Here is a 144,179-nt window from a genome sequence, read left to right on the forward strand (position 1 = left end):
GGGGGGGGGGGGCCGGGTTAACTTCCTATTATTGGGTATATGGGGATGTGCCAAAAATATGGGTCATAATTTTGCGAGATTTTAAAATAACCCTCCTTTTTAATGACATCCTATATTAAAATGCATTTACGTTTGATAACTGTATTTTGATTTGGGGTATGATCTACGATCATCTACATATCATATATAAATATGCTATTGATATGTGCACCAAACGATGTCAATTCATATATAAAAACTTAAGGGGTAGCTGGTATATGAATTATGAGTGATGATAAGTTAGTGCTTATAAAAGCATGGGTCATATTTTAAATATTGTATATATACGTATAGGTCATTCTTTCTTAAATATTTATATAACTATAACTATAGGTACTGAATTTCAGTGAATGTTATTATATTAAAATGGGTACGTTTTTGAGGCAAAAATGGCACACCCCTACCAAAAAAATATCGAAGTTACTGATGAGTCTCGAAAACAAGCACATTGACCTCTATAATTTTTTTTGCTTTTTTTATTCCTCAATTAATCCCCTATGAATATATACTACTGTTATGGAAAGGTATTTATTTTGAAATTGAGCAGCGAACTTCCTTAAGACTATTAACTATTTTGCAGTTTTCAAGATCAAAAACATAAAAAGTTATTAAAAGCGTCACTTAAAGGAGAATACCACTGAAGATCTTGTCCTATAGAGGATTGAGGTCAGTGTTAAGTTTCTTTCTGTCAATCAATTGCCGCATATTAGTTTTCAAACAAAGTTAAAAGCAAAATGCATAAATGGACATTTCAGGGGCAACAACTCTGATAATGTCTTATATTTCTTAAAGGTTTTCAAGTTATTAAGGAACAGGTGAATCGATTTTGAACTTTTGATCAGACAGTTTTATAATAAAGATTTTACATTGAGGTTCTACTTTAATCAAAGCCTTGTTTCTTGACAAATCAAAATCTGGGAAACTAGATTCCTCTAGCAACATTTAAACAAAGATTCATTTAAATCTGTTCCTTGGTTTCAGATGAGTTTTTTAAGTTGACACTGACAACCAGTAAAGCAATAGGTTAAATGGAAATTACAGTATGTGTGAACTAATGAAATTAACAAGACAAACCCTTCAATAAAAATTTGCACTAAAAATTAAAGATTGAGAAATAAAAATCCGGCCAACAATAAACCATATGTGGGATCATTGTTATGTGAAAAATTTGTGCTTTGAACATCTAATAATAGCAATTGAAATTTTTTTGTGCACAACATATTATTATTCATTAATCTGATGTTAAATTTTTGACAAAGCCTGTGACTTTGAAACATGGTTTATTTGTCCCCCATTTTTGTAGCTCTCCTTTAACTTTACATTTACATGCATGACAAATTACAGGGCATACTTACACAGAAATGAAAACCAGTAGTTCTCTTTTGCTTGAAGACTAGTATCCATATCAAATGCAGATAGTAATTTTTAAAATAGAAATGTGAAAGTAGAAAACTTCAGTAAAAATAGAGATAAGGAATGAAAAATGAAAAATGAACTTGTAGATATATTTAAACAACCAATGCTCATATATAACAGCAAGTAACAGGAAAGATCTCTCTAACCATTCATCAGTAGAGCAATAATTATTTGTTATAAGAATTCCTCATTAAGTTTTCTGTAATTCCTTATCTTATGGTGGCAGTCATCTTGAGATGAAGATAAGTGCCATGAATATTATTTTTTAGAAATAACTATCATATTCTCATATAGCACATTTTAACCCTAGTTGGAACAGTATACTTATACTTATATCCCATATTTCATGGTCCATAACATTGTTCCAAATTTTAAAAGATTTCAGTCAAGCAGTACTCAAATTATCATCTTGAAACTAAACTTGTGACAGGCAGAGAGAATTATGCTCTCAAAAATAGCCATGGTTGTAAAATTAATTAAGCCTCTTTTACATGAGATGATAGTTGCCAATTAATATTAACCTGAAATAAACTTCACATGAAATAAGCCTGCATCATCATGTTCCTGTCAATAATGATAACAGTAAATTCCTGTAAGTATAAACATTAATAATTATTATGATTTTTCTTTAATAACAATGATACATTTATTTATGATTTAAACATAAACAAGAGCATACACACTGAAATATCTGTAAAAATAAAAAGCATCTGTACTGACCAGGATTGATTTAATGTTGAAAGTCTTATAAAAAAGGTTTTACTGCAGGTATCACATAAGCTTAATATTATATCAATGATCAATGACAATAAGTTCAAGGTCAAAAGAACCCTGTCAAACATACATGTACACCTTAAAATCCGTCCATACACCAAATATATAGTTGACCTTTTGTCGTTTTTGATACATGACAGACACATTTACACCTAACAATTATTCCATTCACCAAATATAGTTAACCTATGGCTTTTAATATCTAAGAAACATGAAAATGAGGTCACAAAAAATCTTAGTATCTTCAAACAAAAATGACTGCCCTTTTGATCAGAAAATAGTTCACATGATTGCAGTACACCTTCTTCTCTATGTAAGTGAATGTAATCTAGCATTGAAATATAGAATCAAGTATATTGAAATATAGAATCAAGTATATCGATTCAGAAATCAAATGTATATCCACTGGAAAAGACTACTGTAAATTCAGAAATTATTGCTATGTTTTATTATTGCAAATAATGCTTCAGGATTATAGCCGCAATTATTTAAACTGGCATTTTGAATGTTTTAATACAAATTAAACAGGATTTTTCTCAATATCCCAAAAGTTAAAACCCCCTTTTAGTCTAATATTATAAAATCGCAATTATAAATGCACGCAATAATTTCTGACTTCACAGTATCTAAGAAAAGATTTTCATTGTGTTCAGTTATTCTATGCCACAAGAGGCAGTAGTTTAAAACGAATCTAGTGTTTAAATGTCTAAAATGTTCTTGGTTTTCAACTGTTTTAAACAGCAATAACAAAATATGTTAAACATTTAACTGTATGGAGATTTTCCTGAAATCACAATAAATTAAGCACACAATAAATATTGAATTTACATTATTATTGAAATTGTTATTTTATTTAATCACACTGTTTAAACACATATTTCATCTTTTAGCTACAGACTCATAATTTTAATAGTTTCAAATGTTCCAAAAAAAGCAATTTGAATCTTTTTTGCATGCATGAGTACATATTTTAGTGCCCCTCAACAGAATTGTTTTTAAATAACAGTTAGTTTATATTTTCATAAATCAGCATCTTCTTGAAGCACTATTTTCTTTCAAGGTTACTGTTCCAGACCACAAATCAAATTATGAATGTCTCTTTTTCTACATCATTTCATCTGACAGCTGGGACAACAGATCATCACTTAAATCTGAAATAAAAGGATAAAAGATTATATACATAAAACATCAATAAAACAAATAAAGCATGTAAATTTCACCTGCAATTCAAATATACAATGCATCATCATGACTAAATTACTTGTAGGCAGAAAAATAACTTGAGTGTGGTTTATGGCTATGAGGACGCTTATGTTCTACAAAGATATATAGATGATAATGAAAAGTCCAAACCTTTCACCAACATAAACATGAACATAAAATCCTTACTTTCCCATTTTTGACTCTAATGCGACAATATGTATATAAATGGATTACATCCCCATTAGTCATTTACATCAAACACCATGTACCTGTTGAATGTTATGCAGTTGCACAGTTTTAACTTGAAATGTATCTACATGTACACCAGTTAAGTATTGAAGTGAATATTGCTCAGCCCAAAAAAGTTACATTTGACTTTATTTACATAATCAAATAGACGTATGGTAATTGTTTTCCTACCAAAAGGCATGAAAGTTAAACTTCATGTACCAAAAAAAAAAATCATAATTCTTTATAATAATTTTTCTTACACTGATTTACAACTATATAAAAATATGATGTGGTATGATGAACAAATGACGTAAATGCTAACAACCATATTCTATAATTCGAACGGTAAACCTTTTCAATCAGGAAATTATTCTATTTACTAAGTTTGGTAGCTTTCTTTTGTACACCATTCATTGCCTGACCAGACAAATCTAATTAATCCCTCACCAAATGAGTTTTCTTTTAAAAAACAAGAAAGTAAGACAGAGAGTATGAACAAGGCTCTCATGAAGTTGTGGAAATTCCTGAGAGATATAAATTCTTGTCAACCATTATAATAGTCACACAATGTCGTGCATAAATCTGTTTCTCTGACAAATTTTTCACTTCTCTAGGGTAAAGTTGTAAAAGCAGACAAAATATTACTACCAGAAATACCTGACTTGTGAAATATTGATAAATTCCATAGAGATTTTTGTACATTATAAGATGTAACTACAATATTGACTCCTATAAAATAATAGATATATATGATTATCCCATACTAAATCAGTAATAAAAAAGTTTGTAAAAGCTTTGGAGAATTGTTCAGTATCAGATATCTAGCATGTGGGTAGATGCAGTTAATCAAGTTTTGAAATAAAATGGTTGCTTGCACATGATTTGTGCTAGATATTGGATTACTTAGCTTGGAAAGTAAATAGGATTTAATGTGACAAACAATACTAATGCTTCCCTAGTCATTAGTAAATATTTATCACATGACAGTCATGAGTAAATATTTATCACAAGACACTAAAAGAGAGATTTTGAGGACTAAATTGAGAAATTGGACTATAAATCAGAATTTAAAGTGAGATAAGACAAACAACTTAGCCGGTGAGATGGGGTGAGATGGACAGTTGAAGTACTTTTAGCTGCTAATTAAGTAACTGTATACTTTGATACAGCCATAACAGTATCATTATTGTGTTTTGTCCAGTCCTTTTATAGCAAATTTGTAGTCAACAATCAATTGATAATCTTTTATGGTCTGATATAAATGGTAATTCAAAGTTTTTTTTAATTTGGGCAATTTGGAGCTTGGAATATTGTACATGTAACCTGTATAGACATTCTGATTATTTAGACAACATGTACCTTTATTTTGCCTGTTGAAGAAATACCCAATTATATATATATATACACTATCAATATTAAGACTAAGTTCTTAGTTAATTGAAATATATTTAATAAAGAGCTGCACCATGAACACATGATACACCCATCACCTTTTTAGCTTTTCTTCAGGCTTTAAATGAAATCTATTTGCGATGTTGTCTGACAAGTCTTGACGATGGACGAATGGACAACAGTACACAATAATATGTCCTGTAAATTGTTTTGTTTACCTTGACCTATTACGTTACTTTTTCATCAACATTCACAGGATGTGGCTGCTTAAGTATATTGATCATTTCTTTTGGTCCCTTTTTCTAACTGATCATATTTAAAAAATAAAATCAAAAGTAAAGTAAATCTAAAATAACTTTACATATATCATTTTTTTTTTAAATCAGAAAATTGTGCACAGTTAAATTGTACATTTAAATAAGGACTCACCATCATGCCACATGGAATCAACTTCAAAGCATGGTCTGGGTGGATCTCTAACATGTTTCAATACATTCTTGGTAGTAATAGCCTTCGACTTTACTGTCATATGAGTGTCTGTAGTTTTACATATATCAGCTGACACTTGAGTCCGATTTGATGATTTAAACCGGAAACCATTTTTTACTGATGGACTAGCACTACATTCAGTAGTTTCACTATTTGATGCCTGCTTTACAGTATTACCAGATTTAATAGGTACATTGGGAACATTTCTTTCGTAATTATTGCATGCATTTGTGTTTCTCACTTCAAGAGGGGTACTGTCATGGCCAATCTTGTTAGAATTAAAGTCTGTTGAACACAGATTTCTACTGAAATAAGGCTTCTCACTAATTTTTCTTTCATCATATGCATGTGTCAAGCTTATTGAAGATGAAGCTTGATTTAAGTTTTGTAAATTTTGATTTATAGAAACTGGTGTATTGGGAACTCTACTGTTAACAGATGGGGTTATGTTCATATTATTTGTCACTGACGGTTTTGCCGTTATTTGGCTATTGTTTAAATTTGGTGTCAGAGCTATGTGACTTCCTGTGTTATTTGACTGAGCTGTGTGACTTCCAGCTCTCTGTACCGAATTACAACCAGTGTTCAATATATTTGGTGTTTTCACAAATTTAAACTTGTTTGAACTTTGTGGCCTCTGAGGTGTCTGATTAGAAGAATTCTGTTGAATTGTTGGAGTATGTACAGCAGGATTATGAGTTAGTTTTGGAGTTGTCACACACATACTGCTTCCTGTCTGATCTGATCTTGCTAAGTTACTGCTGTTTATTATATTTCTAGAATTGTCTGGAATAGAACCAGGCGTAGATAAATTTCCTTGTCCACATTTGTTTGAGAAGGAAGGTGTAATTTGTTGTCCAAATTTGCTTGATATTGAACCAGGTGTAGCCATATTTCCTTGTCCAAATTTGTTTGAGATTGAACTAGGTGTAGATATATTTCCTTGTCCAAGTTGTATTGTGATAGAGTTAGGTGTAGACATATTTCCATGTCTGCCATTGTTTGGCAAGGAACCAGGTGTAGACATATTTCCTTGACCACATGGAAATGATGCCATTGATGGGGTTTTGGTCAGATTTATTCCAGATCTCCTTCGGATATTACTATCTTCACTGATATAAGGTTCCACTTGGTGAAGTACTGAGTTTAAGGATGTATTTTTTTCTATATTTCTTATGGTTCTCAATCCATTTGATGTGTTGCTATAAATAACAACAACATTGGCTGGAGTGACATTCAGATAGTGGTTTCTGGTTGTTGGACTTATCATGCTAACCTGAAAAGACAAATTGGTTTTAATTATATTATCATTCATTACTTTTAATCATATGAAACATTCCAAGTATACTATCCCTTGTTTTATAAATAGAAATATATACCGGTATATAAGAAAACAAGAATGTGTCCATAGTACACGGATGCCCCACACGCACTATCTTTTCTATGTTCAGTGGACCGTGAAATTGGGGTAAAAAATCTAATTTGGCATTTAAATTAGAAAGATCATATCATAGGGAACATGACTACAATAGATCTTTATACTGCATTGTTGATGGCTTAGGATCATTCTTAGCTATAAGTTTTATTGTGAAATTGACTCATGAACTTCAAATTAAAAAGGTTTGACTAAACAAAAGTTGAGAACTGTGAAAAATTTCCCTTATGGTTGTTTCAAACTATGGACCTACATTCAACCAGATGCTCCACAGGGCACAGCTTTATACGACCGCAGAGGTTGAACCCTGAACAGTTGGGGCAAGTATGGACACAACATTCAAGCTGGATTCAGCTCTAAATTTGGATTGTGATTAAATAGTTGACACAGCATAGGTTTCTGACACAGAATGAATGTGGTCTAATGAACTTAAAATATTTTTTTTGCCATTGAGCAATTCACTATGCTGTTGAATATTAATCCTCTCAAAACCAGATGCTCCGCAGGGCGCAGCTTTATACGACCGCAGAGGTTGAACCCTGAACGGTTTGGGCAAGTATGGACACAACATTCAAGCTGGATTCAACTCTAAATTTGGATTGTGATTAAATAGTTGACACAGCATAGGTTTCTGACACAGAATGAATGTGTTCTAATGAACTTAAAATTTTTGTTTTGCCTTTGAGCAATTCACTATGCTGTTGAATATATTTTTCACATCCCCCTTTCCCTTATTCCAAAACTGATCTCAATTCAAATTTCTAATGGAGTTTGCAACAATAACTACTCATTTAAATACATCATAAAATATTAAAATGTAAAAAAAGTGCTTGTTATCACTGAATGGTAAAGATTGTTTTAATTTATCAGTTGGTAGTAAAAGTGAATATACATTGTATATTGTATAAAACAATGATTTAAGTTGATTCAACTACTATTCTGGACAAAGAAAGATAACTCCAATTAAAAAATTTCTTGCTATTGCACAATATTGTGCAATTAGATATTTCTTGCTATTGCGCAATACTGTGCAATTGAAAATACTTGCTATTGCACAATACTGTGCAATTGAAGATTTCTTGCTATTGCGCAATACTGTGCAATGGAAAATTTCTTGCTATTGCACAATACTGTGCAATTGAAGATTTCTTGCTATTGCTGAATACTGTGCAATTGAAAATTTCTTGCTATTGCACAATACTTAATATTATAATTTTGGATCCTGATTTGGACCAACTTGAAAACTGGGCCCATAATAAAAAGTCAAAGAACATGTTTAGATTCAGCATATCAAAGAAGCCCAAGAATTAAATTTTTGTTAAAATCAAACTTAGTTTAATTTTGGACCCTTTGGACTTTAATGTAGACCAATTTGAAAACGGGACCAAAAATTAAGAATCTACATACACAGTTAGATTTGGCATATCAAAGAACCCCAATTATTCAATTTTTGATGAAATCAAACAAAGTTTAATTCTGGACCCCGATTTGGACCAACTTGAAAACTTGGCCAATAATTAAAAATCTAAGTACATTTTTAGATTCAGCATATCAAAGAACCCCAAGGATTCAATTTTTGTTAAAATCAAACTAAGTTTCATTTTGGACCCTTTGGACCTTAATGTAGACCACTTTGAAAACGGGACCAAAAATTAAGAATCTACATACACAGTTAGATTCAGCATATCAAAGAACCCCAATTATTAAATTTTTGATTAAATCAAACAAAGTTTAATGTTGAACCCTTTGGGCCCCTTATTCCTAAACTGTTGGGACTAAAACTCCCAAAATCAATCCCAACCTTCCTTTTATGGTTATAAACCTTGTGTTTAAATTTCATAGATTTCTATTTACTTATACTAAAGTTATGGTGCGAAAACCAAGAAAAATGCTTATTTGGGCCCCTTTTTGGCCCCTTATTCCTAAACTGTTTGGACCTCAACTCCCAAAATCAATCCCAATCTTCCTTTTGTGGTCATAGACCTTGTGTTTAAATTTCATTGATTTCTATTTACTTATACTAAAGTTATTGTGCGAAAACCAAGAATAATGCTTATTTTGGCCCTTTTTTGGCCCCTAATTTTTAAACTGTTGGAACCAAAACTCCCAAAATCAATCCCAACCTTTCTTTTGTGGTCATAAACCTTGTGTCAAAATTTCATAGATTTCTATTTACTTAAAGTTAAACTAAAGTTATAGTGCGAAAAACCAAGAAAATGCTTATTTGGGCCCTTTTTGGCCCCTAATTCCTAAACTGTTGGGACCAAAACTCCCAAAATCAATCCCAACCTTGCTTTTGTGGTCATAAACCTTATGTTAAAATTTCATAGATTTCTATTCACTTTTACTAAAGTTAGAGTGCGAAAACTAAAAGTATTCGGACGACGCCGACGACGCCAACGTGATAGCAATATACGACGAAAATTTTTTCAAATTTTGCGGTCGTATAAAAACTATCAAAGTCTATCAGTAATTGAGAACCAATGGATACCTGTCGTTTGTTAAAGACCCTATGTTGACCTCAAGATTATTTTATTTTTTTGTGTTGTTTGGTTGCTTTCTTATTGATTTGTTTATTTATTCTCAAACCTGCCTTGGCTTTGAAATAGATTGAAAGGAAGTTTTTCAGTACTAAGGTTCAAGATTGCACTGCAAACATGTATAATCTGCATGAATCTATTCTGATATGTACAATTAAACAACCATGTTATTACCAAGTTTGAATCTTACATTGATTTTATATTACATGTATTACATTATGTCAGAATAGTTTGTTTACAATATTTAGATGGGCTTTCAAAAATCTATCTGCAGTGAAAAGTTAGATGCCTCTTACATAATATCTGATGATTAGAAACCATCATTGTACAAAACAGCAACTTCTTTTGCCATTACGTTATGTAACTTTTATTCTAAAATTAACACAATGATCAGTCACGATTTGTAACCCTATCAACTAATTTCATTTAAAACATGTAAGTGACTGATTTTCAAGATAAATTTAAATGGCTGCAACAACAAAAGCAATCATTGTCATATCTAAATAGTATTGATGGAAACTTTTCGTTGCCAAGATAATTAATTAAAATATTTCCAGAAATGCACTGAAAAATCAATCAAATAAAGAAAATGTCTATTTTTATTTATACTATCTAATAAAGAAGACAAGTCGATTTGTTGGGCTTTGTCTATAAATAAGAGCATTATTCAGATTTCTGGTTAACTTCATTTACAATAGACTTCAAACTTAATATTAAGAAGTATATGCTGGCATTTAATTAAGTTTTCTTATAGGAAATCTAATATCACAATGATTTCTATTTACCAAAGCAATTCTGATAAGTTTTACAGGTTATATATGGTCTAAAATCAATTGCACAAGAAGTAAAATTAGTTTTAATCTCTTTCTTAATGCACGTTTTGTTTAATCATAATCTAAAGTGTTTTTTATTGAGGGGTGATAAAAAAAAAATCTCTGATAATGACTTGAAGTAAATTCATTCCAGAATCTTTACAAATTTACTTCTTGTTCTTGAAAACAACAACAAAACCCAGAAAACAAATGAAGTTCTATCTTGACTGACAATTTTCTATAAAGATGTTGCTGTTGCTATGACTTCATTTATCAGTGTGTAACATGCCAACTCATGTCTTATCCCGCAATGACATTTGGGATTTCAATAACAGAACAATTTATTTCTGGAGAATAGTTTTGTTCAGGATTTTGTTATCACCAATTACTTTTTAGCATATAAAGAGAGTATAATGAGTTAAAAAAACAAGGTTTTATGTCAATAGCATTGACCTGATTTATTTTAGCATAGTTTAGCTTTCAGTAACTGAGTATTTCTTTTCCTTCATGTCTCTTGTATATCTGAAGTATTGTGTCAATTTTTCTAGAAGTTACAGGCCTCTAGATGGTATCTATGAAATAGATTTTTCCTTACACTTTCCCAAATATGGACCATTCTGGTTAGTGGTGAAAGGGTTGTAAATTTTTTGGAAAAAAAATTCTCATAAGGAGGACCTATGAACTTTAATACTGATCCTAATTTTGCCAGAATATTGTTGCATTTTTTCTACACTGTACCAATGATCATGCTCCCTGTCATACTGTTAGTACTATTCCAGGACAAATCAAAACAGTCATATTTTTGCACCCCTGCTATTATGCAAGTGCAAACTCCTTATTTTTTAGCACAGGGCCGTAACTAGGGTTCGAATTCAGGGGAGGCAGGGGTTTTGGGGCCGGCGATTGAGGGGGGTTTGGGTTTTTTTTCTCTCTTAGTAAAACGGCTAAAAATGACCGTTTTCCTTCGATTTCCTTACATCAGTATAGCTTGAACCTGGAAACAATTTTTATGCAAAAAGAAGCTGAGATTGCTGTTCAGGGTGTACCAAGGCTCCGTCTTGAAGGCCGTACTTTAACCTGTAATTATTAGCATTAAATACACTGTGACCGCAGATTTTTTTCTCAATAAAATCAGTTGCTTAACCCGTTTTCCTTTGATTTCCATACTTTAAGAAATTGTATTGCTGGACCCTGGAAGCAATTTTTATGCAAACAATTATTATCTGTATTTAAAGATCAAAGATCAAAAAATCAAACTGATAAGTTAAAGAAAAAACATATAAAGCAACTTGAGATCATAAAACACAAGATATCTTTTTTATTGAGGACCTTGAATTTCAATATTGTTGAAAGCTTAACAGACATGTATATAACTACAACCAGGGACTTTCTATAATAGTATATACTTAGTATAGAAAGTCCCTTCTACAAGGAATGGGAGTGTCTAACTTCTAAGGCATACCAAAATGTTCTCGTACGATCAGGAGACGTTAAAAAAATGATCCAACAGCTGATTCAGCCGGTAACGAATTTCCGATAGCATAAAAGATTCACAATATAAAGGGAACTTCCTCTGCTTAATTGAGCCCCTAAATAAATGTGAATAGTTAAGTTTTATTCAAAATTGTCGAAAGCAAAGTTCATATGTGTTCTCGTACGAATACTGAATAACAGAAAAAATAATAATACTGAAAAACAGTTCACTATCGATCAAAATCAGGAAAATGACAGATATATCACATATCATAATAACACTGTTAAAACTATAAATTGTGTTGTTCATAATATAAATTTAACTTCTGAGTGAACATATTGTCAATACTTGTATTTCATTTTATTACTTCAAAAAAAAAAATTTGGTGTAGAAAATTCAGGGGAGGCAGTCCCCTGCCTCATAGGTAGTTACGGCCCTGTTTTAGCATTTCTTTTCAGTGAAGGTTAAAATTCTCTGTCAATTCAAAGATCCAATTCACCAACTGGCATAATCTTATGTAATTTTTCTATTTTTTGTTTTAAGTTCAAAGAATTTTTTTTACTGCTGGTTGTATAGATATATTATTAATTTCCACAAAACAAGCACTAGAAAATTAAAATCTGCATTGTTCAGTATCTTGTGCATTCTGTTTTGAAATGTGTTCATGAAGAAATAGTAAAGCTGAAACTGTATTATTATACCATTATCACCAACTTAATTAAAACCTAGCATGCAATTTTAAATCATAATTTAAATGTAAAAAAATATGCTTCAAAGTTAAGAAAGAACAAATTACTACTCGTCAGGAAGTCTTCTCATCTATTGATCTTTGTAAAACAAAATACCTTAAAAGCTGTACATGTTAACAAATGGATTTGTTAAAGTCATCCATAGAAACAATACATTACTGTCAGCCATTATTGGAAGAGTATAAAGATTTATTGTGACAATTTGGAAATATTATTAATTTATTTTCACAGTTGTTTTCATAATTTATCCATTCATCCTCGTATGTTATGATATACGGTTGTATTGTCTTTCAACAAACTATATAAATAGTCTACAGTTTTGTCCTTTCTTTAATTTCTATGATTGGCATATATATCTTTCAAGCCACACTAGGGTATCTTAAATTGTGTCTTTGAAATAAAGTGGTTATGATTTATTCACCTATTAATGTTACAAATGGGACAAGACATAATAAGAGTAGAAAGTCTTACTGTTGTAATCCGGTTTAGTTTAAAACCAATCCATAGAGTCGAAATTTTCTGGTATGGATAATTACAAAGCTTGTTTCATTGTGACAGCTTGTCTAAGTTTGTCACCTTACATGAAAACTAACAGGACTTTGTTTGGAATGATATGTCATATAATAAATGCAAAAAACTGAGGAATTATAATTTGACTATTAAAGAATATAGTATTGTGACCTTTTCTTCTTGTTAATAGTCATTTCTCAATAAACAATTTTTTTTAATATTAAAGTGTTTAAGAATGTTAAGCTAGGTATCAAAATATATGCAAAAAAAATCTTTCAAAAATAATGATGATAGTCTTTCAAATGAAATGAAATTTGAAGACAACAAGCTTGTTGTTCAGTGGCTGTCATTTGTTGGTGTCCTTCATATGTGTTTCTTGTTTTTTGTACAGGTTGTTGGTTTTCCTGTTTTCAAGTACCTATGAAACAACCCTTTTCCTAGTTTATCATGCATAATGACCATCACTAAGACACCTGATGAACTTTAACAATGCCGGGTAGGGATACAGGCTTGATAAATGACATCATAATGGCACTAATTTGACAAACTTTTCTGGTGTTGAACATCTCAAAGTTTGTCTATTCAACTTTAAGGGTATCATTTTCTGTGTATAGAGATGTTGTTCCTATTTGATTTCCTGCAGTATCAAAGAAAAAGAAAACTTTTTCATGCGCAGCAGATTTCAATTTGATAGTTCTTAGCTTATTCAAAATATCTATTATCTATTATCAAATTTGAGAAAGTCTTGCCTTGCTGTTTCAGAGATAAAATAATTTAAGAATGATCTATTCTGAACACAACTGAACTTCTTTCTTATTCAACCTACATGTCTGAGGACAACAGTTCCAGGTTGAAGGTCACGCTGATGTTCTTTCTTATTCAACCTACCTGATTGAGTACAACAACAGTTCGGGGTTGAAGGTCACACTAATGTTCTTTCTTATTCAACCTACCTGTCTGAGTACAACAATAGTTCAAGGTTAAAGGTCACATTGATGTTCTTTGTAGTTCAACATTCCTGTCTGAGTACAACAACAGTTTCAGGTTGAAGGTCACACTGATGTTCTTTGTTATTCAACCTACCAGATTGAGTACAACAACAGTTTGGGGTTGAAGGTCACGCTGAGGTTCTTTGTTATTTAACATACCTGTCTGAGTATAACTGCCCAAGGTTAAAGGTCACACTGATGTTCTTTGTTGTTCAACCTACCTTTCTGAGTACAACAACAGTTCCAGGTTGAAGGTCACACTGATGTTCTTTGTTATTAAACTTACCTGTCTGAGTACAACAACAGTTCCAGGTTGAAGGTCACACTGATGTTCTTTGTTATTAAACTTACCTGTCTTTGTACAACGGCCCCAGGTTGAAGGTCACACTGATGTTCATTGTTATTCAACCTACCTGTGGAGTACAACTGCCCCAGGTTAAAGGTCACACTGACGTTCTTTGTTATTCAACCTACCGATCTGAGTACAACTGCCCCAGGTTGAAGGTCACACTGATGTTCTTTGTTATTTAACCTACCTGTCTGAGTACTACAACAGTTCCAGGTTGAAGGTCACCCTGATGTTCTTTCATCAAACTCTGATGAACTGTGCCATAAATCCTTCCTGTAATTTATAGTAACAACAGGTATTGATATTAAATCTACTCACTGGGCATTTCATGCTTACAACATTAATACACTCCCCCCCTTTATATTAAATGATAGCAGGTTTTAATTTTATATGCAGATTGAGAATAACTAAAAGCTTGCTTTCAATTTTATATAAAGTGGTTTTAAGGAGTCTGTATTGTGCTTCTAGCAAATTTATAAAACAGTCTTTAAGCAGTCAGCAAACCATGAGAATTAGGTCAAGGGCAATGGATATAAGTCAGACAGTCAACTTCCTTTCATACAGCATATATATATACATTTGCACAAGGAATGAAGCTGCCATTCTTTAAATGAGCAGGCTTTTGGAAATATTCAAAATCAAAAATGAATCTACATCTTTTAATACCTTGTTTTAATTTAATTCAATTGCAATCATACTAGAGTTAATGCATGATACTTCAAAAATGTCTTTTATTTATTTAACGGTTCAGTCCAATGGAATGACCTATCGTAAAAAAAAATGGTTATGGTATCTAATTTCAACAATTATGTAAAAGATTACAAGCAAAGCCAAATTATGGTACAATATGTGAAAATCTATCTAAATGTCTCTTAACTGAATAACTCTGGAACAACAAACCAGCAAATAAAAAAAGAAAGTCAGAAATAGAGAGCTTTCTTCTAGTTAAACAATAAAATGAATAATACAACTTTTTTTAAAGTCAGAACCAGTCTTTTTAAATCAGTACAAAACTGTTTTTCCCCATCATGTTTATCTCAATGTTCTCTTTGATAATTAAGTCAATTGGTTGTTGAAAACCACATGCCCTCAAGCAATTCTAAGCAACTATTAATTACTTCAGTATAGTTAAATCAATCTGATCAACTGTTAGGTTAATTCAAATGCAAATCTCAATTACTTTGAAGAGGGGCAACATCAATTTATTGATTCAATATTTCTACTTTAAAATGTATTATAGTTTAAAACAATATGTAGAAATGGATTTTAAATGTAATTAAAAGAAAGCTGAGTAATGCTTTTGTATTCAAATAGAGGTAAATTTTCCAATATCGCTTCTGCATGATGATCTTCAATTACAAATTTAAAGTGCTCAGGGACATGAAAACAAAAGGCTACTAAGAAAAGATAAACAATGTAATCTGATACGTAGAAGTATGAATCTGTACTATGGTAATACCATGGATACAAAGCTAAAGCATTTCCGTATAAGACATTGTTTCTGAGCTATAAATGTCCAGCTTGATCAATAAATGTTTAACTACACCACAGAAAAAGGAAGATAAAACTCAAGGCAGCATCTCATAAAAATTCATCAAAAAAGGATAGGACATTTACATAAAGAAATTGTCAAAGCATTCCAAATATTTGAATTCCATTTGACTGTCTATAGTCCTGTTTTATAATTCCTTGATCATTTTTCATCAGATCATTGTCTCAGATCTGACAGCATAAGCACAATTTACCCTAATCTTTTAATATAAATGTAAATCAATCAATCAATAACCAACCATGTCCACCGTTAATGGAAGAACTAATTGCTATCGAAGGAACAATTATTGATCCTGACAGGAAACGTGATAGACACAAATTCTCATCCATAATTTACTATTTGACCATTCAATGATGTTTTATTACAATTGTATAACAGCTATAGCAGTGCTTGTAGTTAACAAAGAGAAAAATAAATGATGATTGATCATGTTGATGGCCTGAACACTCTAATCATCTGTATACATGGAATAATCTATTCTTGTAGCTGTGAAATTAAGCTATATTAACAGCCTGTGTACCAGTAACTATCAAAATGGAATAAAGTATATAACAAAGAAATAGAAACACACCAATTTCAACTTCTTGAAAGTAAATGTTTTTGATGCATAGGTATTTTATTAGAAAGTCAACAAAATAAGCCAAAAATTCCTGTAGTCTTAAAATCATATAATACTTCAAATTCAATATCCTATAAAAATCTAGCAAGAATTGTACCTAAGAGAGCACTAACAAGGCCATTTTCCATAAATTTAAATTTCAAAGGGGCATAACTTTAAAAAAAATAATTGCTCATTCACTATTATAAAACTCGAAGAGATATTGCTATAAGACACATAGACAGACGCCTGGTATTTCGATGTCCCTGCAATGTGTTATGACGAGGCAGAACAGTTATGTTTTTAAACATGTACTTTGCATGGCTACACTTTACTATGAAACAAGTGTACATGAACTTTTTTGTCCAAGAAAATCCAATTTATTAACAAAATCTGAATAAATGCACTACTATATTAATTCATGAGACCTCTTGTATAATCTTCAGACAGCGCACAGTGGAAGTGCAAGGGAAAAATCGTGATGAAATAATGCAAACAACTATGCCCCGGAAGGTAAATAGTATTAAAATGTAATGCAACATTGAAAAAAAATATACATGGGGACACATGGAAAATAAAAAATCTAGAAAACTATATGGGAAAAAGTAGTGAGTTTTTTTATGTTGATGAGTATACTGTGGATTCATTTATTTTCATGGTTGAGCAAAATTTGCATATTAGTGGATATTTGATTTCATGGTTTTGGCAAATTCTGCATACATTCCTTCAGAAAATTTGTAATTCATTGATCATTTGAATTCGTGGTTCTCTTGTACCCACGAAATCCACGAACATTAGTATCTAACGAATATCAATGAACTCACAGAACTTTGTTTTTAAAAAGGATTTTCACAGTTAACTATTTTATTAGGCCAAATAAAAATATATGTGTGGTTCCAGTTACCCGACCGACCCTAGTTCAAACCCCCCGACCCTAGAACTTTTTTATTCATTTCTGAAAAATAAATTTTCAAACGATCAAATTTTGAGGAATGTGATATAAAATAATTAAAATCATATATTTCTGTCATTTAAATTTCCATCAGAGTATCTGTTACGGCTAAAATTCAAGAATTCATAACAGATTGCAGCAAAATTAACTAAAAACGTATCATGACTGTTTATTTTACAACCAAACACATGTAAAAATGGCGGACTTCCGGTTGGGGCGTGTATAATACCGGAAACAATTTTGGTAAGCACCCGATTTTTTTTCCGGATTTTGACAATCAAAAAAAAAAAAAAATGCCGACCTACAGACCCTGTTTTTTAAAAGTATGTAACTGGAACCACACATATATTTTTATTTGGCCAACTAACATGCATATAAATATACCTTTACCTACCAGATTTATCTTTTAAACAAATACTAGCATCAGACCCCTGCCAGTCCACACTCTCTATAACAGCTATCACTAGGGGTACCTTTCCTTTAGGTAGTAGTTTCTTTTTGGCCTAAAAATGTATTTTATACTATATACATGTATCTTTAAAACTGATGAAGGTATACATAAATAAAGGAAAAAGCATTAAAAACAGAAATTGGTTATGATTTACCTTCGTTTAAATCAACTTGAAATGTTTTCCCTTCTTAGGCCTAACATTAGCAAAATTTCAACTACTTGCAGCAAGGAACGACTGCACTCCAGTCCTTCTGGAGTTCCTTTTCAATAAATAAGAAGGAAGCATTGAAGTTTTCAAAATATATAATAAAAGTATAGCTCACCATTCCTGTTTCCAAGCTAAAGATTGAGAAAAATCAACACGTTTTAAACTTTTTTTTTATGAATAACCTACACAGAAAAGGCATTTGAGAAAAATAATATATGAGTGCTTAAAATTTTCTTTCGGAAAAAAATGAAGATATTAACTGCTCATTCTTATTTGAAATTACATTATCTGAATTATCTCCCTTTGAAAAGCAAATAAAAGCAAGAAAATGTACATGTAGGACACCATGCCCAGCTTGCACTATCAGACTCCCTGCTCATGATTAGTGAACAATGAAACCACTCATTCTATAAAACTAGAGGCTGTGTTTGTTGCTCACCTGCATGTTCAACTTGTAAAAATATAACACTTTAAAGGGCAATAACTCCATAATGAGTTAACTATTAATTCAGTTTTGACATGTTTGACGACATATGTGTAGATCTTGACCTGCTGATCATTTCTGTATTTAAAGTTTTTATCTATCTTAATGGTATTGGCTAACCTGTGGTGTCAATTAAGTTTCAAAATAAAATACCCTAAAAATGATTTTTGCCAAGTTGATTCCAATTGGCCTAGCAGTTTCAGAGGAGAAGATTTTTTGTAAAATTTAAAGATATTAACAGATGCAAATCCTATGACTCTTTTGGTCAGGTGTGCTATGAATATCTCATAATAAAAAAAACATGAGCTCAGGTTCAAGTTTATGTAAACTACTTTAACCAATAAACAGTTGTGCATAAGAGCATTATACGCCAGTCACATTTTCTAAGAATAAAGTTAAATTAAAGAACCTTAGCTCACATACCCCACGTCCCCACATTGTCATTGGAGGAATAAAATATGTGTAAGAAAAAAAAATTGTATAAGAAAAAAAAATTGAGTCATAATTTCCTGTCAATATGCACATCTACATAGTTTGTCCTTATTATCTACAAAGTTTTTATGAAATTATGTTGTGTGGTTTCAGAGGAGTTGCGATGACAAACTGTTGCAGAAGTACATTGAAACAAATAAGTTCAAAGGGGCGCAACTCCTAGAAAAAAATTGAATCATAATTTCCTGTCGATATACACATCTACATAGTATGTCCTTATTATCCGAAAAGGTTTCATGAAATTCTGTTGTGTGGTTTGAGAGGAGTTGCGATGACAAAAGGTTGCAGTAGTATATTGGGCAAATATGTTCAAAGGGGCGTAACTCCTGGGAAAAAAATTGAATTGTAATTTCCTGTCGATATGCACATCTACATAGTATGTCCTTATTATCTGAAAAGGTTTCATGAAATTCTGTTGTGTGGTTTGAGAGGAGTTGCAATGACAAACTGTTGCAGTAGTAAATTAAAGTAAATAAGTTCAAAGGGGCATAACTCCTAGAAAAATAATTGAATCACAATTTCCTGTCGATATGCACAACTACATAGTATGTCCTTATTATCTGAAAAGGTTTCGTGAAATTCTGTTGTGTGGTTTGAGAGACGTTGCGATGACAAGAAACAGTAAAATTGAGAATGGAAATGGGGAATGTGTCAAAGAGACAACAACCCGACCAAATAAAAAACAACAGCAGAGGGTCACCAACAGGTACAGGGGCGGATCCAGCCATTTTTAAAAGGGGGGGTTCCTAACCCAGGACAAAGGGGGGGTTCCAATTACATGTCCCCATTCAAATGCATTGATCGTCCAAAAAAAAGGGGGGGTTCCAACCCCCGGAACCCCCCCTCTGGATCCGCGCCTGAGGTCTTCAATGTAGCGAAAAATTCTCGCACCCGGAGGGGTCCTTCAGCTGGCCCCTAAACAAATATATACTAGTCCAGTGATAATGAACGCCATACTAATTTCCAAATTGTACACAAGAAACTAAAATTAAAATAATACAAGACTAACAAAGGCCAGAGGCTCCTGACTTGGGACAGGCGCAAAAATGCGGCGGGGTTAAACATGTTTGTGAGATCTCAACCCTCCCCCTATACCTCTAACCAATGTAGAAAAGTAAACGCATAACAATACGCACATTAAAATTCAGTTCAAGAGAAGTCCGAGTCTGATGTCAGAAGATGTAACCAAAGAAAATAAACAAAATGACAATAATACATAAATAACAACAGACTACTAGCAAAGGACTGACGGACGGACGGACGGACGGACGGACGGACTGAGGGACGGACGGGTCAAAACATTATACCCTCAACAACCCGTTGCGTGGGGTATAAAAACTTCTCAATATTCTCTATAAATCAAAAATTTTTGAAAAACTAAAGGGAGGTTATCTTATTGCGAACCCTATCGTAGTTTTCCACAGATTCACCGGCAAGTTACCTGTCCATTTAAACTTTTGTAAGTTCTATTGTCCAATCTAACAAATACAATAGCTATTGTTCTCTGTTAAGTTTATTCAATGGGACCTTTACATTTCTTGCAAGAGAAATCTATCACTCACTGATTAATTTACTGGAACAAAAACTTGAACTGTCAATGATGAAAAATACATGTACAAATAAGTAATTATAAAACTGCATGTGATGTTGTATTTATTCAATCAATAACACATTTTTAATTTGTTTGATATAAACAGATTTAAAAATTAAAAGTTGATTTCTGATCAAATTTCAACATTTTACCTATTAAAATTTGATTTTTTTTAGTCTGTTCACAAATAAAAACTTGAAATGATAATATTTAAATAAAGGTCTTCATAAATTTTGTATTCTTTATAACTGAATAACCACAAAAAACATGCAAATTCTTTGAAACATAAATGCATGCAGTAGTTAAAAAAAATCAGAAATAAACTTTTTTATAATTAAATCAGTGCTTATATTGAACAGATTGAAAATATATTATTGATATTGAATAAATACTGTATCACTTGCAGTTTATGTGAGTTTATACATGTATTTCAATCAACAAAGAAGATATTATTTTGGTCAGGCAAATTAATCAATGAGTGATAGATTTCTCCTAGAAGAAATTCAAATGTCCAAGTGAATAAACTACACAGAGAACAATAGCTATTGTATTGATTCAATGGGACAGGTTAACTTGCAAAAGTTTAAATACCTTGGTCAAGAGCAGACGACTCTATGGTAAACTTCCATTTGGTTCACAATAATAGATCTAAACTAGTCACCAAGGTTTCATGAAAACTGCTCAAAGCACTTTAAAGGTATTGTCTGAAAACAGGAAAATCACCCCTTTTTAGCTCACCTGGCCCGAAGGGCCAAGTGAGCTTTTCTCATCACTTGGCGTCCGGCGTCCGTCGTCCGTCGTCCGTCGTCCGTCGTCCGTCGTCGTCGTCGTCGTTAACTTTTACAAAAATCTTCTCCTCTGAAACTACTGGGCCAAATCAAACCAAACTTGGCCACAATCATCATTGGGGTATCTAGTTTAAAAAATGTGTGGCGTGACCCGGTCAACCAACCAAGATGGCCGCCACGGCTAAAAATAGAACATAGGGGTAAAATGCAGTTTTTGGCTTATAACTCAAAAACCAAAGCATTTAGAGCAAATCTGACATGGGGTAAAAATGTTTATCAGGTCAAGATCTATCTGCCCTGAAATTTTCAGATGAATCGGTCAATCGGTTGTTGGGTTGCTGCCCCATAATTGGTAATTTTGAGGAAATTTTGCTGTTTTTGGTTATTATCTTGAATATTGTTATAGATAGAGATAAACTGTAAACAGCAATAATGTTCAGCAAAGTAAGATCTACAAATAAGTCAACATGACCAAAATGGTCAGTTGACCCGTTTAGGAGTTATTGCCCTTTATAGTCAATTTTTAACCATTTTTCGTAAATTAAAGTAATCTTTTACAAAAATCTTCTCCTCTGAAACCACTGGGCCAAATTAATTCAAACTTGGCCACAATCATCTTTGGGGTATCTAGTTTAAAAAATGTGTGGCGTGACCTGGTCAACCAACCAAGATGGCCGCCACCGCTAAAAATAGAACATAGGGGTAAAATGCAGTTTTTGGCTTATAACTCAAAAACCAAAGCATTTTGAGGAGATCTGACATGGGGATATAAATGTTTATCAGGTCAAGATCTATCTGCCCTGAAATTTTCAGATGAATCGGTCAATCGGTTGTTGGGTTGCTGCCCCTGAATTGGTAATTTTGAGGAAATTTTGCTGTTTTTTGTTATTATCTTGAATATTATTATAGATAGAGATAAATTGTAAACAGCAATAATGTTCAGCAAAGTAAGATCTACAAATAAGTCAACATGACCAAAATGGTCAGTTGACCCCTTTAGGAGTTATTGCCCTTTATAGTCAATTTTTAACCATTTTTCATAAATCTAAGTAATCTTTTACAAAATCTCCACTGAAACTACTAGGCCACAATCATCTTTGGGGTATCTAGTTTGAAAAATGTGTCCGATGACCTGGCCATTCAACCAAGATGGCCGCCACGGCTAAAAATAGAACATAGGGGGTAAAATGCAGTTTCTGGCTTATAACTATGAAACCAAAGCATCTAGAGCAAATCTGACAAGAAGTTAAATTGTTAATCAAGTCAATATCTATCTGCCCTGAATTTTTCAGATGAATTGGACAACTGGTTGTTGGGTTGCTGCCCTCCAATTGGTAATTTTTAAAGAAATTTTGCCGTTTTTGGTTATCTTGAATACTATTATAGATAGCGATTAACTGTAAACAGCAATAATGTTCAGCAAAGTAAGATCTACAAATAAGTCAACATGACCTAAATGGTCAATTGACCCCTTAAGGAGTTATTGCCCTTTATAGTCAATTTTTAACAATTTTCATTAATTTGGTAAATTTATGTAAATTTTTACCAAATATAGTTCTCTGTTACTAATGGGCAAAGTTCATTATAGATATAGTTGTAAGAAGCAAAATCATTCAGTAAAGTAAGAACTTCAAACACATCACCATCACCAAAATACAATTTTGTCATGAATCCATTTGTGTCCTTTGTTTAATATGCACATAGACCAAGGTGAGCGACACAGGCTCTTTAGAGCCTCTAGTTTATGAATATAATTACACCTTAATGGCTTATGTAAGAATCCTGGGTTTTGATTGGTTGATAGCCAGTATATTTTTTACCAATTTACTGTTATCAAATGAATATCGTTCATTTTTTAACCCGCCTGGTTATCTGCAAAAAGGATATGCCTTTTTTACCCTCTCTGCCGGGGTATTTGCCAAAAAATACTTTATCCAACTGGACGCTTGTAATGTCACGATCATCAATGAGTTTTTGAAGGTTAACATTCAGTGTAATTAAACAGATATAGCATATGTTCTTGAGGCGTATTTGCGAAAAATACCAGTCTTGAGAATGAATTTCCCTCGCCTTACAGCTTGCGAAATTTAACATTCTCTCATCTGGTATTTTTTTTGCAAATACCCCTCCTTAAAATGATTTATCTGTTCAAAAACCAATCACCTGGAAACATAAAATCTAAAATTTATAAAAATCAAAAGGGAGCTCAAGTCAATAGTTTTAGACAGACAGACAGACAGACAGACAGACCAGACCAGACCAGACCAGACCAGACCAGGACAGGACAGGACAGGACAGGACAGGACAGGACAGACAGACAGACAGACAGACAGACAGACAGACAGACAGACAGACAGACAGACAGACAGACAGACAGACAGACAGACAGACAGACAGACAGACAGACAGACAGACAGACAGACAGACAGACAGACAGACAGACAGACAGACAGACAGACAGACAGACAGACAGACAGACAGACAGACAGACAGACAGACAGACAGACAGACAGACAGACAGACAGACAGACAGACAGACAGACAGACAGACAGACCAGACCAGACAAGACAGACAGACAGACCAGACAGCACAGACAGAACAGACAGACAGTATACACCCACTTTTTTAAAGCGGGGGTTAAAAATATAATCCCAAAGTCAACATAACATCATACATGTAGAGTAAAATTATGTCCACAGGAAGTTAACAGTAAAATGTGAAATTTTAGCTACAACTTTTTTTTGTGTGCATAATTTGTGTTTAAGTCAAAATCTTGAATAAATCCCATCTTGCCAATTTGAACCAGAGGAACGTTAGAATCAACAGCATGGAAGACATGAACATTGAATCAAGATCTTGTCAAGACTATGTTCTAGGAATTATGAAATCAAATCCCTGTGAAAATAACCTTTTTAATTTACGATTTATCTCCTGAAAATTATTTATCAATCAACTCTTTATTGTCAAAAACTTGACACAGTTTTATACCTAGTCATCATGGTCATGTTTCCTTTATGTTTAAAGCTTGAAACTATTTTAAGTCAAAGAGAGATAATAAGTTTATAAATTTCATGATGGATGACCATGTGAAAAGTTGTAATTGTTAGTCACTGAAAAGATGAAATTTATATAGATCATTCATTGGGACATTGGCTGTCAAATTTGTGTTCACTGATGTGACTCAAATTCTCATGTTGGATTTATAACATACATAAAACATAATTCAAACATGCACATACATGTATTACTCCAACCTGGATTTTCCTTTTGAGAAAATATGCTTAAGTCTTTTTATTTCAGTAAACTTTTTAAACATATAATATAATAATTCCTTATAACATAACAAATCTTACTTTTTGTCCATGTAAAGTAAAATAATTATATAACTTACTTTTTGTCCATGTAAAGTAAAATAATTATATAACTTACTTTTAGAAAGCTTGTAGCTATAGAGAATTTGACCATTTGTTCTCTACCATCCTCTCCAAGATCAATAAGTAATGTCTGCCAAGCCACCTCATTAAATACCTCCTCTCCTGACTGTGAACTCAAGATTACTGATTCATCCTATAATGATAAAATTTATATCTGAGTTAATAGTAGATTTTTTTGAAAATATGTAAGATACAATGAACATAGACCACTGTTGGGGATACTAGGGGGAGAGTCTAAACCCAAAGTCCCCACTCACTCTAAGTAGGCAAATTAAAAATATTGATGGAACACTAGTTAAGTATCAAAATCAGGATTTGACATTTTTTACTCCAAAATTGTAATTGTCGGGCAGGAGTAATTTTTTTATCCATGCAGAACTTAAAGCAAGAAGTACAGGTAAGAGAAACTGTTAATTCCTTTATGTATGTTTACATATGTCATCATGTTTTTTCCTGAAAAAGTATAGGGCTGTTAGGGAACACTATTTATTTTCAATTTTTTAATCATTTAAATCATTTGTGTTATCACTATCATTATGCAATTCTAATAACAAATATAAGAAGAATATGACTAAGGATACAGATGCCCCAAGTTAAAAAGGGGGATGAGTGTTCATGGTCTAAAACATTAAATGACTTACAACCCAAATACGAACTCTGTCTATGTGTTGTGGTTCTTAGCATTGCGTTTATGAGTTCATCAAATTTGGATGATGAGACAAACTTAAGACGTTAAAAATTAGAAAAATGTCAATGGAAAAAACTCTAGTACAGTAAGCTACTCACACCGACCAAATTTAAACTTTGTCTGTCTGTTTTGGTTCTTAGCATTGTGTATGAGTTTCATAAATTTGGGTGAGGAAAATTTAAGCTAGAGTGTGGAAATGAATATGGGATGGACAGATGGACCAGCAAACTTGTTTAATATCGTACTTTACAAATTTGATTATTTTTTTAAAGATTTGACCCACCTGTTGATGCAAGATCTCTGGGCTTGTTGACACTGTCTGCTTTTGTAACTGTTGATTGTCTTTTATGCTTCCTGGACTCTGAAAAACATATGAATTTTTATATTTAATTGAGAAATATAAAAAAACTAGAGGCTCTAAAGAGCCTGTGTCGCTTACCTTGGTCTATGTGCATATTAAACAAAGGACACAAATGGATTCATGACAAAATTGTATTTTGGTGATGGTGATGTGTTTGAAGTTCTTACTTTACTGAACATTCTTGCTTCTAACAATTATATCTGTAATGAACTTTGCCCATTAGGAACAGAGAAAAATATTTGGTAAAAATTTACATAAATTTACCAAATTAATGAAAATTGTTAAAAATTGACTATAAAGGGCAATAACTCCTTAAGGGGTCAATTGACCATTTAGGTCATGTGGACTTATTTGTAGATCTTACTTTGATGAACATTATCGCTGTTTACAGTTTATAGCTATCTATAATAGTATTCAAGATAATAACCAAAAACAGCAAAATTTCTTTAAAAATTACCAATTGGAGGGCAGCAACCCAACAACCGGTTGTCCAATTCATTTGAATATTTCAGGGCAGATATATATTGACTTGATTAACAATTTAACTCCTTGTCAGATTTCCTCTAAATGATTTGGGTTTCAGAGTTAAAAGCAAAAAACTACATTTTACCCCTGTTCTATTTTTAGCCGTGGTGGCCATCTTGGTTGGATGGCCAGGTCATCGGACACATTTTTCAAACAAGGTACCTCAAAGATGATTGTGGCCAAGTTTGAATTAATTTGGCCCAGTAGTTTCAGAAGAGAAGATTTTTGTAAAAGATAACTAAGATTTACGAAAAATGATTAAAAATTGACTATAAAGGGCAATAACTCCTTAAGGGGTCAACTGACCATTTCGGTCAAGTTGACTTATTTGTAAATCTAACTTTGCTGAACATTATTCCTGTTTACAGTTTATCTCTATCTATAATAATATTCAAGATAATAACCAAAAACGGCAAAAATTTCATCAAAATTACCAATTCAGGGGCAGCAACCCAACAACAGGTTGACCGATTCATCTGAAAATTTCAGGGCAGATAGATCTTGACCTGATAAACATTTTTACCCCACATCAGATTTCCTCTAAATGCTTTGGTTTTTGAGTTATAAGCCAAAAACTGCATTTTACCCCTATGTTCTATTTTTAGCCGTGGCGGCCATCTTGGTTGGTTGACCGGGTCACGCCACACATTTTTTAAACTAGATACCCCAAAGATGATTGTGGCCAAGTTTGGATTAATTTGGCCCAGTAGTTTCAGAGGAGAAGATTTTTGTAAAAGATTACTTATATTTATGAAAAATGGTTAAAAATTGACTATAAAGGGCAATAACTCCTAAAGGGGTCAACTGACCATTTCGGTCATGTTGACTTATTTGTAAATCTAACTTTGCCGAACATTATTGCTGTTTACAGTTTATCTCTATCTATAATAATATTCAAGATAATAACCAAAAACAGCAAAATTTCCTCAAAATGACCAATTCAGGAGCAGCAACCCAACAACGGGTTGACCGATTCATCTGAAAATTTCAGGGCAGATAGATCTTGACCTGATCAACATATTTACCCCATGTCAGATTTCCTCTAAATGCTTTGGTTTTTGAGTTATAAGCCAAAAACTGCATTTTACCCCTATGTTCTATTTTTAGCCATGGCGGCCATCTTGGTTGGTTGGCCGGGTCACCGGACACATTTTTTAAACTAGATACCCCAATGATGATTGTGGCCAAGTTTGGTTTAATTTGGCCCAGTAGTTTCAGAGGAGAAGATTTTTGTAAAAGTTAACGACGACGGACGACGACGGACGCAGGACGACGACGGACGCAGGACGACGGACGCCGGACGCAAAGTGATGGGAAAAGCTCACTTGGCCCTTCGGGCCAGGTGAGCTAAAAATGTAGCCATTGTGAGCATGGTGAATGATAGCTTATCTCCACAATTTCTTTATAATCTAAATGATTGTATTTTCATTGTCATCTAAAACATGGTGTACTATATAAATCATCATAGGTTAAATACCCATCATTGTATAACTTAATCAGGTGATTTCAGGATCACTTATTTAAGTGCTGGTGATGATGGCAATAAAAAATGTTAGCAAAAACAACTTAGATTCTTTAAAACTACTTTTAACTTAGTAAATTAATATGTAAAGTATAGTTGGTTAGTTTTTCCACGAGTGCCTATTATCTTAGTTAAGAAGGAGTGGTCAACTAGACATTCATATGCTTGAGGATACCAAACTATACTTGATTGCATAAGTTTCCTTACAATCCTTGGCAACAGTCCGGCAGGACCTGGGAATTTCCTCTTTGTTCTAACAGGAGTCTTTAGATGGCTTTCTTCATGCTGTCTAGTTTTACTCTGTCTTGTAAAATGACTTGCTGGTTCCTGGTTCTCTGTTACTACAATGTGCTGGGATACTGCTGGTACTCTAGCCTGTGTATGGTGTGTTTCACTTATCCTGGAATCTTGTCTTATTTCCTGTTGACAGTTTGTATTCTGAATCTGTTTCTCTGGTCTTAACCTTTTGTTAGATGATTGATGATCAGACTCAGAGGATAATCTTTTCATACAGCCACTAGCATTCCCATCCTTTGCAGGAGTTCTCCTATCTGTTATATCATCCAGTGGTAGGTCCTTAAACTAGAGGCTCTAAAGAGCCTGTGTCGCTCACCTTGGTCTATGTGCATATTAAACAAAGGACACAAATGGATTCATGACAAAATTGTATTTTGGTGATGGTGATGTGTTTGAAGTTCTTACTTTACTGAACATTCTTGCTTCTTACAATTATATCTATAATGAACTTTGCCCATTAGTAACAGAGAAAAATATTTGGTAAAAATTTACATAAATTTACCAAATTAATGAAAATTGTTAAAAATTGACTATAAAGGGCAATAACTCCTTAAGGGGTCAATTGACCATTTAGGTCATGCGGACTTATTTGTAGATCTTACTTTGATGAACATTATCGCTGTTTACAGTTTATCGCTATCTATAATAGTATTCAAGATAATAACCAAAAACAGCAAAATTTCTTTAAAAATTACCAATTGGAGGGCAGCAACCCAACAACCGGTTGTCCAATTCATTTGAATATTTCAGGGCAGATATATATTGACTTGCTTAACAATTTAACTCCTTGTCAGATTTCCTCTAAATGATTTGGTTTCAGAGTTATAAGCAAAAAACTACATTTTACCCTTATGTTCTATTTTTAGCCGTGGTGGCCATCTTGGTTGGATGGCCAGGTCACGCCACACATTTTTCAAACAAAGTACCTCAAAGATGATTGTGATTAAGTTTGAATTAATTTGGCCCAGTAGTTTCAGAGGAGAAGATTTTTGTAAAAGATAACTAAGATTTACGAAAAATGGTTAAAAATTGACTATAAAGGGCAATAACTCCTAAAGGGGTCAACTGACCATTTCGGTCATGTTGACTTATTTGTAAATCTTACTTTGATGAACATTATTGCTGTTTACAGTTTATCTCTATCTATAATAATATTCAAGATAATAACCAAAAACAGCAAAATTTCCTCAAAATGACCAATTCAGGGGCAGCAACCCAACAACGGGTTGACCGATTCATCTGAAAATTTCAGGGCAGATAGATCTTGACCTGATAAACATATATACCCCGTCAGATTTCCTCTAAATGCTTTGGTTTTTGAGTTATAAGCCAAAAACTGCATTTTACCCCTATGTTCTATTTTTAGCCGTGGCGGCCATCTTGGTTAGTTGACCGGGTCACGCCACACATTTTTTAAACTAGATATCCCAAAGATGATTGTGGCCAACTTTGGATTAATTTGGCCCATTAGTTTCAGAGGAGAAGATTTTTGTAAAAGATTACTTAGATTTATGAAAAATGGTTAAAAATTGACTATAAAGGGCAATAACTCCTTAAGGGGTCAACTGACCATTTCCGTCATGTTGACTTATTTGTAAATCTAACTTTGCTGAACATTATTGCTGTTTACAGTTTATCTCTATCTATAATAATATTCAAGATAATAACCAAAAACGGCAAAATTTCCTCAAAATTACCAATTCAGGGTCAGCAACCCAACAACAGGTTGACCGATTCATCTGAAAATTTCAGGGCAGATAGATCTTGACCTGATAAACATTTTTACCCCCATCAGATTTCCTCTAAATGCTTTGGTTTTTGAGTTATAAGCCAAAAACTGCATATTCCCCTATGTTCTATTTTTAGCCGTGGCGGCCATCTTAGTTGGTTGACAGGGTCAAGCCACACATTTTTTAAACTAGATACCCCAAAGATGATTGTGGCCAAGTTTGGATTAGTTTGGCCCAGTAGTTTCAGAGGAGAAGATTTTTGTAAAAGATTACTTGGATTTATGAAAAATGGTTAAAAATTGACTATAAAGGGCAATAACTCCTAAAGGGGTCAACTGACCATTTCGGTCATGTTGACTTATTTGTAAATTTAACTTTGCCGAACATTATTGCTGTTTACAGTTTATCTCTATCTATAATAATATTCAAGATAATAACCAAAAACAGCAAAATTTCCTCAAAATGACCAATTCAGGGGCAGCAACCCAACAACGGGTTGACCGATTCATCTGAAAATTTCAGGGCAGATAGATCTTGACCTGATAAACATATTTACCCCTTGTCAGATTTCCTCTAAATGCTTTGGTTTTTGAGTTATAAGCCAAAAACTGCATTTTACCCTTATGTTCTATTTTTAGCCGTGGCGGCCATCTTGGTTGGTTGACCGGGTCACGCCACACATTTTTTAAACTAGATACCCCAATGATGATTGTGGCCAAGTTTGGTTCAATTTGGCCCAGTAGTTTCAGAGGAGAAGATTTTTGTAAAAGTTAACGACGACGGACGACGGACGACGACGGACGACAGACGACGGACGACGACGACGCCGGACGCCGGACGCAAAGTGATGGGAAAAGCTCACTTGGCCCTTCGGGCCAGGTGAGCTAAAAAAGAAAAACTAAAAATAAGTAATAAATTATTATAATAGAAAGGCTTTAAAAATGATTTTGTCATATATAGTCATCAACATTCACCAAGTGCACATGAGTTGTAGTCTCATGAAAACAAGGGAATTTTAATAGGGTTTTTATTTATAGAAACATTTATTGATTATCCCTTTTTTTTCTATGTAGCATTTTTTTTATTTTTCATTTCTTTATTTTCAAAGATCAGCCGTTTTACATGTAAGCCTATGGAGCAGTCAATTACAAGACTGCAACCATTCGATTCTGAATGAAAACCAGAAGACTGGATGTTTCAATATGATTGTACATTATGGAATGAATTCTGAATTACAATACCAAATTTCTTCAGATATTATCAAGTTGCAGTTAATATTCATGTATTTACTTTTCAACTTGTAATACTATTAAATATTATTGATAATTGCTGTGCTTATGTTTCATGTGTTTAATGGCATGAATAATGTTCAGTTTAACGTCTTGTCTTGTACCCGTTTAAAAAGGGACATGCTGATTGTGCAAGTCATCAATATAAGCATGTGTTCGACTTGTGATTTTTTTCTTTATTACTGGAGTAAACATTCATTTTTTTAATCAATCTTTCCATTTGCTGCAAACGTAATTAAATAATGCAATCTGTCATCTATCTAGTTCTTCTGTCAGGTGTGTTAATCTACCTGTACAAGTGATTAATGATCTTTAGCCGGATATCCCTCAGAGCTTGAAAACTGTATCAAGAGTACCCTTTGGATTACAATACAATAACCTACGGGTTAATTGTTTATAGCTACTAACAAAAATGGCAGAGACTAGAAAGGGGGTCTCAATGTGGGGTTCCGATCCCGGATCCCGCTTACTGTTTTGTTAGATTCCTGTATCCCGCTTACACTATGTGCGTATGCAATTCTCATTTTTTTGTAATTTCCCGGGTCCCGCAAGACCTCATTTCGTTTTCACGACACAATAATTTGACCTTCACGTTTCACGCTAACGAAAAATCGGCAATCCCGCATCACGCTTAGACCCCAATGAGACCCACTAGAAAAAACACACAAATTTTGACATTGGCGGAAGATAATTTATTATTTAAGGTTTATCATAACAAATGGACACATATGGCCATATTTTCACTTGAAAAACCACTCTGTTTACAGACTTATCTGTGCAGTTTGGAAAGTTTTAAGGCATCCACTAGATATATATATATAAAAGTTAAATTTATTTTGCATAACAGAAAGATAATTAACTACCCCTAAAGTTACATAGGGACCATTAAAGTAAAACAAGGTCGAAAATTATAGTTAGTTTAATAAACAAACCTCCCAAAAGTTATCATCATCATCTGGAATTTCAAACATTTTGATTGAAAGATGGATCTTTAGTATTTAATTTCACCGCTCTTGCATCAATGTGTGTACTTTGTAAACTTCGTCACGAATAGTGGGGCAGAACACATATCCGGTTTTATTTTACAACCTTGGTCCTCACAGTTGGATTGCACTGTCAGCGTTGTCTGAGTAATAACTTACATATAATGACACGACTTATTTATAATAGTTAGAGACCAGCACGTGTAGCATGATTAACTCTGAAGGGAATCGTTTATTTTTTTTCTGTCAAAATCGCAGGGACCACTCACTTAATTATATGCCACGGGTCAAGTCGGACCAAGATCCGTCGGCCTAAAATCCCAACCAATATAAATTATAAAAAAGAAGATGTGGTATGATTGCCAATGAGACAACTGTCCCCCAAGAGACCAAAATGACACAGACATTAACAACTATAGGTCACTGTACGGCCTTCAACAATGAGCAAAGCCCATACCGCATAGTTAGCTATAAAAGGCCCCGATAAGACAATGTAAAACAATTCAACAAGAAAACTAACTGCCTTATTTAAATAAGAAATGAATGAATAACAAATATGTAACACATAAACAAACGACAACCACTGAATTACAGGCTCCTGACTTGGGACGGGCACATACATAAATAATGTGGCAAGACCAGTTGGGTCGGTTAATGAGACACTTCAGATCGTCTGTAAACTGTACGCTTACTGACTGTCAGTTGAGTTTATGATTTCATGCTGATGCAGCTTGACTTACAAAATATAAAGTATTACATGAGGCACAATCTGGATTTCGATCTAACCACTCATGTCAGACAGCCCTTACCAAATTAATTGACACCTGGCTCAAATGTATTGATAATGGTAATGTTGTAGGAACAGTCTTTCTAGATTTAAAAAAGGCATTTGATCTCGTTAATCACACCATTCTCTGCCATAAATTACATTTATACAAAGTCTCTTATCATTCAATAAAATGGTTTGAGTCGTACCTGTCTAATAGAAAACAAAAAGTGTGCTCTGGTAATACAGCCTCAGAATCTAAATGCATCAAATATGGGGTTCCCCAAGGGTCCATTTTAGGTCCCCTTTTGTTTGTCTTATTCATAAATGACATGACTTTAGAAGCCACTCATACAGCCATTGATATGTATGCTGATGATACAACACTTCATACATATGGAACAAATAAGGAAGTGATAGAAAGGAAACTAAATTACGATGCCAACACCATAAATAATTGGTGTCTGAACAATAGGATGGTTATAAATCCCTTAAAAACTACTTCTATGTTGATTGGAACAAATAAGAAAAGGACTATGCTAGGAAATGATATGAATATATGTATACAAGATAGCCCAATCACACCCGTTGAAATACAGAAACTTTTGGGTGTATATATTGACAAAAATTTGGACTGGAAATTTCAAATTGACTATGTATGTAAAAACTTAAGTTCTCGTATCGCACTGCTATCTAGAATTAAGAAATTTTTGGATATAAGTAGTAGAAAGCTGTTTTATAATGCTTATATTCTGCCCATATTTGATTTTTGTTGCTCAATATGGGGAAATTGCTATGAGGATGGATATAACAAAATTCTTAAAATGCAGAAAAGAGCTGCAAGGATTATACTTGATGCACCAATACTAACACCTAGTATAAATTTATTTAAAGAGCTAAAGTGGTTGAATTTCAAATCTAGAATTTCCTATCATAAACTTATTCTTGTTCATAAAATTCTAAACGATAAAGCACCTGATTACTTAAAGGAACTCTGTTGTCCAATTGTTAACCTACATAGTAGAAATCTAAGGTCATCTGCAAATAATAATTTAGCTGTTGTACGACCGAACACAAATTCAATGAAGAAATCTTTTGCATATAGCTCATCTATACTTTGGAATAAACTACCAAATGAACATGATGAAATAAAATGTTGTGAAAACCTGGACACTTTTAAACAAAAATGTGTTGATTTCTTGACTATAAATGATTTATAACAACTTACTCAAATATTCTAATGATTTGTATGTTATGTATATATATGAATTTATTTTTCTCTTGTTCTACAGACAGTTTATAGTTAGTATGAATAGTGCATTTACATAATATGTTAGAAACTGTAAGCTTTGTAATATTTGTACTGTTTGTTCTTTGTGAGGGCCTCAAGGTAGATTAGCGAAAGCTAATTGAGTCACCCTCTTTAAATAAAGTCATTACTTACTTACTTACTTACTTACTTATGTTTTACATTAAACAAAAAAATCCAAGTATTATAAGAATAAGAATATTTTATTTCCAATTAACAGAAACCTATAAAGAGCTTTCATCACATACAAGTATATAAGATTATACAATCTTTACAATATTATATTGTTTGTTTCATTTTTGTCAAACATTTGTACACTACCTGCCACGAATTAGCCTAAATGTGGTGCTTAAAAGTGGTGTGCAAAAACCAAAAATCAAATCAAATTGTACACTACCAATGTGAATTAGGAGATAACTGTATTGTATTTTAAGCTCCGACGGCATCAATTGGGGATTTGATGGTCGCAAATTAAGTTTACTGGCGACGCTAATACATCATTACATGTTTATATAACATGTATAAAATAATGAATAAAAGAACTGAAGTTATGGGGTTGTGAGCACATACATGTAGTGATGTCTATAGGTTTCAAATGATGTTTGTTGAGTTAGAGTTACTTCCCTTGGCAATGCTGAAGGGATAAACAAAAGTCTTACAAGAGATTCTTACTACTACTAGATTGTAGTAATGAATATTAAAGCAGGTCCAACAAAAATGAAATTGTTTAGAAAAGTCCTTTTCTATAGTCTAGCACTCAGTATAACAAGTTGAAGTTAGATGTAGGAATAAAGTTGAAATATTATTTTGTTTAAAGGTAAAAATATTTTATGTATCTTTTCAGGTTCAAGATGAACATTTCAAAAAGTGTTTTGCTATTGAAAAGCAGAACAAGCAAAAGTGTATTATATGTTCATAACAGAATAAATGTGTCTTTGTCATCATGCTGTCAGTGTTTACATAACCAGAACAATAATACATTCAGCCAATCAAGGAAGTTCTCTAGTGGATACCATTTCAGTCATAATAAACTAAATGGTAGAAAATTTTTGCAACCAAATTTCTTTCTAGAACAATCTTTAAAAACTTCATTTACTGGTATCAGACAGCACAACTTTCCTCCAGATGGCAGCTGTTTTAAAGGGAAGGATGTTTATAGGAAACAAACAAGAAACTTGAGTGTAACACCAAAAGCTATTTTAGATGCATCACCAAAAAGTTTACAGCCATATCTGAGACTTATCAGATTTGATAAACCAATAGGTAATTTCTCATTTACCATGTTTACTGTAAATTCAGAAATTGTTGCGTGTATTTATATTGCTTTTTTGTCATTTTAGACTGAAATGTGATTTATTTTTTTTGAGATATTCATAAAAATCATGTAAGATTCATATATAAAGAAAAAAAAATAATGTGAGTTTTAATTATTGGGATTATAATCCTGTCACATTTTTTCGCAATACATGTAATAAAAATATTGCAATTATTTCTGAATTTACAGTAATTTAAAAAAAAAAACTTGATAATTAATATAAGTATTTTCATGACAACACACAGTCATGCTTATTAGGCATCATTAATTTAAACAGAAAAACAATGGAACAGTTGTTTACAATTCAAGATAGCGACAGAAGTGTGAATATGATTATTTAAAAAATTTAACAAAAAATTATTGGGGACAAAATCATCAAAATGACATGTAAAACTATTCATGCTATTGGAGACAAAATCATCAATCACAAAGTCCAATGAAGTCAGCCACTGTATTGTGATGTCCAGGTACAACAAACATTACAAATGCTGGCTATAAAATTATTTTAATGATAATTTTTGGTCTAATTTGAAAGTGACATGTATACAAATACAATTATAACTGGTGTCAGTGACTTATTTTAGGAACTTGGTTGTTGTACTGGCCATGTACATGGAGCATAGGTTTAGCTGCAGCACCAGGTCATCTTCCTGACCTTTGGCTTTTGACCTTGTTTGGAGCAGGTGCATTCTTCATGAGAGGTGCTGGCTGTATTGTTAATGATATGTGGGACAGAGATATTGATAAAAAGGTGAATGATAATGACTACATTTGAAAAAAAAATAAAAATATGTGCACATCAGTCCCATTGTATTGACAATGTGGCCAAATGAAAAGGGTGGATTTGACAAGGGGGTTACAATACTATTTCCCTTTAGGGAAATGACCCTTTAACCAGTGGGAACTTTTAAGAGGGACTGTAGTTTTGACTCTTTACATTTGATAATTTCCACTGATCAAAGAAACTGATAGTGTAGGTGGGGCAATTGTATGCTATGGACATATTCTTGTTTTGCTATGTGATTTCATACCTCTTTTTTTCCACCTGAAACAGGCTTCAATGAAACAAATTAAAGCTTGCTTTACCTTAATCATGTTAATGGTCCAATACCAATGACATGTATATGGGATTAATCTGATCCACAACCCTGGATATCTCTTATTTAGTTGTATCAGATCTCTCCCCAATGTTAACATTTACTTGTCAGATCCTAACCTGAAAGTAATTGATGTAAAAGAATGTCCAAATTTGATATTTTTGAATATGGCATGTAAAACAACAGAGACAAAATCATCACTATATTTTGATATACAACAAATGCTAGTCTGACATAGATATAATAGTGAATTTATATGAAGGAAGAAAATTTATTGTTAAACAGGTTGAAAGAACCAAACTTAGACCTTTAGCCAGTGGAGAATTAACGTACTTCCAGGGTTTGTGTTGTCTTGGTGGGATGTTGTCTGTTTCACTAGGAATACTTCTACAGTTAAATTGGTACAGGTATGTAACTTTGTGTTTGTCCATTCATATTGCAGAAAAACAGTATTAAAACATGAGATTCGTATGTCCAATAGCCATAAAGTTGGTAAAAAATATTAAAAAGGCCCAATATCTGCGTGCACATCATTGTATTTGAAATAACAAAGGAGAATACACATGAAAATAGACATTTTCAGTTCAAGGACTTCACAGTTATTAGGTCTGAAGAAAGTCAACTAGAACAAAACTCAGCGGTTTAATACTAACTGATTGTGTACAAAGATACTGAAAGTCAGCTTAATATTTACCTGTATTTCTATAAAAAATGTACATTTGGTGGCCTTCGGCTGTTATCCAATTATCAGTCAGAGCTCAGACATAAATAAGTCTGAATCTGCTTTTGACTCATAGAGGTCTAAATTTGTAAGTTTTAGGATTTGTCTCCCTTTAATGTAAGACAAAATACGACTTAAATAAGTCAAATATTGTTAAACAAGAAATACCGTAATTGACCAGAATCAAAAAGTTGCAAATATCGACTTCTACAAGTCGATGAGTGATCAAAATTGGTTAACTTTAAGACCCACGCATATTTATAAGGAGGTCATGCATCTAAATCCAATAATGGCAACATTGAAAGCCAATGCTTTGTCTTCTAAAGAAAAATATGAATGAGAGTCTAAAAAATCGGAGATAATGTTAATAAACCTTACAATGCAACCACCTGGAATCACACTTAATGAGGTAAAACATCTTGTGTTTAGTAAGGATGTTCAATAAGATAATTAAATACAGATAACTTAAGTTCTTGTGAACTCTCATACAGGTTTTTGCTGTCATAGGTGTTGTAGTTTGGCCACAAAGTAACATTAAGTTTTTTCACCAAATAAATAGACCTAAACAAGTCTGTCATTTTCTGACTTAGATAAGTCTAAAATTGAAACTACATTTTTATAATAAATACATGTTTCGACTTATTTAAGTCAAAAACAGAAATCGACTTGTTTATGTCTGAGCTCTGACTTATCTGGTTATTGAGTTGGGTTGTTGTCTCTTTGTCATATTCCCATTCTCCATTTTGTGTTAGATTATACTGGGTCTTCATGAATAGAAAGTATAATTTTAATAGTAAAGCTGTAGATACAAACATTTCATTTGTTATTTTGTTGACAGTGTTGTATTGGGAGCAGCTTCCATGGTCCTGGTCGTTACATATCCACTTGCAAAGAGGGTAACATTCTGGCCACAGGCAATGTTAGGTAAGTATGGCAATTAAAGTTTGCTGTAAATATATATAAAATAACAGAGAATTGGTTGCAACAAAACCAAACTTACAAAGTTTTAATACATCAAAAATATTTGTGTTTACTTACATTTTCAAGGTAATTATGATCATTGTAAATTATAGAAGACAATTTAATTTGACTGAAAATTAAAAAGCACAGTATAACTGTAATGTTGTTCAGAATTGATATTCAAGCATTATTAAGAAAACATGCAACAAGACTGTAATTTAACTACTCAATAAAAGTAGCTTTAAAACCATTACATAAATATTTTTTTCTGATAAATACTAGAAAAATGGTATTGTTAATTCTATAAAATGATTTATTACATTTGTATATTTAAGTGTAAACATGCCAGTTTTCTATTTTAGGAGTGACTTTAAATTGGGGTGTTCTGATAGCCTGGTCTGCAATACAAGGAAGTATTCAAACACCAGTTGCTTCCCTTTACTTAGCCTCTGTTTTGTACACAATGATCTACGATTCCATTTATTCCCATCAGGTACCTAACAGTTGTAGTACTTTAATGTTGCCTTGGATATAGTAAACTTTCATTGTAGTCTTTTGAATCACAGGCAAAAATTCTAGATGTAAGTTTTTGTCCAAGATGGTCGGTTAAAATTGGTCGTTAGCTTATCAAAGTGTAAATTTTTTCCCCCAAGGTTGTGCCATACTTTTGATAAAATATAAACAGGAAGTTCCACAGTCTGTTTGTTGTATAAGCATGAAGCATGATTATCTTTTTTTTGCAACTTATTTTGATCTGCTAGCTCCTTTAACTTTTCTGCTAATGTAATGCACAGATTCTTTTCTCATATTTAATAAACTATGTATTATAATGCTTGTGATATAATACTTTGCTACATATCAGAAAGACAATTTGATTCCTAAAATATTCCACTAACAATAAAAGTATGCTCCAACAATTATGTACTACTGTTAATACAAAAAAGTGTCATATGTTTGATATAAATAAATACGGTGGGAGAAGAGTTAACTAAGGGGTAGATAAACTTGCATACTTATGATTGAAGATATACTCTTAATCTTGTAACTCAATTGAGGAAAATATAAAAGGGTAATTATTCTTAAGGGCAACACAATAAAACTATTATGACATCAAAGAATATCCACTTCTCAGCATTTTCATAAAAATGCATATATTTGCCACTTTTTATGTACCCTATAGCTACTAGTTTTTTATTTGCAGAAATGAATCTGTCTATTTGACTGAATCTTCTGTTATGTTCTTGAATGTCATACGTGTCAAAACTAAGGGCAGTTCCTTTCGAATAATTGTGGAAGGACAGAGTTTTATTTTTGAATATGGGTCATTTATGATTGCATGTCAATTGGATGTATATATAAGTTAGATTACTCAACAAAAATATGATGAAGTAAATAAGTTGTGATGATTGTGGTAAAGTGCTTTTGACTCCAATCTTAATTGGCTAGGATTGCCAAAGGTGGATGGTTCTCTCTGAGTTCTCCAGTTTCTTCCACCAATTAAAACTGGCGCCCATGATATAACCAAGTCTGCTGAAAGTGGGGTTTAACACAAATCAATCAAACAATCAATTAATCAACCTAAGCATGTTCATAAATTTAATTACAAAAAATGTTATCCTTTCTTTTGGCCTTAAATCCTGTTAGTAGTATTAAAAAGATATTTGAAAATAATTACAACTCGTACGTGATGTAATGTCCTGATCAATCAAGCATTGTAATGCAGAATTCATATGATTTTGGGATATTTATTCTATCCTTTTTTTTTTTTAAAGTATATAATCATATACATTTACTCTTTTGTTGTTGTAAATATTCTTCTTTTATAATAATCTGTAAACATTTACTGTTAAATCAGAAATGATTGCACTTTTTGGAGAATAGACAAAAATGCAAGATTTATCATTGCGATTTCAGAAAATCTCCATAACAAATGAGTTTATCAGATATCAAAATGTGAGTTCATATTATTATGATACTCATCTACTCACATTATTGGCCATCAAATAATCTAGCAAAAATTTCTGCATTTACAGTAAATGGTATTGATTATTTCATTGGCCTCCAAATCCTTCTTGTGGGAATGTGCTGGATACCCCACTGGAAATTTTGTCAAGTTGATCATTGTTATAACCCTATTAACTGATATAAACAAAACCTCACTGGACATTCAGTCTTGTAAATGATAATTTTACTGATTTAGTGTAAATTTCAGATATTAACTTAGTATAAAATTAAACTGATATGAAAGCTTCAAATGTGATGTACATGTACTTTCATGAAAATATTTTTAAATAAAATGATTTAAAATGTGTGATTATAACATTGCATCATAGAAGTAGATCTTTGCTTGCCGCTTTTGGCCATAGCTAGTCCAAATGACCAATATTAGCTGTTTCCATCACTTGTTGTCTGTTCATTCTTTTCATGCTAATGCAGTGTTCATTTACTTGTAAAACAGACATTTCCCCCAGAAACCACTAAACCATTGCATCCAAATAAAACAAAAAGACAAATCAGCAGCTCACTGATATTTTAACTTCTGAATGTGAGTTGATATATTTGCAAACAAAAGGTTCCAACTATTCCTCTTAAATATTGATAATAGAAAATCGATTAAAAATCATTAAAAAAAAAGTAGTAATAAGCCAGTGGTTATCAAACTTTGATTAAAGGCAGATGTTTTCTCCATGAGAACTCAAACTACCAACGATTTAGGTGACCTCTTCTACTTAAAAAAGATAAAGGCATCAAAAATTTATTCCAAAAAAATATATTTTTTGCAGAATTGACGCATTTTTTTTTGTTTAATTTTGTTGTTGTTGTCTATAATTTACCTAGCATCTTGCATATTGATTTTTGAGGTTGTGAAAATACTAAAAGGACAAAAATAACTTAATCCTCCAATTATCAATTTCAATGTCAGAATATTAAATGCAACAAAGATCAGCTCTCAACCAAAAAGCTCTTCAGCAATTCTGAGTGTTTTGTGGAATATATATAAAAAAAAAATATAAATGTGGGACTCTGAGGCGCGATGGGGGTGCTTAAGTGCGATGGTCTACGCCAAAGTGTGATGGTCTATTTGACGCATGATCGCTAGTTTAACCTCTTTTCTACAGACGTTCACTTATCATATAAGTAGATGTTTAAATGGTTTGTTTTTTAAAATTCGTTATTGTCTATGGCCGTCCTTAATTCAGTTCAAACAAGTTCATGTGAATCAACAATGAACTTTAATTTTTTTTAACTGGTCCTTGTCAAAACTATGTTAATGACATACCCTTGTAACCGGTTTTGACTGATTTTAATTCAGTTTCATACTAAATGAGATATCATACTCTTTGATTTTCTACAACGTACGAAGGTGCGTGACATGGATTTCCCTCAATACATTTGAGTCTGCATACAAACATTCTTCATTATAAAACTAGTATTATAAACGAAATGTTCATGAGACAAACAACGTATAGATAAAATGATAATGCAGAATTATGTACACATGTTAAACAGAAACTTTTGTAGATTTCCCTAGTTTATGTTGAACCACTAGTGGTAAGTCAAAGATATTTGGTATGCAGTTGTCTAAGTATTGGCACATCTCATTACCATGGAGATTATTTGACCCTGCCCCCTCAGTTACGGTCTATTGACTTTGAAATTTTGCTCATTTTTCATGTATTAGTTTCTGATTAGGTCAGTTTATGGGAAACCACTTGTGGTAGGTTAATGATAATTAGTATGCAGTTGTATAAGCATTTATCTATCTCATTTCCATGGAGATTATTTGGCCCTGCCCCCTCAGTCAAGGTCTATTGACCCTGAAACTTTTGCTCAAGTTTTCATGTATTAGTTTGTGATTAGATTGGTTTATGGAGAACAACAAGTGGTAGGTCATTAAATTTGGTATGCAGTTGTATTAGCATTGGCACATCTCATACCATGGAGATTATTTTCCTCCTCTATTTTACATTAACTTATACATCAACAAGAAAAGCATATCAAATGCCGTTTGTGTAGACCATCGCACTTCGACGTAGCTATCATCAAGAAAGCATCACAATGACACTATCGTACTTCGGCATCAAATCATCGCATCTCAGCGTGACCATCACGGTTCGGAGTACCATCGTGGTTCAGAGTCCCACATATATATATATTTATATTTCTTTTTGTGAAAGATGAACTGATTTTTTTTTTATCTAAAATTCTGCATTTTTGAAAAACAATAATAATTTGTCAAGGCATTTTTATAAAGAGCTATTTTGCAGCTGTATGAGCAATACTTGGAGCCCAAGTGACCAAATTCCTCATCTTCATTTTGGAGGAGAAATTGATTTTTGAAGTTGAATTGTGATTTTAAGGCACATTGAAGTTGAATATCATAAGAGCACATAAAAGCACTAAAATTCTAAATTAACCATGTGGTATCTGGTACTATCTTCTGTAACACAACTTGGAATGGTCACTTAAATGGAATCATCAATTTGCTATGGCTATTCAGGACACCCCATTAGAGACCAGTCCTAATTTGTAGCTCAGTAATTTGCTTGGCTTTCTTATCATTTACATGCATATTTGTTGTTAGGGTTAACCTTCAACTATGGGACTATGTTAGGTTGGGCTGCAGTTACAGGCGGGATAGATTGGACCGTTGTTCTTCCCCTTTATATTGGCAGTATGGCATGGACTCTTTCCTATGACACAATATATGCTCATCAAGTGAGTAAGATATACAACTTATAGATTTGGTTTCTGTTCTCCTGGCACTTATTTTGGTTTGTTATTTCTAGTTTGTTGTTTGTTTAAAGCAGGTAAGTGATTCAGTTATCAGATTTTTATTATCAATTCAGTTATTTTTAAATACTATAGTATGATGGTTTTGATTTTTCTGTTTTATTTTGTATTTTTATTTAAGAGATCCTTTAGAAATTGTAATAAATAAATTCAATACAGTTTACAAATTAAAAAATATATTTGTATTTTGAATGAAACAATTTCTTGTCTTAGATTTTAAAGTTAAAAAAAATCTACTATAATCAACCACATTTTTTTTATACATAATCTTAAAATGTCTTGTTTGTTCAGAAATATCTCGTCTTCCTACCTCAGCACATCACAGATTAATACCTGTACCCATAATATATTGTATGTAAACCCTGATAGTGTGCTTTATAGCAGTGAAACAACACATGGGATTGAAATTCTCACAAAATAAAAAAAATCTGATTATTTATAATGTATTTGTAAAAAGTTCACCTGCATAATCAGGTCTAATATTGCAAGTTCAGCGTTCTGTAGGTAAGTATACAATCAATTTGGAAGTACTTCAACTTTAACAAACCTACACAATGTTGAAAAATTCAGGAGAAAAGACTGGAGAAAGGTAATTTTATATAGTCTGACTGGGTATGTACGGTAAACACATTTAAAAAAAGGGTATATCAACTTGTTATCATCCTGTGTATGCATGTAATACTTGCAGCTGGATACTTATCACCATCAAATCTTTTAATCAATTTGAATGACTATTTCAGAGCTTTACCTTTTGCATAGGATTCCTTTCAGAGTAAATCTACTTTTAAGTAATTGTTAGGGCATATTTTCTTTTATTGTTTGAAGGCATTTTTTTCTGCACATTCCCTGACATTCAGCATAGTTGCCTTGTGGAAGCAGTTTTACCTTATGTGTTAGTCATAACTCATAAGTTTGATCCTTGGCTATTATGATTACTTTTAAATGTTTCAAAACTGATATGCACTCATTTTATTGGTTGCTTTTATTAACTCTGGACTTGATGTAAAGAAGATGAAAATGCTGAAAAAGCTTCGAAGCTTTTATTTTATATGATTGGTAAAAAAACTAAATTTTGATGTCAACACTCAAGTAACATAACCTCTCTGTAAAGAACAAACAATAAAAGAGCAGCTCTTAATCAACAACTTGTGTTCCTATTAAGAAATGCTTTTACAGCCCTATAAAATTATTCAAAGAAGCTAAAACTATGAAATAAGAGTTTTATCAAGCTTGGTGTTTGTCAACCTATGTCACTGATAAGCATGATGTGCAGTCAAAGCTTTTGTATTCAATAAGGAAATAAAATATAATATTGAAATCCTAATGAAACATACATGTAATGTACTGTTTTATTTTAGTATGAAATGATTTATAAGCTTTAGTGATTGATATACATTTGTATATAACTATATTATATATACTTTAATACTAAATACTTCAACATACTGTACAATATTTCAGAACGTATCAATAAAAAGTCATTTCAATAAGACTAATTTTTTTTCAGGATAAATATGATGATATGCTGATTGGGGTCAAATCAACAGCATTGAAATTTGGTGATAAGACAAAGCATTGGTTGACTGGTTTTGGAACTATAATGATTGGAGGTTTGACATTGACTGGGGTAGCATTAGATCAGACCTGGCCGTACTATACTGGTGTATCAATAACTGCTGCTCATTTAGCATATCAGGTAAGTTATGTAAACAATAGCAGTAGATCTGAGATCAAGAGATGGGCAATTCCATATAAGGTTACCAATGGATCACCCCTAAATAATTCCTCTGCTACAATTTTCTGATACTTTGCCAGTATGTAGATTGACCATGCTTTTTCAAATATATTATTATAAGTATGTGTCACCATGTTATTTTTCAAGCTTAAAGCTGTACAAAATTGAGCTTGTGCAAAAAATCTCAACTACGCACAGATTAGTCATGGAAAATACTATTTTATGAACAGAAAGAAATCTATCAGATAAAATATAAGAAGATAGGGCCTTTTGTCTGATTTTTAAAACACTGTCTATTGTTTAGATATTTAAATTCTCTGTTGCTGCAATATAGCCTTTTTGTATTGATATGCCGTTAAGAAATCACTTACCAATCAATCAATCAAAATAACCATAGTAGATCATAGAAAACAGGAGTTGCAATAACTGCACATCTGGTAGTCTGATATAAACCATAATATACTGGTTTGGCACAAGTAATAAAGCATGTCCAGTAGTCTTTTAGAAGATAAGTTAAATACTGTTAAATTGAAAACAGCATAAAACAAATTCTGCTTTAAAAAGAATATATATATATCATCTGTTTATTTTATTAGCACATTGCACGATTATATGGGGATGTTGCTAGACAATCAAGAGAATTAACTCTGGATAAGGTATTAATGATATTTATGGAAAACACCAAATTATTATTTTACACACCTTTTTAGTTAAAATAAAGTTGTGAAATGTGAAATCATAATCTTTTGTAGTGTCTTGAAATTTCCTGTAGCCTATCTAATATGCAATTGTTTTTATTTTTTTCAGTTATATACAGTAGATTTGAACAATGCGGATGATTGTGCTGCAAAATTTAGATCTAATACAGGACTCGGTTTTGTGATGTTTATCGGCATAGTTACTGGAACATTGATGAAAACACAGAAAAATAAAAATGATCAACTTGATAATGTAGAATGAAATGGTTATCTTGAACTTGTTATTTTTTTCTATATTTTATATGACAATGTAACAATATATTTTTAAGGTTTGAGTTCAAAGAAATGTTTCCGATAGATATAATACTTTTGTTATTAAGAGCACCAATGAGAAATACAGTCAGCTGAGCATAATGTATGATAGTAGTATATGGGTGAATCATGGTTGTAAATGAAATATATATATTTATTGTGTCGTCATTTTATATGTTTACAAACTTGAATGAATTTACAATAAAATTAAAATTTATCATAAAGTTGTTTTTTTTGCTGACAGTAGTATTCACATACCAAGAAATAAAAGAGGTTTACAAAGACGAGACAGCAAATTAGCAATAATAGCAACGAAATAAGCTCATCCAGTGGTTGTCAGTATCCAACAGGTGCTTAAACCAAAGAAAAAACTATGCTTGCTTAAAAGAATGTGCAAAAGGAATTTACAATGATCAGAAAATATCAAATCAGACAAACCAGAGATGTAAGACTTCTTTCTATATTCCTGAGCTGCTATACAACCATATGCATTTAGTAGAAAAGTTTTAAAACATCTCAAACATCTCCTGATTATCAGGTATCTAGATCAAAAGAAAAACAATTTAAAAAAAACAAACTTCAAAGTGCAAATCTCTCCTTTGGAAGGCACAAACCTTACATTGGTCAGAAGGAACAAGAAGTTGTGCTAAGAATACCCAAGTATCAGAAAATAGGAAGTAGGTGTTCTACATATAACAAAAGCACTCATCACTATCAGGCTACTGACCAAATAGGAAATATTCTGGTTAGTGATTCTTAAGAAAAGTTTGATGAAAATATTTGTTTTCTTTCGTCTTATTGAACAATTCCCAAGTATCAACAAAAAAGAAATACTCCTATGTGTCTTGCAGGTAAGAGATTTACTTACACAATAGAACTTGTCACTATCAAGATGCTGACTTTATATTAAGTCACTCTATTCAATAGTTCCGCCAAATTGTATGACAAAAGGTGATTGCAATATAGACCCTAGTCCTGGAGTGAGGATAAATGAAATGATACCTTTGTTTTCATTCTATTCTTTTCTCAAAAGATACCCACATTTAAAGAAAATTATGCTTTAATAATATTTACGGAGTCTTTAAATACAATAGCTAGTTGCACTGTCAATAAAAAATAATGTAGGCATAAATTTCTCAAGATGTGTCTTTATGAGATGAACAATAATTATCATATCTGGGAACCAGTATGTAAACAAAACAAAATATCTATGAATATTATATATCTCTCTAAAAGGGTCATGGTTTGTGAAATAGTTGTATTTGGTGTACAGCAAAAAGACTACTATACCGTTGTCTGTCCGTCCGTCTGTCCGTCGTCCACACTTCGGACAATAACTCAAAAACACTTTCACCAATTTCCATGAAACTTAAGTGAATTGTTTATATCTATTGACGTTAGCTCCCTTTCGTTTTTTTTTAATTTCAGATTTTAAGTTTTGGATTTATGGGGCTTTATTCATAAAAAAAAAAGGGGGGATTTTCAACACTTCGGACAATAACTCAAAAAGACTTTCACCAATGTCCATGAAACTTTGGTGAATTGTTTATATCTATTGATGTAAGCTCCCTTTCAATTTTTATAAATTTCAGATTTTACATTTAAGTGTTATGAATTTTTATGCTTAAAAAAGGGGGGATTTTCCAATTTTGGGACAATAACTAACACTTTCACAAAATTTTATGCAACTTTGATAAATTGTTTATATCTATTGACATAAGCTCCCTTTCCATTTTTATAAATTTTAGATTTTACGTTTTCTTAAGTAATGAATTTTTATACTTAAAAAAAGGGGATTTTATGAAACTTTGGTGAATATATTAATGTAACATCCCTTTTGATTTGTATATATATTTCTAGTTGATCATATAAATTCATTCAAAGCATAAAAGACAAGTTAAAAGAGCAACGGGCGTATCATGCACTAAAGCTCAGCCCTTTATTGTCCCAAGTCAGGAGCCTCTATTTTGCCTTTGTAAATCTTGTATGATTTTCAATTTTAGTTCATTTATATGTTTTGGAGTTTGATATGACATCCATTTTCATTGAAATAGTACCCTAGTACACATTTTGTTTAGGGCCTGATGAAGCCTGCCACTGGGTGCTGGATTTTCTCACTGTGTTGAAGACCTATTGTTTGCTTTTGGCTGTTTTCTGCTCTTTGTCAGGTTGTTGTCTCTTTGACACATTCATGATTTCCATTCTCAATTTTACAAATAACTTGTTTTTAAAATGTCTGCCTGTCATTGCTACATGTCCTTACAAATGAGGACTATTGTACAATGAAAAAAGTAGAAAGATTCTATGATGGGAATCATTATTACCTGAAATGATTTCTAATGCTAACACATTAAATTTGCATTATTACAAAACTTATATTCATTGTATAAATAATTTATTTCATAAAAACAATTTCACAAACCTTAACAATTCTTCCCAACAATATTATCACAGAAACAATATATATGCATGAGTAACCCACAAGAAATCTTTCTAAAAATGGATGTATAATAAATTGAATAAATGCAGCCTTTTCAGTTTTAGTACATTTTTTAAATATATATATAAAATCTGCTAGAACGATGAAAAATTTACTAGACATGATCAGTTTTTATAAAATTGACCTTCATTTGTTTAAAAGTTGTCAACAACTATAACAACATTGTACAATTTCAAATTAAAAATTAACTCAATAACTGCTGGCTCCAGCTTAAAATGTTGAGAATTTAAAAGGTTGAGGACCAGGTGAACATTGAATGTCCTGAAGGCATCACAATAATTCAGTCGATATATTTTTTGATTTAGGTCTTTCCTTTTTTTACAGCAACACTTTAAGACAAAGTGGGAAAAAAAAGTACTGTTCCATTTCATGAACACAGAACTCTTATTGCTTTTATTTGATTAAGATCAGCAATAATTGGACCCATAAACATTTCATAACATCCTCTTACACTATGGAGATTGAATATCACAAATAATTTATAGAGGTGCTGAGCATATCTGTAATGTCTGCATTTAATTTTTAAAAGTTTTCAACAACCGAATCATGTCGCTGATTGTAATCCTTTCTGTAAAAGATCTAACATAACTGGATAAATAGATGCAAATTCTCTCCCTTGTCTAGATTTAACATTCTGCACATAACCTTCCAATGTTCCTCTGTAAAAAAACAAACACAAAATTCTGTAATGAAATAAAAAACACAAAAAAATTTATTGATTAAAGTGTGGTTGAAATAAATTTAGATCAAAAGACTTCCAAGCCATACCAGATTGAAATTTAGTGCTATAAATCATGTTAGATAAATCAAATAATTCTCACATATCACTTTCTCACTGAAAAAAATGTGGTTACTTATAAAAATGTATTACTGTATTATAGCATTATTAAAGGAGTAGACATACCATTATTTCAACAATACATTAAAATCACCTATGTAGATTTGTCAAAGACAAAATAAATAGCCATCTGTGATAATATAAAAAACAATAATATTTATGAATCCAATATCTTTTTGACATCATACAAGACCTTAAAACTGAATATAAAATAAAATATTTCTCCAATCTTGATTTTCCTTAACTTACTTTATTAATGTCAATTTATCCTTCTCTGATGAGTGATCTTCTAACCACTGAGAGTATCTACTTATAGACCAATCTGCAGCCTGCAAAAAAAACAAATAATTAAGCTTCATATATTATTTTGGGCAAAACAAATTGATTCAAACCAGAACCTCAAAACATTTTCATTATAGAAAATATTAATGAATTAGAAAGTTATTGTGTATCTTTATAAACACTTTTAGCAATATAATGCAGTAAATGTAAGATAAATAAATATTGGTCAATTACTATATCTCCTATTGAATACTTTTAACTTTCATCAACCTATGACCTACTTTTTTAATGTCACCTTGTTATCTTTTTCCTATTTATTTTCTAACAGTAAAACATAAATGACCTAAGATCTAATTTCAGCATAAACATCAGGTTTTTGAGGTAATGCATATTTCTGTTTTATTCAAAAGCTAAATGGCCATGTTCCTGGATTAGTTTCTTTCTTACTCATACTAATAATATTCTATATATACTTACTACATGTGGTGATTTCAGTTCAACAGGAGCTCTGGCAAACAAGAAATGTAATACAGTACTATATGGAATGATTTCTCCTAAAGCTGGACTCATAGAAATGTGTTCAACTGACTGGAATAATAATGGTCTGCAAATGAAAGAACAGAAATGGTTATGGAGATCATTGCATCTATCTTCATTCTTATAAAGTTCTTTATAAAAAAAATTGTGTTCTCAAGAACCTAACATTTTCAGTCACCAATAGAAGCTTTCATATTTAAAATATCTATTATTTATAGTAGAGGACAATATTTTATTTCCCATGAATAAGCTCACAAGGAGCAAAATACAATTTATGAATTATCAATATAAAACCTTAATTAGACTATAACAAAGAGGAACAACAATAGTCTAGTATACATTATGATACAAAAGAAAAAAACAGTTTTGACATGATGAACTACACATATATTTATAGATTATCGTTGATCATCTCAACGAGATTGATTTTCTCGCTTGAGCTGGTACAGCGAAAGTGAGAAAAGCAATCGAGTTGAGATGACCAATGATAATCTGTTTATCGCTATTTTACCTATGACAACGTTGTCAATTTCATGTCAATTTCGTTAGCAATGCTGCGTGTCCTTAGTTTCTAGCGATAATTTTTCCATCTCAAGCGAGAAGCATGATATGAAAATTATCACAAAAAAAGATCAAAAGAAAAATGCACAAAATAGCGATAAATAAATATATTCAACAGTGTTTATATATAAACAGCATTGAAAAGGCAAACACTATTATTTCTGTTGCCCTTAAGTAAGTTAAACAATTTCTATACCTAAATGATCTGAGTAGTCTGTAATGTTTGCCTAGGTCTGCTATTCGTTTACAGAATGGGGATATTGCTAATTCCATTTGGGCAAAGTCTGCTGCAAGTCTTAGTTTCCCTCCTTCTCCTAAAGGTCGGATCAGACTAGCATGTCTTACAAATAATTCTACACATCTACATGATATTGGTTGTAAACTGAAAAAAATATGGGTCAATTTATTATTCTAATGAAAAGAAAAAATAGAGTTGCTTGTTTGTTACATCTACATTGTACTCCAAAAATTTGTAGATAATCTATTATTTAAAATAAAACTTCTTGTGTTTTTCTTTTGTATTTTTTGTATTTTTGTTAATATGTCATCTACATTGGCTGTCTACAATGTACAATTAGATTAAAATGTCAATTTAAATGTGTGTAAAGACCAATATAGTTTAAATAATTAACATGTAAAATGTTAACAACTTTTCTTTTTTCTTGATGGCCTATTTTATTAGTATTGCCTCCGATATATATCAGTAATAAAATATGATTTTGATTTCATGTTATACTTCATGTGGCCTATGATAAAGGTTCTTACCATTCCATAATGAAGTCTGTACATTCGTATTTAGATAAATAGTCTGTTTGACATCTGACAACAAAGTCCTGTAACTCTCTCATATAAAGTGAACACTGGGAATCTTTTTGGTTATCTGAAGGGGCACTTCTACAATGACAATATGGACAATTAGTCTAACATTACAATAAAAAATAAATTTCAGTCAGCACCAATGATTATTTGGTAAAGAAGATTGACCACATCTTCATTTTTGTATGTAAAAAGATGTTGCTGTTTTTTTTTACATGTAGAGATATCTGAAAATAATTTTGGAATATATATAATAATTTCTTTTTTTGTTGTTGTTGTGGAAAATGTAAACAACCATTAACATTTAAAAAGTAACAATAATCAGTTCCTGATTTCACATTTCTTCTTTTCCAAACCCAGTGATTTTTCTGAATAAAAAAGATGAATTGTAAACTTGTTTTACATCTCACTTCATTTGAAAGAGAGAAAAAATACTAAGTTTGTTTCAGGTATAGCATACAAGAGGTTAATGATAGATTTAATCTTACGTAGAGAAGTCTTCCTGATGCATGGTTAGTATGATAGCTTCTGTTGCATCGGATATGGATGATAAAAGGGGGTTGATAGCATGACTCATCAATATCACAATTCCCTGAAACAAATACATAAGCTGTTATAATTGGGTGTTTGACAACAAAATATCACAATTTTTTTTTTACATAAGTAATTGCTATGATTGGGTGTTATGCAATTCAGATGATTTTTGTCTGTTCAGGTCAATTAAATTCTAACAAAATAAACAATAATTTGTTGTCCTATAATTGATATCTCATTTTCTTGCTATATAAATACCTGGTTAGTAATTTTTTTCAGTACATTATAAACCAGTTCATTTTAACTTAAATTCGATATTTTCTATATAGGCAATATAATTTATATCAGATTTTTAATGAACAATGTCCAAGTTTATTTATATGATCTTACCTCTAATGATTTATGTATACTCTCTATTGCTTCTAAAGAATAATTATTTAATGATGTCACAACCTAGAAAAAATATAAAAAACCTCATAAATATAAAATTATGGTACGACTGTGGATTAAACAACTATCCATCAATTATCAAAGGATGCAAGTTTTATTTTTTTTCCTGGGGATTTCCTTCTTTGGAATGTAAGCAATTATAGGTCATCATATCCCCTTTAAAATGCTGGGTTTCTTTATCATTTAAAATACTTGATTTCTCATTTACTCAGATGCAATATTTAAACCCTCCTAAAAAACAAAAGAAAAACCATTTCTTTAAAACATTTTGAATGGGAGCATATAGTTGGACCCCCCCTTTACTCTGGGTTGGGAACCCCCCATTTTAAAATGGCTGGATCCGTCCCTGAGTGGAAACCCTGATCTCTTGTAACATGTGTAAAGACCAAATTTTGGCAGTATATGTATTTGTAGAGTATTGATAGTTGTGTGAAATTTTTCTTTGGTAAACAATCCTTTTTATTGCCCTACCTTCGTGACTGACTGATGAAAAAGATACAATGTATTAACAACAGCCTGGTTCCTGGTTTGACCTTGTGTTGCTGGTCCAATTACCTGACTTGCTTCGCCATCAGTAGAAAGCTAAAGTTAAAGAAGCAAGTTACACAATTAAAATCTTTACCGAATATGTACTTTCAAGAGGAATAATAAAACTGGTTGGTTGCATTATTCTTTCAAATTCTATATATTTTTGTAATGTGTTAAAAAGCATAATGCTTCTACAGGGAGGCAAAAAATTATGGAAAAATTACATTTATAAAAAAAATTCCAACAACTAAACATGTTATTTCATCAGTCTTGCAATTCTGTTGATGATGGCATTACTTCCCTAGATGTATGTGCAAATCGAAATTATAATATTAAGTAAAACTTGCATATAAAGATTACGCTTGGGACCAGTGATAACTGACCTTACAACAGATGTGATCTTTTAATTGTGGCTCAAAATGCATAGGTATAAGTACAGTGGTACAAGAAGACAAAACAGGTTTTCACTGAATACAGAACAGGAGTACTTCACAAAAGGTTTGCCTGTAAAATGTCTTTATAAACAACTCACCAACTGTTCACTTTTAACATTAAATAACTGAACTGTTTTTGCTACATTCTTTGCAATGGTTATACTTAATTTTGTGTCCACACTTGCCACATTCAATTCACTGTGAAAAGAAAATAACATGTTCTACTAATTTAACTATAAAAAGAAACATCAAATCTCTTGATTCAATTTTTGATGGATATTTTAACATTCAAATCGATCTTTATTTTTGTTCAGTGATGACTAGATTCATCTTAATTTGATATACAAATTAATGAAAACTAAACAAAAATATTTCAGAAGTATAAAATGATGTACCAGGTGCAGCATCAGCTGGGTGTTCACAATGACCTTCTATTGGACATTTCATTGTTATAACTAATATATAAATTGTACTTTAGTCTTTCTTTTTTCTACTTACAAAACAATTATTCTATACAAACTTTAAACAATGCAGCTGAATTCAATTTATTGTGCAATAACATATGTGCTTAACATGAAATGAAAACTAAAATTTGGTTCCCAATATGAAAATCAGTTTGGACCTAGAATTATTTTGTGAGGTCATGCAAAGTATACCTACACTGTCTTGTTACTATATTTTGAAAATAAATATTAAAACCATACCTAGATATTGTTTTAATGATACTTTCAACTTCCTGTTCTGTGGGAGGATTCATGGAGCCAGTTGCGAATACAAGGTTGATGGGATCAAACAATCTGGATAGAGATCTGGATAAATAGGCTGTTTCAAACTTGCATAATGTATTCCGTAATGCCTTCTCAGGGCTGAAATTAAGATGATTATATAAATATTTTCTATCTAATTAATAACTACAAGCATATGTGTGCAGAACAAATCTTCATTTTAATGCAAATAATAAAATATGACCTTAAACCTTTTGACAATGTCAAAAGATAGGACAAATCTCATTACTATCAAAGGGAGATAACAGTTACAAATTAATGAAATTATCAAATGTACAAATTGCCAGCAATGAAAATTATGTCAGTCATTGGAAACAAAGAATCTTTTTGTGACTAATTTTTAAGAATGAAACAACACCTTCATTGTTTCAATTACATTTTCCCACATGAAAATACAAACAAACAGCAAATATATTTTTTTTCTAAATTTTCATTTAAAATTTGCTGTTTTACTAATTTTACAATTATCTTAAAATGTTACTCATATTTCAGTACAGGTGAGGCAACTCAGTATTTTGAAAATTCTTTTAAAGGTAATTGTCTCCTTTAGCTACTGTAGCTTACTCATATTTATCAGACTTATGTGAGAACATATCCTCGTCCACAATGGAATCTTCATGTACAACAATATCTGCTAAATTTGTTGAAGCTTTCGGGTTTAATTGTTGGAGACGCTTCCATAAGTCATTGTATAATCTTAATAATTTAGGGTACTCTCCTTCAAATGCTTGTTTTATAAATGTTGATCCTGAAATATAAAAATAAATAAAGAGTTATATATGTATAGTACAGTGCTAAATTCTGTTTAAAATATTGTACTTTAAATATTTAAAGTTGGTTTATAAAAGTTTTTCATTTCATTACTTTTTTTAGTCAATCTTTTTGTGTCGGGATGTATAAGTACTGGGCCACGTCCACTTGTATTTTTGTCCATCTGATGAGTTAAGCCTTTTTCAACTGATTTTTATAGTTCGTTCTTATGTTGTACTGTTATACCACTGTCCCAGGTTAGTGGAGGGTTGGGATCCCGCTAACATGTTTAACCCCGCCACATTATTTATGTATGTGCCTGTCCCAGGAGCCTGTTATTCAGTGGTTGTCGTTTGTTTATGTGTTACATATTTGTTTTTCATTCATTTTTTTACATAAATAAGGCCGTTAGTTTTCTCGTTTGAATAGTTTTACATTGTCTTATCGGGGCCTTTTATAGCTGACTATGCGGTATGGGCTTTGCTCATTGTTAAAGGCTGTACGGTGACCTATAGTTGTTAATGTCTGTGTCATTTTGGTCTTTTGTGGATAGTTGTCTCATTGGCAATCATACCACATCTTCTTTTTTATATTACATGCATCTAATCATGTTACCCTAGCCTGATCTAGCCTTGAAATTGCCATATTTGGCAATTAAGTTCATTGTTTAAGGTGATGAGTGAGTCTAAGACTCAACAATTTCAAATTTCAACAAAAGGATTTAATCAAAGAGCAGATTGCTCTGAACGATACGATTGCCATTGTTTTCATTGATACATGTATTAGTATTATTTTCAAAAATAATTCAACTGCATGTGTAAAATACTTGTAAAATGTAATTTACATAATCTGAATAGTTATTCAACTTTAAAATAGCTAATCCTCGATACAAGTGTATGAACAAGTTACTTATTGTCTTTTATTTTTGTACTATTAATTCCAAGTTGACTTTCCACAGCAGTCACTGAGAGTGAGAGAAGGTATTTCACTTTGTACCTTATCACCTATTTTCCTACTTGAATTCTAGGTGGAACCCCTATTCCTAGCTCTTTAAATATTTAATTTCCTTTGGGTCAGTTGGCATGACTCCTTTCCATAAACATTCCTCTGTTTAAATTGCATTCGGTTTTAATATAATACGATGTTTATTTTTTCTCGACGTATCGTCGTTTGAAAAAAATGACTTATGGAAGGGGGACAACTCGAAGGGATAATATGGAAGACTCCATTTTAGCTGAAGGGGTGTTCTAGTTACACCTTAATGTTGTGGATTACATTTATTTTAATTTAAATGATGCATATGATTTAAAATTATGCAACAACAATAACCCTCAATAGCAGACAGACATAGAAAGGATCTTGTGAATTTCAAATTAATCAATGGAGTGGGGAATCCAGAACAACCATTCAATCTGATACCCCTTCAAGTCAAGAAAACTATACGCATGCGCATAATTACATAAACAGACCCTTGCTGACTTGTGATTTGAAGCAAGGACGTATATTAAATGTTAATTAAACGACCTCCATTTCTTTATTGAAGTACAATATCAAATATCAGTTACATAACGGTGACATATATGAAAACTCCACTTCAGTTCTTATATGACAGAAATAGATTTATCGATCGGAATTCCGAGAACTCTCGCATGTTATCAAAACTGGGGAATTCCCGCTGACATGTTTCTAAATTTATACAAGAGTGTACACGCTGAAATGTCTCGCCTTCTATACTAAGCATTGATATTATGTTGATAGTCCTAAGTATAAAGCTAAGCTTTATTACAACTGTCACATAAACTTAACATTAACCAAGATAACTAAACAAAGACCAATGAACCTTGAAAATGAGGTCAAGGTCAGATGACACCTGCCAGTTGAACATGTACACCTTACAATCCTTCCATACACCGAATATACTAGCCCTATTGCTTATAGTATCTGAGATATGGACTTGACCACCAAAACTTAACCTTGTTCACTGATCCATGAAATGAGGTCGAGGTCAAGTGAAAACTGTGTGACAGACATGAGGACCTTGCAAGGTACGCACATATCAAATATATTTATCCTATTACTTATAATAAGAGAGAATTCAACATTACAAAAACTTTGAACTTTTTTTTAAGTGGTCACTGAATCATGAAAATGAGGTCAAGGACATTGGACATGTGACTGACGGAAACTTCGTAACATGAAGCATCTATATACAAAGTATGAAGCATCCAGGTCTTCCACCTTCTAAAATATAAAGCTTTTAAGAAGTGAGCCAATGCTGCAGCCGCCTTAGCCGCCGCTACCGCCAGATCAGTATCCCTGTGTTGAGCTTTTTGCAACAAAAGTTGCAGGCTCAACAAAAAACACTAAATATAAATACTGCTTAATTCTGATTTTCCTTGTTGTAAAAAACAAGTGAAACTGCGAGCTATTGCTCACTGATGATACCCCCGCCGCAAGTGGATAATATTAATAGTGTAAAAATATGCAAGTGTTCGGTAAACAGGAAGTTGTCGAGTGATGAATCTGAAAACGCATCACACGGTATAGCTGACTTATATAAATCCTGAAACTAAATTTCAGAAATCCTTGTATTGTAGTTCCTGAGAAAAATGTGTCGAAAATTTTCAACTTGGCTATCATGTGTAAAATCATACAAGTGTTCGGTAAACAGGAAGTTGTCGATTGATGAATCTGAAAACGCATCACACTGTATAGCTGACTTATATAAATCCTAAAACCAAATTTCAGAAATCCTTGTATTGTAGTTCCTGAGAAAAATGTGACGAAAATTTTCAACTTGGCTATCATGTGTAAAATCAGACAAGTGTTCGGTAAACAGGAAGTTGTCAAGTGATGAATCTGAAAACGCATCACACGGTATGGCTGACATATATAAATGTTGATACCAAATTACAGAAAGGGTGGATGTGTAGTTCCTGAGAAAAATGTGACGAAAGTTTCATGGGACGGACTGACTGACGGACGGACTGATGGACGGAATGATGGACGGACGGACTGACAGACAGAGGTAAAACAGTATACCCCCCCTTTTTTAAAGCGGGGGTATAATAAAAACATGCATACAAATCAAGGGAAATATTGACACATGAAGATTATGAAAAGAACATTATAGGACAGTTGTTTAAATTCAATCCTTTTGTTTTTTATACCATTTAAAGCAAAACAATCTCAAGAATCTGAGATGTTCCTTGGTGTTTAGAATAAAACGGTTGATGTAAGGGCATAGCCCTGAGTCAATGGTATAAGCCTACAGATTGCTTAAAAGCAATCGTATCCCAAAATTTCAGATTGAACATTTTTAACAACAAACAGCCTTCCAAGTTTCTGTTTGGATACCACTAGGAATATCAAGTTTCATAGACTCACCATTATTAGTTCCCCTTAAACTGAACTTATTTTGAAACTTTTAAAATGTAAGCTATGCACAAGTTTACAGACTGTAACTGAGGGGATAAAGCCAAAAATATTAATTAATGATATGTGCCCATGCTAATATTCCATTTTAAATACCAAATACGATTGCTGTACAATTTAGTGGTTCCATTGAACTTGATGTAACCACAAAATTGGATACGAAAACTATAGAAAAGTTTCATTGGATCATACCTGAGGGGGCAGACAAAAACTAAAACTGTATTGGGGTAAGTTGAATTTTTAATTGTAAAATTGAGAATGGAAAAAAAGGAATATGTCAAAGAGACAACAAACCGACCAAAGAGCAGATAACAGCTGAATGCTACCATATGTATCATATACCTGATTCAAAATTATACTAGAGGCTCTCAAGAGCCTGTATCGCTCACCTGACTCTACTTGGGTTTTTGAAATCATATAAAAAAAAGATAAAATTTGCCTACAAAGTTACAAAACTTGGTCTGCACCTCATAACGAACGTTTATGCTATGTAGGGTTTCATTCCATTCATTGGTTCTCTAAAAGAAGACTTTTGTATGCATTTCCCATAGGGTCCTATGTTAAACTAAACCCCCCGCTGGCGGCCATCTTGGATGATGGATCGGCTACAAAGTAACAACATTTGGTCAGCATCTCATAAGAAACATTAATGATATGTTTGATTTCATTCCATTCAGTGGTTCTCCAAAAGAAGAAATTTGAATGTATTTCCCATAGGGTCCTATGTTAAACTAAGTCCCCCCCCACTGGCGGCCATCTTGGATGTTTGATGGATGACAAAGTAACAACACTTGGTCAGCAACTCATTAGGGACATTCATGCTATGTTTTGTTTCACTCCATTCAATGGTTTACTAAAAGAAGTCATTTGTATGTACTTCTCATAGGGTTCAATGTAAAACTAAGTCCCCTGCTGGCAGCCATCTTGGATGATGGATCGGCTACAAAGTAACAACACTTCGTCAGCACCTCATAAAGAATATTCATGCCATGTTTAGTTTCATTTGATTCAGTGGTTCTCTAAAAGAAGTCATTTGTATGCATTTCCCAAAGGGTCCTATGTTAAACTAAGTCCCCCGCTGACAGCCATCTTGGATCATGGATCGGCTACAAAGTAACAACACTTGGTCAGCACCTCATAATGAACATTCATGCCCTGTTTGGTTTCATTCCGTTCAACAGTTCAGAAGTCATTTGTATGTATTTCCCATAAGGTCCTATGTTAAACTAAGTCCCCCGCTGGCGGCCATCTTGGATCATGGATCAGCTACAAAGTAACAACCCTTGGTCAGCACCTTATAATGAACATTCATGCCCTGTTTGGTTTCATTCAATTCAGTGGTTCTCTAAAAGAAGTCATTTGTATGCATTTCCCATAGGGTCCTATGTTAAACTAAGTCCCCCGCTGGCGGCCATCTTGGGTCATGGATCGGCTACAAAGTAACAACACTTGGTCAGCAACCATAAGAAACATTCATGCCATGTTTGGTTTCAATCAATTCAGTGGTTCTCTAAAAGAAGCCATTTGTATGTATTTCCCAGAGGGTCCAATATTAAACTAAGTCCCCCGCTGGCGGCCATCTTGGATAATGGATCGGCTACAAAGTAACAACACTTAGTCAGCACCTCATAAGGAACATTCATGCCATGTTTTGTTTCATTCCATTCAGTGGTTCTCTAGAAGAAGTTCAAAATGTAAAATGTTAATGACGACTACGACGACGGACGACTACGACAGACGAAGACGATGGACGCCAAGTGATGAGAAGAGCTCACTTGGCCCTTAGGGCCAGGTGAGCTAAAAAGGACATTTTGAGGAAATAACCATTTTAGTTCATTACAATTACATCAATATATACCTTATAACTTTTTCATTTTCTGTGTCCTCAAATTAATTTTTTTATCAAATTTTGTATCCCCTAACCCTTTTCTTAACAAGTTTCATACTACCTTCAGTTGCTTCATGAAATTCTGTTGTAAGCATCTTTGTTATATTTTCCCAGAAATTCTGCATTATGTTAACATTACCATCTTTATGCTGAAAAAATGAGCATGAACACTTTTAATGCTTAAATAATAATTCTTTTATAAGATATTGCTGATTGATAAAAAGAATTTAAAAATACAACTATGATAAACAAAATGTCACTAGAAATGTAAATACTGTGAAAGTACTTTTATTCGTGGGGTACCAATTTTCGTGGTTTTCGTGGATGATTTTATCCACGAATTTAAGTGTCCAACGAAATAAAACAACCATTGTCCAAATCAAGACATGGAAAGATCCCCATCGGTAGGTTTGACCGCTGATATGATCTACAGAATATATTGAATAATGCAGGATTATACCCATTTAATCTTTAATAACCTAAACCGTACAACTTTTGATCTTTTTATTCTCATAAAAAATATTGTTGATCGACAAAAGTCAGATTTCCGGTATTGTTTTGCTAGTATGATAAAGTTTTCATTTTATATCCTCATAGTTCTCCTACATATGGGAAATAATAATTTCACGCTGGGCTTGCTTTTGATAAGAATTATTTCACAATTCAAGATACGTTTAAACCATTTATTGATGTTACTGTTTTCTTTAGGTGACATGTTTATGGCCTAACCAACACCTTTGATGGTCTTTAATCTGTTGATCACTTTATCATAGGTTAATTAGTGTTATCACTACGATTTACACGGTCAATGTTTACTTTGCAATTTCCTTCAATCAAGACTATTTGTAACCTTCGTTTCTAAAGGCTTTAATTTTCCAATTATTTTTTTATATTAGAAAACTAAAATCCACGAATTCAAAACCCCACGAACATGTTAATATTACTCAAACCACGAAAATTGATACCCACGAATTAAAGTACTTTCACAGTATGTGTAAAGAATAACACCAAGCATAAAGAATTTGACAATCACAGTTAGAAACTCTTACAACATTTGTGACAAAACAACGATTCTTGTCAGTGGTTAAAAACTGTCATTTCAAACAACAGGAATATATTAGTCCAATGTTTTAATAATCAATTTTGATTTAAGTTATTTCAACATCTGTGACAAAAAAATTACTCCTGTTATTAAAAACAACAGGAATATTAAACCATTTTTTTATAATATATAATCTTCCTTACTTTAGCTAGCTCCTCAATAAAGCCTACATGTGTAACAGGATCTCTCTTCTTTACAAGTACCTTCTGCAGATGCTGGACCTATGGTATTATAAATTAAGCTATAATTCATTATTTTTCTTATTAGTAAAGGAACATTAACTGTCAAATTCATGTTAACCAATTTTATTCAAATTCTCTTGATTTATAACATACTTAAACATGTATCCGAATTACAAAAAAACACTAAAATAAACACTTACTGATGCATGGACTCCATAATATGTATCAGCATTTTGTGTGGTTTTTTTTTGTCTAGACGCCACCTTGTTGACCATCGAGGTGACTCCCAAAGACTGCCAATGGTCATCTTATTTCACTATATTTTTTTTTATCTTGTAGCTTATGCCCCTTTAAGTATTTTACAGTTCACTGTGGAAAACACTATCTGCTTGAAACCATAAGTCTTTTCCCAAAACTACTAGAAACTAGCAATTAGGCTTTGTATCATGATTCAAAGAAGATGTATCACAATACAAAATATCTAGTAAAAAAATGTTTAGATTCAATAGTGTTTTATCCATTATAACAAACCTGAGCACACGAGGCATATATGTTATCCATTAATTTTTCCATGTTTGTCCACAGTGTAGCTCTGAATGCAGCAGTATTCCCAGTCATAGGCATCGTAGCTCGTCCTGGACCTAAAACATTCAAAATGACCATGGTAAAAATATCTTATTTTACACAACTTTATGGTTTTTGATTGGCCCTTTGGTGTATTCTCTGTTCCTTAAATTTCAGAATCAAGATCTAGAAATAGCAAAATGAAACCTTGTGAACAGTGCCTCAGTCATAATCCTGTAATTTATTCCCCTAAATAATATATCCAACACTACCAATCTCAACAAGCAGTTGAAAAAACAGTAGTGACTACCTTATCCTTACTGGAAAAGGAGGTCCCCAGTTAAACAGATAATGTTACAATTGAAATATCACCTCTGTAATACTGTAAACTTACTTATTTTCACAGTTACTTAATTTGGAGTTTTGCCCTTTCTAGCATACCTAGCAGTAAATAAGGGAAGACACAAGTTTACAGATTCACAACAATTATTATTCCTCATAATTTTACAACACGCGAAAGTCATGAAAAATAAATTGATAATGGAAATTGGTTGTTTTACGATTTGTCTTAAATATCTTTGTTTAAAGACTGTGGGAAAAAGTTCTATGAACCATGAAATATTTAAATTATTGAGAGGCTTTTATCACAACAGTTGTTTTACTTAATTCTCTGGGAAGGGTTCCCATCAGATCTTTCTGGTAGCCATTGTAACACTAGAAAACTTCTTTGCCTTTTCTAACTTTCCCTCAAGATATTATGCTACATGAATAATGTCATGGCTACCACAATATGTTCAACCTACCTTTATTTGAAGATTGTTGAGTCAAAGTTCTAACATCCAGACAAGATCTTATATTTGTGTGAAGGTTGTCTTGGCAACCAGTAACAACTCTATCTACAATGGTATGTAAACAACCAAGATTGTGGAAAACTTGAAGGGATGTGGCTACTTGAGTAGGATTCTGAAAATAAACAAATAAATAATAATATTGTACTGAAGCAATAACAGGTACGGTACATTTACTCCCAAACTTCCGACTTATAAGTGAGTACCTACGGTATAAAAGATAAAACAACAAAAAACACAAAGGTAAAACATAACACTACAGTGTATGTCACCTGTGTTTTCTGATGAACCAACACATTGTGGGACCAGAAAAAATGTCGAACTAAGCAGGATGTCAAAATACTCAGGTTTTTTCTGCAAAGATAGGCGTATTTTGGAACCATAAAAATGTGTCAGTAAAAGCAAGATGTTGGAATACTAAGGTATCGGATTATGTGTCAAAATAGTTAAAGCAGTCAGACATCATTCTATCATGCTTGTTCAGTCTAAACTTAAGAACGCCTGTGGATTGAATCATTACAACCAATTACTTATGTAAAATATTATAAGTTCATGTAGCAAAATCATGAAGTTATAAAATACTAATATGAAATAGCTAAGGGCTATTCCATTCAAAAATATGTGGTAGAGTAGAAAATGAAGTTTTATCATTGAATGTGGGTCATGTGTCTTTTTCAGTATGCGTCTATTACCATTATGCAAATTGGTTCTTGGTTGTAGGGATATTTTAAAAGTCCCTTCCTACCCTCTCACATAATTTTTAATGGAATAGCCCTAATGACATTTAGCATTTTACCCAGTTTTGAAACTGTCAAATATGGTAACATTAACAGAAATGAAAGTAGAGGTAAAGTAATAGATGATTAGACTGTAACCACACATTCTTACTTGTGTTTCCATACTCTGTTCCAACATTTTCTGAGCCTGTGTTTCTACATCTTGACGAGCTTGTTTTATAAACCTTCTGTCCTGTTCAATAACTTCAATACCACTCAGATCTACTCCTTCACAAATGTAATCTGAAAATAATGTACTATCATATTTATAAAGGTCTAGAGATCAAGAGTTACAAGGTTGGCTAATACTGAAAGCACATCTAGCATTTAGATTCTGTTCAACTTATTTTTTTACCAAACTGTTTACCATATCTTGAAAAGAAATGAAAATATAAATTTTAATTTTCTTGGTGACACTTCTTTTCTTAAAAATAACTGTTTCCTTTTCTCCTTTTAATCAATATATTTCAGTTTGACTTCATTTGATGTCAAACAGTCTATCATGTGTAAATTCTATCTCAAATATGATTAGCTTACCAGTTACCCTAATACTAGCCCAATCACAAACTAACATGTAAACCATGCAAAAGTTTCAACACAACTGCATACTAAATGTCTTTGACTTACTATTTGTGGTTTTAATTTCCCTTATCAAATCAAAAACTTTAACAACTTTATACACAGCGGCCAACACTGAAATAACATGCATAAGTCTGGCTAAGATGAGATAAAGTCTTCACATTTTTTGGTTAATGTTTTTTTAAGTTGAATATGAAAAGTTAACATGCGCTTTCCTGAAGTGAAGAGGAAACTAATACACCTAGTATAGACAACTTAACATATCTTGGCGAGTAATTTATGAAAAATATGTGATAACTTATTTTAAAATTACAAGGAAACTTCAAATGATTGTTATAGAATTTTAACACATATTTTTTTAAAAGAACAAGAATTAAGTCATAGCCCAAGCTACAATTGTAATATTATTACTTGTATATATATGATTCATTACAATGAATTTGTTCATCTCATTCAAATTTATATTTCAAGCTGATTCAGTAACAATACCATTTAATGATAAACTATGAGATGACTTTGCCATGATGAATTGCAAATGGAAGGCATTATACAATATACAGAGACACAAATAAGGCAGTGCAATGTACCAAAAACAGATGTTTTACAAAAAGCACCTGCACATGAATAGTGTTACCTCCATGATTTCACAATGGTTTTATTGTTTTAATAAAGAACTACAGCAAGCTTTGTCACATGCTACATGCTGATAAAGAGGCAACTTAAAGAAAATTAAATCTGTTCAATTTTGCTGCAAACTTTTTTCTTTTATAAAAGATTTGCATAAAATTGGTTATACTTACTAAAGGGGAATGATCCTGGAATATATGTAAACAACTGATACTTAAAACACTCATGCACCAAAACCTTAAACCACATTAGAAGTTTAATATACATTTTTGCTACAAATGATAATTCATGCAACAAAAACAAAAATAGCACATATAATATATTTCCTACTAATGTTAATTGTTAATATGGGTTTTCGACATAAAACATCCAAACATGCTGACTTGCATCAAATAAACTTTGAAATGAAAACATTTCCCTCAAGCTAAATCTAAGCATCCTGTTTCTCAAATTGTTTATCAAATTATATACATGCTTGGTATCCCGTTTCTCTAGTTATTTACTAAATAATATACATGCAAAATAACATATCAATATAATGTATATGTGAAAATTATCAAATCTTATTTTAAGTATATACCAACCCAATTCATTTAAACTTTGAGCTGCCTTAGTTATCTCCCTTGCACCACCTTGTAGTTGACTATGGAGTCTTTTGCTGAGATAAATTATCCTGATTACTCTTCGTAGCAAATCACATGCTTCCTGAAATAAAAAGGATCTAATAAATTAGAATGAATTATAATTCGTAAGCTATGAAGATAGTGGAAAGAAACAACAAAATAAGGTAGCTGTTAATGTTTTTAAATCTTAATCAAAGTGTTAAAGCGCTGGAAAAAGCATTTGCGGCATATCTTACAGTAGAAGAAAATTTCAAAATCTATACCATTTCTTTTAAATTGTTTCAATATGAAATACAGTGTGAAGATATTGCAATCGACTTATTGCAGATAGGCAAACAGAGTAAGGTTTACCAATACAATACTTGATTAAATCAACAAACATATTTTGATATTAAAATAAAGCAAGAGAGCACCTATTAGTTCGTTTATAACAGCAAAATTTATTTAGTTTTATTTAGTAAAAAATATTAACCATTACAATCTCGAATGTAGAATGAAAAATGTGTGCACTCTATTTTGTTGATAAACAAAATGGCCATACACGATGCCAGTAAAAGGAAATGCTTTAAAAAAAAAAAACAATTACAAGGACTTCCAAAGAGAATATACCATAATATGTTTGGATATTATAAAACAATTACAAGGACTTCCAAAGAGAATATACCATAATATGTTTGGATATTATAAAAAAAAAATAGAAATATTTACTGTTAAAAAAAAGAACAAATGAAGATATTCCAAGCCAATTTTACCTGCAAATTTCTTAACTGCGTAGTTCTAGCAGATATTTTGTTGAATGGCTCAGTAACTTTAGTTCTTATTCTAAAACATATTCAAATAAAAGTAATTAATTAATTTTAATATGCTATATAATAGTTCTTTTCCTTCTTTAGACGGTACTAAAACAAATATTATGTCAATTTTTGACAAAAATGAATTTCAACCTGTTACTTGAACAATTATTAAAAAAGATATGTTATCCCTTAATAAACACTTATGATCATAGGTGATGAGCTAACACAAAAATGAAAAAAAATATTGTGTAGACAATGACTGGACACTTGGTTATTGATGAAGACTAAATGTTGAACTCGTTTTTTTTTTAGTTTTTGTGTTGTTAAGTAGTTGACTCATTTAAAAAAAATATACCACATATCTTTTATTTGAAAATGTATAAATACATGTACAGCTAAATGATTGTGTACCTGTCCATGGCTGCTAGTAGAGACTGAATTCTGGTCTGCATCATCTGAAGAACACCTACAATAAAAATTCCAGTACATTGCAAAGGTTTTCCAAAAAAAGAAATTATCAAGATCAAAAGAAGAATCAATTAACATTTTAAATCTGAGAACAAAATCAAATCAAGTAAGTTAGGACAATGTACTTTAACAAGTTGTAAAAGGGATATCAATCTTGTTATAAGAGAATTTGCAACATCAACAGTGCAATCAATGCATATAGGGGAATAAAACATTTAAGATGCAATATCCATGATATCTATTCATTTTCATTGCCACTGGCTAATGTCTGCAGTTATTGTCTTCAATATTAAAATTTGCAAAATTAATAATTTAGTGTATTTAATTAGTAATAAATAAATAATGTTCATTGAAAGATGTTTCTGTTTCGCCATGCAGTAATGCTCTTAAAGTATTAAACACAAATTTAACTATTTGGGGTTTTATGACTTTTTAAAGCTAAACAATTACTTCCTTTATCACGCAAAAGAATAGAATTTTTGGTAGTGTATCTGAAGATTTTACAATGTCAATTGATGACACAAGTTACAATTATGAATAATTAATTTTACAAGCCTGGATAAGTGACATTCAAAAGAGTTTCAACTCCTGTTTCTAACTGACATCCATGTTATAATGTGGAATCATTATTATTCATTGGATACTAAATTTTCATGGGTTTCTTTGGTACAGGGGTACACAAATTTAAATGTTCAAAGAATTACAAATTTTCAAAAGGTATATATGCATACTTTGCCAAAACAACAAAATAAGTTTTCCTCAATCCACATAAAATTAGTACCCACAAAAAACAAGAGGCTCTCAAGAGCCTGAATCGCTCACCTGAATTTTTTTGGTTTAATCTCTCATCAATGATTATTTTGGCTTTTCAATTTATTTAAATGTTCTTTGAATCGTCCTATTTTCTTCAAAAGCAAAAAAAAATCATTTTCTCCTATGTTCTATTTTAGCCATAGGAGCTATGTTTCTTGACATACAAGGAAATGAAATATAAAATTTATACTAGATACTCTGAAACTCTGAAACTCATTTAGCCTAAGTTTGGCTGAAATTGATACAGCAGTTTCATAAGAGAAGATTTTTTAAAGTAAGTCAACATGATGAACAAATTGTGAAAAAAGTCTTTAAAGGGCAATAACTCCTAAAGAGGTCAATTGACAATTTTGGTCAAATTGACTTATTTGTAGATCTTACTTTGCTGATCTTTTTTGCTGTTTACAGTTTATCTTTATCTATAATAATATTCAAGATAATGACCAAAAACTGCAAAATTTCCTTAAAATTACCAATTAAGTGGCAGCAACCCAACAATTGGATGTTTGATTCATCTGAAAATTTCAGGGCTGATAGATATTGACCTAATGAACATTTTTACTCCATGTCAGATTTGCTCTTAATGCTTTCGTTTTTGAGATATAAGCCAAAAACTGCATTTGACCCCTATGTTCTATTTTAAGTAACGGCGGCCATGTTTTTTGACGGATCAAAAATCAAAGCACACACTTTGTGCAGGATAATCTAAGGAACAACCATGCTAAGTTTTAACCAAATCCATTCAGTAGTTTCAGAGGAGAAGATTTTTTAAAGTTAGCAAATATGATGAACAAATTGTGAAAAATTGTCATTAAAGGACAATAACCCCTTAAGGGGTCAATTGACAATTTTGGTCATATTAACTTATTTGTAGATCTTACTTTGCTGATCTTTTTTGCTGTTTACAGTTTATCTTTATCTATAATAATATTCAAGATAATGACCAAAAACTGCAAAATTTCCTTAAAATTACCAATTAAGTGGCAGCAACCCAACAATGGTTTGTTTGATTCATCTGAAAATTTCAGGGCTGATAGATCTTGACCTAATGAACATTTTTACTCCATGTCAGATTTGCTCTAAATGCTTTCGTTTTTGAGATATAAGCCAAAAACTGCATTTGACCCCTATGTTTTATTTTAAGTAACGGCGGCCATGTTTTTTGACAGATCAAAAATCAAAGCACAGACTTTGTGCAGGATAATCTAAGGAACAATCATGCTAAGTTTCATTCAAATCCATTCAGTAGTTTCAGAGGAGAAGATTTCTTAAAGGGAAACTTCGCAAAAAAATGAAAATTTTATATTATGTTTATTTGATATAAATAATCATATATTCATTAAAATTATTGTTCAATTCTTCTAGATGAGTGATTAAAATAAAAATAAAAATCCCACTATCACTGCTCGACTTATCGCCATTTTGACGGCATCTCCGATACAAATTGTCACGTGATGAGTATATTTGAATAAAATATCTGAAAACCACAAAACCAAAAAACAAGCATGGCATATTGTATATTCAGTATCAAAATGACTTGTCAAGCGTACGGATGTTCAATCGAAGTTCACATGGCATAAGCTTACACTTTCCAAGATCCTGCCAAAAAAAAGAGTTGTACCAGACGTGGATGATTAACCTCAACATAACACCAACCAACTCACAACAAGTTCAAGAAAGTGTGTGCAGACCATTTTGAAGCATCTTGTTTCGATGGAAATTTGATAGTAATTATGATTTTTTTCTAATGAATGTTTTTATTGCTATTTCGTTCCAAGCCTGGTTGAAAGGAAATTGTCAGATTAATATAGTTCAGTATTTCTGCATTCATGCATTAGTAACAGATTTTGTTGTTTACAAGTAGAAGTTTAGTACAAGGATAAAAAGTCACAGACAAAAAAAATGTTGAATATATATAGGAAAAACATCTTCAAACATTATATTATTTATTACATTTATTACACTAGCCACTTTGGTATTTTGATTTTATAACAATTATTTGATGTCATTGATATCTATTTAATAAATTCTGTTTAAAACTTGGTTTAAAAATAATATTTCAAGAACAAACCAAAAAAGAATTAATTAATTTACGTTTTCTCGTTTAAAGAAAAATAAACTCGAAACTGAATTATGACGTTTTGTTCTGTGACTTTCTGTCGTAAATTCACAAGTTCAATGAAGTATATATTTTGTAGGTGCAAAAAAACCTAGTATACATAAAAAATTACGTAAAACATTTAATGGGTCATTTGTTTAATATAATAATGGTTTAAAAATAAGACTTTATTTATTTACATGTAGTATAATTACAGCTGCTGTTTAACCCCCCCCCCCCCCTTCCTCCTTTTCCATATTGTGCCATATAAAAGGTTGAAGAGGTGATAGGTAGGTGGGAGCATATGTCTTCCCCGATTCGTGTGGAAACTTAATACATCTTACCGCCCCCTTGTTATGCTTTATAGCTGTCTACTAGGTCAACGCAGTTGCGTAGTCCTACAAGTTAAGGCTGAGCAGTTTCGGGATATAAAATGTCGACAGCTAGGCTAGCGAAGTTTGTAATGATTTATGGTCAATCGTAGTAGGAGTATTTTTTCTTTCTAAATTCATGATAACAAGATAATAGATAGGAATACATCTAATGGGGCGGACACTAATTTGGAAGTTGTAAAAACATTAATATATTTGTATCTGTAGCGGCTTTTGACTTTTCGAAATGATTGCCAAAAAAAAAATCTTTTATATGTAATAGATTTTATTCATTTCGGGTACTTCTAATATGAAAACCGTCGATCTTTTGAATTATTGCCAGAGGTCATGTAATAGTGTCACATTCGGGTATTCTAGTGACTTCCTGTGGGCTAATAAACTGGTGACATTACGCAATTCAGGTACATGCATCGCTTCCCAGCTGTTTGACCCAGGTGTGCACAGGTAAAAGTGCCATCGAAAATGCTGTCAGGTGTATTATACATCCTGTTAACAATATATGTCCCTAACCTGATTGAAATGGGCACAGGACGTTTGCGCTTTTTTACCTGTAAAACGATAGGACATTTGCGCTTCAAATACTATGGACATTTGCGCTTTTAATTTTGATTCACCTGTAATAAATTCACCAGACATTTGCGCTTTTTACCTATAGTCGACTACCTGTAATCTTAATGAGAAGTAAATCATTACGTAAATAAATTTAACTTATATTTGTCATTAGTTAGTTCACATTTACACAGTGAACATGGATTTTAAAGTTATAGTTACTAGTAAAGAAAAAAAATGAATATGTCTTGATGGATTTTTATATCGTTTCGACCAAACCCTAAAAATTGGAGACCTTTCAAGGAGATGTACCGTTGAAAAGGAGAAACTCGATCATTTATTTGAAATGTGGGCTAAGTACCAATCAGGACAGTTAACAAGAGCAAAATTTGTTCACTCATTGGGCTTCAAATATCAAGCTAAAACTGACCTGTAATTGTGATGACAGTACTTGATTTTATTTCTGTACATACACTTTAAACATATATCAACAATGTGCTATGACATATGAAGGTGCTATGAATTTTAAACTTTTAACCATAAAGAATGACTTTAACTCTGACAGGTCAAACCTACCGGTCCCAAGCCCGGATAAAAGAGGAGGCTGGGAAGTTATAGATATATATATAAAAAAAAGCGCAAATGTCCTATGTAAAAAGCGCAAATGTCCATTTTTAAAAAGCGCAAATGTCCTATGTTTTGAAGCGCAAGTGTCCACAAAAAAAAGCGCAAATGTCCTATGAAAAAGCGCAAACGTCCCGTGCCGATTGAAATACACAAAGCCGTCCAAACATGAAATTAAGAGTTTAAAATTTATATCTACAGGCTGATTAATTGTGACATGTGCAAAGACAGAAATTATAATAAGACCGTAAATTATTAATTTTGACTTCTGTTTCAAAATTCATGTGTAGAAGATTATATGGTACTGTACTATGTAAAATGATTTTTTTTTTCTTCAAATTTCAATTTTACTTTTCGGGGGCGGATCCAGCTATATTAAAAAAGGGGGGTTCCAAATATATGTCCCACTTCAAATGCATTGATCGGCAAAAAAAAAACGGGGGTTCCAACACCCGGAACCACTCCCCCTGGATCCGCCAATGCTTTTGTACACAATAGCTTACATAATGTTTTGTCAGCTTGTTTTATTTGCTTAGCAAATGTTTAATTTACGTTATGCGGTCTAGAGTTGTGATGAATAATTTAAGAAAGAAAAAACATACTGCATCATTTTACAACATTGTTTGGAGTAAATCCTAGAGAATTTAACCGAGAGAATACGGATGACTATCTTTCATACTTCTTGTCCTATTTCCGATATGAGCGGGCGCATTTACGAAATATTTTGCCTATTAGAAAATTTGCGTTTACTTGTATGTGAAGAGACAAGCATGCGCAATTATGACACGAAGATGATACTTAGTTCGTGGCATGTGTCTAGAACGTGCGGTAATAGTTTGTCTTCCTGTACATGTACATTCAATTATTTAAAGGAGTGTCATTTTTATCAATATAAGATTTTGAGAACACTAAAACACTCCCACGAAATCGCTGGCATTTCAAGCTTTTAAGCTGTTGTAGGATGATTTATTGTAAAAGATTTTATGTCTGGAGAAAAGGTATCAAAAGCCCTCTACATTTTTGCCAAAGTCCGTTTTTTGTTTCCTTTTCTGTTAAATTCCATTATTTTCGAGTATCTGACACTAGACCACAATTACTCTTCCCCTTTGCTACAATGCATTTCTTAGTAAAAGTCAAATTAAATTTTAAAAAATGCACCGCTTCAATCATGAAATAAATGTAACTGCTTATAGACCATTATTATTCTCATAAAATATGCTTCTAGGACAATCCATCAGTGCTTTTTCTTTTGTAGTAGCATGATACATTTCCAATATTCAGTTTCATGGTCTTGTTTGTAAAAAGGCAGAAGGTACCAAAACGGATAGTGTTTTTTTATCTCTTTGTTTGTCGGAATTTCTCGCTACATTGAAGACCTGTTGGTGACCCTCTGCTGTTGTTTTTTATTTGGTCGGGTTGTTGTCTCTTTGACACATTCCCCATTTCCATTCTCAATTTTATATTCAGTATTAAAAAACACACTGACAACGTCATAGCAAAAAATAACCAATAAACGATCGAAAGACAAACAAAGAGATAAAAAACACATCATTGAAAACTGGTTAAGGTTGCACAACAAGAACCCCAACAACATCTCGGGAGGATCTCGGGTCAAATCATATCAACGCTCCGTGGTACTGTGGTAGACCAAACCTTCATGTTAATACAACATGCAATCTATAAAATTAGACCTCAAAGTGAAATAATTCATAAATAGGTTTATTAATACACAAATAATGAAATGAATCTGAAACATTCGGTGAAAAACTGTATTGGTAAACCGTTTAAATGATTTTAGAACTATTCAGTCTGAAGTGTCACTTTCACATTCTTTGAATCATTCGTATACCCCATCCAACGATGGAAACTCTTTTCTAATTATGTTTACTACACAAGCCGGTAGGATTATTCTGTGTTTCTTGCCAAGTGGTTGACCTTTCCTGACCCAGCACACAAACTGACGATAAGCCATAAGCCTGCTTTGTCTGTTAATAAGTACGTCTGGAGCTCTCCCTCCCTTCCAGTAAGACAAAGTTGAAAATTTTCTGTTAACATTTTTGATATTTTCGTTCAAATAGCTGAAAAATTAGTACGAGGTGAGAATTAAATTATTTTGATAAGGACATTACTTCCTGAATATTTAAAAAAAAAAAAGAAGAAGATCGCTTTGAACGACCCACTTATATAACTGCAATTGGTAATTTCTATCTATTTCAAAAATTCAAGGTCACCGATTCATATTTAGAATTTTTAATTCATTTACTCGTGTTTATAGGGACATCATTATTCATAAATTTATTCAATTAAATTAATTCAGTATTTCTTTTTTTTTTTTAACAAAAAATATTCAGCGTCAATAATATATTTAATTAAACTGAGCTCATGGAAAATATTAAGATTCCCCCGTTTATCATTCATACGAAATGTTGTTCACACCTAGAAAAGTGAACCGTGACGGCTTAATTTCACTGAGTAAAGATCAAAAGATACAAAATGCTAATCTCTTAATTAACTTGAATTTAACCACGCATTCAACAGGTAGTCACTATGTGTCAAAGTACAATACACATTGTATTTGCGGGGCCGTATTTACAGACTACAAATGTACTAGCAGCACATATTTACTAGCCTGACGTAAAAGGTAAAAAGTACAAACATGCATGTATAAAAACACTACCAGTTCTACGTGTTAGTTCAAAATATCCGTTGGAAAAAAAAATCATAAAAAAATATTTTATATGATTTACTTGTATCACTATAATCATTTCAGAAAATATTAAAATATAAATCGTACATTCTACTTTCAAGCTGAGCGCTGTTCCATCTTAATTATTAGTTGGTTAATAGCTACACCAAACGTCGTCTATGCGCTTTAAATGGCGTTATAAGATGATTAACGATTAAGATTTAAAATGAGATTATTTCCACTCCCGGCATGCTTAAAGACTTAAACTACGTCACATAAGTCAGGAAGTTCGAAGAAATAAAATTATTAATTCTTAATTTTCTCCTTTATTGCTGTTCATATCCAGATAAAACTTGATGAATATGTTTTTTATCATGGTATTATGGACATATTTAGCTGAAAAGTAAAAATTCGCGAATTATCCCTTTAAAGTTAGCAAATATGATGAACAAATTGTGAAAAATTGTCATTAAAGGACAATAACCCCTTAAGGGGTCAATTGACAATTTTGGTCATATTAACTTATTTGTAGATCTTACTTTGCTGATCTTTTTTGCTGTTTACAGTTTATCTTTATCTATAATAATATTCAAGATAATGACCAAAAACTGCAAAATTTCCTTAAAATTACCAATTAAGTGGCAGCAACCCAACAATGGTTTGTTTGATTCATCTGAAAATTTCAGGGCTGATAGATCTTGACCTAATGAACATTTTTACTCCATGTCAGATTTGCTCTAAATGCTTTCGTTTTTGAGATATAAGCCAAAAACTGCATTTGACCCCTATGTTCTATTTTAAGTAACGGCGGCCATGTTTTTTGACGGATCAAAAATCGAAGCGCACATTTTGTGCAGGATATACTAAGGAACAATCATGTTAAGTTTCATTCAAATCCATTCAGTAGTTTCAGAGGAGAAGATGTTTGAAAAATTGTTAACGACGACAGACGACGACGACGACGACGACGACGACGACGGACGCCAAGTGATGAGAAAAGCTCACATGGCCTTTTAGGCCAGGTGAGCTAATAAATGAATTCACAGTCATGACAGTATAACATAGTAGATTTTGATGTTTTGATTTCCACTTTGAAAACAGCATTACCTTCCAAAGTCTCAACTCCAGTGGCTTGTGATAACAGGTCATCATGATGTGCAACAATCTAGAAAACAAATAATCAAGATATATAAGAACTGCTTACATATGAAGTTCAAGAAACCATTATATATAATGTGTAATGTAGATGATACTGAAGATAGTACATGTATATGTAAATGTTGTGATTGTACATGTATGCGTAACATGAGTTCACATAGAATGCCAAGAAAGTTCTGTTAATTCAGATACATGTGTATATGTATAACATAATTGGCTACATTTGGTCTTTTTGTAAATTGAAGGCAATTATAATATCAAAATACTTTAAAGCGTTTAATAATAATACACTATAATGTGATCACTATCATTGACTGCATTATGTCTTTTGATATCAAATTATGCCACTTTATTTGTGAATTAACTTCTTAATAAAAATGTTTTTATTGAAGCAGAAAGAGCATACTTGTCTTAAAATTCTGATTTGCAAATCGTCAAAGTCTGTATTCAATATGTATTCTGAATTTGAAAAAATTGTGTATAAATAACAGCCATTAACGGAATTGGATAAGTATGAATGAATGGTTAGTTAAACAAGGTCCTAGCAATATCCAATTCACTTCAAAGGTTATAAAAATTTCAGTTTGTTTTTCATTTCCAATTAACCCTCATCAGTAATCATGGTAATTTAGCTGATCTCTGTGGTTGTTATCCAGAATATTCTGACTGGTCTCCCTGTTTTTCTACTTCTATCACTGTGGCTTTACTAACCTGGGAGTGTATTTGTTTGTCCAGCAAAGATATACCTTCTGCTAACTTTGATAATTGTTCTGATATTGCTTTTCCTTGTATAGCCTTGTTTGCATGGGCCTTGACATCAAAACTTTCATCCAAAAATAACTTAAATTCCTCTGAAAAGATGCAATTGGACATAGTAAAAAACATTATTTTAAATGTTATACCCTTTTTCACAAAACTGTTAAATCCATATATTTTATAATGTACACATCTTTATAAGTTAAATTGTTACATTTCTGTCGCACTAAAGGGGTGTGGAACTGTTGAGCGAGCAACCGCCTTTTAGAACAGGGCATATGTAACAAAAAAATTGTTCAGGCGTGACATTTGTTCCGCCGGTACAAATTTCATAGGAAATATGTTCAACAGGAACTTATTTCACAGAAAGTATGTTCCAGCACTGTAACATTTGTTCCGGAACTAATTCTATGACCAAATGTGAAATAAGTTCTGGAACAAAAATCATAGCTCCATGAATTTTGTTCCAATTAATGTATTTAGAGTTTTGAATTAGTTAAAAAAAGTTTCTGGGATGTAAGTTTCAAACAAACATAGATATGTATATATTTCATAGAAATCAATTAATAAGTTCCACTCAAACATATTTTCACAGAAAGTAAGTACCTTTGCAACATATTGCACACCAAAACATTTTCTTGTTACACTGAAATTATAATGCAAGATAAATGCTACACTAGGTGTTCTAGCATGGGATACATTCACAATTGAAGGCCCGACTGTAACTATAGGATAAAGATAAGAAATAGAAGCCATTGTAATGTACCATAATTTTTATTTATGTTTTATGAAGTATTCCTCCTTGGCTTCATTTAACTGTGATCATGACTGTGTGTGCTAGTCATACATGTATTGAGGTCATGACATACATGATGTAGTTTCAAAAGAGTGTGTCTTTTGTTTCCACATGTCTTTTGATTTAGTTGATCAATCATTGTGTACTTTTCAAATAAGTGCATATGTTCATCTTTAACTATACTTTTTTCTGAATGATTTTTCTTATTCTACTCTTTTCTGGCTCAAAAGTGTCATTTTGATAATTTTTTTACAGTATATAATTAAATATTTGATATACTCCACAGGATCTGAAATGGATGATTTACACTTTTTACTTAATATATTATTAATATAATACTTAATTTTATAATGCACACAAATCATAACTTTAAACACACTGATGACAAATGCTCAGTATACAAGATAACTTGTTAAATCAGTGGAACATATTTCACAGACAAGTAACTTATTTCACCAGGTGAGGAACAAATCTCACAAACCTAGAACTTATTTCACCAGGTAAGGAACAAATCTCATAAACCTGAAACTTATTTCACTAGGTAAGGAACAAATTTCACCAACCCAGAACTTATTTCACCAGGTAAAGTGTGAAACTTATTTTCTACATGTTCTAGGGATGGAACGAATTATATAGAAATCATCTGTGAAAAAAGTTCTCCGAGAACATACATTGTATTTCCTGTGATATTAGTTCCACTGGAACTTTTTTCACAGGAACAAATTTTGGCTCACACATACACCTTATCATTATTTGTCCACCATTACTGGACATCACAAAGGTTCTTTTAAAATATTGACATTACAAAATATTTGACATCACAATGGAAAAGTAATTGTTGTATGATGTCAATATGACAATAGTCAATATGTCTTCTTCTTTATAATTCAGCACTCAATCAACATACTGATGATAAAGTACGAGTCTATTAGGGAGCTACCATTTGATTTTTATGGGGGGGCTAGGATGAAATTCGAAAAAAATAGGCAGGACAGGAGTTTTGAGTAAAAAAAAAAGGCAGGATGAGACACTTGCAAAAAAAAAAGTCAGGACGACAATTTAGGTAAAAAAAAGTCAGGATAAACTAAAAAAAAAAGGCAGGACCGAACAGAGTGAAAAATAAAAAAGCAGGACAGGAAAAATGCAGGACAAAATTTTTCATCCTAGCCCCCCCCCCCCCCCCACCCCATAAAAATCAAATGGTAGCTCCCTTACTGATAATATAGTTTATGCAGCCAAGTGCCTGTGCAAGTAGTCCAAATAATCATGACGTCTTGGAAGGCTATATCAATTTTTGCATCGATGTAAGGCGTCAAAGAAAAAAATATCATAGCCTTTCAAAACGTCATAATTATTTGGACTGCTGTGCAAGCAGCGCAGATCATTTTTCACGTCAACCCGTGCCGATTCCCATATAACAATAACAATAAAGAACTGGGGTCAAATCAACATTGGTAAGAACAACAAAAACACAATGACTTGGTTAGGAAAGGGGGCTGATGAAAACACATTAAGTTATGAACAATTGTAGGGGAGACAATTCAAAATTCTAGCACATATCTCATGAATTCTAGTCAAATCGGCACCTGGTTAAATCGGCACCCGGTCAAATCGGCACTCAGTATAGTCAAATCGACACCTAGTCAAATTGGCACCTGGTTAAATCGGCACTTTATGTTACATCTTCTGACATCAGACTCGGATTTCTCTTGAACTGAATTTTAATGTGCGTATTGTTATGCGTTTACTTTACTACATTGGTTAGAGGTATAGGGGGAGGGTTGAGATCTCACAAACATGTTTAACCCCGCCGCATTTTTGCGCCTGTCCCAAGTCAGGAGCCTCTGGCCTTTGTTAGTCTTGTATTATTTTAATTTTAGTTTCTTGTGTACAATTTGGAAATTAGTATGGCGTTCATTATCACTGGACTAGTATATATTTGTTTAGGGGCCAGCTGAAGGACGCCTCCGGGTGCTGGAATTTCTCGCTACATTGAAGACCTGTTGGTGACCCTCTGCTGTTGTTTTATATTTGGTCGGGTTGTTGTCTCTTTGACACATTCCCCATTTCCATTCTCAATTTTATGTAGTCAATTCGGCACCCATGTTAGATTTGCTTTATATGCATATTTTAACAGCCTCGCATTTCCCAGTTTATAAGCCTCATCCTTATATCGTTGATATGTCAAGTCAAGGCACTATTATTGTCTATATATACAATGATCAAGGATTTGTATAGTTCTCACTATACAAATCCTTGCAATGATACATGTATATGAGGTACGGTACTGGATATTTTTTATGCACTTTTTAACAGTTGAACATTTTGCAGGATTGTTGGTTTAATGCTGTTTAAACTCGCCTGAAAAAACACCTTGAATTGCTAATTATTTTGCATGAAAGTTTGAATTATTGAAAGGGACTCATAGTTTTCCATTCTATTGACTATTGCTTCTATTTGTCTCATTGTTAAACATTAGGTTGTGTAAGGCCTTCTTTGTTTCTTATAAAGTTTTTGAAAAATAAAACATTAATAAATACCTTTAAGGTTCATCATAACAAATGGACAAATATGGCCGTATTTTTACCTCAAAAACTACTCTGTGTACAGACTTACCTGTGCTGTTTGAAAAGTTTTAATGCCTAGCATCCACTAGATTTATAAAAGTTAAATGCATTTTGTGTTTAAGAAAGATAAAATCTTTCTTGGTTTTTGCTGGGCATTTTTTTTCCTTTCTTCAGAAGGTGCAAAAATAAACAAACACCTGCATTACTTTGATACTGTCCACTCACTGACTCAGATAAACTCTTTAACTCACCTATAGTTGTGAAGATACCTGGTGTCCAGGTCAATTAAGGACAATGAAAACAATACAAACCGGTTTTTTTACCTGAGGGAGCATCTCATAGTTGTTCCACAACTTAGTCAATTTTCACACCATTTGCATGAAGGAAAAAAAATGCCTATCAAAATCCAAAAGAGATTTTATCTTTCTGAAACACAAAATGGATTTAACTTTTTTATATCTAGTGGATGCTAGGCATTAAAACTTTTCCAACTTTACAGGTAAGTCTGTACTCAGAGTAATTTTTGGCATGTAAATACAGCCATATTTGTCCGTTTGTTATGATGAACCTTAACATTCTACTGTTGAGTTAGAACCACAACCATATTAACCATGTACTTGATTTAAGTTATTAAAATTAATTGAAAAGAAAACTTTCCAAAACATCGGTCATAGAATGTTGTGAAAACATTAAATAATTAACCTATGTTTTCTAACTGCTTGATGCTTTTTAATGATGTAATGCATGATAAAAAAATCCTAACCCCAAAATAGATCATGAATTTATACATTTTAAAATTATTTATACATATATAATATCAAATATTTTTGGATGCCGATTTGACTATACTGAGTGCCGATTTGACCAGGTGCCGATTTAACCAGGTGCCGATTTGACTTTTTCTATGGGTGCCGATTTGACCAGGTGCCGATTTGACTTGTACCCCTGTTTCATTTCTAAAAGTAATTGCCTCTAATGATTATGCTCTTTACTGTTTTATTTTGAAAAAAATAAATTTTATCCTAATTTATATGACTTTTGGGTAAATCTTCATAACCAAATGATATAATTTTGCAAAATTACCATCTGAACCAAGATTTTCCAGCAGAAAGTCGTCCATACTTCTATTTCCGGTGTGAGTTGGAATACGAAACTGTGATCCAATATCTAAAATCTCTGTACAAGTTGGTCCAAAATTCTATCAAATTACATCATATTTGAAACTTTCTTTATGATGATAGTATTATATGTATCTGGTACGGTGAGAACTGACTTCAACATCTTAAAAATTTTATCCGAAACAATATATAGGACAAAAATAATATTTTGTAAACAAACACATGTGAGACCGAAATTTTTGATTGACTAGATCGAATTGTGAGAACGTCAAGTGTAAACATCATCAATGAATTTTACAGAAAAATAACCACAAGACCCAAAAATTTTTGGTTTACTAATATTTGAAACATTTTTTTCAGTTTATAAAAAGCCACCCCCCTTTCAGGATGGAAGCAAGGACCAAGTTTCCCATTATAACTCAATATACAAGACCATATGCATTAGTGTACATTCATGGGGGATCTTCTTCTACTTCCAAATACTGCCCACATTCAACATGATAAATATTTTGGAAAGTTGCACATTGGAATGCCCTTTATCGTCACTTGTCAAAAGTCAATTTTCATTAGCATCAATTTGGTTAGCTGCGAAACCATAGCTCTTAGGTCCTTCATACCCGCCAACTGTCACTATTTGCGGGGGATTTCCCCCATGGAGGCTCCAAAGTGGAAATTTTGTAAGAGCAATTTTGTCCACTATTTTCAAGAAAACAATTAATTTAACAATGGCTATGTCAGCTTGTTAAAGCATGAAGAAACCAAAAATACACATTAGAATATATTTGAAGGCCTCCTTGAAGGTTTTGTAGGACTATAAGAACCATCTTTCACGTAAAACCCCCATGGGCATTTTGAAAAGTTGGCAGGTATGGTCCTTATGTTATTTTTTTACTACAGACAAATCCATGGTAAATCGTCCCACTTTCAATTATATATTAATCTAGATTTTACCGTTTTCCATTAACTTAAAGTGGGTTTTTTTTTAAAAGTGGGGCGATTTGTCCTGCTTTCTTTGTGGACCATAGAGGCTGAGCTACAGATTTTTCCTATTTTAAAATGCTCAGAATTGCGACCCTGGTTCTGGTCAGACTTATTTCCAAAAAAATGCAAACTATCTACAACTTGGATGAATTAATTTACTCTAATCTTTTGATTTATATGACATAATCTTACAAGTCTTTGTGTTATTTAAGGAAAACTAATGTTAACAAAGTTGTTTCATGTACATGTACATGACTAATTTGTCTTAAATTAGATCTGAGGCTCCTAACTATAATTTTGCTGCAAAAAAACTGAAAACAACACTTTCAATTTCATGCACTCAAAGTGCTTTTTTTCGAGAAAAATGATAGTACCTCTGCCTCACATGAGTCACATGTGCCATTAAAGATGAGAAGGGTACCCTGGTATCAGACAGTTTCTATTCACAAACCATGTGCCTCAAATCGTAGTTACGTTAGATTTTTTTTTCGATTATTATCTTCAACAAACATGACAGCTGTTGTTAAAAATAGAACATATTAAAACTGCATTTTTGGCTAATATTATTAAATGTATCATTTATGCACCTGAAATGTTAATTTTAATCAAATTTCACAGTTTTTGGCTATTGATATGATTATTTTGAAATTAATAGTGCTAGATAATCAATAGGAAAAGTTTCATCTATCATAACAAATTGAAAATATGACAACTTAAATGCCCTAAAATGTAAATTTTTAGAAATATCACTTTTGGATATATACATGTATTAGTACTATTACATTACAAAAGTACAGAATCTTGATATTGTAAATTTCAACAATTATCAGCATAACAAGCTCTGTATGTAATTGTTATAAAGATTGGATAGACTATTTTTTTAGTTTTTGCAAAATTCAAAAATGTGAATTTCTAAAAAGTAAAAAAATATGCATATAATTTTTTTTTATTTTTTTATATAAATAAGGCCGTTAGTTTTCTCGTTTGAATTGTTTTACATTGTCTTATCGGGGCCTTTTAAAGCTGACTATGCGGTATGGGCTTTGCTCATTGTTGAAGGCCGTACAGTGACCTATAGTTGTTAATGTCTGTGTCATTTTGGTCTTTCGTGGATAGTTGTCTCATTGGCAATCATACCACATCTTCTTTTTTATATATTTATTCAACTGCAATACATTCTTTTATAGACTCATGAATACTGATGTACTGTGATCCAGTTTGACAAACATGAAATGAATGAAATTAAGGATTTCAACTATACAACACCTCTAGAATTGTTCAAAGAAAAGAAAGTTGTCAAGATATGTGCTCCTATGGTTAGATACTCCAAGTAGGTTACATTTAGTTGTTATTTAAAAGCAAGGGTTTTTGAAACATTTTTAATGTGTAGTATACACTCACTGGTAAAGCATAATAATGATTTTTAAGATGAATATCCTGTCTTTGTAAGAGCTAAAAACATAAATAACTTTGCATAAGACAGAATGAACATGAATATTCAATTCTGCAACACTTAATGCCGGAATCAATTGTGTTCTAAAGTATGAACAAATTTTTGAGTGGCAAAGCCATACAAAATATTTAAAATGCATTATAAGCAACACAGAAAATGAAAAGTCAATCAGGAAACAGTCTTCCTGCCCCTCTCCCTATCAAATATCAAATGGTTGTCCCCTAAAATACCTTTTCTAGTTGATAAACATTTATAATTGATTGATATTTTTAGACTTTATACTTTTTTGTCATTGGCTGTCAGTATTTTGTATGTCTGTTTGCAGACATTTGGATGTTCTTGAGGCATAGCCTGGCATACCCAAATATAATCATGAAAAGTTAGTTACAGAGCAAATGAATATGCTTAGATTAATTCAACTTTAAGACTTCTGAATATTTGTAACATGAATTATTACAACAAAAAATGACTTATTATATACATTGTAGGCTTGCATTCAGGAAGCTTGTGAGACAGTATGAATGTGACCTTGCCTTCACCCCAATGATCATATCTGATTCATTTATCAAGTCACTAAAGGCCAGAGACAGCGACTTCACAACTTGTAAAGGTTTGAATTCTTTTTATTTTATTTCGTTATGTTTACTAGTAAATAAAAATTCTATATATTAATTTAATGTGGTTTGGGAGTCTTCCACCATTTAGACTGTTATATAACTGAACTCAATACCGGTAGGTCAAGATTTTTAATTCAACTAATTTTTGATGCAGCTATGCAATTTAATAATAAAAATTTCATTCTGATGAACAAATTTATATGATTTTATCTTATATGTTTACAATATTTGTACAAAGGTGGAATATTTTTGAAGGATTTCATATTTTTTATAAAGTAATAAGGGAGGGGGTAACTTAAAATATGGAATGCACATTATTTTATTTTATTTTAGCAGGGGAAAAAATACAGCGACATCAACCATGTCAACATTTAAATGCTTTTGGTTAACATTTTTCTTGCAGGTTGGAATATGTTTTACTTCATTTTATTGCTCTGATGGTGTGATTCAAACTTTGTTTTTTTTTTATATTAAACTTTGTCATTCATTGTTAAAATAGGTTGCTATGTTATCACATGAATCAAAATTCTATGTACTAGAAGTAAGTCATGCATGTTCTTTTTTTAATTTTTGCAGAAGATCGTCCTTTGATTGTACAGTTTGCTGCTAAAAATGGAAAAGAATTTGCAGATGCTGCTGAAATTGTTGTACCGTAAGATGATTATTTTTCTCCTCTTTTAAACAGTTAAATTCAACAAATATTTAAGCATTGTTTTTTGTTTTTTTTTGTTATACGACCGCAAAATTTGAAAAATTTTTCGTCGTATATTGCTATCACGTTGGCGTCGTCGTCCGAATGCTTTTAGTTTTCGCACTCTAACTTTAGTAAAAGTGAATGGAAATCTATGAAATTTTAACACAAGGTTTATGACCACAAAAGGAAGGTTGGTATTGATTTTGGGAGTTTTGGTCCCAACATTTTAGGAATTAGGGGCCAAAAAGGGCCCAAATAAGCATTTTCTTGGTTTTCGCACTATAACTTTAGTTTAAGTTAATAGAAATCTATGAAATTTTGACACAAGGTTTATGACCACAAAAGAACGGTTGGGATTGATTTTGGGAGTTTTGGTTTCAACAGTTTAGGAATTAGGGGCCAAAAAAGGGCCCAAATAAGCATTATTCTTGGTTTTCGCACAATAACTTTAGTTTAAGTAAATAGAAATCAATGAAATTTAAACACAATGTTAATGACTACAAAAGGAAGGTTGGTATCGATTTTGGGAGTTTAGGTCCCAACAGTTTAGGAATTAGGGGCCAAAAAGGGAGCCAAATAAGCATTTTTCTTGGTTTTCGCACCATAACGTTAGTATAAGTAAATAGAAATCTATGAAATTTAAACACAAGGTTTATGACCATAAAAGGAAGGTTGGTATTGATTTTGGGAGTTTTGGTCCCAACAGAATAAGGGGCCCAAAGGGTCCAAAATTAAACTTTGTTTGATTTCATCAAAATTGAATAATTGGGGTTCTTTGATATGCCGAATCTAACTGTCATGACTGTGTATGTAGATTCTTAACTTTTGGTCCCGTTTTCAAATTGGTCTACATTAAGGTCCAAAGGGTCCAAAATTAAACTTAGTTTGATTTTGACAAAAAATGAATCAGTTAGGTTCTTTGATATGCTGAATCTAAAAATGTACTTAGATTCTTGATTATTGGCCCAGTTTTCAAGTTGGTCCAAATCAGGGTCCAAAATTAAACTTTGTTTGATTTCATCAAAAATTGAATAAATGGGGTTCTTTGATATACCAAATCTAACTGTGTATGTAGATTCTTCATTTTTGGTCCTGTTTTCAAATTGGTCTACACTAAAGTCCAAAGGGTCCAAAATTAAACTTAGTCTGATTTTAACAAAAATTGAAATCTTGGGGTTCTTTGATATGCTGAATCCAAAAATGTACTTAGATTTTTTATTATGGGCCCAGTTTTCAAGTTGGTCCAAATCAGGATCTAAAATTATTATATTAAGTATTGTGCAATAGCAAGTCTTTTCAATTGCACAGTATTGCGCAATGGCAAGAAATATCTAATTGCACAATATTGTGAAATAGCAAATTTTTTTTTAATTAGAGTTATCTTTCTTTGTCCAGAATAATAAGCAAGAAATATCTAATTGCAAAATATTGTGCAATAGCAAGATTTTTTTTTAATTGGAGTTATCTTTCTTTGTCCAGAATCAACTTAAATCTTTGTTATATACATAATTACACCTTATGTAAGAATCCGGGTTTTTGATTGGTTAATAGCCAGTGTATTTTTCACCAATTTACTGTTATCAAATGAATATCGTTCATTTTTAACGCCGCCGGGGTATTTGCTAAAAGGATATGCCTTTTTTACCCTCTCTGCCGTGGTATTTGCCAAAAAATACTCTATCCGACTGGACGCTTGTAACGTCACGATCATCAATGCGTTTTAGTACATTAACATTCGGTGTAATTAAACAGATATATCATGTTATTGAGGGGCATTTGCGAAAAATACCAGTCTTGAGAATGAATTTCCCTCGCCTTACGGCTCGTGAAATTTAACATTATCTCGACTGGTATTTTTCGCAAATACCCCTCCTTAACATGATATATCTGTTCAATATACAATGTATATTCACTTTTTACTACCAACTGATAAATTAAAATAATCTTTACCATTCAGTGATAACAAGCAGTTTTTTTACATCTTAATATTTTATGATTTATTTAAATGAGTAGTTATTGTTGCAAACTCCATTAGAAATTTTAATTGAGATTAGTTTTGGAATAAGGGAAAGAGGGATGTGATTAAAAAAATTAGGTTCAATTTTTCTCATGTGAAATTTCATAAATAAAAAAGAAAATTTCTTCAAACATTTTTTTGAGAGGATTAATATTCAACAGCATAGTGAATTGCTCTAAGAGAAAACAAAAATTTTAAGTTCATTAGAACACATTCATTCTGTGTCAGAAACCTATGCTGTGTCAACTATTTAATCACAATCCAAATTTAGAGCTGAATCCAGCTTGAATGTTGTGTCCATACTTGCCCCAACCGTTCAGGGTTCAACCTCTGCGGTCGTATAAAGCTACGCCCTGCGGAGCATCTGGTTTTTTTTTATCAAATCAAGTTTAATGTACAACATTTGCCATATTTGAATGTTTCAACTTTCTTAAAAAAAAATGCTTAAGGCAAATTGTTCAAAATGCAATAGTTGTGCATGTTTGATAGTGTTAGGCAAAATTATCCATCACTAACCATATTAAGCAACATAAAGTATTTCTTATTGGGACAATTTTGATTGGACAATTATCACAAAAACATATTTAGGAATTATTATAATCAATATCTAGTTGTTTTCACTTGTCAAGCTTTGCTATTTTACATTCTGAATTAACTAGAATATCTTCACTCTTAAAAACAGACAAACTTTCTGTTAAAAAAAACCATTCATTTTATTTGTACTGGAAGCATAATTGATACAATCAACTGCATGTATTAAAAAATAAATACTGTACATGTACATTCAGTGGCTAAGGAGATTATTTTAAGGTATTTCACAAAAGAACAATTCAAAGATTTTTTTTGTATCTGCTTGATTCTTACAATAATCACTAATCAAGTAAATAAAAGTACGTAAATTTTGTACATAATGTGACATACATGTATGTTGTAACATCAGTAAAGCATAGTAAACAAATATTATCATTTTCATATTTTTTTCTAGTTACTCTGATGGTGTTGATCTGAACTGTGGATGTCCTCAAAGGTATGTGAGTATAAACAAAAAAAGATGTTGTATGATTGCGCCAATAAGACAACTATGATCAACTAAAGACCAAAAGACATACTAGATGAAAGCAACTATATGTCACCAGATAACATAGATAATACAAACAAATCCTTTAAAACTAGACTTTGTAACAAAACTTTTCACTTGTGAAAAAGAATCTATCTTATGATTTTGACATTTAAACCTGTAACCAGTTTAGTTTGTGTTGTGTGTATATGTTCATAATAATTGTTCTCAGTTTATTGTTTTAATAGAGCTTTGAATGTAATAAGTCAATTATCTTTTTACTGGATTCTTTTTTCATGAATTGAAGAAAATTTGTATTTTTGTGGAAATTTGATTACTTTGTTTAACATAAGTCTGCATGCAATAAATGTTGATATAAAATTTGTACTTTGATGAGCATTTAAATGTTTGTTTTGTCTGAACTTACAAATTCCACAAAAATTGGTAGCACACAAATAATATTGAATCTACAGTATGTATTTGAGGGGGAGGGGGTTCTGAAGGCTTTTAAAAAATATACAACACACCAATTATTTGTAGATGGGCAATGGCAGAAGGATATGGTGCCTGTCTAATAAAGAAACCAGAGTTAGTGAAAGATATGGTTAATCAGGCCAAGTCAAGGGTCAACAATGGAGATTTTACTGTTTCCATCAAGATTAGGATACATAATGACATCAGGTTTCATATATTATCATTTTGTTCATAAATATTGTCAGTCCTACTAGTAAAAGATTTAAGGAGTAAAATTCAATTTTTTTTCAATTATATCTTAATAAACTGCAGTACATGGTAGAATATGTGACTTGGATGATAGTGCTCTGAAGTTTTATCTTTGAACCATCAAAATTGTCAGTGTTTTATGGCAGTTTCCCCCTTAAATGATACCCCACAAAAAATTATCATGAAAAAGGTGGAGCATTTATCAATATGGCATATTTTTGCCATGTAAGTGGACACAACCAGAAAATTAAGCTGTATAAAATCAAAATTGATATCAAATTTAGACTTATAATAAATGTCTGCAAATCTTCTTAGACACACATATAAATAATCTACACAATGTAAGCAAATTATGAAATCTATGATGTCTAAAGACTATCTTTTTATAAGTGTGAAAATAATGATTAAGTTTGGAAAATTATATACCAGTATATCAATCTTAATAGGATAAAAACAAAACTTATTTCTGAAAAAATGGATGAGATAAAACTTGGTAAATGATCAATCTTACTTAAATCTTATCATTTTACATGTTGAAGCATTTTATATTTCAATATGTCCAGTATATTTATATTGCTTTTAAAGATGAATGTTATATTTTCCCAGGGAAACCGTTGATATGTGTCAGAAAGCTGAAAAAGCTGGTGTTTCCTGGATAACAGTTCATGGGAGGACCAAAGAACAACGAGGACAACCAGTGAACTTTGAAGCTATTAAAACAATTAAAGACAGTTTACAGTGTCCAGTTATAGCTAATGGGGATATTAATTCATTAGAAGATGTTCAAAGAATTGCAGAACTTACAGGGGTCAATGGTAATCACATTAGAGAAAAAAATGATTTTTTTTGTTACAGTTTTGAAATTAAGTTTAGGTTTTATACATAGTTAATGAATGCAAAGGACGGTAAACAATTTATCATTTCTGAAAGATAACAGCTGGCCTACAAGCTTTGATTATAATTTGAATTAAGAAATGCATTTCAAATCTGAAAGTGTTTAAATTTTCAACTTTTTAATTGAACTATTCTTTTACAAATAGAAAACTGTTGCATGTTTAGTGACAGTAAGTACTTATTCTTATTTAACACAGTAGACAATTTTCTATTAAAATTTAAAGTGTTATTCTATTCTATTGATGGGCCACTCTTTAATGTAGATGATAGAATTGTTGCAGTTTCATAATTGAGCTTTAACTGAATCAAATAATTTGTTTTTAGGTGTGATGGCAGCTCGAGGTATATTACAAAACCCAGCCATGTATTCTGGCTATGATAACACTCCATTAGACTGTGTTCAGAAATGGGTAAATAATATTTGTTTTGCTGTATGTAAGAAAACAGTGACATTTCTGCCTTGATCATTGATTAAATTTTCTATCTAAAGCACTTTTTATTTTCATAACAAAAACGTGCAGAAGACATGTCAACACTATCTATTATTAATACCTCTTTTATCCAAATCTATAGTGAACAACTTCAGCAATAAATGTCAAACTTCAGGACCAAAGGCTTTGTCCAAACTACTCATCACAATACTGATTAAACTTCTTGGTCAATAATAGTTGAATTTTTTTAGATAAATAAAGGCAACAGTAGAATATTGCTGTTCAATAGTCATAAATTGATTAAGTGTTAACAAATTCGGTTACAAACCAAAAGCGAAGGAAACACATCAACTATAAGAGGAAAACAACAGAACAACAGAAACTCTGAACTGTAACTGTAAAGCCAACATGCATAGAAACACACTTTTTGATAACAACTGCCAATATCCTGACTTGGTACAAGATATTTAAAAAAAAAATGGTGGGTTCAACCAGATTTTATGGCTAGCCAAACCATCTGCTAATATGGCAATGTTAAAAACATGTACCAGTTTGAAAGGTCTAATGAAAACCTATCTTGTCCTTTGGTAGCAATACACAGTTAGAAGTTTAGTTTCGCGTTATGGCCATGGTGAATTTTTTAAATATGAAAGTTTTTGTACAATAAAATTGATTTTTAGATAATTGAAGATTAATATAGCCTTCTTAGTGGGTTTATATGAGCATTTAGATGGTTTTTAGCATGTTTTATAGGCCATTTATCTGTTTGACAGTCCGTATTTTCCTATCTGTACCGCCCATAGGTGCATAAATTATTGTAGTGTTTATCAACAAAAAATTTGCGCTCGATCTTTTCTATTCAATTTTATGGAAAAACAAGCAGAAATGCATATGATTTTACACTTGATGGATATAAACCTATGGTTTAAGGAAAAATATCACTGTTTCATTGATTGAAATTTTCCTTTGGACCAAATTTTGGAGACTTTTGTGACATGTTCACCCCCTTTTTTACTATATTTTGTATCAAAGAAATGCAGATTGTTGCCATGGTTACACCCAAAAGGGGTTATATTTCACCATTATGACCATTAGAAATCAAATCTATGGAAGATTCTCTTTCTATAAATATATACATGCATAACACAAATATTAAGCCTTATTTGTTAGAAAGGAGGGGAAAGAGGGTGTTTAAAAATTATGAGTGTCAATTTTAAGTTTTTTTCCTAACTGTGTATTATGGCAAGCCGTTTTGCTATTTTTTACTTCAAGATATCTCATAAACTTTATAAGATATCTTATATAGTTTATAAGATATGTCATATAGTTTATAAGATATCTTATATAGTTTATAAGATATCTCATTTGATTTATCAGATATCTTATATAATTGTCTTTATACGATAGCTCATAAACTATGTAAGATATCTTATAAACTGTATGAAATATCTTATAAACTATATGAGATATCTTATAAACTATATAAGATATCTTATAAACTATATAAGATATCTTATAAACTATATAAGATATCTTATAAACTATATAAGATATCTTATAAACTATATAAGATATCTTATAAACTATATAAGATATCTTATAAACTATATAAGATATCTTATAAATTATATAAGATATCTTATATAAAAATTGTTTATAAGATATCTTATAAACTTTAGAAGATATCTTATAAAGTATATAAGATATCTTATACATTTTAGGAGATATCTTATAAAACATTAAAGATATCTTATGTAATGTATAAGATATCTCATATAATATATAAGATATCTCATAAAAATGAAATTATATAAGATATCTTATATATTATAGAAGATATCTTGAAATTCAAAGAAATAGTAAAACGGCTTGCCATAGTGTATTGCTACCTTTATTTAGGTTGCATTTCTGTAAATATTGACAATGCAATTTCCCATAGGAACTCCTTTTACGGCTAAAACTGTACCACTTTTACTATGAAGTTTTGAAAAAAATCTTATCCTAGAATTGAAAGTTCATATGCACCACAATTTTTTTCAAAGGTCAAAATATAGGGCTGTGCGGCATATTTTCAACGTTTATATGCCCTGAACTTCTCAGAGTTTAAACTTACACTAATTTTCTTAACTTCCCCTACCTCGAATGAAAGGTTACCACAGATTTCAATGTAAACAATATGCACGTGTTTATTTACTGGTAACATTCCCAAGTTCTGTCTCTGCGATATGGAACACAGAGAGCATAACTGGGAACCAGTATGTAAACAAAATGAATTTTCTATGAATATTCAATTACTCCCCAAAAAAGGCGTGTTTTGAGAAACAGCTGTATTTACAAAGTGCAACCTATACAGACATTTATTCAAATAGAAAACTCTCTAAAATCAGTTTTTCTCACATTAATACTCATTTATCAGAATTAAAGTCTTAAAGAAATCACTGTGTATACTCTAAGTTTTTCTTTACTATACATTTTATACCCCCTCCCCTGTTTCAATTTTTTAAAGAATTTGAAAACAAGACTTTAATTATTGCCAGCTTACCCTATTTGCATATTTTCTGATAAAAAAATGCCTAGAACCTGTTAAAAACTGTTTTGATAACATATTGAAAGCATATCAGAATATCATAAATGTAATGTTTAGCAGTCAATCATTACAACATTCAAGATTATATAAAGTATCCAATCCAGCCTCTATCTCCAGTCCACATCTTACTGTATGCCTATTTGTCAATTAAAAAACACATTTTCTGCCTCAAATGGTCAATTTAGAATTCTTGTCACAACAGTATCATCTTTAACCATATATCTGACACAATTTAGCTACTATATGTACTAGAAGTGTTCAAACAAAGCCATATTTGCAATAGTTGTATGTATGCAGATACCAGTCTGAGATATAAATTCACTTAAAATGTTGTAGAGATGACTGCTAACATTTGATTTTTGCATAACTTCCAAGCATAGTTATTGTTTTCTATATCAAGAACTTTAAAATCATAAAATCATAGCATTTACAAGTTAAATTATTTGTTTTATGACCCAGGGGGTAGGCAATTTTCTATGTTTCTTGCCCCTGGGGCCTCAAATTTCCTAAATAATTCTGCTGTTTCTAGCAATTTGGAATATTTAATACATATTCAGGATAGAACACACTATTGTAAGTTTTCTTGAGATATTTTTGTTTTTCTAGCTTGTATTTATTATGCCGTGGTGACAAAAAAGCAGATTTAGGTGTTGCGGCTTACTTTTGGGTTATCGAAAGGACACAAATACCTCATAAATAATATTCAGGAAGGATCTATGAGTTTCAATGACTGCGAAGAGTAAATATAAGCACTTCTTAACAATTTAACATACAAATATGCAAATATTATGATTTAATTTTGTATCCAGGACTTTAAGTAAACTATGCATACTGTAAACTGTGAATTTATGCTGAGTCATCATATTTAAAGCCCAGGATTCTATCAATCTTCATTAAATATTTATAAAACTTCTTATTTGAGTTAATTTCTTTAAAATCTGTGAAATAAAGCAAATTTGGTTAAATTCTGAATGTTCCCCTTTTTCACCCTATATAGGTTGCATTTCTGTAAATATTGACAATGCAATTTCCCATAGGAACTCCTTTTACGGCTAAAACTGTACCACTTTTACTATGAAGTTTTGAAAAAAATCTTATCCTTGAATTGAAAGTTCATATGCACCACAATTTTTTTCAAAGGTCAAAATATAGGGCTGTGCGGCATATTTTCAACGTTTATATGCCCTGAACTTCTCAGAGTTTAAACTTACACTAATTTTCTTAACTTCCCCTACCTCGAATGAAAGGTTACCACAGATTTCAATGTAAACAATATGCACGTGTTTATTTACTGGTAACATTCCCAAGTTCTGTCTCTGCGATATGGAACACAGAGAGCATAACTGGGAACCAGTATGTAAACAAAATGAATTTTCTATGAATATTCAATTACTCCCCAAAAAAGGCGTGTTTTGAGAAACAGCTGTATTTACAAAGTGCAACCTATAATTTCCAATATAATACCATAGTATTGTGATATTTAGTACTTACTCATATAACATATTCAACAGGTCTCTGTATCTAATTTCAGCTGGACATATCAACATCTCTTGGTACACATTACCGCTGTTTTCACAATCATTTAATCTATATGTTAGAGAGGGTGCTACCGAGGGCAGAGAGAAGAATTTTTAATGCATTGGTTAGCTCTTCTGCTGTAATGGATTATTTGAAAGAACATCTTGGCATCTGATGTCGCATCCAATTAATAGTTGGGTTACAGGTTTTCAGGCCGAAATATATAACTGGCTGAAGAAATGTCCAACAAGATTTCTGAGATGGAGAGCATTTCATAGACGAATTAATGAATAAGTGAAAGAATAATATCTGAAACAGACAGCCATGTGAACCATAAATGGAATGCTGTCTTTTTAATAGCAATATAAAAAAAACAGTATTCAATGTATGAAAATAAAAGCAATGAATATACCTGGTAATTAAAATTTTCATCTTAGGCTTGACAAAACTTGATGATAAATTGATGTTGATATTTTATTTCACTGTCATATGAACCCTACCAGACAGACAGCCCATGTACACCTTACAATCTTCCATACACCAAATACAGTGTCACTATTGCTTAGTATCTGAGAAATAGACCTGCTGTCCATCCTTTTGTCTGCATCTCCCAATAATATTTTGGTTAAATTTTTCTCAGGACTTAAGTCAGTTCTTGGAATTTGCTATAAAGCTTTATGTAAGTATTTCTACTGTGCCATTCATTTCAGATTCATTGGTCATCACATTCCATTTATCTAAATATTTTATATTGTACATGTTAGAAGTTATTGGAGAACTACATATAAGGCTTTCTAAAATTAAGAATCGACCTTAAGTTGAGCATGCTGTACTGTGAGATTGTTATTAAATTCATGCTTATTGACTCCCTTTTAACTGAATACTTCAATTCTTTAACGGTCAAGGTTATCCCAAGATGAGAGGAAGAAACCTATTGATTTTAAAATCACTTAATAGTCTATGGTCATGGTCATTTATACTACATACAGATTGTGAATAACAATATCGCTGTCTTTATTCATCATGGAAATGAATCATACCTTATGAAACAGAAAAAATATGCTATCAGTTTACTATAAGTTATTCCTCTTTATATGTGTGGCATCGGGTATGCAAGCTTTTTCACTTAATCTTATTTCATTCAATTTTAGAATATTAACAAGAGTGCACACACAGAAATGTCTCGCCTTCTTTACTAATCATTGATATTATGTTGATACTCCTAAATCTAAAGCTTTATTACGACTGTCACATAGACTTAACATGAATCATGAAAATGAGGTCAAGGTCAGTTGAACCATATGCCAGGCAGACATGTACAGCTAACAATGCTTCCATACAACAAATATAGTTGACCTATTGCTTATAGTTTAAGAAAATAGACCAAAACACAAAAACTTAACACTGAGCAATGAACCTTGAAAACCAGGTCAAGGTCAAATAAAATCTGCACGACTGACATATAGATCATAAAATATTTCCATACACAAAATATAGTTGACCTATGACATATAGTATTAGATAAAATGACCAAAACTCAAAAACTTAACTTTGACCACTGAACCATGAAAATGAGGTCAAGGTCAGATGACATCTGCCCGCTAGACATGTACACCTTACAATCATTCCATACAACAACTATAGTAAACCTATTGCATAAAGTATGAGAAAAACAGACCAAAACACAAAAACTTAACTATAACAACTGAACCATGAAAATGAGGTCAAGGTCAGATGACATCTGCCCGCTAGACATGTACATCTTACAATCATTCCATACAACAAATATAGTAGACCTATTGCATAAAGTATGAGAGAAACAGACCAAAACACAAAAACTTAACTATAACCACTGAACCATGAAAATGAGGTCAAGGTCAGATGACACCTGCCAGTTGGACATGTACACCTTACAGTCCTTCCATACACCGAATATACTAGACCTATTGCTTATAGTATCTGAGATATGGACTTGACCACCAAAACTTAACCTTGTTCACTGATCCATGAAATGAGGTTGAGGTCAAGTGAAAACTGTTTGACGGGCATGAGGACCTTGCAAGGTACGCACATACTAAATATAGTTATCCTATTACTTACAGTAAGAGAGAATTTAACATTGCAAAAAATCTGAACTTTTTTTTCAAGTGGTCACTGAACCATGAAAATGAGGTCAAGGACAATGGACATGTGACTGACGGAAACTTCGTAACATGAGGCATCTATATACAAATTATGAAGCATCCAGGTCTTCCACCTTCTAAAATATATAGCTTTTAAGAAGTGAGCTAACACCGCCGCCGCCGGATCACTATCCCTATGTCGAGCTTTCTGCAACAAAAGTTGCAGGCTCCACAATAAAACAAGATTTAGGCCATACAACAATGAGACAGCAATCCAAAAACACAAATAACCAATAGACATCTGCAAGTCATCAAGTCTTTAGCAATAGACCAGTGCCGATATATTATGTCCAGTTTTAAGTTTCCCATTCTAAAACAGTTATGAACAAGAGTGCACACGCTGAAATGTCTTGCCTTCTTTAATAATAATCATTGTTATTATGTTGATAGTCCTAAATATAAAGCTTTATTCCAACTGTCACATAAACTAGACATTAACCAAGAAAACTATACATTGACCAATGAACCATGAAAATGAGGTGAAGGTCAGATGAACCAAGCCAGGCAGGTATGTACAGCTAACAATTCTTCCATACAACAAATATAGTTGACCTATTGCTTATAGTTTAAGAAAAACAGACCAAAACACAAAAAACTTAACACTGAGCAGTGAACCGTGAGAATGAGGTCAAGGTCAAATAAAACCTGCGCAACTGACATATAGATCATAAAATATTTCCATACTCCAAATATAGTTGACCTATTGCCTACAGTATTAGAAAAAAAGACCTTGCAAGGTACGCACATACCAAATATAGTTATCCTATTACTTATAATAAGAGAGAATTTAACATTACAAAAAATCTTCTTTTTTTTCAAGTAGTCACTGAACCATGAAAATGAGGTCAAGGACATTGGACATGTGACTGACGGAAACTTCGTAACATGAGGCATCCATATGCAAAGAATGAAGCATCCAGGTCTTCTACCTTCTAAAATATAAAGCTTTTAAGAAGTTAGCTATCACCGCCGCCGCCCGATCACTATTCCTATGTCAAGCTTTCTGTTAAAATTCGTCAGACAATAAAAAATCATATTAAAAACTTGTATATTGGTATAAAATGCTATTAAATTGATCTTCTTGTCAATTTGTATTATAAAATTTTCTTTAGGAGCCAGCTGAAGCCTGCCTCCAAGTGAGGGATTTTCTCACTTGAGTTTGAGGCTTATTCATTGGTGTTCTTCCACTTTTTCTGCTCTTTGGTCAGGTTGTTTTTTCTTCGACACATTCCCATTTCAGTTCTAAATTTAGTGTTAAATTTATAACAAATACCAAGTCAAATTCTTCTCAAGCATGACGATAAAAAGTGTGGAAAACAGATTATTTAAGTGAATTTTGTGAGTCCAACAACCATAACTCTGGACAAAATCATCAGACAGGAACAAAATTTGATCTGAATTTTCTAAGTGCAAGGACCATAACTCTTGCACAAATTTGTCAGACCAGAACAAAATTTGAACTTGGATCTGAAACTTGTTATGATAATACAATACACCAATTATCAAATCAATTTCTTCAAGCATGACAAGACCAGATGCTCCACAGGGCGCAGCTTTATACCACCGAAGAGTTCGAACCCTGAACAGTTGGGGCAAGTATGGACACAACATTCAAGCTTGATACAGCTCTGAATTTGGATTGTGATTAAATAGTTGACACAGCACATGTTTCTGACACATAATGAATGTGGTCCGAGAACTTAAACTTAAAAACTTTAAATTCTAAAATGGACATTACCTATTATGGTCCAATATCCAAAATCAAAATACATGGTTAGATTCAGCATATCAAAGAACCCCAAGAATTCAATTTTTGATGAAATCAAATAAAGTTCAATTTTGGACCCTTTAGACCTCAATGTGGACCAATTTGATAACCGGGCACAAACATCAAAAATCTAAATACATGGTTAGATTAATCTTATATTAAAGAACCCCAAATATACAATTTTTGTTGAAATCAAACAAAGTTTAATTTTGGACCCCAATGTGGACCAACTTGAAAACTGGGCCTATAATCAAAAATCTAAGTTCATGTTTAGATTCAGCATATCAAAGAACCCCAAGGATTCAATTTTTGTTGAAATCAAACAAAGTTTAATTTTGGACCCGGATTTGGACCAACTTGAAAACTGGGCCCATAATAAAAAATCTAAGTACATGTTTAGATTCAGCATATCTAAGAACCCCAAAGATTCAATTTTTGTTGAAATCAAGCAAAGTTTAATTTTGGACCACAATTTGGACCAACTTGAAAACTGTTTAAAATAAAGTTTAATTTGGACCCTTTGGACCTTAATGTAGACCAATTTGAAAATGGGACCAAAAATTAAGAATCTGCATACACAGTTAGATTCGGCATATCAAAGAACCCCAAGGATTCAATTTTTGATGAAATCAAACAAAGTTTAATTTTGGACCCTTTGGGCCCCTTATTCCTAAACTGTTGGGACCAAAATTCCCCAAATCAATCCCAACCTTCCTTTTATGGTCAAAAACCTTGTGTTTAAATTTCATAGATTTCTATTTACTTATACTAAGTTTTGGTGCGAAAACCAAGAAAAATGCTTATTTGGGACCCCAATTCCTAAACTGTTAGGACCTCAACTCCCAAAATCAATCCCAACCTTCCTTTTGTGGTCATATACCTTGTGTTTAGATTTTATTGATTTCTATTTACTTCTATAAAGTTCTTGTGGGAAAACCAAGAATAATGCTTATTTGGGCCCTTTTTTGGCCCTTAATTCCTAATCTATTAGGACCAAAACTCCCAAAATCAATCCCAACCTTCCTTTGTGGTTATAAACCTTGTGTCAAAATTTTATAGATTTCTATTTACTTAAAGTAAAGTTATAGTGCGAAAACAAAGAAAATGCTGATTTGGGCCCTTTTTGGCCCCTAATTCCCAAACTGTTGGGACCAAAACTTCCAAAATCAATCCCAACCTTCCTTTTATGGTCATAAACTTTGTGTTTAAATTTCATAGATTTCTATTCACTTATACTAAAGTTATAGTGCAAAAACCAAAAGTCTTGGGACGCTGACGACGACGACGCCAACAACTACCAATATACGACCAAAACATTGTCGTATAAAAAAGTGGAAAACCAATTATATGAGTGAATTTTAAGTCCAAAGACTAACTCCGCACAAAATCATCAGACTTGCACTAAATTCAAACTTGATCTGTAACTTGTCATCATAAAATAATACACTAAATATCATATCAATATCTTCAAGAACAAAGAAAAAAAAGTAGAAGATTTATTTGCCAGACTGACAGATGGTCACAGACTGACAGAGAGCAAATCTCAAGTCCCCTTAGACTTTGCTGATAGAGGACTTATCACCAGAGAATATTATTTTTACATAAATGAATGGGGAATGTATCCATGGGACAGAGATGATGCCTTCAATTGCATATACATTAAAAGGGGCATATCTTAAGAACATTCGGTGATGCTTGCAAAATTCAAATTTATCTGAGTTTTGTGATACAATTATTGTGTATAAGATTCACAACACTTTGTGGAAGCAAACTAAAGAGAACAGAAACCAATTTCAAAAGAGGTGTAACAGACAAGACAAATGGAAATCAGTAAAACTCAATTCCTCCTTGGCTATGGCAGGGACATAAAAAAGTTCAGTGGGACTAATGGAGTACCCTTAACAGCCATGTCCACAACCAGTTCTCAGATAAAGATTATTATAAATTGATACCCAGTTTAGGTCAAAATGTTCAGGCATTTTGAACTTAATTTTTGTGAAGGTTAACGTTGGACTCACAATTCAGAAATATCAACACACAACCCAAAAATTCAGTCTTCTGTAACCTTTCTATTTGACCTACTGAACTGAAAAAAAAATTGAGTTCCTCTTCATCTGTTTTGGAATCATATATATATAACAAAGTTTGGTGAGGCTAGACAAAATTTGATAAGGGTTTTGTTCTTTCAGAAGAGCAATTTTAAATTTGTTTAATGAAATTTTGACAACAGATGAAATAAAGAAATCATCTTAAAACAAAAATGTTTCCACATTTTTATCCAATATTGAGGCAGACATTTAATATTAACGTGTGTCTTCCAACTCAAAATTGGTGATGATTGGATGAATGGTTCAAAAGATACACAACAATCATTTCTCTAATTTCAGTCTATCAATAGTTGCAGTGTCCTTGACCTGGTGACCATAAATATTTTTGGCTTATTGACCAATGAACATTGTCAATTGGTATACAAAATAGTATGAAAACAAGTTTAACCTGGCTGCATATTTGCGCCTGTCCCAAGTCGGGAGCCTCTGGCGTTTGTAGTCTTGTATTATTTTTAATTTTAGTCTCTTGTGTATAATTTGGAGTTTGGTATGACATCCATTATCACTGAACTAGTATATATATTTGGTATGGGGCCAGCTGAAGGACACCTCCGAGAGCGGGAGTTTCTCGCTACATTGAAGACCTTTTGGTGACCTTCTGCGGTGTCTGTTCTATGGTCCGGTTGTGGTTTCTAAGACACATTCCCCATTTCCATTTCAATTTTACGTAACATAGACTATATGGTATGGTTTTTTATTCATTGTTGAAGGCCTTATATTTAATGGAGAAAGACTCATAGTATTTTCATGGACATTTCATTTCGTTGTTTTACAAGTTTGCATACAATTTTAAAGAAAATTTGCATTTCATTTAACATTCACATTTTTGGATCACCAATATCCATGAAAATTGGTATCCAACAAATAATAATGAATTTAAAGTGTGCTTTGGTGTGATTTTGATACAATTACCAATTTTGAAAAAAACAAATAATAAACAAATCGAACCACAAATGTATCATGGATGAGGCTAACACCAATGAAAGCTGGTTTATACATATGCACAGTCTTCCAAACAACGGTCTGACAACCCCAGTCCCGAATTTGAGAAATCTCAGGCCTAGAAATGGATCGGACTTAGTCATCATCCATTTCATTTATAGACACTGCATCTTTTGGAATCAAAGAAAACTCCATAACAGTAGCTTTACCTACTGCGACTTCCTCATATATCCCCCAGGCTTAAAAACTGAGAAACAAATGGTTTTTTGCCACTCTTTACTGCAAAAGCCTTTTTTTTTGCATTATTTTTGAAATCTTCAAAAAATATAACATTGCAACAAAATCAATTAAATCTCGGAAAATTATGGATATCACATTGCTATTTTTTACACATAGTCATTTTCTTCTTTTTTTCGGATGAATACTCCAATCAAATAACCTGTTATTCACTGATATCTATTCACAATGAACAGCAAATTAACAAATTAAATCAACACAGAATGAATACTAACCAACAAAAAAATTGCACACTTATGCTAAAACACACTTCAGAATGTCACTCTCATGGTTTTATTTACATTTTGAACGAAAAAAAAGATATCAAAATGTAATGAATATAAAAATGCTGGTTATTTCTTACAAGTGTGCTTTTTCTATGAACAATCAGATACGAGGTAAGTTAGACAAAATCAATCTGACCAATTGTAATGCATTTTTATTTTGGTTTTAAAGCCATCATTTTCACCAGCAATCATATAAACTGTTATATTTCTGTATATCATTTAACTAGTTATTCTATATTTTCTATTTTTTCAAAATTCATAAAATTAAATATTTATCCATTTTAACCATACAACTTACTAATAAATCAACTGAATTATTTTTTATTTTTTTTTCAAATAAAAATAAGCAAGGACAAAACAACTGCCCTATTTCATCAAATAATTGATGATTTTTATGGCCGACTAATTAATAATCAATTAAGCTGTGACAGGCAAGAGTTTCATGGTGCAATATTCAAAATTATTCAACTGTGCTTTTAAATACCTTAAAATAAACATACTAGTGAATACAGGATTGTCGTGGAATAACTGCATTATACTTGCAATACAATCACATCAAAACATTCAATGGTTAAACATTCAAACTGCTATCAAATTTTAATGTCAATTTTTTTAGTTAAAAAATCAAATTAGATTAAATCATAACTAACAATGTAATAATATACAACTGTATTCTTCATTTTAAATTGAGCTATCAGTATACAGTACATTAGATATTAAAATTATTTCAAGTCTGCATATGATGTCAAATAATTGTCGACCCTTGACAAGGTCTGTTTATAAGAAAATTGTGCCAAATGTCCAAATCATAATGTTGCCTTAAAATTTCAAAAAATAAATAAAACAGTGTTGAATGTTTTGCCCTTTCAAGTCTCATTCACACTCGTCAATCACAACTGATTTTGATCTTTTCTTCCTCTAAATTGCATCGTCCCATACAAAATAAATAAAGCAATTTTACAACATCGTCCAAATTCATTTGAACAGTATTTTTTTTGTCAGCATACAAAAAGATTTCAAATCAGTCTGAAATATTTAAACAACAAAAATCTTTTAACTGTGGCAGCTATGTGGAATTACACTTTTTAAATATATTTTTATTAAAACAAAAAAATAAACAAGAAAATTATTTAGAAATACAATCTAAAATATAACATGTTATATTTGAATGTTGATACAACACATCTGTAAATCAAGTAGTTTAGTACATACAAATTGTTTACACATGTAAAAGTATATCATTATATAAGAAACATAACAGCTTCATCAGTATAAAGCTAAAAAGAGTGTTGCCAACAAAATATAACAGTTGTGATACATATATAAGCTGTGGCAATTCAGATAAATGTACAGAACAAAAAGCTCTAGGTCAATACTGATTTATATATTACACATATCAACAAATATATATTTGTCGATACAACTTCACAAGCCTTCAAAACTTTTTTGGATTGACACGTTTCCCTTGTTTTCCTAATAATTAACTTGCTTACATTTGGCAGCGCTCATTGATACTCAATATTGAAATAAGCGCCCAACTGACTTCAAAATGAAAAGTTGTACAATATGCAGTTAATGTTTAAGTTTAGATATTATATACTACTTAAGATTACACATACCTGCATAATTTTGAAACAGCTTGTTGTTATGTCATTTTTGATTTTTTTTTTTTATCAAACTACACATGGTGAAAATTAAAACTCATCAACAAGATTGCAAAAAGTTCATCATTTAAGAAAGCAAACTATTTACAATTTTATTATTTTTGGTGAAATTTTTTGGAAAAATCCTGAATTAATAATCAAACAGTATCAGGAGTTATTTCAGAAAAAGCCTAAATAGAAAAGATATTCAGGAACAAACATTTCTGATATGTGCATCTGGAATTTCAAGTGTACATTTTATCTTTTATATATTTTGTGTTTATTATTAGATATATATTTAGATTGTAGCACTTTAAATTTTGTCTTAAATGCACAAATAAAAAAAACTATCAGAAAAAACTTTAAAAATATTTTAATCTTTAAAAAATGCAAAATACACACTTTGAATTAAAATCTACAATGTGTACTGAAATCAAGAGAGTATTAAAATGGTTGTTCAGACATGGTTAGAAAACAGTTAACATCAAAATAACAAAATAATTTCTTTTGTAGCATTCAAAATGTTACTTAAACTATACTCAATTGAATTGAAAGTAAGGATAAGATGTGTTAAAGGCCTTATATTGGCCTTAATATTTACTGATATTTGAAGTTTTAATTTATGATTTACATTTACCTCAATTTTGAGTTAGGGTATATAAAACAAAAAAGAATGAATGTTGTAATTTATGGCATTATTTGTGTTTATTTTCTTTGATATTTATCAGAACATATCTTTTCTTAATTCATGACAAGGTCAAAAATTATTTAAATAAATTGTTTTTGATAAATCAATAAAAGAATTACTGGTATGTCATAAGTCTATAAACTGTATCTTAATGCTGACATAGTAATCATTAATTATACAAATTAACATAATGAGGACAAAAATAGTATGATGTGAAAAAATAATGAAAGATAAAGTTAATCTTCACTCTTGCATACATTTTACTCATAAAACTTCTTAAACTTTTCCAGGAATCACAGTTAAAGGCACATCTGAGTGCGACACTTTCCAAATATATCTTTTTGTAGGTATAACTGTCAGATATCATTTAATAGCTACAATACAAAACCTTCCATCGCACAAGTCAAATTTACTTCTTTTATTTTTTAAGAGCTTATTCTGATCCTTAATGAAAAACAAACAGTAATTATGACTAGAATAATATGTTCTTTTTCTGTTGGTCTACTTCTTTATTTCAATCTTTTAAATTGACAAACACTATTCCAATTTTTCAAATTGTATTTAAGGTGTTAACTTCTTTGTTACCAATGGATACATTATGCATTCAGTTTCAAAGTAGTTCTATCACAACAAAAAGCTTTAATTTGTTTAAATTATCCTACTGTTTGAGTGATGACAATTAGATATATCAATATAAAGAAAATTTATTTTTTGGTTTTAATAATTTAACTTGCCCATGTTAATTAAAGCTGCATGATTAAACCCTGTCAAGAACTGTTTTGGGATTTGTTTTTGTTTCTGCATTATGTAATTTCTGTTTGAATTTGACTCTTTACAGAAACACCTGTTGAAATACCTAAATAGTTTATTCTATTGGCTGCTGCATTTTCATATTGAAATGGTGGATTAAATTTTTATGGGATTTCTAGGTTTTTTTTTATGTACAACTAAACTACAATACCCTCATCCAGCTTCAGTTCTTCAAAATTTGTTTTAGGACATAAGCATGACACAGAAAGGACATGTATGTGATATTATTCTTTGGCATACATTTTATTTCTTAGTTCAAAATATCTGATGCAGATGTTAATCAGAACTTTTTAATAATGAAATGATTTCTGCAATCATATCAAACCTGAAGTAAGACAGACCTCATCAAACAAAATACTTTTACGTACAGGCCTTAAAGAAATGAAAGGTACTTTATGAAGAATACCGGTAATCTGAATTGTACAATATGGCATAAGCTGACCAACTTATGAGGTCTTCCCCAATTTTCCTAATGCCCACAAATCTACAAATGCACGACCCTACACACTAAATAATAATGACGTAATATTGTTCTTGTTGGAGAAGTGAATTATTTTTCTGCATTGTGCTTATGAGTATATTTCAACACCTAAACTTACTGATTATAACAAATATGGCATACAACAATACAATTATTACTTTAAAAGTTCAAAATTGAACTATTTGATCCCAATTAAACCATACAGATCTCTCTTTTACTGAAGGTCATGATAAATTTGTTCTTACCAATTTTCTCAAAGTACTAATTAAAAACTTTCAAGACAAACATCTTATATACAAGTATTATATCATGACTTTTTTTACAATTGCAAAAAAGCAGCTCAATAATCCATTTTAAAAATATTTTATTAATAACAATCATTTTATCTCTCAAATAAATCATTTTTTCCAACATTGTATACGGGAAAAAAATAATTTTATCATGACCTTCATACTCTGTAAATTTCAGGGGAATCTGTATGAAGAATGTACAGGAATATTTACATAGTTTTATAACAAAGATACAATTTACTTTTTCTCTATATTTGAAAGACATTTGGCAAATTACAGTATTAATTTGAGGAAGTGTTAGGTGGAAGGTTCGTCTGTAGCACTGATGATGATATATTAGCACTAGTTGGAAAACCTGTCCCAGTAGGGGGGAGTTGTGAGACAGCTGCATGTTGGAAAGTTTGTTCTGGCAGACCCACACCTCTCTGTATATTACCACCAGCTGGTTGGTGTTGTGTGGGTGGTATACTTTGAAATTGTTGTTGCTGCTGTTGATCTGTACTACCATATCCCCACATTGGTGTATTTGGGTATGGAATATTTGGATAAAACATACTTGGCATATTAGGCACTTGCATTGGTGGAGGGAACCCAAACTGCTGATACATTCCTGGAAATTGTGAGTACATTGGTAGCTGGTTTGTCATCACAGGTTGAGAAAAAGTAATTTGTTGCTTTGGCTGTGTAGTATTTACAGTGTGCGTTAGATCCATGCTTGACTTTCGACTACCCTGACTCCGAAGAGATGATGTTTCATCTGCATCAGCGCCTTCACTTTTTGAAATTTTGTTCTCTGGTATCACTTCTTGGGGAAGAGAACTTTGTCCATCAGTTTGTTTCGGCAGCTGATGTAAATGTTGTGGATCATCCTTACTTGATTCTACTTTTTCAACTAATCGTTTAGGATCATCTTTATTTATTTCTCCTTTATCATGTTTATCAACATCTTTTCCATTTTCGTTTTCATCATTTATAATTTTTGATGTTTGTTTTTCGAGTTCATTTGATGACTCTTCATTTTCAGATTGCACTTCAACACTTTCTTTAGAAGAAGAGTGATTTCCTTCACTCAGCGATCGAAATCTTGATGATTCCTTAAGCATCAATAAATCATTAGGAGAAGCAGACTTCGTAGATACGCAAGGTGAAAGTGTCATTAATTGTGGACTAAGCATAGAATTCAAGTTTCTAGACACAATACTGTTTGGTATGGGTGGGGCAACAGGGGGTACTGGATATCCTTTTTGTCTACAAAATTCTCGGTATTCTTGTTGATGTTTCAAGTTCATATCATTTGTCTCTTTTCTTTGCCTGAAAAAGTGAAAAAAATATATGACATTTTAAATATTGCTGTCATAAATCTAAATAAACTTTGGAACACTCACTACACATCAGTATGTGAATAAAGGTGGCATATACATGGAGTAAATTAATAAGTAATTTACTGACATATGATTTATCTACAATGAAACTTGCCACCCCAAGTCCTGGGAAGCAATTTCCATGTTTTTTAATTGGACTAACATCCCAAACCCACATAAGTCATAAAAAAAGCCTTCAGATGGTAGAGGTATCACATCCTTGTCCTATAGTCTTTGTCTCATTGGCAATCATACCACATGATCATGATGATACTTATTAGTTTCGTGGTTCACCTGAACCCATGAAATCCATGAACATTAGTATTCAAGGAATAATAATAAATCTGCAGTATTCATATTTATCAATGAAGAATAAATATTTATTTACTGAACACCAGCTTGAACATCTTATTGATTGATTTGTGTTTAAGGTCACTTCCAGCACTATTGTGCTATTTTATGGCAGTCAAGTTTTATTGAGGAAGCTGGATGAACTTCTGATAAAATGTATATATAACTTAGTAAAGGCCTATATGTGATATAGTCCTCAGGCTTCTGCTCATGTTATTGTTATGCATTGAACAGGAGTACAATTCTAATTCGGAGCTATGCACATGAAGATGGTACTGTAGTGTACTTGTTTCCAAAATACTAGTTTATTAAAAACAAACAAACTGCACGAAGTTAACATTTAAAAATACTAAATTAACCTATTAAATCACAATATAATACAAACCTAAAAATAAGGTCTTTGTACTCTTGGTCAGAATACATTTTTTGAAATTCATCCATTGAAAAGAGTTTGGCTTCTCCAGAGTCAACCTCATCCTTACTAATTGACTTTGTCTTCTTTTTTTCCAATTTTTTTCTCTGTGAACAGAAACAATTATTTAATTATGCATGAATGGGAATTAATTCATATATCATGTATATAGCTAGCTATAATATCAAAGGATTGTTCAATCAGATATATACTCTGGGATTAATTACTAATCATCTAAAACTACTGATACTAATGTGTTTATTAATAAATGTAAAATCTGAAACTGTACAATGTTGCTAGTCAATCAAACTAGTTTCAGGACTGGGCTCACCTCCTAAAAGTTGTTGCCAGATAAAATAAAATTAATGGCCTTCAAAAATTATGGTTATGTAAATAAATGATTAACAGCACATGCTTGCAGACAAGATACATGTATAACTTACCTGTATTAGTCTCAAGTATTGATTTTATAACCGTTACAGTAAGCATGAACATTTATACATTGGGGAAAGCAGTGACAGCTAGCAGCTTTTTTTTTTAATTGCAAATCATAACTTATGCCCTTTTTTTGTTGGAATTCTAGGCTACAATTTTTTTCAATGTAATTTTTTTTTATTGTAAAGTGTTTTTCTACATTTATCTTTCCATCAAAATTTCAGAAGAAAGAAAAGGACCTCAATTTTACAAGAATAATACTGTGCATACACATTTTGAACATAAGTTGAACCAATTTACACTTAATTACAAGTACAGCATAGAAGTGCTAACAGTTGAATTAGCAAATTACTATAGTGCAACCATAGACTGTTAATGTGTTCCAACTTCCTTATTATATATTCTATGCAACAAGGATTACAAATGCCTGAAATGGACTCATTAAACACATGATTATAAAAGCTCCAGGTTGACTTATGTACTTATATAAGAAAAGTAAATAATAATTATATTAAAGAATACTGCATATTAGTAGAAAATCCTCAAAAGCGAAAAGCAATTATCATAAAATATAATTTACCTCAAAGTTTTGTGAAGGATCCAGTATCAACAATGTTGGCGAACATGGTGAAAGTTGATTTGTAAAATCATTTTGGACATCAGGACAGTCATTTTTGTCTGTATGATTATTGTGCAGCAGAGTTAAATGTAAAAGCTTATTGTGTGATGTAGAGCTATCATTATCTATGCAATTGTCTCCCATCAAAGATCCTAGTCTACATTCAGGACATGGATCAACAGAATCGCCAATACTACCCATTGATTTAACTCTCCTTCTCTTAGGTATATCTATTTTGGGATCTCTGATGAAAGACAAAGGCATGGCAACGCTAGTTTTGCGTGGAGGATGGTTAGATTTTGGAAGTTTACTTACTATACTAGATACTAAGGAATTAGATACACTTTTACTGGTAGCTGTGTTAGCATTAGAAGCCCCACCACCTTCAGACACAGACAGGGAGGGAGATAAACTGTCAGTCGTCACTGTTCCCTTATCTTCATCTATTTTCATCACTAGAAAACGACTCTTCCTACGACCAACACTTTCTGTCTTTTTCTTATTACTTTCATTTTCAGAATCCTCTATATTTTCAGTTTTTTCTTCTGATTTCGAAACCTCTGTGACAATATCATTTAAAGTTTCCTTGACAATTTCTCTGCTTCTGTCACTGTCAGTTTGTTTATTAGATTCCAGAAGATTATCCGATGAATCAGAGGTTTCAACTTGCTTATCCTGTAGTTTATCTTCTTTTACAACACTGACAGCAAATCTAGATCCAGACTTTTGAACATCTGATTCCCCAGTTGTCTGTGAACTAGTTTCTGTACTACTACTACTTGCATTAGCACCACTTATATCAGTTGGATTTGTCTGAACATTTTTTATAGTATCAACTGTCTGACCCCCTGATGGAGCCCCATGCACTGGTGTGCCATCTTTCATATCAGTTTTTTGTGTACTAGCTACATGAAGTTTATTCAACTCCTGTTCTAAATGTTTTATGGAAAGTTCCTTTTTAACTGGACCGTATGTAGGCCCTGATATAGATGACTGTGTTGAATAACTTTCACTTTGTCCATCTTGATCACATCTCCTACCAACTGATGGTGAGGCAGGATAAGATCCTCCAATGGAATTAAAATCTGAAAGTACATTTTGAACCTGTTGTGGATATTGACTAGTAGTATTTTGTGATCCTCCTTGAGGAAAATAAGGCATTTGTTGCCCTTGCATCCCCCAGTTTGGGTTAGGGGGATACATCATTTGAGGTGGCATAAACTGTGACGGATGTTGTTGTTGATGACCTGGCTGTGCTGGTTGTTGCTGTTGATTTGGCTGTGTTTGTTGCTGTTGTTGTTGAGCTTGTTGCTGTTGCATCATCATGGATGCATACATCATTTGTTGATATCCAATGCCCATCATCTGCATGACCATTGGGTCTGTTGGATAGTGAAACATCATCTGATACTGTGGTGTTGGCTGTTGTAAATACATTTGCTGATTACCTTGACCTTGAGCTAGATTGGACATACTTCCAGAAAATGTCTGATTCAGTGGCAATTGTAGCGGTTCAACAGGTTGTGTAAGATTATGTGATGTCTGTGTTTGTATTGTTGGTGGTGGATTAGGCATTTGAGGAGTAATACTCCCATCATGTCCTTGATGACTGACTGTCTGAGTATTTCTAGGAAAAGATTGTCCATCCTTTAAAGGCAAAGTTTTCTGACTAGCATCTTGTGTCTGAACAATACTGGAAGAATGCTGAGAATCAGGAAGTGTTGAGGGCTGATTTTCAATGTTGGGTGTCGGTGTAGCACCTGACCCTTGCTGTGAAGATGGTTGAACTCCATCTTGTGGAACCAATGAATTTGACACATTAGCCCCTGCCACAGATTGTTTCTGAGTCAATTGAGTTAATTTTTCTTGTAAATCATTCAAATCTACAGGCACCTTTTTCCCTTTAAGAGCCTTTTCTGTGTCATAATTTGATGATGCATCAGAATCAACTGCGGTACTCGGATGTGCTATCGTAGAACTAGATGTATGGGTGTTTTCTGGTGAAATATAATTATCAGAACTTGCTACATGTTCTTCGGATTCATCTTCTGTAATTTTAGACTCATGAATCGTAGCTTCAGTCACACAACTGACTATAAAACTCTTCTTTTTAGTTGCAACTACTCTAGACTCTTGTTTCTCTTTTTCTCCTGCAGCACTTGCTGTGTCACTGATAACATGGACTCCTAGGTCAGATCTGTTATCATCTGAACCTTGACCACTATCTCCATCCAGTTCAAAGTGAAGTCGCTAAAAAAAGGAAAATAAACATATTGTTATACATGTATCAATAAGAGATTTATATCTAAATTTACCAGCAGCCTAATGACAAAAGTTAGTTTTCTAGAGATTAACTTACAAACTTGGCATTTTTTATTTGTTGATTTTGTGCTTTGGACAATTTGACAATCTGATCAGTCAATCCCTTTTTAACCGATTCTTTTCAAGTTGGCTGTAACACCACTGTTCAGGTAAGAGAAAGGTAACATGCTTTACCCTGCAACATTATGTAAGCATCTGTTGAAAGCCAGGAGACTGTAGACTGATGGTTCTCTTTGGATGACACGTCATTGTCATTTATCATTATTAGCTGAAATCAGGCCAATAACTTTCTCTAGAGAATTGTTTAATGTTTAGTTATCAGGATCCTTTAAAAGCTTACTATATATGTAATGGGTGTTGCTCTCTGTTGAAGTTATATCATGTATATAGTGACCTGTAGTTGTTCACACCCTTGTCCTCTGATCTTTTGTTTATTGGTTTCCTGATTAGCAATCATAACACATTTTCATATTTTTTTAAATACTCCTCAAGTATCAATTAGATAAGAATGTAATAATATAAAATATTAATGCTGAAAAAAACAACAATTGTTACATTATCACTAAAAAACAATCATTAAAAACTAAATAACACAACTTCCATCAGTAAAATAGTTCAACAGTTCATGCATCATAAGTTTATAAATTTAATGCATGCCTGATAATACACGAAAAGACAATATGTAGCCAAATATATAATTAAGCAAAAAGTAGCCTTTATTGTAGCTCTGTCTAATAAACTTGTTGTGAAGCAAATTGTATGTAATAACATAAAATAGTGTATAATAATGGACTTTGCAGTAAAACAGAAGTGTATGAATTATAGTAGACATGTTTATATCAAAAATAGTAATTCAAAACATTAGACATGTTTATATTATATGGAGGCTTCATTATTTTGGGGGGTACATGTACTAATTTTAGACATGTTTATATTATATGAAGGATTCATTAATTTTTTTTTTTTTTTTTTTGGGGGGGGGTACATGTACTAATTATAGACATGTTTATATTATATGGAGGATTCATTATTTTGAGGGGTACATACAAAAAATGTACTAATTTTAGACATGTTTATATTATATGGAGGATTCATTATTTGAGGGGGTACATGTACTGATTTTAGACATGTTTATATTATATGGAGGATTCATTATTTTGGGGGGTACATGTACTAATTTTAGACATGTTTATATTATATGGAGGATTCATTATTTTGGGGGGTACATGTACTTATTTTAGCGGTAACTTGATTTCATGTTTTTCACTTTTGCAAAAGTTCCACACAAAACCTTATAAATTATAATTTGTAGATCATTTGGATTCATCATGTTCATTGTTTGCCTTAACCAATAAAATCCACAAAATTTGGTACTTAACAAATAATAATGAATTCACAGTACATTATAAGAATTCTGTTTAAGAAAATTAAAATTTGCTTTGTGTATACATCTTACATCTAACTTCAAAGAATTTACACAATTGGATGTATATTTCATCATTTGAAATAATTTTAATGGAAATCTGGTTATGATCACTAATAACTGACCCTGTGTTAACACATGAGATTATAATGATAAGTTCAGACAATTTACTTCATTATTGAATATTTTAAAAAGATATTACCAGAATTAGGTACATGTTTTTAATAACAAGTGTTATTGTTGAAGCTATCAGAAAATCATGTGTCAAAATCTCAAGTCTTATTAATGCTGCTACCACCTTGCCTTTTTACCCCAAGATGCATTATCCAACAAAAAATGGTAAAGAGATGATTTCTGATATTATCTAGAAATGAAACTCTTCAAAAAAAGTCAGTCTATTCAAATCACAAGAAATTTAATCAGGGTCTTGTTCTTTCCAAGACATTTTAAATCCAGGCTTAGTGAAGATGACACAAGGTTCAAAATATATCTACTGGAAACCAAAATGATGCCCAAATTTCAGTCTTTCAACTCCTGCTGTGATCTTGACCTTTAACCTAGTGACCTTAAAATCCTCATTTAATAAGGCATAATCAAACATGTTGGGTAGATATGATAATGAATTAATGGTTTAAAAGATTTTGCCATACTTCTTGTATGAAAATAGGATTGTATATAATTGGTCTAGTGTATATAGTAGGGGTAAGTTAATTTTCAAATTAACAATTTAATATTAGGGGAAAAAAGCGCCAGTTTTAAAATTGCAAGTAGAAGATCAGATGGCAACAATGGTAAAACATTATCGTGTATTGTGTATATCCATATACATAATTTCTCAAGGAGTTTAAGTGCCAATGTCTCAACCTCTATGTAAAACTGGATAGATTAGCTAACATAGATATCCACAAAACAAGAAACAAATGCTTCATTCTCTCCAGATATCATACTGGTACCCAAAATGATTTGACATCTTCCAAGTCTTTTTGTATGAATTTTAAGTGTTATATTGATGCAAAATGTACATTAATTTATGTGAAAAAACAAGATTCATTCATTATTAATGTGTCCTGAGTAAACAGATGATAATTTGACTAGCAGGTATGCCGTATGATGCAACAAACCTGTTCATTCTGCTTAATCTTCTTCCGGATCAGATTTCGGAACACAGATTCCTTTCATAAGGAAAGAGAGAAATGCACTCATTTTAGGTTCAGACTTATCATTGAAAAAAATAAAAGGAAAGAAAGGGTAAACATCCTAAAACAAATCTAATTTCTCAAGTTAAGGAGAAAATGTCTTTTCATTCAATGAGTTGTTAGCATATATTAATATTTCTTAAGGTAATCTAATTAACAAAAAAATTGACAAAACTTATACAAAAGAAAAAAAGAAAATAAAGACTTTAGAAATATCAGAAAATTATCAAAGCTATGAAACTTGCAAACCCAATGCCCTACATACACATTAAAGTAAAAGAGGAGGTTTTACCCACTCTTTGAAGTAAAAAAAAATGGTAAAACTTTTTAAATATCAACTCCTTTGAATATGTGAAAAGATTCAACCTTCATTTTAATACATCAATAACCAAGGCTTGCATGACTTCTAAATGAAGTCACACAAAAACTCTAAAAGCTGGTTAGATGTTTATCTTTTAACTTATCATCAGGTGACTACTTATGCTCTACTAGAGAAATTTAGATTACATTCCATCTCAACGAACATTCTTATTAAATATCAAATACATATCATACCTTTGAAGTATCCGAGTCAAAAATCGGTCTAATTTTCCTCACAGTTTGAGGACTAGATGATGGTGTACTGACGTAACTTAGACACTGTGATACGGCATTCTTTGGATCCTCTGTAACCATGTTTATAACCTCACGTAACAAAGTGATCACCATGATAGACTGCTGACCAGGCAGAATTTCTTCAGACACCTGATAATTATAAGACACACTATTTAAATCTCTTAATTTTCACACTTTTGAATTCTTACTAGTTGTTATTTAGATTCTTTGAACCAATTTTTAGAAAAATAGAATCCAGGGAATCCTCTTTTTTTTTTTATCATATTCAACTAAAACAGTATATACAGCTGTGTAAGGAACATTATTGGTCTATCTAATAACAAACCAGTCTTGACTGGAAATTGTATGTAGATTAAAAACATTTTATTTAACAAAACAAAAATTTGAAAGAAAGAAGCATTGGAAAACATGTTGCCTCCTACTATTTTAAGCATCATTAGTTGTCTTTCTTAAGATCTCAAAATGAATTTAATTTTGTGGTTCATACATAATTATTAACTAATGTACAGGTAATGTTGCATAAAATCATTATTGAGAACAGCATCAAAGGGTCAACATACACAGGGTTTCACTAAAACCTTTACTTACTAAGCTTTCAGCAATTTCTTCTGGCTTGTCGTAGGCTGTTGCAAACTTGAATGTAACTGTGTTTTTATTATACAATTCTAATCTACATTCTAACTCTCCTTCTTCTTCATCGTAACTTAATACTGTCAATCGGGGAGATCTTTCTAGAGTTTTGCGTCTTTTTGGTCTGGTTTTACGTTTCTTTTCATCTACCTTTCCTGTTGTTGATTCATTCTCACTGAAAACACAATTTGATAGTTTAAAGTCACAAAGAAGAGGACAAGCCTAAATCATCAATTTTAACCTTTTTTTTTAGAAATTTGACAACTAGTTGTAAAGATATTTTTCAAGAAATGGTAAAATTATTCATTTCAGGGCAATAACTCTTAAAAAAAGTTATTGGACAGATAAGAATATGTTTTTAGCTATTGAATTTGAAACAGGTGATCTAAATTTGACCCAATTTCATGAGACAAACAGACTGACAGAGGTATGAAAATGTCAAGCTGAACAGGAATCAATCATTGACATAGGCAGCTGTTTTTCACAGATCGGAATGAAATGAAAATATTTTGCACAGGTCCTTGAACACCTTAATCAAACTGCATAGGAGTTTCAATAAAACACTAAAATGTGAAAAAGTTAATTATTGAAGGTGAGCTTATAGGCTGTACATTAGTTTTACCTCTCTCGATTTGAGTGATCGTCATTCAGATTTCCCAAAGATAGACTTGTACATATACCAGACATTGATGAAGATGCTGAAACTGGACCCATGGATTTGGACTTCTGGGAATTGCCTTGAAACTGCTGGGCAGCTGTGATGTTGAGCTGTTCTAAGTTTGTTCCCTGAAATTCCACATCACTTATTAATAATATTTACAATGTTAAAATTACTAATTTTATCATGATTTACAAATTAAAATTTCACATTTCATCATTTCAAAGTTGTTGTTATTTTATAACACAGAAACAAATAAATGTTTACAACATAACAGAACCAGGGTGCTGAAGCTGAAATGTCTTGCCTGCTTTACTTTTGAAAATGTTTTGATTTATAATGAAAGTCTTTAAAATAGTTAAAACTACAAGTATCTTCAATATCAATGATGTTATGGTCAAGGTAAGATAAACCCTGCCAGAATGGCATATACACCTTACAATCATTCCATACACCAAATTTTCTTCATTAAAATATCAAGTAAATATAAAAATTTATATTATAATAGTAAACAAAAACCTTAAAAACTGTTATTTTATAAACCAAATGATCATCACATTAATACTACAAAGCTGTTATAAGATGCAGCTTAAACCATTAAAGCTTAGTTATATTCCATACATTATATAAAACAATCTTTTTTTTTTTACAAAAAGCAAGGTAAATTTGGCATTCAGAAATGCAGAATTTACATTCTATAACATATAGAGATATCTTTCATATCAAACACCAGGATACTTCATCTACAGAAATCAAATAAGAGTGTGGGAGTGAAAGCACTTTGAAAACAATTTGATCAGACATGGTGGTTTTTGAAATGCTAAGAAATAAGAAATAAAAGAAAGAACCATAACAACTCAATTTCCTTCCTTGCCAAAACTAGAAATGTGAATGAATTTGTAGGTTGAAAAAGTAGCAGCGAGACAAAAAGTGTCTTCCATCTCTCTCCTACTCTTGAACAGGATGTTTGTTGTACAGATCTTTTGACATGTTAGTGAATACATATCTGGGGTAAAATAAAATTGAAAAGAAATCCCCTCTCTTCTTTCCCTACATGAGTGACGCCTGTCTGTGCTCAATTGAATAAAAGCCTGACAGATATTTGGTCTTGCAAACTGGAACAACTTGTCCGACCAAAAATTTGGATTTAATATGTTACATTGGAGAAATCCCAAATTATTACATGTTTCAATGAATCTGGTCTGCAATTTATTAATATCTATTAATTATTGCATGGTCAGTATTTTAATGCATGATTTTGAGACATTTGCAACAACTTCGAACATTGAATCTTTTTGAGTAGCCAGAATTGTGCATATTTTATTGATAAGGACTGTCAGACAGAGGTCATTTGGCACAGACTGGTAGATGCAGTAAAAAAAAAAGACCACATGCATGTCTGTGGCAAAACAAAGATAAACAAAATACACTGAACTTTCTACATTGTTGAACTACTTGCACAAATAAATCAATAGTATTAGTATGAAAATGAAGGGTAGGTATTTGATTTTCTAGGGTGCAGAAAATATCTAACGAAGGTGAACACCAAACAACATAGAATAAGTCCTATCAAGTTGATACAAGTTCAAATTATGGTTTTAAATAGATTTCAAAAATGTTTATTTTACTGAATTTTCTTTTTGACATTTAATTAAAAACTGAATAAAATCAAAGACTTATCTACATCATTAATTTTTTACATAACACATAACTGTAGCCTAATATTGCTAAAGACATTGTCATATTTTCCACATAAGATTTCATTCTAACAGATACAGAACACTGATTCAACTTGATTGGATCATAGGTTTTTCACACCTTCTTCAAAACCGTATTTGTGGTCGATGAAACTTGTGGCAAAACATTCTGTTTGTTTGTTGAATTTTCTGAACCTTGCACCTATGATGTATATGTACAATATTATTTGATGTATCTATATAAATACAATATGTTAATATATTATTGCGGAAGGTGGGAAGGATTTTTTAATTTGGCTAATTTGCTTAAATTGAATATACATATGTATATATAGACCACTGACTATTTTGTCAATATTCTCTTCCAAAATGGTCAATAAAAACTTTATAGAGTTGGCATTTTGATGCCTAAAAAAAGGTAGGTATTGACTCTCAACTTAAAAGTACTTTCTAAATAGCCTTCTAATACATGACTTTTCTTCAAATTAGTTTTAGATCTAAAATCAAGCAGTTTTACAAATTGATAAAGAGCATCTTTATCCATGGTTGCCACTGTTACTTTATATAATCATTGAAATGGCAATGGAACTAAAATATAATTATAATATGAAGGATACCCCCGCCCTACAATAGTATTAGTCTATCTAAAACATTTATACTAACATTTAAGGACTAATATTTGAATCAAAAGTAATATTATAATAATAGCCTGTACTTATCATGCTGTAAGTGTTATTAGTAGCTGAAAACTGGTTTAATATGAAATATACCTGTTGATCTTGTACTTGTTCACCTCTTATAATCAACGGAAGACTTTCTGATCTTTCTCGCTCTGACATCTGGAAAAAAAATATATGCAATTCAACACAGAACATTACTGAAATGAGGTGGCACAGAATCAGTTTTACCAAGGCCAGTATAAATTATCAAAAACATGTATTTATTCTCTTAAGTCCAGTAATTTCATCTTTAAAATTCACTCTTCAATAAAATATTAAAATTTATTACTATCTTTAGATGTTCACTACAACTCAGGTGGATTTTGCTTTGTCCACCCGTCTTCAGTGGGAGTGGGCACCGGCTGGGCAAAATTTCTAACTTGTCCACTCTGCCCACCCATAGGAGTGGGCATGCAATTTCTTTTGTTTAATCAAAAGACTAGCAAGTAAAATCAATTCAAAAAAGCAGATAAGCATTTATAATCAATATTTTTACAAAAAAAAAAAATTATAGCTTGAGTGGGCACGGGTGGCCCGGTGGAAAAAGCAAAATCCAACAGGTCTGTTGTGTATGTTCCCTGTGTGACAGTGTCCAATATTTGTATTTATGGAACAGCCCTGAAGGGTTTAAGTTTTTACGAGTAATTTCAAGTTTTAAATACTAACTTGAGTCTAGTTATTTTGTTATTCTTACCTTAACTATCAGTAAATCTTTGGAAGAATCGTCTATGTTCTGTCTAGGAGAACCTTCAGAAGCTAGAATACAATGACCAAAATAATTAGTAGCATGAAAAATCAAATTATCCATAATCATTTTGAAATAATTGTTTATTGATTTTACTACTAATGAAAGCAATACCTCTCAACCATGTTAATGGTCATATTACTACTTGGAAGAAACAACTAAAAGAGCAGAGAATCATGAAATGAAGATTTTAAACTATGGTACTATTAAATGATTAGCAAACACCTGTTTCCAGAAAAATGTCAATATGTAAAAACTGAGATTTTTTATTCAGAGAAAGCATATCCCTATATCAAACTCACAGCCTGTGGAACTCTACGCAAGCATGCTCTTATGAGACCACAAAGGCAATTTTCACACTATATATATGTAAATCAACATTATGTTCACATAAAAAGTAAAGGATAGACCAGACAAAAACAAAACATTGATCCCTTTGGTACAACTCCAAATTGTCTATAGGAAAAGAGAAAGTTTTCACTGATATAACCTCTATTTTAGTTTGAATGTTTACCAATATCTTGTAGACTGTCTGTTTTATGTAAATCTGATTCTGCTAACTGATGTTCACTTGATGAATGCTCCACTTTCTCAGAAATTATTTCAAAAGACTTTTGTTGAATGACAGCAGGAGCTGAAGTCTGAGTCTGAACTGTACTATATGGTGCTGTTGCCGGGATATGGGATTCAGAATGAGGCTGAACTTGTTGCTGGGATAGGTCATGTGTCTGCACAGATTCCTGGGCATGTTGCAGCTGTGAAGGTTGAGTCGGTAAATGTTGTCCATCTTGTGTTACCTCTGTTGTCTTACTATGGCTTTCTGTAACATTCCCTCTGCTTCTATACTGACCAATTCTGTCTTTGATCTGCTTGCTAACAAATTTGACATCTTCTTCTTGTAAGAAACCAGACTTTACCTAAAAACAGATTTTAATGTGTTTCACTTGAGAATTTTTCAGTTGCTTCTTTTCTTTGTTATTATTTGAGTGTTTAACTTAAAAGTGTTGACGGGGATCAAATTTTATATGGTATGAAGCGGGGACAAAATTTATACTTAAAAGGTGTGCACAATCAATGCTTTTCTTTTGTACTCAACAGATACAATAAGCCAAATTTTCAACATGGTATTTCATAAGAAAACAATCTGCTGGAAGACATCATCTTATCCAGACACATTATCTGACTGCTCTTTATACTCTTAAATACTACATGTCTAACAAAGGAGTAACGTATCAATAATTTGACCTTGCCAGGGAATAAACCAAAAACATACCACACTTGAGGCAATCTGTCTACCAAAAGACCATCAATGCTGTATAATCATAAAGAAAAAGTGATAAAGAATGAACATGTTTTCAATGGAAATTTACAGACTACCTATACAATGTGCATCCCTATTAAAAGCCAAACATGTTTTTACCATTTCTTGAGCAACTTTATCTGGATCATCACTATTCAAATCAAATCCAAACTGGATCGCCTCATTTTCTTTATGCTTGTCCTTTCTTTTTTTAGGGTCTACCACTTGTAGTTGTAACTGAACTGACTCTGTTTCACCATCTTCTGTTTTGACAATTTCCAGTCGTAAACCATTGTCATCCAAGAAAAAGTCATGCTGGAGTAAATCTTTCGCTGAATATCTTTAAAATAAGATAAGATTAAATAATTTAACTAAATAATTATAACATAATATCACATCACAATAGATAATAATAATTTTAAAATAGAAAAAATAAATTAACATTAATGTCTTTTAATTTGTGGATGGAAATGTGGCTGGGACCTACCAAAGGTTGTTTTTTCTAATCATTTGTGCATAAGAAGTCTGAGTAAAACAGTCACCTGTGATTTTAAGGCAACTTCCCAGAGTAATAAGCAGTCTTCATGATGAACTGTTAAATCTAGAGGCCCGGAGCTCAATTTTTGACAAATTTTAGTTAGATTCTATTGGCCTGTAGATATGATTTTAACAGGCCCGAGAGAAATTTTACAAGCCTGGGCTGCCATTCTGACAGCGTGAAGACTGGACTAATAAGTAAGATATTTAAAACCCACTATCTGATGCTTGTCTTGATAACAAGACTTTTTAAATTGTGCCTAAAAGTTTAACAACACAATGAAAGTTTTGCTAGTTGTGTGATCTGCGTTTCTAACGAAAATATATTGTGTCTACTCATTTCAAATGAATTTCTATATAACTTTGTTTACCTCTCTTCCTTTCTTGATCGTATACAGCTTTGAATTATGTCTTTTATATATGGAATATCAACCTTTTCTAAAGCATCTGGAGGAACACCCTAAAGACAAAAGTATAAAGCAATGAAAGTCTCAACTGATAACTTATTAACTTGCATACCTATGTGCATAACATCACTCTACCTTCTGTTTGAGTTCGAATCAATGAATTATACCTGTAACATTGGCTGTTGCAAATTCAAATTCTTTTTTTGTTTTGTTAATTGTATACATGAAAAAGTTAAATATAACTTAAATGCATTTAACATGAAATAAACAGTAATTGATTACACTGAAATGGTGTTATTCTTGTGTTGAATTCATAGCATTTTTATTATCTTATGCAATGGTCCATTATTATATTTTTACTGTTAAATGTTGACAAGATCACCATGACATGAAATATATATTTGAATCCACAGATTTTTTTTCTCTCAAACCAATGACTTACTGTGGTAACACGTCTGTAGATCTGGGCAGCATTGTGACACTCTTTATATGGATACTCTGATGTGGCCATTTCTAACATACACATACCAAATGCATAGACATCAACAGATTCATCGTAATGCTCTTCATACATCTCAGGAGCCATGAACTCAGGGGTACCTTAAATGTATAAGAAGATGCTTCTTGTACCATTTGCTGGAATCTACAAGGGAAAATGTGAAGGGGAAAAGAAGATTAGTGATTTTTTACCAATAGTTGTCCTTCTCTGAAATAGAATGTTTTGTTAACATAGAGATCATTCAGTACACATATTTCCCCTCACATTTTATTGGTTTTACCTGGTGGTCTTACCTTTTCTGTCATTAAGGCAGGAAGTCAAATAGGAGAGATGCTATAATAAAAGGTAAAAGTTAAAAATCAAAATGCTGCAGAACAAATGGATTACAGTCTTCAATTATCGCCAGATAGATCTTTCCTTTTTTAACATTAAAAAAATAATGTACAAAATTATTTTTCAATTTAAATTTCTATAAAACTGAAAATGAAAATGATTAAATATAAATCCAATAAGTGTGTCTGAAGCCTGTAATTTTCATATGTATCTTCAACCTTGATTTGTAAAAAAAAATTGAAATTATGCATTTCTTGAAATATTTATGAAATATAGATTCCTATACATGTTTTGAATTAATAAACATTTAGTTTTTATATATTGTAAAATTTCTCTTATTAATTTAGATCTAATATTTGCAAATAAATAATAAACTTTGGCTTTTTACAGTGTAAATACATTTTACGTCACGTAATATCAATTAACTTGTATGATCAATTTAAACTTACCTAAACTTATCTGCAACAAAATCAATATATACACAAAGGTCATAAAAATAAAAGGCTGCAAAAAACTATTTGTTATTACATTCATAAATGCAAATTCAATAACTCAACATTGACTTTTGAAGTAGTTAACAACTTACCGATTACACTTTTTGCAAAAGATTTGTTTTTCAATGTTGCCAGTCCCAAGTCTCCAATTTTTACAGATCCAGTTGGTCCAGTGATGAAAATATTGTCACATTTTAAATCTCTATGTATAACTTGAGGAGATCTTGTATGGAGAAAGTAAAGTCCTTTCAAAATTTGTTTGCACCAGTTCCTCAATACTTTTGTATTCAATTTCTTCAACCTCTTAATGTATCTGGATCAAATAATAAAAAAAAAATACAATATAGCTGTAGTGATAAAAATATTTCTACATGTACATGATGTATATATGCATTAAAGGAGATGAGAGATAAATATCAATAACACAGCAGCCTTTATATATATTATAGAACCCATTCAGACATAATCTACAGACTGAGTTTTTCCTAAACGATTTGAGCATGGTCATGATGGTGGGGCGCCATACTTTTATTTAGACATCAATTTAAGTCAAATTCAAAATAACTTATTACTCCGTGTAATCCACGTCCTTACAAATTGATAACCACCATCCTTTCAGTCAAAGACATATCCTGAACCCAAGATTGGCATTTGGCAAGTAAAAAATCTTGCCAAATCAATGTGAATATAATTTTGTCCAGCATTCCACATGGTTACTTCAGCTCCAATAAATCTGTCTGGATGCTGATAAAACTGTAGCATGCTGTTTTGTCAAAGGGTAAAAAAATTCTGATCATGTTGCATGTTCTAGGGTGATTTTTTGGCAACTTAAAAAAGCATTTATTGATTTACATGGTTATGACAAGAGGTTGTCAACAAAGGAGTTTTCTGCTTTTTTCCTTTTTTCTCATTTTTTAAATATTTGTGCTTCCCTATGGTCATTGTCACATGATTGTATTTTAAAAGATGTCCAAATCATTTTTTTTTACCACAGAACAATGATTTAGATACATGTGCAGGGTCATGATTGTTAGTGGAAAACAGAGAAAAATTAAATAAAAACCCATCATTCAATGACATTAATAAATATAGGGAAATATTCAATCTAATTAATCTAAAGAACAGACATGTACATATATGTGTCAGATTAGAACTATCAAAAACGCAATGAATTATTCAATCCTATTATCCTATGGAAATTGATGCTTCAAAAAGGTTGGACTGGCTGAATTAATTGTAAACCTGTACTAAATGATAAGTAGTGTTTCCTACAGGTGGTTTTGGCGTGTAATGGCGCCCTGCCGCGATTTCTCGACGCCCTGCCCTAATTTTATCGAAATTCCTGACGCCATGCCTTTATCGTCGTAATGAACAACCGGTACTGAAAGACATATTTTATGAATACCGCTCGAGTTATTTCCCTTCAAAACAAAGTTCACTAGGTCGCCATTTTGTAATCGATTTCGTAATCAGCTGATTAGCAAACTGCAATAGATTGAATAGTGAATACAGATACTAATCACGGGTCCTGATTGTATCCCCCAAGTCCCAGAAACATCGTTTTGCCTAGAAGATTAATGATAAAACATCGATGTGATGCTTAGATAATTTTTTTTTACAGCTGATAGATTTCTAATTTACATAATTTACATTGTTTGCATGGTTGAACAAGCCAATGAACGGCGATCATGAGACATTTGTCAAATTGAAAAGTAAAAATTCTTTGCAAACTATTTTTTAAATACAAATGCTTGACTGTACCTTAAATGAAATGAATAAAAATCCAAACTAAATTATTAAAAGCAGAATAATCCAGAAAATAAATGAATTCCTTGATCAAATGTTTTCTTTTGTTTACAAACATGTCACATGATCATATATGTTTTAAACACTTTTTCTTGTTTAACAATTTGTTTTAATGATTGATTACAGATGTATATGTCCTTTTTATAGTATTAAACTAGTATGTTTTAAATGAATCCATTTTATAGAAATTGCCTGTTTATGTTAAGTAAGTGCCCTAAAATTGTTGTCCATCGCGCTTAATGTGCCCTCTGAGCTAACAATTACCCTGCCCTTTTTAAAAGCTGAAGGAAACACTAGATAAGACTGACTGCAAAATATACAATATACTCACGTTTTTAATGTTCCAGAAGTCATCAATTCTGTGACAAGAACAATGAATTTCTTATTGCGTAATGTGCTCTCCTCCCAAGAGTCATAAAACCTGACAATATTTGGATGTTGCAATTCTTTGAGCATTTCTGCCTCTTCACGGAATCGTTGTCTTTCACTCTTGTTCCATTTTTTGTCCTACAATTTAAAAATATACATGTATATTATAAAATGAGTTAATATTACACTGATTAATGATTATTCACGATATATTTGCTGCGGGACATTTAATAACCATCTACCAATCAATCAAAAACAGCAACTCCTTTTTATTGTATTCATGGAGTGTGTATTTTTCAGTATATTTGATGTTGTGAGTACTGTATGCAGTGTAACCCCTCAAAGATTTCAATGCACATAATACATGTATATACAGAGATATAGACACAAAATGTTTCCTGATCCTCTAATTTTGGTATAAATATAACTGTTAACAACTCCTAAGAATACATGTATTCATTTGTGGGGCCCTTTATAGCTTGCTGTTAAGTGTGAGCCAAGCTTTGTGTTAAAGGCCGTACTTTGACCTATATAGGTTTACATTTACAAATTGTGACTTGTAATTTTTATCACTGAATCAGTCACCAAAGTATAATGAAAACAAAGCACTTTAAGAACATCATCATAAAACTCGGAGACGTAAAATCAAAAATTTATAGAATGTGTCCATAGTACACGGCTGCCCCACTCGCACTATCATTTTCTATGTTCATTAGACCGTGAAATTGGGGTCAAAACTTTAATTTGGAATTATAATTAGAAAGATCATATCATAGGGAACATGTGTACTAAGTTTCAAGTTGATGTAACTTTAACTTCATCAAAAACTACCTTGACCAAAAACTTTAACCTGAACTTCACACTATCATTTTCTATGTTCAGTAGACCATGAAATTGGGGTCAAAACTATAATTTGGCATTAAAATTAGAAAGATCATATCATGGGGAACATGTGTACTAAGTTTCAAGTTGATTGGACTTCAACTTCTTGAAAAACTACCTTGACCAAAAACTTTAACCTGAAGCGAACGGACGGACGCACAGACGGACGAAAAGACGAACGGAGGCACAGACCAGAAAACATAATGCCCCTCTACTATCGTAGGTGGGGCATAAAAATTGAATGGTAGCTTTACAACAATAGATATAAACATTTTACTAAAGTTTCATGAAAACTGCTGAAAGCATTTTTAAGTTATTGCCTTTTTCAATAAATAAAACCCCATAACTAGTAAAATTAAAATCTGAAATTTATAAAAATCGTAACGGAACTTACATTTGTATGTCAATAGATATGAACAATTCACAAAAATTTTAGGAAAGCTGCTCAAAGAATTCTATAATTATTGTCTGAAAACTGGAAAATCCCCCTTTTAGAATGTTTAGTAATGAATAAAACCCCAAAACTCGGAAACGTAAAATCTGAAATTTTAAAAAATTGAAGAGGAGCTCAGGCTCATATACAGATATATACATTGTTGTACATATGTATTAACAATTAACCAACATTTCTTGCAAATTGGTGAAAGCATTTTGAAGTTATTGAGCTCACGTCAGTAGATGTGAACATGTCACCCAAGTTTTATGCAAATTGGTTAAAGCGTTTTAAGCTAATGTCCGACAGGTTGATGACGGACGGTCAGACAGACAATGGTATAACATTATACATCTCACAAACGGACATAAAAAAAATGTGAGCATTTTGCAGTGGTTTTTTTTATATTTGGAAATACAATGTAGACTGTAGATGGACTAACATTTTGAAACTTCTGACACAAATAAACATAGATTTGAACATATACATGTAGCAGTCAGGTCAAGTGTTTTCACACACTTTTTGACATGTCATGATCATCATGTCATGATTTCTCATTGTCAGACAGTGGTTGGCAAATATGCAATAAATGAACCATGTAAATGAGGTCATGGTCACTGACGGACAGACCTCATGCTTATAGTAAAATGTATCATAATTACATGTATACTGACAACTGACAAATCAACAGAAACTTAATGATGATTAATGATCTATAAAATGAGGTTAAGGTCAGAGTATAGAATCAAGCAGGTGATGAACAATGAAAATGAGGCTAAAGACAACAGAAACTGTCAAACAAAAACTAAGCAACTGCATACAAGATAAAAGTATAAGCTACACAAAAAACATACATGACTGAATTAAGTTTGTGTCTTTGAAGTTTTATACAAATACATATGCGTGTACAAATGTAGATTACCCTTCTGCCAGACCCTATCCGAATTTTGATGACTGAATAGATGAGTCCTCATGATTGAATCAAGAATTAAATAAAGCTTTGAGAGTTGAGTCTAGAAATCATCACTCCATTCAAAGAAATTAAAATAGAAAACAATCTGTTTTATATAATTGATGAGTAAACAAGGGTTTATTTATGCAAATATTGAATATGTCCAAACCCAAAATGTAGTGGTAAATAATCTTGGGGAGAACCCTAAATACAATAATATTAATGTACAATATGTAAAATATACACACTGGAACATGTATTTTATACCTGTAATTCACACCAAGCAACAGCAACTCCTGTTTCTGTATCAAGACCTTTAAACACAGTTTTAAAAGAACCTCTTCCAATTTCTATGTCAAATTTGAAAAAGCGACCATCAGGTGATGTTGACACTGCTTTCTCTTCAGTTTCATCTACTTTTGGTACCAGAGTCTGAACCACATCTAAAGACTCCAAAGGAGTTTCCGGAATAAAAGATTCTGAAGTTTTGCTAGAAACCTTGTAACTATCATCACTGATACCTACATGTACACTACTATCTAAAGTATTTAAATCTGATTCTGTTTTCAAACCCTCTGGATCAATAAACAATGCAGTCTTGTCAATAGTCACAGATCTGGTAAATTTTCGAACTTCTTGTATTTTTTGCTTTTTACTTCCACTTGAATCATCATTTATATCAACACCCCCACCATTCAAATTAACAGTTGTGAACTTTAAAGCATTATTAACTGATATTTTATCCTCTGAAGGAACAATTTTGAATTTTGTTTCCTCTGAATTATTACTGCAGTTACTAGAACTACTATCAGTAGATTTTTTACTCAAATCACTGTCATTTAATTTTGACTTGACATGTGCACCTCTGCTGCTAACGGTCTTATCAGAATCAATGTGCTTAGCAACATCTTCTATGGTTTCTGATGGTAAACTCAAAGAACGATCTTTACCCACTATATCAATTTTTTTACTTCCTTCACGGGTACGATGCCTTAATCCAGATACACATGAATGCTTGTCTACATCAATTCTTCCAGAAATATCATCTGACACACAACGTCTTGTCCTCCAAGGAACATTTCTTGTACTTCTTGAAGTTTTTGGAAAGGTGTTTTCTGACTGATTTTGTTTTTGAGAATTTGTTGGCATTGCACTTTCTTTTCTATGTGTTATTTTTTGTCCCATGTCAGTTACATGTACCTTCTTCAAACCTTTTGAAACATGTGACAATCCCTTTCCAACATGCTTATTCTCACCAATTTCATGTGACAATTCCCCATTTGCCATAGGCAGCTTTTTACTCATTTTTTTATAATAAAATAAAAGCTGTATTTATTTGCTTAAGAGTCAGTATCTCTTAAACTTCACAAAAGTATGTAAAACATGATATTCATAGATGTAGGGTAAGTTAGCATGGTCACTGTGCTACTTCACATTACATGTATACTTCTCTGTATATAATATTTATTTAAAATAATGAGATAATGATAGTATTAAAATGCCAATGATCACTTCTTTATACAAAAGTTATATGACTAGCGACAGTCTCGTCTCCGTTTGTTGATGAAAAAAATGAAGTCTCGCGCACCAGGTCAAATGACGGTGACCTCTTTTTTGGAATGAATGAAAACAATGTTTCTCACAAAGGAATGACAATAATTTTGAGTCACAATCGTCTTTAACGATACCTTCCACAATTTTCTCATTGGACACTAATAAATCTACTTTTCCATTCATAATGCTAACACAATAATAATCTTTCCGTCATGAAAATTATTCATTCTGACAGATGAGAACGAGCAGAAAATACCCACTTCCGGGACACGACTGCAGCTGTTTTTCACAGTTTAACGCCAGTACTTAACTAACTAATTCCCATATATACAAAAGGAACATTATTTTTTTAACTGCTATCTTCATGGTAATCTATAAGATCGATAAAGACATAGAAACTCCATTTTTCTTGTTCATCTATGGCGACGACTCATTCCTTAGAAAATAGTCCCTTGTCAATCCTGTTTATTGCGGTATAATCTGTAATGTCAATTTGTAAGATTGGCAATGCCCTTTATATTAACAGAACAAATTAATTAACTTTACATCTAGTTTTTCATTCTAAAATGTTATTCAACATAAAGACATGAGAATCTTCTGTTGTATTACGCAGTAAATAAGGACTATATTTTAAATACTTTAGTTCAAATATTTTTGGCAATTTGCCGGATATTAACAAAGCACGTGTTCAATCCCGTTAGGGGTTCATTAGAGGGATTAGCTACCGAAAAGCTTTTTAAAAAATAATAGTTAACAGATCATTTTTTCGTTTTAAATAAACTCAGACAGTACAGACTTGATCAGTCACGGAAATGGAGCGATGATTGAATTATGATTGAAAGACTGCTGTATCAACAGATTAAGTACCGGGGGGCTGCATTCAAAAGTTTATTTATTTTCCGGGCTTAACCGATCTTCGTTACGCGTTCTTTTATGTATAGTATTACAACGACTATGAGATAGTCGAAGCTAATTGCTTAACTTCAAGTGGTGTTTGAATAGATTTTTATGTCACAGTGTAAAAACGATATTTTAAGAAAAAGCCAGGATTTGCATCTTACTATACAAATCCTTGGAAAAAGCAGGGACATATAATTATATATTTAGTATATCGTCTCTGGCGAAATATAAATAAAGGATATTTAAACTCCCAGAAGTGTAAAACAAACTGACAATGGCATAAAGAAAACAAAACAGAATACAGTTTTCTAGCTCATAAAACAAATCATAAATCACAGAGAATTATTATAATGATATATACGATTTATATCCATACCTGGAATGACATTATTACGGTAGTGTTTCTGTAGAATATCAGAGAAACTTTAAACAAACAAACAAACAAAAAACCAATTTGATGACATGAAGACATCTTTTTATCATCAACTTATACAGTGGGTATTTTATCGCTCGTTGGTTTCAGCGTTTGTAATGATTTTTCTAAAAAGGCAGTTGGAATACTCAAAGTGGTTGACATGTATATAAAAGCCTTATAGTTTATATTTTTTATGCTGCAGTTAAAATTCCTATCTGATGAGCTCACGAAGATAATTTGGATTTACAATTTGTTTAACATCGCCGGTAATCGGATTTTAAAATTTGCGAGAAATTCTTTTCCCTATATAAGCATTGCATGTAAATCTGTTGAGCATCTTCTTAATTCAACAACATTGTAAAACACCCATATTACGATAACATAACATATTTTTGGACTATTTCGGGGACGTAGGACCCGCCGGGAGAGTGACAAACGATAGTTCACCCCAACGTCCAAAAGAAATTGTGAAAAAAGCGGTGGCTTTTTGCCCTTTTATCGACTTTTTAGCTCGAAAAATTTTTAAAACAGAAGAGGAAAAAACTAAAGACTAAATTTCATACCATTCAGGTTTTTTTTTTATTGTCGCTTTCATAAGTTTTCCTGAAACTCCTTTTAGTCATTGCGTGTGTTTCAAACAGATGTATCATATCAATGCTCTCAGATTTTTTATTCTAATTTGTATGAGCGCAGGTACGATATCTAACCCTACGCCGGTCAAAACACATATGAGCTTAAAGGAGCAGTATATATATGTAATAAAAATCATTATCGTTATTTCCAAAAAAAAAAGAATTTCAATTTATCGCGCATATTCCTTTACCGAACTCTTGATATATCAACTGTGTCTGATTGGAGAATCACTATCCTGTCTTCGTGTTACAAATAACTATGTGGATTTATAATCCTGATCAAAAACGATTCACCACAGGTGTTTTCTTATATATTTACATATGGCCAGACAAGAATGTTAATCTTATTATTCGATGATAGACGGGCTTTGAGAATAAAGATTGACCAGAGATAGATTTAGTGCGACGTCTTTCACTTTCAAAGATATAGATGTTATGCTAGGGCGATTGCTCTAGTCTTAATATAAAACCGGTTTGTTGTCATTCATTTCAGTCCCGACATCTAGGGTATGGGCAAAGAGACAGTGTATACGGACATATGATATATAGTTTAACTAAATCACACTGAATTTGTAAAAATATTACTATTTAAATACCTCGCCTTTCTTTCATTCACAAAGTGTAGATCTGGAAGCCAGCCAAGTTGAGGTGCAAACAAAGCAAGGATAGGTTTAAATGTATAGTTTAAATGACTTAACTATCTTTTAAACGTCTTTGTCCAAAATATATAAAGTGAAGTTTCGTGTGATGATAAAAGTTCGAAATGTTTTTACAATATGTATATGCAAAGTATGTATCACACAAGGAAAAAATAAATCTCGTATATGATAGATTTAATCCAAATATAAGGAAAGACATAATACAAAGTTTTTAAATCTATGTAGTCTCACAGAAAGGTCAAAGCAACAAATATATATATATTACACCAATATAAAAGTCGAAAAGTAAACCTATATACATATACATAAAACAAATGGTGTATTGAAAGAAGTAGTGACCACATGAATAATTGTCAAATCAGTACATTGTAAATGAAGTTGTGATATAAATATATAAAATGTTGACCCCACCACCACAAGATACCATCCAGTCGATCATCGCTTGACAGTTCAAAAAAACACCTAAAAATAACGCGTGCAGGTATAATTCCTGTTTTAATATGTAATGTTATGAGTCTAAACATTGTAGGTATAATTCCTGTTTTAATATGTAATGTTATGAGTCTAAACATTGTAGGTATAATTCCTGTTTTAATATGTAATGTTATGAGTCTTAACATTGTAGGTATAATTCCTGTTTTAATATGTAATGTTATGAGTCTTAACATTGTAGGTATAATTCCTGTTTTAATATGTAATGTTATGAGTCTTAACATTGTAGGTATAATTCCTGTTTTAATATGTAATGTTATGAGTCTTAACATTTTAGGTATAATTCCTGTTTTAATATGTAATGTTATAAATCTTAACATTTGTTCTAATTGATCTTATTATGTATTCATATAGTATTTTTTTCCGGTCAACACTTTATGCATGTAAGGAAGTTATTTTACATTTCCACATTATTAACTTTAATATGTTTTTAACTTATTTAAGAATATTTTTTCCATCAAATCGAAAATTCTTTTTCTAATATCACATTAACGAGAGTTAAACTTGGTATGTGAGTCCTACTTCTCCGGTCTCTTTTCTGTTAATAGAAAGGTATACACAGATCATGCAGTTCACAGCATCATCTTTTTACAAGCAACAAAATAAAACTACTAGTAAAAAAAGCAATACCGTTAATACAAAGCATAGTTATGAAGATATTCCCCGTTATATATGTCTAAGATTATCATTGACCTCATGTCAAGAACAAATCTTTGTTTACAAGAAAGAGAAATAATGATGATTTATAAGTGAGCTGATATAACTCAAAAAATGTAATTAACGTGTATATAAGCCAACAACAAGAGGGGTGGGTGGAATATTATGAATGATCAGTGTATTGGACCTTCCAGTATTTCAGTTCTGTCTTCGCTGCTTTGCAGTTATATACCCCCAACCTCTTTCCTCGCACTACCATCGGATATTATCTTCCGAATACAGTAATATTAATCATTATTACACAATATCGCATGTTTATATCAGCAGATTGAATTCGTTCATAACCCATTTACCTACGTTTAACCCATATATACTTATCTACTTATTACGTACGGTATACGTGGGTTTATTTGAAAAGTATACATTATATATGTATGTGACTAAAGTAAACATGTCAACCTAGCCTTACAGTCCAGATAATGGTCATAAACAACCATGAATCACAAGCAAATTGTCTTTTCTACATGTAAGCAAATTCAATGTACTATCTACTAAGACGAACTCCCAATAGTTTGTGTATCCATTCAGACACATGTATTTCGAATTCACTGTCGAAGTTCTATGATATATACCAGTCCTTCATTTACTCTACATCATATTAAAATTCATTAAAGTTCGAATTAGCAGAGATAGTCATCATATCCATAACCTCTGCTGCTGTGCAGTATACGATTGATTGAGGGACAGACATTTTAACGGTCAACTGCCCTTATCTCCATTTGGAGAGGAGGGTAGTGGATCGCAATCCTTGGCTAACGAAGACGAGGGACAGGGGGCAATTAGAAATTTGAATTCTGTTGTTGACAGAAAAAAAATACCACCCCTTTTTTAGTCAAACATTTAAATAATCGTGTAAAAACTTGTGTGAACTTTAATTTTGCGGTACTGAAGATGAGATATATAACCTGTAAAGGGCATCTGCATAGTCTCACTCCGTTAAAAGTTTATGCGATTCTGATTTTTTGCCAGCCCGTTTTTGTTTCTTCTGACGTTGGTTTTGGTATTTCATATTAGCAGTTCTTGATACAATTGACATAAACAAATTAGACGAACCACAGAAAAACATGCTAAGTTATTTTTTTTTAAATGGCCATAATAACAGATATATAGGTCGCAATCTCTCTTTATTAAATCAGAAATGTGAATTGTATATGTTCATTAAATGACATTTTCATAAACTATGATTAACATTTAATATGCGCCTTATGTTACAATGACAAATATGCAATAAAAATATCTGAAGAAATAGAGCTGTACGTACTTTAAACATAATATTACGACGTCAATAAATAAGTCAGTTATTTCAAATCACAATTGAACTTTAAGTTTGAACGAATTTTTTCCTCAGGCGTTTTTGGAGTGGATCCCCCCTTTTTTGTTTGTGTGTTTATATTTTATTTGAAAATATTTTTTTCACATTTTAAAATATATTAACTTAGTTTTACTTATTTAAGGTGTTCAAACTTTAAAAAAAAAGGGGGGGGCACTCTACAAACGCCTTTTGAATTTTCAAAGACAAATCTGCAACCTGAGTTGTTATACATTAACGAACGAAAACGAAAATTAAAACCGTGAATCCCTTAAGTGAAGTGTTGTGTCACAAACATGTAATACGGTACTTGTAATTACATACTTTACATGATCATACACATCCATGGATTAAAAAGGCTTTAGATGAAATGGTAGATTTTCCAGATAGTCAGACATAACAGTAATTAAAGTTTATTCAATATTTGCTCACAACAATGTTCATTGTGTAATGTTACACGAACTGAATAATAGAACAGTGTGTATCCCCATTAGAATGTTAATATCTATAGTATATACAGATATAAGTTTAATAAAGTCTCGCAAGATTTGTCAATATGTTTATTGAATGGACCTTAAGGACAATCAATACAAACGTCAGATCAAACAAAAGAAATAATTCGTTCGTCCTTGTATACGGCAAAGTCATAATTATAAAATAACAAACACACTTTCTTTCAGTTTTAGAGGTGAAATGTGTTGTATGTTGCATATGTTTCGTTTTTATATTGATAAAAATGCAGATGCAATCCATTTATTTACAATGGGAAATCACCTCAATGCCAAAGAGTTTTACGCAACATCTTTTCCATTTTAACTATCTGGTTGTACTCATGTCGATCCAGAATTGGGTAGGAGGGGGGAATTCTAAATTTATTCTTGATTGCAAATAGTCATTCTAGATTTTTTCTGAAATTCACAAATTTTGATGCAGAAATGGCATTATTTGTAAGACTTTTCTTCCAAATAAGATTTGTCAATCAATCAATCAATCAATCAATCAATCAAATGCAGTCTTTAATAGTTTGATTTATGCTCACTTATTCCCGTACGAACCACTCTTGTATACTGTATCACAATGAAAGGGGGAGGAGAGTATGGTGATAATCCAGGGAGATAAAAAGTGTCCCCGTCCCTTTAAATAAAGACATACATTGTTTTCATTCTGTATTTTTTCATACTACTCCCAAAATATGTCCGATTTTTTTTTTAAAGTAGACCTCATCTTATGACTTAAACTTGAATAAGTCATGCAGCAGACGTTCCTTTAAAATGTAAGTTCAGAATTGAAAAAATAATATAAAACAGTATTTGTTTCTGTTGGAATAAAGAGTACAGATTATTTGTTCTAGCCATTGGTATAACTATCCACCACAGCCCCAATAAAATGAATGTAAGTAATTTGTAAATACTTTACAAATATAGAAAATTACTATATGTATGGTTGTTATTTGTACAACTGTGATTGCAGAATAGATTAGATATTATCCGATAGCATTTCATAATGAAATACAATACAAATATTTTGAACCGCAAAGATCAATATTTCCGCCTAGATTTCCACAATAATTCATAAAATGTCCATTTTATTTCCGTACAAGCAAACAGGTGAACGTTCGCACTGCAATGTTCAAAGGGTATCTTAAATTCCCATTTTCATTTCCTTTTGATACTAGACCAAATACCGGCTGTATGTTTTGATTTTGTTTTTGATAAATTCAAACATAACTAAATATGCCGGGTGCGGGAATTTCTAGCTGCATTGAAGACCTGTTGGTGACCTTCTGCTGTTCTATGGTCGGATTGTTGTCTCTTTGACACATTCCCCATTTCCATTCTCAATTTTATTGCTTTAAATTTATGGAAACGTATGTTCCTACATCCTGTTGATATTATGTGACTTATATTTTTGCATTACATGAGGTCGTGCGTTTATGGCAGACTGTTTATGACGTCTTTATGCTCAATCCGTTGGATGTGTACTGGTTGATACTTTAGTCTGTGAGAACATGATTAATGTATTGGTCGTTTTTGGCTTTGAACTAGCTTGTGGTATATATAATTGGGAGTACTCTTTGAACCGTCCTTTGTGCCTATGTTTAAACTGAACGGATAGGTATAACAGTTTGCTTATGTAAAAGTCAGCTAATTTTTGTGTACAGACGACGGGCGTTACGTGCAAAAGGACACAAACCTTAATCTAAAGGGTTCAAGTAAACAATGAACGAGATGAAAAGAAAAAAAATTTCAGCAATTCGTGAATAAACGAAAGCAGCCATTGCACAATAAAAGTATATATTTTATGGTTAATATTATATGTCATTAATAACTGATATATTGCATAATCTAAAAAGATTAAACCAGTCATTGATAGAAATGAAAAGTCTAGACACAATAAAATCAAATTCGGTGGTTTGTTTAAAGGTACCCTGGTTACTGAAAAAATAACACAGTACTTCATTAACTTGGTGGATTATTTGTGAAGACAGGCTGTCAATTAAAACCTCAAATCGAACACATTGTCACGTAACTTAGCAAGTTCCCACTTATCAACACATAATCCTTCAAAATGAACCTTATATACTCTACAATGTTATTTTCGTACCAATAACGTGTCTAATAACATGCTAAACACAGCAGGGCTTAATTAGCACTTTAATTTTTTTTTTATACAAACCAAGGTCAGTAAAAAAGGGGGGTAATTATAGCAATGTTAACATGCAAGAGTTAAAATGTTTTTAAGTAACTAACATATATATGAATATGAGTCAGAGAGAAAAACTCAGATCATGGATAAATGAAATGTTTATGTTAAACGTGAACTATTTTATTGTGTGATATCAGGATTTAGTCAGACCGGGACGGTCAAGTAAAAATGTAGTCACACCAATGATGTGAATGATTGTGTTCACTTTTTTATTGACGTCTTTCCTGATACTCGGGTGCACCTTTGAACTTGAAAAAAGTGCAGGATTTGCTAGCATAGTTAATTCTATTGTGTGAAATCAAAGTTCACCCAGACAGGAAGTCCAATCAAAATATAGTCACAGTTGTGTAACATATATGATTGTGAAAATTTCGAAATGTTACTAAGATATATATAAGGGAACGACCATTTAATTTCAAGGGGGAGGGGGTAATTCCCCCCTAAAAAATAATATAAAAATACTCCAATTCCCAAATTAATAAAAATAATATTCTGTTCAAGCAGAGGATAAAAACAAATATTATGTTCAAGCAGAGGGAAAAGAAATATTCTGAAACCAGATTTTCCCAATACTTTGTCGTGTTTAATAAATTTTGAACAAAACGATTTGATCGATAGCGTTGAAAACTTAAACAATCTGACTAAACAAAAAAACAAAACCATACCCTCCCCCTTCTCTTTTGAACTTGAGTTAAATGGTTGCTCCCTGTAAGTGCAACTTTTTTTGTATTAGAAAACTAAAGGATGTTTTTATCAGATACCCCATCTTTTGCGTTTGTAGACATCTTTAGGTTAAGGCATTGATACCCCAATCAATCATTGATTTCATTTTTCACACACAATGTTTACACATGCACACAATTAACGCAAAAGGTTTTTATACGCAAGTGGTTCCATTGAAATAGTGTCCAAGAGAAACTCTGGGGGTAATTAGTCTGAATCAGCACTTTATTTGATGTATGTGATCTATGTGATATACATTGTTCACTATTTGTCTTAATGTTTGTGAATGGGAATAGATTATACTTTGCATATCTTTTACATTTGCATTCATCTCATTTGAATTATTGTATTAAGAAAGAATGTATACGAAAATAACAGTTTATTATTGCATACATTATGTAATATTTTGCCCTGATCATGACATTGTATTTAAATATCGAGAAACAAATATACCGTCTGACAATTTTCTTCATTTTGCACAAAATGTGAATTCTTGTTCTACATCTGACTCATATGCATTTTTGGTCGACAGATGTTTCTTAGTCCGTTCATGTGACATCTATATTAACTTGCTTAGGAATCAATCTTGATGTGCAGAACAAGATAACATATTTCAATCTTTCACCATGACTCAGCTACACACCGGATTGACTCACTATATACCTGTAGCTAAGGCAATTACAACTTTTTAAATAAACCAAGTTTCTATATTCCATAGTCATCGCCATGTATAGTGTGACTAGCTAGCAAAAAGAAACATATCGCATGTTTGCATGTAACTTAAAAGAATTACCAGTGGCGGATCATTCAAGGTCAAAAAGGAAAAGGAGAATGTAATGAAACAATAAAAATCAAAATGAAAAATGAACTATAAAATTGAAAACATTTTTTCCGCTATGGAGGAGATGGACTTGGTTAAATTCATTTTTAGTCAAAATTATTAGTAATTAAGAAACTTATGCTAAAAACCGGATGTGAGTTTTTACTAATGAATGAAGATAATAGAGGGTATGCATGGGATAAATTAAAGAGATTAATGCCCCTCCCCTCCCCAAGGGGAGACTGCATGGTCTATCATAATTTTAAATATAGTTGTCCATTATAGTTACCCTCCCTAATCCTATTCACTCGTTTAGGTTCGACTGTCGCCCCTTGTAAAAAGGATCTCGTCCCTATGCATTACTTTACAATTATAGGTTATCACAGTGAAAATCCTCCTTCACAAAAACGGCCCAATGCAGATTAATATATCTAACATTTCTGACAAGCGTAGATCCAGTTTTTGTGGTAATATTGGGTTAATAACAACAGTTTTGATGTGTTTTATGCAAAAATAATATTTTCATGATTTTATAGGGGAAATACCGAGAGCGCCCCGCCTGAATCTGTCCGTATACCTTCTTGTTATGCCAAAAGCTAGCGACTTACACAGAGGGATATAGAAGAAATAGTTTCTATTTTACGTTTCCCTCAGAAAAATAGCTGATATTGCATAATTGAAATTGGGAGTTCTAAAATGTAACCCTCAAAGCCACATCACCGAATGAAACAAAGAAATCACAATCAGTCACTATCCTCTTTACGTGATAACAGGGCATCGAATTAATTGAGTCTCTCGAAATATAATACTAGTAAGAATTAGAAAACACAATAATCTTCCCTCTCTCTCCTAGACGAGACATTGTATATACATGTACATACTTGTGGTCAATAAACGATCAGTGGATAATTGTGGTTTCTTAAAATCATAAAAGATATTGTGTGTCGCTCCTATCAAATGAAAATATGTATGTTAGATTTCTATTGCCATAGGCTTGTAATTTTATAAATTGGGACACTTTGTACACCGTTATAACACACACTTAAACTAATTTTCTTAAAGTACAAACCATTTAAACTTATTAGCCCAGAACCTGTTAAAGATCGTCGTTCAGTATTGAATATGACCTTTGTAATTTAAAGAAGACATTTAATACAAACGGAAATACTTCAAAATTAAACGTATTTCTGTGTTAAACTTAAATTTTTTGGCATACATGTATATTATAGATAGTTAGACTGCATATGGTAATAAGCAAAACAAAACCGTATGGTTGGCATAATTTGTTAGTCGTAAAATCAATGTTTTGGAGTTCCAGTCAAAATAACAATACATATATATATATATTTCTTTTTTACTTCTTAAAATACATCGGTACAACATCATTCAGCTTATCGTTCATGTATATGTATCCACTCATGACGCTACGAAACGAACCTCTCAAATGAACAGTGTCTGTGAACAGCATTTGTACTCAGTACTCAACAGTCCTAGTCACAGGCGCGGATCAAGGATCAGGGGGAGGGGGGGGGGGCTCCTGAGAATTAGGAGTTAGGGAACCATATTTTGACAAAATACTGCCTGTTTCTCTTCCTATAGATTACTTTTCTCCCTTTTCATTATAACATTACATAAGTGTAGAAATATATATGCCAATGGGTCATATATACATATTCATCTTCAATGCAATTGTCTGTTATACCTATGTACGTATTTAAAACAATGTACTTTTCTTTTTTGTCTCAATTATTACGAATGAGCACATGACGTGAGCATACATAATTAAGATGTCAATAGTATATGTCTGGTAGATGGGGGATATATAATTGGATGATGATTTTCCTATGAAATATAGATACATGTATATTCATTTTATATGGATTAGTTAGTTTTCCCGTTGGAATGGTTTTACGCTAGTCATTTTTAGGGCTATTTGTAGCTTACTGTCCGGTGTGATCTAATACTCCGTGCTGAAGATTGTACTTTGACTTAGAATGAAATTCAAAACAGTGTGGCTGTGGCCATTGATTGACACATTAAATTCATCCATTGACTGAGACAATTTACGTGAACGTTTGTCTATAACGACCACTGTTCACGACGTACCTACGATAGACATTTAAACTGTGGGGTCACCAAAGGTTTCTTAACGCCTTTATTTATAAAAATAATTCGAAAAATTAATCAGGAATCACCTTTATGTTTTGATTTATATAATTGATATAAATCAAAATATCGTGTTATTTCTGATTAATTTTTCGAATTACTTTATTAAGGTGTTGAGAACCTTTGGTGACCCCATAGTTTAAGTGTCTTTAAAAAGTACATAATGAGCAGTGGTCGTTACATACAAACGTTCACCTAAATTGTCCCAGTCAATGGATGAATTTAATGTGTCAATCAATGGCCACAGCCACACTGTTTTGCATTTCATTCTATAATGCTTACTTTCACAAATTGTGACTTGGCTTGAGAGTTGTCTCATTGGCACTCATACCACATCTTCTTATCTCTATATATTTATTGGTAAAGGGAATTTCGAATAAATCAATACAATACTTGAGGTGGGTTGTATCCTTTTTTTTTCATGACTTTTTCCACTCCCACCAAAATTGAATCTTAAGCATCTTAAGCTGACGGTAAGGTCTTTTCTTCTGCACGAAACAATTCAATTTAGTTTAAGAAAATCGTTCATCCGTCTTTTATACGATTAGGCATTTCTTTTTTCTATTGTATGTTTTTTTCACAGTCTAGCCTAATTCCGAACCACCAGAACGAACACTCAAATGAATAAATAAAAAATATTCTCTAAAATTACATGCACAAAAAATTAAACTCTACCGATATTTTGATAGTAAAAAGATCTAGGTAATTGGGTGAGGGTTAAGGTACTTTTTTATTTATATACAACGGGTAGAAATATACATGTATGTCAATTGGTCATAAATATTTATCTTATTTTAAATGGTTTGTAAAAACTATGTACAATGTACTTATCTTTTGCTCCGTTATTTATATGAATGATACATGTCATTAACATCTACAGCTAAGTTGGCAATCGAATGTCGGATAGCTAGGCAATATATAAACATTTTTTACTTGAGTCGTTTTTAAAAATCGTTCCTAAAAATTACACCGTCAGAAATTATTTGTATAATATTGTAAAAACAGTAAAAACAAACGAATGTACATTTTAAATTTCTTCTGCAAAGACAACGTCCATGGCTATCGCGCTCCATTTACTTAATCTTTTAAATAAAATAAATAAATAAATAAATAATCTTTATTTCAAGAGGATGATCCCATTAGTTAAAACTAATCTTCCTGAGAGTCCTCAAAATAATAATAACATATTTATAAGTACATAGAGTATTATAAAGTTATATTGTACACAATATACAATTGTATTTAAATAATAATGAAAAAGCATATTAATTTGCACAATTGATGAAAAATTTGTAACATTTTGTTTTAAAAGATACAAGTGTATTACTCATTTTTATTTCATTTGGTAAACTGTTCCATATTTGAGAACCTGAATATGTAAATGTTTTCTTTAAAAAATTTGTTTTTGGTTTTGGAAGATTTAATAGTTTTTCATCAGCTGAACGTAAGCTATAATTTTGATTATCAGTAAAATGAAAATTTTCTTGTAAATAGTTAGGAACCATACCATTTAATGATTTAAATACAAGTATTGCCTTTTGGTATTGAATGCGTTTTTCCATATTTAACCAGTGTAAACTATTAAACAATAAACTGGATGATGTCATTATGTCAGCTTCTACTATAACCCTAGCAGATTTCTTTAATAACTTATTAAGTTTATTTATTCCACTTTCACAACAGCTTCCCCATATATTGCAACAATAATCAAATAATGGCAGAATATAAGCATTAAAATAGATAATACGTATATGCATAGGTAAATATTTTCTTATCTTTTGTAATAAATTGATTCTGTTTGATATAGTACATGACATTTTATCTATCTGCTGATTCCAACTTAGGTTTTTGTCAATATATAAACCAAGAAGTTTTTCACAATCTACATTTTCTATTTGTTCATTTGAAATATTGATATCTAAACTGTTTCCAGTTGAACAAAGCCTTTGTTTTGAACCAATAATCATTGATTTACACTTTTTGGCATTTAATTTCATACAATTTTGCGAACACCAGTTTTCAATTACATGAATATCATTTTGAAGGTTAGAAGTTAACTGAAGTAAATTATTACCTTTACAATGTAATGTAGAATCATCTGCATATAAATCTATTAATGAATGTTCTATATTAAGTGGTAAATCATTGATGTATAAAATAAATAACAGAGGGCCCAGGATAGAACCTTGTGGTACCCCAGTTTTTATGCATTTAGTATTAGACATGACGTTATTGACCTTAACTTGTTGGCTTCGTTCAAACAAGTATGACTTAAACCAGTCTAGTGTACAATTTGAAACATTATAGTATTCAAGTTTTTTCAATAAAATTATGTGATTAACCAGATCAAAAGCTTTCTTTAAATCTAAAATATAACTCCGTTTATCTCTCCATTATCTATATTTGCTAACCATTCATCTACTAATTTAGTAAGAGCAGTAGTACACGAATGTTTAGGTCTGAAACCTGACTGTGTAGTATTAAGAAGGTCATTACTATTTAAAAATATATACAAACTATTAGCTATATGTCGTTCTATAATTTTTGAGAGACAAGGCAAAACTGCTATTGGTCTATAATTATCAGGATTACAGGCATCGCCACTTTTAAAAATTGGGCAAACTCTTGCAGTTTTAAAAATACTTGGAAATTTACCACTTTTGATGCTTAGATTAAATATATATGTCAAGGCTGGTGCAATGACGTCGCTGCACATACTCAAAATATTTGGTCCGACATCATCTAAACCAGTTGCTTTAGACTTGTCAAGTTTTTTTAAATACATGTTTACATCTAAAATACTCATTTCTGGTATAATGAATTTTTCACTACCCGTTTGTAACTTTGATTTTACAAATTTATGGAGTGCGTCAAAACTGGCACCATCATCATTATTACATAATTTGTTATCAACTATACCTTCAGCAATATTTGTGAAATGCACATTAAATGTATTTGCTATATCAACATCATTTTGAATTACACTATTTTTATATTCTAAATGCGTGATATTATTATGGGCTTTTTTAGGGTTTAGACTTTTGACATACTTCCAAATAGTTTTACTATCTTTACAATTTGAAATAGCATTTTGGAAATATTTTTTCTTTGCCTGTTCTACTAAAAATGTAACCTTATTACGCCAAATTTTATAATTATATATATCACCAATTCTTTGAAAATAATCTCTTTGGTGTCTAGCGCTATTTATATCAGAAGTCCACCACTCTGGTTGTTGGGTGTTTTTTACCCTTTTAATTTTCTTAGGAGCATGTTTGTCTAGGGTGCTGAGAAATAAATTATACCAATAATTAGCTGCTTCATCAACATCTCCAATCGATTCAATGAGATAAAAAGGAGTATTTGTTAAATTTTCAATAAATTTATTTTTATCAAATTGTTTGAATGATCTATATTCTATGGACAAATGCTCCATTTTTGATATTTTTGGGTTAAGTTTTCTTGTTACGCAAACAGGATAATGATCACTGACAGCATAACTAGGCACCTTTTTTTATAATTTGATGAAGATGATATATTTTTAAAAATTCATTGACTGAAATTGAGACACACATTTACAACCATTTCTATTACTAGTACACGTTTCTGGCTGAACATGCATAAAATGAAAAGTATTTAATCTTTTCAGATATAAACTTTAAAGTAAAAAAATATATCATGAAGATCTTATTTGCGTGTGGTCACGAAAGATTTTCTGTACAATTATGGGTACACAAGATAACTTATTATAGTTGTAAAATAATGTTTGACCAAATTGAATAAATGCCAACAACAAATTAGACGTAAACAAAATTTAGATTGTATATTTTTGGCCTTCGACATCTAATTTAGAACATGGCCAAAAATAAAAAGGCGAAAAGAGGGTAAATAAATGTGCACCACAAATTCACGTTTACATGTACCGTACATGCATTGTACAAGTATTGTATATGTTATATTTGTATTTAGGAAGATACAAATTCAGATAAGCTATCGACGGCAGACGACAAAGAGGAAACTTTATTAAACATATTATTTCGGAATAATATACTCTGACACGTGAACGTTCCTATATCCTGCACTATATATAGCGATTCTGTTTTGCTGTCTATAAATAATATGATACATATAGATTCTGCTACTGCATCGTGCGTGATACGATATTTTTGCAATAAAAAAAAGCGATGCATTGAAAATAGCAATCGACTTCTTTCGAAACCTTTTCAGAATTCAAAAGAAAATTGGTGAAAATGTGGTTTAAATTATATTACTATGAATCCCTTTTCCATGCTGGCATGCCTGCAACATTTACAATTTGGAAAAAAAAATTAATTCAGAGTGATGTTAACCTATGCCAGTAAAACATAATTCACTTTAAGCATATAATGTAACTATATATATATACCACGAAAAGTTTGAATCCTTCTCAGTTAGATGAGCAATGTGCATCAAGTTTGTATGAATCACATGTTATATGACCATCTGATGGATCGTTGTCCTGTTATATATATACTGACCAGAAGAAACACTCCGTGGTTTGGAATATGGTATTAAATTCAAAAATTATTGTGAGGTGTTTTTAATGCGAATAATACGGACTTGCAATTTGATATCTAAGACATCATTTCATGCAGGTTTTGCGAAAATCCCAGTAGAGTAATAATTCTCGCATTTTGTCAATCAGTCTTCAATAATCTCTAAATTAGGGGTACATATAATTCTTGTGTGTTAAACCAAGGATGTTTCTACGAAAAACACAATCCGTATGTACAAAATGGTATGCATGCTGGTGCATGGTTCTAACATCTCATCAAGAATCAACATGCACGTTATGCTATCTGTAGCTTGGAATTTGTTGTAGTATATGTCTGCACTCTAAACCTCTGATGATTAACGAAATGGCATATTTTATATAAAGATATGAACTGGT

At 31.9% G+C, this 144,179-nt stretch overlaps 5 protein-coding genes across 19 annotated transcripts; 2 read left to right on the forward strand and 3 right to left on the reverse strand.

Annotated features, from left to right (window-relative positions):
* Window positions 1-3,061: 3,061 nt before the first annotated feature.
* Window positions 3,062-32,456, reverse strand: LOC139510435 (putative uncharacterized protein DDB_G0282133). Its single transcript, XM_071297021.1, has 8 exons — window positions 32,298-32,456; window positions 28,257-28,625; window positions 25,925-26,002; window positions 24,949-25,086; window positions 17,899-18,007; window positions 14,590-14,675; window positions 5,485-6,820; window positions 3,062-3,380 (listed from the first exon to the last, which is right to left on the reverse strand). Exons 1-8 carry the CDS (start codon window positions 32,334-32,336, stop codon window positions 3,334-3,336), a joined length of 2,202 nt encoding a protein of 733 aa, XP_071153122.1. The 5' UTR covers window positions 32,337-32,456; the 3' UTR covers window positions 3,062-3,333.
* On the forward strand, window positions 32,419-46,071 carry LOC139510443 (4-hydroxybenzoate polyprenyltransferase, mitochondrial-like). Its single transcript, XM_071297029.1, has 8 exons — window positions 32,419-32,495; window positions 35,268-35,686; window positions 36,323-36,489; window positions 37,121-37,242; window positions 38,395-38,480; window positions 38,879-39,009; window positions 44,818-45,006; window positions 45,853-46,071. The coding sequence occupies exons 2-8, from the start codon at window positions 35,275-35,277 to the stop codon at window positions 46,003-46,005; spliced, it is 1,260 nt and encodes a 419-aa protein (XP_071153130.1). The 5' UTR covers window positions 32,419-32,495; window positions 35,268-35,274; the 3' UTR covers window positions 46,006-46,071.
* Window positions 46,072-48,433: 2,362 nt separating this feature from the next.
* LOC139510452 (conserved oligomeric Golgi complex subunit 5-like) lies at window positions 48,434-80,592 on the reverse strand. Of its 4 annotated transcripts, none has more exons than XM_071297042.1 (23): window positions 80,479-80,592; window positions 75,988-76,127; window positions 75,226-75,283; window positions 66,900-66,954; window positions 66,447-66,516; window positions 65,656-65,776; window positions 65,245-65,259; window positions 63,978-64,108; window positions 63,045-63,204; window positions 62,209-62,318; window positions 61,639-61,716; window positions 60,455-60,542; window positions 54,885-55,068; window positions 54,240-54,401; window positions 53,634-53,733; window positions 53,045-53,155; window positions 52,514-52,576; window positions 52,078-52,181; window positions 51,539-51,664; window positions 50,970-51,155; window positions 50,153-50,279; window positions 49,643-49,722; window positions 48,434-49,214 (listed from the first exon to the last, which is right to left on the reverse strand). In XM_071297042.1, exons 1-23 carry the CDS (start codon window positions 80,513-80,515, stop codon window positions 49,100-49,102), a joined length of 2,421 nt encoding a protein of 806 aa, XP_071153143.1. In that variant the 5' UTR covers window positions 80,516-80,592; the 3' UTR covers window positions 48,434-49,099. The 4 variants fall into 4 exon arrangements, with proteins under 4 accessions (XP_071153143.1, XP_071153138.1, XP_071153154.1 ...); XM_071297037.1 differs by having other exon boundaries at window positions 51,539-51,667; XM_071297053.1 differs by lacking the exon at window positions 65,245-65,259.
* A 40-nt stretch (window positions 80,593-80,632) lies between these two features.
* Window positions 80,633-93,950, forward strand: LOC139510485 (tRNA-dihydrouridine(20a/20b) synthase [NAD(P)+]-like). 5 transcript variants are annotated; one of them, XM_071297088.1, is made up of 9 exons: window positions 80,633-80,651; window positions 82,682-82,824; window positions 83,436-83,557; window positions 84,141-84,216; window positions 87,261-87,302; window positions 87,873-88,013; window positions 88,662-88,870; window positions 89,274-89,359; window positions 93,499-93,950. In XM_071297088.1, the coding sequence occupies exons 2-9, from the start codon at window positions 82,727-82,729 to the stop codon at window positions 93,658-93,660; spliced, it is 936 nt and encodes a 311-aa protein (XP_071153189.1). In that variant the 5' UTR covers window positions 80,633-80,651; window positions 82,682-82,726; the 3' UTR covers window positions 93,661-93,950. The 5 variants fall into 5 exon arrangements, with proteins under 5 accessions (XP_071153189.1, XP_071153184.1, XP_071153172.1 ...); XM_071297083.1 differs by having other exon boundaries at window positions 80,638-80,656; XM_071297071.1 differs by lacking the exon at window positions 80,633-80,651 and adding an exon at window positions 80,691-80,787.
* Window positions 93,951-100,885: 6,935 nt separating this feature from the next.
* Window positions 100,886-130,223, reverse strand: LOC139510524 (serine/threonine-protein kinase Wnk-like). Of its 8 annotated transcripts, none has more exons than XM_071297120.1 (17): window positions 126,424-130,223; window positions 123,852-124,027; window positions 121,807-122,027; window positions 120,831-120,988; window positions 120,353-120,441; window positions 119,565-119,784; window positions 118,659-119,061; window positions 118,094-118,155; window positions 117,451-117,519; window positions 116,802-116,882; window positions 114,948-115,111; window positions 114,284-114,500; window positions 113,636-113,824; window positions 113,006-113,056; window positions 108,455-110,389; window positions 107,059-107,192; window positions 100,886-106,272 (listed from the first exon to the last, which is right to left on the reverse strand). In XM_071297120.1, the coding sequence occupies exons 1-17, from the start codon at window positions 127,459-127,461 to the stop codon at window positions 105,243-105,245; spliced, it is 6,237 nt and encodes a 2,078-aa protein (XP_071153221.1). In that variant the 5' UTR covers window positions 127,462-130,223; the 3' UTR covers window positions 100,886-105,242. The 8 variants fall into 8 exon arrangements, with proteins under 8 accessions (XP_071153221.1, XP_071153198.1, XP_071153236.1 ...); XM_071297097.1 differs by having other exon boundaries at window positions 108,101-110,389; XM_071297135.1 differs by lacking the exon at window positions 116,802-116,882.
* Between the last annotated feature and the right edge of the window lie 13,956 nt (window positions 130,224-144,179).

The sequence above is a fragment of the Mytilus edulis genome, chromosome 1 (genome assembly GCF_963676685.1).
Source record: "Mytilus edulis chromosome 1, xbMytEdul2.2, whole genome shotgun sequence".
NCBI lineage: Eukaryota > Metazoa > Mollusca > Bivalvia > Mytilida > Mytilidae > Mytilus > Mytilus edulis.

Coding starts and splice junctions, on each gene's coding strand:
- LOC139510435 (XM_071297021.1), bottom strand. CDS start 32,336: ATGTTTGAAATTCCAGATGATGATGATAACTTTTGGGAG. Junction 28,626..32,297: donor ATGATGATAACTTTTGGGAG/GTTTGTTTATTA, acceptor CTCTAGTTTAAG/GACCTACCACTGGATGATAT. Junction 14,676..17,898: donor TTGTTTAAAAGATAAATCTG/GTAGGTAAAGGT, acceptor TATAAATTACAG/GAAGGATTTATGGCACAGTT.
- LOC139510443 (XM_071297029.1), top strand. CDS start 35,275: ATGAACATTTCAAAAAGTGTTTTGCTATTGAAAAGCAGAACAAGCAAA. Junction 37,243..38,394: donor CTACAGTTAAATTGGTACAG/GTATGTAACTTT, acceptor TTTTGTTGACAG/TGTTGTATTGGGAGCAGCTT. Junction 38,481..38,878: donor CTGGCCACAGGCAATGTTAG/GTAAGTATGGCA, acceptor TTTCTATTTTAG/GAGTGACTTTAAATTGGGGT.
- LOC139510452 (XM_071297037.1), bottom strand. CDS start 80,515: ATGGACGACTTTCTGCTGGAAAATCTTGGTTCAGATG. Junction 53,156..53,633: donor ATGTTAAAAGTGAACAGTTG/GTGAGTTGTTTA, acceptor CTTTAACTTTAG/CTTTCTACTGATGGCGAAGC. Junction 51,156..51,538: donor ACAGACTTCATTATGGAATG/GTAAGAACCTTT, acceptor TATTTTTTTCAG/TTTACAACCAATATCATGTA.
- LOC139510485 (XM_071297088.1), top strand. CDS start 82,727: ATGAATGAAATTAAGGATTTCAACTATACAACACCTCTAGAATTGTTC. Junction 88,014..88,661: donor AGGATACATAATGACATCAG/GTTTCATATATT, acceptor ATATTTTCCCAG/GGAAACCGTTGATATGTGTC. Junction 89,360..93,498: donor TAGACTGTGTTCAGAAATGG/GTAAATAATATT, acceptor ATCTAATTTCAG/CTGGACATATCAACATCTCT.
- LOC139510524 (XM_071297097.1), bottom strand. CDS start 127,461: ATGAGTAAAAAGCTGCCTATGGCAAATGGGGAATTGTCACATGAAATT. Junction 116,883..117,450: donor AACAAGTACAAGATCAACAG/GTATATTTCATA, acceptor TATACATCATAG/GTGCAAGGTTCAGAAAATTC. Junction 107,193..108,100: donor ATCCTTCACAAAACTTTGAG/GTAAATTATATT, acceptor TTCTGTTCACAG/AGAAAAAAATTGGAAAAAAA.